At 39.4% G+C, this 140894-nt stretch overlaps 10 protein-coding genes and 1 long non-coding RNA gene across 25 annotated transcripts; 7 read left to right on the forward strand and 4 right to left on the reverse strand.

The window, feature by feature from the left end:
* Positions 1 to 2458: 2458 nt before the first annotated feature.
* LOC121197586 (neuroblast differentiation-associated protein AHNAK) lies at positions 2459 to 23437 on the reverse strand. Its single transcript, XM_041061264.1, has 9 exons — positions 23380 to 23437; positions 16805 to 16851; positions 16073 to 16183; positions 14677 to 14790; positions 14400 to 14553; positions 14117 to 14277; positions 12280 to 14027; positions 9641 to 12060; positions 2459 to 5752 (listed from the first exon to the last, which is right to left on the reverse strand). Exons 1-9 carry the CDS (start codon positions 23435 to 23437, stop codon positions 2466 to 2468), a joined length of 8100 nt encoding a protein of 2699 aa, XP_040917198.1. The 3' UTR covers positions 2459 to 2465.
* Positions 23438 to 34260: 10823 nt separating this feature from the next.
* si:dkey-177p2.6 (uncharacterized protein LOC568712 homolog) lies at positions 34261 to 41702 on the reverse strand. Of its 3 annotated transcripts, none has more exons than XM_041061033.1 (2): positions 41681 to 41702; positions 34261 to 37943 (listed from the first exon to the last, which is right to left on the reverse strand). In XM_041061033.1, exon 2 carries the CDS (start codon positions 37937 to 37939, stop codon positions 37145 to 37147), a length of 795 nt encoding a protein of 264 aa, XP_040916967.1. In that variant the 5' UTR covers positions 37940 to 37943; positions 41681 to 41702; the 3' UTR covers positions 34261 to 37144. The 3 variants fall into 3 exon arrangements, with proteins under 3 accessions (XP_040916967.1, XP_040916966.1, XP_040916965.1); XM_041061032.1 differs by lacking the exon at positions 41681 to 41702 and adding an exon at positions 39039 to 39155; XM_041061031.1 differs by lacking the exon at positions 41681 to 41702 and adding an exon at positions 39044 to 39128.
* A 346-nt stretch (positions 41703 to 42048) lies between these two features.
* On the reverse strand, positions 42049 to 44660 carry cdca4 (cell division cycle associated 4). Its single transcript, XM_041061030.1, has one exon. The coding sequence runs from the start codon at positions 44658 to 44660 to the stop codon at positions 43740 to 43742; it is 921 nt and encodes a 306-aa protein (XP_040916964.1). The 3' UTR covers positions 42049 to 43739.
* Positions 44661 to 51367: 6707 nt separating this feature from the next.
* On the forward strand, positions 51368 to 56315 carry LOC121197422 (activator of 90 kDa heat shock protein ATPase homolog 1-like). Its single transcript, XM_041061029.1, has 9 exons — positions 51368 to 51743; positions 53013 to 53203; positions 53466 to 53548; positions 53633 to 53750; positions 54014 to 54105; positions 54245 to 54373; positions 54598 to 54699; positions 54833 to 54884; positions 55261 to 56315. The coding sequence occupies exons 1-9, from the start codon at positions 51664 to 51666 to the stop codon at positions 55431 to 55433; spliced, it is 1020 nt and encodes a 339-aa protein (XP_040916963.1). The 5' UTR covers positions 51368 to 51663; the 3' UTR covers positions 55434 to 56315.
* A 72-nt stretch (positions 56316 to 56387) lies between these two features.
* On the reverse strand, positions 56388 to 59562 carry LOC121197426 (dr1-associated corepressor). 2 transcript variants are annotated; one of them, XM_041061035.1, is made up of 6 exons: positions 59447 to 59562; positions 58626 to 58698; positions 58216 to 58309; positions 57787 to 57884; positions 57543 to 57642; positions 56388 to 57211 (listed from the first exon to the last, which is right to left on the reverse strand). In XM_041061035.1, the coding sequence occupies exons 1-6, from the start codon at positions 59486 to 59488 to the stop codon at positions 57181 to 57183; spliced, it is 438 nt and encodes a 145-aa protein (XP_040916969.1). In that variant the 5' UTR covers positions 59489 to 59562; the 3' UTR covers positions 56388 to 57180. The 2 variants fall into 2 exon arrangements, with proteins under 2 accessions (XP_040916969.1, XP_040916968.1); XM_041061034.1 differs by having other exon boundaries at positions 57768 to 57884.
* Positions 59563 to 60573: 1011 nt separating this feature from the next.
* LOC121197427 lies at positions 60574 to 61677 on the forward strand. The gene is made up of 3 exons (XR_005896245.1): positions 60574 to 60590; positions 61149 to 61239; positions 61619 to 61677. It is a non-coding gene; the product is annotated as an uncharacterized LOC121197427 (long non-coding RNA).
* Positions 61678 to 61919: 242 nt separating this feature from the next.
* On the forward strand, positions 61920 to 66751 carry LOC121197587 (phospholipase B1, membrane-associated-like). The gene is made up of 11 exons (XM_041061265.1): positions 61920 to 61971; positions 62722 to 62842; positions 63019 to 63070; positions 63157 to 63237; positions 63805 to 63870; positions 64672 to 64763; positions 65212 to 65293; positions 65559 to 65660; positions 65767 to 65862; positions 66287 to 66358; positions 66443 to 66751. Exons 1-11 carry the CDS (start codon positions 61920 to 61922, stop codon positions 66557 to 66559), a joined length of 933 nt encoding a protein of 310 aa, XP_040917199.1. The 3' UTR covers positions 66560 to 66751.
* A 682-nt stretch (positions 66752 to 67433) lies between these two features.
* Positions 67434 to 90473, forward strand: larp1b (La ribonucleoprotein 1B). Of its 8 annotated transcripts, none has more exons than XM_041060345.1 (20): positions 67434 to 68188; positions 70455 to 70516; positions 72334 to 72390; positions 73096 to 73327; positions 74284 to 74457; positions 75030 to 75155; positions 75473 to 75641; positions 76892 to 77036; positions 77372 to 77549; positions 78141 to 78328; positions 78948 to 79022; positions 79279 to 79638; positions 82677 to 82791; positions 83180 to 83349; positions 84479 to 84585; positions 85081 to 85241; positions 85407 to 85551; positions 86812 to 86921; positions 88697 to 88824; positions 88968 to 90473. In XM_041060345.1, the coding sequence occupies exons 1-20, from the start codon at positions 67828 to 67830 to the stop codon at positions 89226 to 89228; spliced, it is 3324 nt and encodes a 1107-aa protein (XP_040916279.1). In that variant the 5' UTR covers positions 67434 to 67827; the 3' UTR covers positions 89229 to 90473. The 8 variants fall into 8 exon arrangements, with proteins under 8 accessions (XP_040916279.1, XP_040916281.1, XP_040916280.1 ...); XM_041060347.1 differs by having other exon boundaries at positions 85084 to 85241; XM_041060346.1 differs by having other exon boundaries at positions 82680 to 82791.
* Positions 90474 to 91547: 1074 nt separating this feature from the next.
* On the forward strand, positions 91548 to 98911 carry pgrmc2 (progesterone receptor membrane component 2). The gene is made up of 3 exons (XM_041061254.1): positions 91548 to 91904; positions 95384 to 95539; positions 97193 to 98911. The coding sequence occupies exons 1-3, from the start codon at positions 91562 to 91564 to the stop codon at positions 97288 to 97290; spliced, it is 597 nt and encodes a 198-aa protein (XP_040917188.1). The 5' UTR covers positions 91548 to 91561; the 3' UTR covers positions 97291 to 98911.
* A 1302-nt stretch (positions 98912 to 100213) lies between these two features.
* On the forward strand, positions 100214 to 104928 carry asmt2 (acetylserotonin O-methyltransferase 2). 3 transcript variants are annotated; one of them, XM_041059937.1, is made up of 10 exons: positions 100214 to 100508; positions 100608 to 100699; positions 100944 to 101118; positions 101582 to 101711; positions 101911 to 101979; positions 102072 to 102190; positions 102507 to 102644; positions 102977 to 103099; positions 103361 to 103524; positions 104515 to 104928. In XM_041059937.1, exons 1-10 carry the CDS (start codon positions 100301 to 100303, stop codon positions 104725 to 104727), a joined length of 1431 nt encoding a protein of 476 aa, XP_040915871.1. In that variant the 5' UTR covers positions 100214 to 100300; the 3' UTR covers positions 104728 to 104928. The 3 variants fall into 3 exon arrangements, with proteins under 3 accessions (XP_040915871.1, XP_040915872.1, XP_040915873.1); XM_041059938.1 differs by having other exon boundaries at positions 100611 to 100699; XM_041059939.1 differs by having other exon boundaries at positions 103361 to 104340; positions 104515 to 104542.
* Positions 104929 to 105666: 738 nt separating this feature from the next.
* Positions 105667 to 116387, forward strand: jade1 (jade family PHD finger 1). 3 transcript variants are annotated; one of them, XM_041061019.1, is made up of 11 exons: positions 105667 to 105782; positions 107729 to 107811; positions 109235 to 109302; positions 110334 to 110491; positions 110728 to 110912; positions 111072 to 111283; positions 111652 to 111819; positions 111956 to 112072; positions 112545 to 113150; positions 114072 to 114189; positions 114445 to 116387. In XM_041061019.1, exons 2-11 carry the CDS (start codon positions 107763 to 107765, stop codon positions 115527 to 115529), a joined length of 2766 nt encoding a protein of 921 aa, XP_040916953.1. In that variant the 5' UTR covers positions 105667 to 105782; positions 107729 to 107762; the 3' UTR covers positions 115530 to 116387. The 3 variants fall into 3 exon arrangements, with proteins under 3 accessions (XP_040916953.1, XP_040916955.1, XP_040916954.1); XM_041061021.1 differs by lacking the exon at positions 105667 to 105782 and adding an exon at positions 105836 to 106062; XM_041061020.1 differs by lacking the exon at positions 105667 to 105782 and adding an exon at positions 106388 to 106997.
* Positions 116388 to 140894: the final 24507 nt, after the last annotated feature.

Here is a 140894-nt window from a genome sequence, read left to right on the forward strand (position 1 = left end):
GCTCAGGCCCAGGTGTCCCATGACCTCTGACATCTTTGGTCCCTGGGCCAGGAACCCGATCCATGTACAATTTGGTGCCATAGTATGCTGATTGAGCTCTGACTTTACTCCTGGTGTGGAAGTGGGAAGTTCACATTGCTCCTTGGTGAAAGACAAGCAGTCAGATGTACGGCTCTCGAATCTGTTCATCTTGGAAGCTGAATTTACGAGGAGTGCTTGAAGGCAGCAGCTAATCAGAGAAGCACTGAGCAGCCGTGAATGATTTTAAATTTGTGTAACGTTCGCAGGCAAATTTCTCAGGTAATTTACCACAGTTTGTACCGTGAAACTTTAACTTTACAGGCACACGGACATGTCGTCTCTTTTATATATTATGTTATCACGTTTAGAGTAAAGTTCGTGAAGGTTCTGCAGCGATAACTATCAAACAGCAACAAAGCTAATAACGTTAACGTAAACAGTGTAAAATGTAAAAATGTAAACATGCCAGTGCAGCGGCGAAAATTTACTTCTTTACAGGTAAAACTCCTGCTTTCAAGAGTCTACTTAACGCTGAGTAAGAGTACAAAAAAAAAACTTGACGAGTCAATGTTTTTAAGTATTAAACATTTTTTTTTTGATAAATGACATTATGTTATTGGATGGTGCATTAATAGTCAGTTTTTAACTTTATAGTGCAAGATTAACGAACAAGAAACTCTCACAGCCAAGTCACACGAAATAAGAAAATAGAAAATCAAATGGGCTGAATTCTGAATTTTTTCAGAATTCAGCCCAGTTTCTACAGTCAACCCTACAAACTCTTAGTAAAAAGAATGTAAATGTATAGAACAGTTAAACATTTTCCCCTGAAATGTAGAAGGAGAAGAAGAACAGTGGCATTAAATTGAAATACTGAAGAAAAGTACAATTACTTAATGATTTCAAGTCCAGTTTTGGAGCAAGTGTAACTAAATGTCTTTAGTTTAAACTGCTGCCTATAAGGAAATGTACTCTTTTTTTTTTTTTTTATTAAGCTAGCACAGAGAGGTTTTATTTTGATATAAAGATAAATCTCATTTTCTAACCATTAATTTTATCCCATGAACACTGACAGTTCAGATACATTTGTGAGCTTTGTCTCCCTCTAGTGTGCAAATAGATGTGTATTAATGCTTCCTGTGTCAGTGCTGGGGAGTCATGAGATGATAACCTTGTTTTGTTTTGTTTTGTTTTGTTTTGTTTTGTTTTGTTTTTTTAACAAAGCAATTTCTTTTAAAAGATAATTTCCTCTAATTTTTTCTGTGGAGACAATAATTTTCTGCTCTCTCTGACCACATTTGATAGCACTAAAGACTATGTGTTATTTTAAAATAGGTGAACTAAAATGTCACAGAATTTGACCTATTAAATAAAAGCAATGAACTAAGCAGGAAAAAACACTGTGGTTAAACTGTGGGCACAAAATAAAAAGCTTTGACACCAATGACCTGAAATACAGATCTGTCACCATCAGGTTCAGACACATTTTTTGCATATTGTAATATTTATTTATTGTGTATAACTTTGCAAACATTTTGAGTTAAAGCCTATTAGAATACAAACAGGAGCAGTAATCAAATAAAACTCCAGAGGTCATTAAAAGCTATTTACACAGCCAGTTCAATAATCCCACTTTGTACAGTGAAGAAAACATGATATAATAATTTTATTGTAGCAAATTAGGCTCTAAGTAGCAAAGTATTACTAAAAATAGAGCTGCAGCAGTACATTTTCTGTGTTTGATCATAAGCATTTCATTTCAGCTTTGCATTGCTATTGTTTCTTTACATTTTTAGCTACAGCAACAAGACTATCGTGTGGATACATGTACATTTTCCTTTTTGTGACATACTATGTGATATTGTTATGATGTGTTTTCCACTTCTCAACTTTACAGTGAAATTATTGTAAAAATATTTTGGAATGTCAGTAACACTGAATCGATTTTCGCAGCAGTATTGTTCAGATTTTTGCACCAGTCGTGTTTAAATCAAATGCAATGGTGGTTATCGTCCGATTAATGAGAGCACGAGTGACTCGGATCAGAACTGTACATTAAAAACTGTGGAACAACAAACACGATAAGTTTTCATAAGCAAAAGACATGGCCTTAATGTAGGTCTGGACCATAAGCAAAGATATTTGTTGCAGCCCTGTTGTAATTTGCTGTGAGGGCACTCAGTTATGCAGCTTATTAATAACTTGACCACATTGTCAGTGTGAATTACATTAATCCATGTCTTTATAGGTCAACAACATGCAACCAGAGAGAAGTTAACACCTGAATTCTTTCCTGTGATTGGTAAGTTAAACTTTTCCAAACTTTTCGTTGCCTACGTGTTTTCTCTCTCCTCTCTCTCACATGACTATGACCAGTGAAATTCACCACCGCCCACCAATCAGGGATTGTACCGTAACTTTAGACATAATTTACATCAAGTTTTTCACTTCTCAGCTCCATCAAAGAACCTCATTTTCTCCGAGTGCACAGTCTCTCTCAGTCGTTGTATGGATGAGGCTGTCTCACCTGAGATGGGCTCAGAAGAGTCAATTATGTGTGTAATTTGTTTAGTTATAACGATGGTTCCCTGGCTTTCACTTCTTTCACTTGATGTTTCCCTGACTAAACGCCTCTCAAAGACCGTTCTCTTGCCGCCTTGTGACTCTTCAACAGTCCATGATGCAGCTTCGTTCGCTCCTGATGTTAGGGGAAGGCTTGCAGCTGGTTGGACCTGGACAGCAGTCAGTAGCTTGGCATGCTGTGCTTCTGGGGTTGCTTGTATATTTGTTGTAATGACATGTATTTTTCCAGATTCCAGTTTCAGTGTGTCTTCGGATGAGGATGAAACTCCAGATGACAGAATAGTGATTTTCTCAGGCACGTTGGGCTCAAACGAGATAAGTCCGGTTCTTGTGGTGGAAGTAATGATGTTACTCTTTATCTCTCCAAGCCCTGTAGCTTCATTAGGATCAGAGTATTTGACAGTAACTTTGGTTGGAGAAGATAAGGACAGGCCAACATGCTCGCTTGTAATTGTCGAGCTAACATCAGCAAATGCGTCCGATGACTGGACAGAACAGGTGGGGCTTATGTCCTCCTCCCCTGTTTCCCCTGCTGGGCTCTTTTCATCCTTGTGCTCGTCTTTTTCAGAAATCTTGGCTGGTTCTGATGGGGAGGACAGTCCAAACTTGGGGAATTTAAACCAACCTGTCCTCTCAGGGCTTTTGGTTGTATCCTGCTTGGTAGTTGTTTCCTTTTCCTTTGCCTCTAACTGCTTTCCACTGGGTTCACTTGTTTCATGCGCTTCCTTTAAGGTTTCAAGGTTTTCTTCACCTTTGTCTGTTTTTGGAACATCAAATTCAACATCAATGCTCTTGAGGATCTCACCAAATGATGTCAAACTCAACTTTGGTGATTTAGTCCCTTCTCGTTGCTCAACTTCCATTTCCTGCTGATCTCCTTTGGCTTCATTGTCACCAGGGGTATGTTCATCTTCAGGTTTGGGTCTTGAGAAACTCAGCCTCGGCATTTTAAATGATGGCAGTTTGAATTTACTTGGAGATCCATGACCCGCGCCTTCAGTCTCAGTCTTTGGCGTTTCAGTATCCGATATTGTTGCTTTGGACATATCAGTTTTAATATCAACACTTGGACCTTTGATGTTGAGAGCAACATCCTCCTTAAGTTTGGCTCCGTCAGTTTCAGCTTTGCCTGCATCAGGTGCTTCTAAAGTGACATCATAGGTAACACCTCCAAATTTAGGCATTTTCAGTGTTGGTATTTTAAATTTTAATGGTGATCCTCCAACGTCTTTTGACTTTGCTTCAGTCTCCGTGCTTGCTGAAGATTCCTTGACTTCAGCCTCAGGGAGTTTGACCTCTGCTTTAACTTCTGGCAGAGTGATGTCTACATCTTTCTGTGAAGCGTTCAAATCAACTTCAGGTCCTTTTGCTTTTGGTAGTGCAATGCCAAACTTTGGTAATTTAAACTTGCTTCCTTGTGCACTTCCTTCCTTGTCATATTCAGCTTCAAGCTCAGGAGCTTTAATTTCCATTTCAGGTTGCTGTACTTTTACTTCTCCCTCTGGAAGAGAAACATCAACATGTGGAAGCTCAGCACTTACTTCGGGTACTGTAACACTTGGCTTTGAAAACGAAAATCTAGGTAATGAAAATTTTGGTTTTTTCAAGCTTGCATCAAGTTCTGCAGCAGGTGCCTCTTCCACTGAAGCAACCCCCAAAGTTCCTTTGACTTCAACATCTGGTAGACAGACTTCTGCTTTTACCTCTGGTGATGTAACATCAGCTTTGGGTGTTTCAATGTTGACATCAACATCGGGGGCTTTACTGCCTGTTCTTGAAAATGAAAATTTTGGAAATGTCCAGTTTGGTCGTTTCAGCTTGGTTTCAACCTCAACTGTAGGTGCGTCTGGCATTGAAATGACACCTTCGGGTTCTTTGACTTCAGCACTAGGCAGTGTGACCTCAGTTTTAGCTTCTGGTAATGTGACATCTACATCTTTCTTTGATAAAGTTAAATCAATTTCAGGTCCTTTCACTTTGGGAATTGAGATGCCAAACTGTGGCATTTTAAATTTGCTTCCTGATCCTTCAAGTTCACTTCCTTTAACATCTGCAGTGTCAATGCTGGATGCTGTGCCATCCACTGTAGCTCCCGCTTTAAGGACTTCCACCTTTGTGCCGTCAATTTTAATGTCTTTGTCCACATCAGGTACTGGCACACTCATCTTTGGAGTAGCAGCTCCAAATTTGGGTAATGTGAATGTTGGCATTTTAAGTTTTGATGGCGATCCTTCCACATTACCTATTTGAGCTTCAATCTCAGGAGCTTTAATTTCCACCTTTGCAGATGGTTGTTTTATTTTAACATCTGGAGGTTGAACTTCAGCTTTGGCTTCTGGGAGTGTGACATCTACATCTTTCTTTGATAAGTTCAAGTCAATTTCGGGCCCTCTAACTTTTGGCAATGAAATTCCAAACTTTGGCATTTTAAACTTGCTTCCTTTTCCCTCAGCTTCAGTTCCTGTCATTTTCACATCAAGAGATGGACCCTCAATATCAATACTCTGTGCTGTAATATCAACTGCAGCACTGTTTTTGGGTATTTTTAACCCAGCTCCATCAACATTTATGTCTTTGTCCATTTCAGGTACTTCTGCAGTGACATTTGAAGAAGCTCCTCCAAATTTAGGTAATTTGAATGTTGGCAATTTAAATTTTGATGGTGATCCTTCTACATGACCTAACTGAGCTTCAACCTCTGGAGCTTTAATTTCCACTTTAGCAGAAGGGTCCTTGAGCTCAACATCAGGGAGTTTGACTTCAGCTTTGGCTTCTGGAAGTGTCACATTGGCATCTTTCTTCGATAAGCCCAAATCAATTTCAGGCCCTTTAACTTTTGGCATTGTGATTCCCAACTTTGGCATTTTGAACTTGCTGTCTTGCCCATCAATTTCTGCTTCATGCTCTGGTGATTTCACATCCACAGCAATTTTAGGAGCTTCTGGGATTTCAAAATCGGCTTTAGCCTTGGGTGGTGTCACCTCTACATCTTTCTTTGAGAGGCTTAGGTCAATATCAGGCCCTTTTACTTTTGACATTGAGATGCCAAACTTTGGCATTTTAAACTTGGTTTCCTGCCCATCTAATTCTGCATCACCCTCTGGTGCCTTAAGCTCCACTTCAGGTGGTATGGCTTTCACATTTCCTTCTGGAAGAGGAACATCAGCTTTTTGGAGACTGACATCAACTTCAAGCTCTTTTGTGCTTTGCTTTGAAAATGAAATTTTGGGTAATGAAAACCTTGGCTTTTTCAATTTGACATCAAGATATACTGCAGGTGCCCCCTCTACTGAAATACTTGAGGATTCTTTGATGCCTATATCTGGAGGATGCACCTCTGTTTTGGCTTCTGATAGTGTAACATCAACTTTTGGAGTATCAAGGTTGACATCAGCCTCAGGGCCCTTAACACTTGTCTTTGAAAATGAAAATCTTGGCAGTGTCCAGCTTGTCTTTCTCAGCTTTGCATCACCCCCTGAGACTGAACCCTCAGGCTCTTTGATTTCAACATCAGGAAGCTTGACGTCAGCTTTTGCTTCTGGTAATGTTAAATCTGCTCCATCCACTTTCATGTCTTTGTCCAAATCAGGTACTTCCACGCTGACTTGTGGAGATGCAGCTCCAAATTTGGGTAATTTGAATGTTGGCATTTTAAACTTTGATGGCGACCCTTCAACAGTACTTGTCTGAACCTCTGTTTCAGGAGCTTTAATTTCCACTTTGGCAGAAGGCTCCTTTAGTTCAGCATCAGGGAGTGGAACATCAGCTTTTGGTAGTGTCACATCTACATCTTTCTTTGATAAGCTTAAATCAATATCAGGCCCTTTCACTTGAGGCACAGAAAAAGCGAGACTTGGCAGTTTAAACTTGCGTCCTTTTCCTTCATGTTCAGTTCCTGTCATTTCCATTTCTATTGATGGGCCTTCACTGTCAGTGAGGGGTGCTGCCATGCTAACTGTAAGAACTTCTTCGGGAATTTTGATGTCAGCTCCATCAATTTGGACGTCTTTGCCCATATCAGGTACTTTTACTGTGGAACTTGGAGTGCCAACTCCAAATTTTGGTAATTTGAATGTTGGCATCTTAAATTTTGATGGTGATTCTTCTGTATCCTTTGTCACAACTTTGATCTCAGGAGGTTTGATTTCCACTTCAGCAGAGGGTTCTTTCAGTTCAACATCTGGGAGTTTGACTTCAGCTTTGGTTTCTGGGAGTGTTACATCTACATCTTTCTTTGATAAACCTAAATCAATTTCAGGCCCAGTTACCTTTGGCATTGTGATTCCAAGCTTTGGCATTTTGAACTTGCTTCCTTGCCCATCAACTTCTTCTTCATGCTCTGGTTGTTTCATATTCACTTCCCCTCCTTTTATTTCCACCTTTCCCTGTGGAATTGCAACATTCACATCCTGAAGATTAACATCAACTTCTGGAGCCTTAACACTTGGTTTTGAAAAAGAAAACCTGGGCAGTGAAAACCTTGGCTTTTTCAGTTTTGCATCTAGCTCAACACCTGGCTGTTGTTCTATCACAACATCTCCGGAAGACTCTTTGACTTCAACCTCTGGCAGTTGGACCTCTGCTTTAACTTCTGGTACATCAACATCTGTGTGTGGAGCAGAAATTTGCATTTGAGCTCCATCAATTTTGATTTCTTTGTCTGTACCAGGTAATTCAGCACTGACATTTGGAGAGGCAACTCCAAATTTGGGGAATTTGAATGTTGGCAGTTTAAATTTTGATGGTGATCCTTTCACACTGCTTAACTGAGCTTCAGTCTCAGGAGCTTTAACTTCCACTTTAACTGAAGGTTCTTTTAGTTCAGCATCAGGGAGATTCACTTCTGCTTTGACTTCTGGTAATGTGACATCTACATCTTTCTTTGATAAGCTGAAATCAATTTCAGGTCCTTTTACTTTTGGGATTGATATTCCAAATTTTGGCATTTTGAACTTGCTTCCTTGTCCGTCAAGTTCAACTTCAGCCTGCAAGGGTTTAATTTCCAGTCCAGGTTTTTGAACTTCCACCTCTCCTTCTGGAATTGAAACATCTACTTTTCCAAGGTTGACATCAGTTTCAGGGGCTTCTGGGAGTTTAACCTCAGCTTTGGCTTCTGGTAATTTGAAATCCCCATCTTTCTTGGATAAGCTTAAATCAGTTTCAGGGGCTTGTACTTTTGGCAATGAAATTCCAAACTTTGGCATTTTAAATTTTCTTCCTTTTCCCTCAGCTTCAGTTCCTGCCATTTTCACATCAAGAGATGGACCCTCAATATCAATATTCTGCCCAGCTCCACTAACTTTTATGTCTTTGTCCATTTCAGGTATCTCTGCAGTGACATTTGTTGATCCTTCCACATGACCTAACTGAGCTTTAATTTCCACTTTAGCAGAAGGGTCTTTGAACTCAGCATCAGGGAGTTTGACTTCAGCTTTGGCTTTTGGAAGTGTCCTATCTGCATCTTTCTTTGATAAGCTCAAGTCAATTTCAGGCCCTTTAACTTTTGGCATTGTGATTCCCAACTTTGGCATTTTGAACTTGCTTCCTTGTCCTTCAAGTTCAATGTCAGTCTGCAAAGTTTTTACTTGCACTTCTGGTTTTTTAACCTCCACTTTTGCCTCTGGTATCAACACTTCTGCTTTTCCAAGACTTACATCAATTTTAGGGGCTTCTGGGAGTTTGACCTCAGCTTTATTGTCTGGTAATGTGATACCTGTGTCTTTCTTTGATAAACTTAAATCTATGCCAGGCCCTTTGACTTTAGGCAGAGTGAAACTGAGATTTGGCATCTTAAATTTTGAGGGTGATCCCTCTGCATCTTTAGCTGCAACTTCCATCTCAGGAGCTTTAATTGCAACCTTAGTAGAAGGTTCTTTTATTTCAGCATTAGGGAGGTTGATATCTGCTTTGGCTTCTGGTAGTGTGACATCCACATCTTTCTTTGATAAACTTAAATCAAATTCAGGCCCTTTTAACTTTGGCATTTTAATTCCAAACTTTGGCATTTTGAACTTGCTTCCTTGACCTTCAAGCTCAGCTTCAGTTTGCAAAGGTTTAATTTCCAACTCAGGTTTTTCAACTTCCATCTTCTTCTCTGGGATAGAAACATGTACACTTCCAAGAGTAACCTCAGCCTCAGGAGCATCTGGGAGTTTGACTTCAGCTTTAGCTTCTGGTAGTGTTACATCCACATCTTTCTTTGATAAGCTTAAATCAAATTCAGGCCCTTTTAACTTTGGCATTTTAATTCCAAACTTTGGCATTTTGAACTTGCTTCCTTGACCTTCAAGCTCAGCTTCAGTTTGCAAAGGTTTAATTTCCAACTCGGGTTTTTCAACTTCCATCTTCTGCTCTGGAATAGAAACATGTACACTTCCGAGAGTAACCTCAGCCTCAGGAGCATCTGGGAGTTTGACTTCAGCTTTAGCCTCTGGTAGTGTTACATTCACATCTTTCTTTGATAAGCTTAAATCAAATTCAGGCCCTTTTAACTTTGGCATTTTAATTCCAAACTTTGGCATTTTGAACTTGCTTCCTTGACCTTCAAGCTCAGCTTCAGTCTGCAAAGGTTTGATTTCCAACTCAGGTTTTTCAGTTTTCATCTTCTGCTCTGGAATAGAAACGTGTACACTTCCAAGGGTAACCTCAGCCTCAGGAGCATCTGGGAGTTTGACTTCAGCTTTAGCCTCTGGTAGTGTTACATCCACATCTTTCTTTGATAAGCTTAAATCAAATTCAGGCCCTTTTAACTTTGGCATTTTAATTCCAAACTTTGGCATTTTGAACTTGCTTCCTTGTCCATCAAGCTCACCTTCAGTCTGCAGGCCCTGCACTTCCAATTCAGGTTTTTTAAGTTCCATTTTTGCCTCTGGGATTGAAACATCTACTTTTCCAAGATCTGTCTCTGGAAGTTTGACATCAGCTTTTTTCTCTGGTATTTTGACATCTGTGTCTTTCTTTGGTATGCTTAAATCAAATTCAGGCCCCTTTACTTTTGGCAATTTGATTCCAAATTTTGGTATTTTAAACTTTTCACCATGTCCATCCATTTCTGCCTCATACTCTGCATCTGGAAGCCTGACTTCAGCTTCAGCCTCTGGAACTTCCACCTTAGCCTCTGGAATAGAAACATCTACTTCACCAAGATCAACCTCTGGAAGTTTGACATCAGCTTTAGCCTCTGGTAATGTTATATCTACATCTTTCTTTGGCATGCTTAAATCAATTTTAGGTCCTTTCACCTTAGGCATAGAAAAGCTGAGATGTGGCATTTTAAACTTGCTTCCTTTTCCCTCATGCTCACTTCCTGTAGTTTTCACATCTATTGAAGGACCCTCAATGCTGGGTACTGCGATATTAACCGCAGACCCCTCCTCTGAAATATTAATGTCAGCTCCATCAATTTTGACATCTTTGTCCTTATCAGGTACTTCTACAGAGACAGTTGGAGTTCCAACTCCAAATTTTGGTAGTTTAAAGGTTGGCATCTTAAATTTTGAAGGGGAACCTTCTGTACCTTTTGCTGAAGCTTTTGCCTCAGGAGCTTTAACATCCACTTTAGCAAAGGGTTCTTTTATTTCAACTTCAGGGACTTTTACTTCAGCTTTGACCTCTGGTAGTGTGACATCTTCATCTTTTTTTGATAGGCCAAAGTGAATTTCAGGTCCTTTTACTTTTGGCATTGACATTCCCAGCTTTGGCATTTTAAACTTGCTTCCTTGTCCATCAAATTCAACTTCCCCATGTAGAGGTTTTGTGTCTAACTCAGTCTGTTCAACCTCTAAGTTTGCCTCTGGAATAGAAACATCTGCATTTCCACAACTGATATCAACTTCAGGAGCTTCTGGAAGTTGGACCTTGGCTTTTGCCTCTGGCAGTGTGACATCTACATCTTTCTTTGTTAAACTGATTTGAGGCCCTTTGGCCTTAGGCATAGAGAAGCTGAGATGTGGCATTTTAAACTTGCTTCCTTTTCCCTCACGCTCACTTCCTGTAGTTTTCACATCTATTGAAGGACCCTCAACGTCAACGCTGGGTACTGCAATATTAACCGCAGGCCCCTCCTCTGAAATATTAATGTCAGCTCCATCGATTTTGACATCTTTGTCCATATCAGGTACTTCCACAGAGACGTTTGGAGCGCCACCTCCAAATTTTGGTAGCTTAAATGTCGGCATCTTAAATTTTGATGGTGATTCTTCAACATCCTGTTGGTGAACTGCGATCTCTGGACCTTTGATATCTACTTTAATACCAGATTCTGTGTGTTCAGCCTCTGGAAGTTTGACATCTACTTCAGCTTCAGGCAATGTGACATCTACATCTTTCTTTGATAAGCTCAAATCAATTTCAGGACCTTTTACTTTTGGCAGTGATATTCCAAACTTTGGCATCTTGAACTTGCTTCCTTTTCCATCAGTGTCGGCTGCTGTTGTTTTCACATCAAGCGATGGACCCTCCATATCGATGTTGGATGCTGTAATGTCAACTGCAGTGTCAACACCTTCAGGTGCTTTCAGCTGTGTTTCAGGAATTTGAATATCTTTGGTTTTGCTAGATACTTCAAAGCTGGCATTTGGAGCAGCAGCTCCAAATTTGGGTAGTTTGAAAGCTGGCATTTTAAATTTTGATGGTGATCCTTCTACATCTTTTTCTGCACCTTTAATCTCAGGAGTTTTTATTTCCACTTTAGCAGAGGGATCTTTTAGTTCAACAGCAGGGAGTTTGACTTCTGCTTTGGCTTCTGGGAGTGTAACATCTGTGTCTTTCTTTGATAAGCTGAAGTCAATTTCAGGCCCTTTTACTTTTGGCATTGTGATTCCCAACTTTGGCATTTTGAACTTGCTTCCTTGTCCATCAAGTTCACCTTCAGTCTGCAGAGGTTTGATTTCCAACTCAGGCTTTTTGACTTCCACCTTTTGAGCTGTAATAGAAAGATCTACTTTTCCAAGACTGGCATCAGCCTCGGGGGCATCTTGGATTTTGACATCAGCTTTAGCCTCTGATAGTGTGACAGCACCATCTTTCTTTGACAAGCTTAAGTCAAATTCAGGCCCTTTTATTTTTGGCATTTTGATACCAAACTTTGGCATTTTGAATTTGCTTCCTTGTCCATGTTCAGCCTGCAGAGGTTTGATTTCCAGTTCAGGTTTGGTGACCTCCAACTTTTGTGCTGGAACAGAAACATCTACCCTTCCAAGAGTAATGTCAGCCTCAGGGGCTTCTGGGAGTTTGATCTCAGCTTTAGCCTTTGGTAGTGCAACATCTTTTACTTCACTTCTGGTCTCTGGAAAGGAGATGTCAGCCTTTGGCTTTGTAGCATCAAGAGTAACACCAAAACCTGGAACCCTAATGCCACCATCCTTTTGGGCTGGTGAACCACCAGCTGAATCGATGTATTCAATGCTATCGATTTCAGGTATTTTGACATCAGATATGGCTCCCCAAGTCTGCCCTGTCTTTGTTTCACTTTTTGATGTTTTTACTTCTTGGAGCAACACAGTCCTCTCTCCTTTAATTGTATCACGTTTTTGCTCAGAGACATTTTGTTTAGGAAAATCGATTCCAATGTCAGGGATTCTTATGTCTGGTTTTGCAATCCCAAAGCTAGGCATTGTTAGCCTTGTCTTTTTTGACTTCTTATCTGAGTCTTTTGGGCTGAATGTAGCAGCAGATTTATATTCAAATGTGAGGCCCTCTTGTGTTTTCTCAGTTCCTTGTGCCTGTAGAATGGCTTCTTGTGCACTTTCTTTGCCAGGTATTACAATATCTTCTCGCTTATAGACCTCAGTTTTCAGCTCTTTGTCACTTTGTTTTTGCTTAGTTTTGTGTTCTTTTCCATGTTTTTCAAAATCTACCTTGGTCTCAGTTAAAGGCTCCTCTGTGGTTTGATCAGCAGGTGTGATCTTTGGTAGTTTGACTGTAGGCATGGAGATTTCTGAAGAAGCAGTTACATCAAACCTAGTGAAGTGTGCGTCATGTTTTGATTTTGTATCTACAACTTTAGTAGGTGTTTTGACTGATATTCTTTGTGCATTCGCATCTATCACAGTAATTTCCTCAGGAATAGGCACTCCAGATGTGTCAACCTTAGGCACCTTAAATCCAGGCAATTTTGACACTGCCTCTTTCACACTGTCAACATCAATTGACAGTTGTACAGTTTCAGCTTGAATTTCTTCATAATGTCCTGATAAAACCATTTTAGGCTCTTTCATTCCCTTGGTTGTGATCTTCCTAGACATGTCCTCCATACCTGGAATCTCAATCTCTTCACGTTTGGGAAGCTGCGTTCTGGTAAGAGTGCTTTTTGACAGTCTGTCGTAAGGATCTTCATTCACTTCTGTACCGTCGCTTTTACGCTGCTCGATTCTAGCTGGGCTTTCTTCAACATTTGCATTAGTCTTTTGTATAGTTTCCTCAGCTGCAATGTCAGTCAGGCCTATTTTAGGCAGTTTGAATGTTGGACTTGTCTTTCTTCCTTGTTTTTGTTTAATGTCCTTGCCTTTCTTTGCTTTTTCTTCACCTTTCTTTGGAGATTTTTGTACAAGTTCCACCTTTGGGACACTCATTTCCATCTGGGTTGTCACCGACTTTGCCCTTGTGCTCTCACTGCTGATTATTTGGGTGTTGGCATCAAGTGGCAGTTGATCTCCCTGTACTTCTGTGTGTGACTCAGAACCTGGGATGAGATCTGATTTTTCATTTTCAGGTTGATCTATTTCAAAACTTGCCCCCAGCGTTTTTAGCCTTTTTGGAGAGGCTTTTGCTTTTGCATCTTTCTTGTGTGATTTATCTTTCCCCATGATCTTCATTTTTAATTCAGACCTTTCTTTCTTTTTTTTCTTCTCACTGGGGGACTTGATACCAGAGGAGCTTTCTTGATCTGCCAGAGCCACAGTTAGATCTGCTGTTTTCAAAGTGCTGTCTAGACTGATGAGTTCCACCTTGTGGTGAACATTTTGAGGGTCGGTCAGTTTTTGATCACTTTGCTCAGGTCTTAAATTTTCCTCCACTTTCAGATCCTCAGGTATTTCTCCTGTGAGGCTTTCAGGGCATTCAGGTGAAAGCATCTCTGATGCTGTCTGATAATGGTCGCCACTGGTTTGCCCAGTTGGTGCATCTGTGTCCTGGTCTTCAGATGAACTTATGCGGCCTCTCTTTGTCAAAACAGAAAGCTTCATTTTGTGTCTCTTCTTGCCTTTGAGAGCATCCTGAGATTTTATGGGTGACTCTGTGTCACTTGTGGTGGGGCTAAGCTCGAGCTTTCTCTGCTCATCAGCCTCTGAGGAACTGTGAGACCTGGTAAAACGTGACTTCCGTCCCTTTCCAAAGGAGGGAAACTTAGGCCACGAAATGCGAGCATCCCCACGTCTTTTCGTTTTTCCTTGCTCCCTTATCTCTGGAGCATCAAGTTCTTCCTCCTGTTGAGCAACAAAAATTTGAAATGTCAGTTTTAGACTTAAGTCTACCTATCACAAAGAGTCTGAGCAGACAACTTGAAAATAGTTACAGGGATAACGTCGGTCTCGCCGGCTGGTTCAGTCTCTGTGATGTCTGGTTTGCGTTTCAAGCAGAGCTTCACTTTGTAAGCCTGAGCGTGCTCCAGAATCTGAATGGCATCCTCATAAGACACGTTGTCAAAATACACAGTGGCGCTCAGAATCTGGTCACCTGTGCAAATAAGAGAAAAATATTTTGTTTTTCTGAGCGATGAAGTGGAATTATTCGGTAAAAATGAAAATAACAAATACACTTAGTGTTTGTTCGTAGTCATCTTATACATGCTAACTTACCTTCTTTCAGTTTCAGACTTTTTGACGCAGGTGACTCTGGTACCACTTCCTTAATGAAGATCCCCTCTTTCCCCCCTCCACCATAAATGAGACCCTCTGCACATCCATCTTTGGCTGTTTTCACTATCAGCCCAGACTCAGGGCTGTGAGCTTCCTGCCAACACATCAAAATAGAAAGGATAATCATTTTACCTTTAGCTGTGCTCTTCTCTGCTGCAGCACAGCCTGAAGGGATTCACAGATACAGATCAGAGAGGAGAAGGTGGGCATGTCTCACCTTCAGTTTACTCATCTTTGGAGTCGAGCGTTTTTCAAACATGGACCCGAGCCCAGACTTTTTCGTTTTCTTTCCACTCCCACTTTTGTGGTGTGGGTCATACTCTGCTTCACACTAAAAGGAAAACAACAAGAAGGAAAAAAAATTAAAATCTAACTGCACATCATGTTCTAAAAAGATTAATGTTGCAGTCGGAGCTTCAGCCGTATTTAAACAGAAAAGACGACAGAGATATTTCATCTCTTTGTATTTGAACTGAGAGGGAAGTTACCGCACTGTATGTACTGTACAAACATTCGTCCATGGGAGTCGCTGAGTCTGTGTCCTTATTGTAATAAGTAAACAGTAAACAAAACAGAGATCCCATCTTGTGCCACACACTGTTGACTGGACACAGCCACAGAAAGCCGGACAAATGGTTGATAAATTGTTGATAACTTGTACCCTCACAATACCAATTTGTGCACTCACTGTTTTCATCTATTTCCTATTTAGTTCTTCTACAATTTTTTTTCTTGGCTCATACAGTGACGTGCTTTTAATGTACTCAATTAAGCCTCCCAGTCTCTGTCCTTGAGGCCAGCAACACATATTTCTCAAGGATTAAATTGTGTTTAAGAACCAAAAACTGAAAGTACATTTGTATATCTCAGTCCAATATCAAAATAAATTTGTATTAAATCCGAACTGCCCGTAATGTGTTTGTCAGTGGGAAAAGAACAAATGGATGGAGTGTGATAATTTGATAATTCTTAATTTGAGGGAATTAATTTAGTAGTCTGAGGGAACAAATCGCTAAATTGATGGAACATTTTATCAAAACATTTCCTTTCCGCTTTCCAGGCTTTGCACAGCTACACGCTCAGAGTTGACTGAGAGTTTAGAGTTGCTAGAGGTGGAGCTGTGTGTCAGTATGAGCAGTGACTTCTATCTGTCCAGTTAATTTTGAACCCCTAAATTTTGACTATATCTCTGTCAACACCAGTCTTTGAAGTCTCTTCATGCTCTGAGGACATGCGTCCCTCCATGTGAGCATTGGTGAGCCAGTCACACAAGCTTGCTTCTCTTGGTCACAAGCTTATTTCTTTAATGTAATTTATCTACAGCCTGAACAAAATAGGCTATTGAATCACAGTTAGGCTGTTGAATGACTCAGTGTTTTTTTACATTAAAGTAACCAGGTTATATTGCGGTCTGCTTTCTGAAGTAACAGGATTTCTTAAATGTTTCCCCAGCTGTGGTTAGAAATTAAGAGAAACCCAGTGATTTCTGAACTGCATATCCAGGTCATGCAAATGCATGTGAACAGGTTCTCTGATTTATTGTCTTAGCCTGGTTTCTCCCTGTCACCTGTCACCTGTTTCATGTAACATAGTGATATGTTGGTGCTCTGTACCTCTTTGTCACTGTCGCTGTATTTTTCAATTTCAGGATACTCCTCGACGGGGGACGATCCCTGCGGCCGTGGTCTCTCTGCCTCTGTGAACTGAGATGGCTCGTCACATACCTGCGAGGACATGAGGTCAGTCACATGATCCATCATTTCAAAGAGATATCATGATGTTTCAATCAGATATTTTTTCATCTGCCTAAACATCATCTCATCTTCTTCAGCTACCTGAGCAAAAAAAAAAAAACAGTTTTAGTGTTAAGACTCAGCATGAACAAGAAAGGTTTGGAGAAAACTGGATCACAGATAGTGTGATAACACCTTGCTGCGCCAAATACAGAACTGACTGGCTCTTTAACTGTTTGGCATTTAATAAATTTCACATTAGTGGTTTGTTTCCAGGGATGGGAACGCTGGTCGGGCTGTTGGCCCAAAGCCAGAGTGAACCAGAGCAAAATAGTTAAAAATGAATTATATTTATTGTTATAAAGTTTGTTACATTAATAGTTGCCAGAGGATGGATCTATATGCTGTTGAAAAAGATTTAAAAAACAGTACACAACATAAAATAGTGCTAACAATATCAACATGCAAACAAGTAAAATTATAGATTTTGATTAAAGTAATTGTCTTAAGTGAAACCATTTAAGAAACATTTTTCCTTACATATAGTGACTGATGAAGGGCTTAAACTGAAACATACAAAATAAAACTTTAATTTCACTGTCAGTCACTCACTGAATCGTCCTCTGTTCCGGGCTCTGGTCCTCTCAGCCTTCGACCAGCTCCTGTTCACAAAAAGAGAAAACAGACTCTAACATCTGATTTCACATCTGCTTAACATGATGATATTTTAGAAAATAGTGGAGCTTCGTTCCTCCACATTCTGCACGAACAACTAAATCACTTAATCTCAGAAGTGCGTTGCATTGTGATACATGACGAAAGGGAAAATTGCATTTGGTCATTTTAGCAGCACGAGTCACTTAACAGATGAATAAAGTCGCCTCGCTCCAATTAATAATGTAGGTTTCAGATAAATAATGTAGGTTTACAAAAAGGTATCTGGCAAATAATCACTTACATGTTTACAAACACATCAAATGAAATGCCTGCAACACGATTACTTCAACAAGTATGTAATTACTTTATTATATTTCAGTAAATTACATTAGTATGAAAAGTTCTCTGTAGGGTTATCTCAAACAGTGTAACAGTGAGTGTAACAGCAAAAGCTGAAGTTAAGCGCTGGTGTTTATATTTTCTGAGCAGTAAGCTGAGACTTCCACCCCGCCTGACTCCTGTCCGTTGTTTTGAGGCTCAGAGAGACACTGGAGCCGATGATGAGACTATTTAGAGTTCTTCCTGGCAATTATTCCCCCAGGGACGTGCTGCCTCCTTCATCTGTTAAGTGCTCCACTGTATCGATCCACAGGTTAGACTCTGCAGCCGCTCAGCTCAGGCCTTCAAGGCCACCGAAAAGGGAAAGTCTGACTCCGAATGAATCTGGTTAGTCAGATTAGTGTTGTTACCCACTGTTATATTAAACCTTTATTTGATTTGGTTCCATTTTAAACTCCCCCTTTATTCAGGTCATTTTAATGTCATCTCTATCAGGATTCCCAAACAGGAACGTAGTCATTTTCTTAGTAGTCGAACATTTGGGTTAAAAAAAATCCCCTTCTTATTCTAAAGTTGATGGATTGGTGTAAAATAAGGCTTGACAGTTGTGGAGAAGCAGTTTTACATGGTGATGAGCTACAAACATCTCTGTGGTTTTTTGATCCAGACTGGTGAATAGATCCATGTCATCAAGAGGCCACTGATCAACAGATGCTGCGTTGTCAGTGTAAACAGGGGTGAAAACTTTGGTGTCACCTTTTTTTTTTTTTTTTTTTACCTGGAAACAGGTCATCAAGTCATACTTCACCCTAGCAGGCATCGTGGGAAGGAGCCTGAGCAGTTTTGCACATTGATAAATTGTTATTGAATAAAAGGCGCTCGGTCAACACTGAGGTGAAAATAATTTCCATTGCAGATAAAATGTTTTTGGTCTCTGAACAGCTGATTAATCTATTGTGAGAGACTGTAGCTGTAGGACAAAGGTTTCAGATCAAGTAATCTGAACAAATCTGAATAAATACATGAAATAGTCCAAATAGTTGTGCAGTGTAGTTATCGATTCTTTGAGATTCTTCTGCTGCCGTCAAAAAAAAAAAAGTTTCTTGTCACCTTTCAAGCAACAAACAACTCCAAACTTAAAATTCAGGGATTAAATGTTCCTTCAGTCCTGCAATAACACACATGGTTGCACGTGTACTGCAGCACCATATAGTTTCTCAGCTAACCACCACAGTCACACCCCACCCACTGCCTTACAGTAATGCGTCATGTGAAGAGCTCTTACGACCTGTGTAAGTGCATTAGAAGACAGTTAAGGCAAGAGACTGAGGCTATGAAACCTCCTCCTATATCAGGGTGTGTCACTGCCACAAGGTTTCAAGATCAAATCACAGTATTAAAAAAAAGCCTAAAACACAACCTGCACTGTCGTTACAGAGGGAACATTTATCGGAGAACATTTATCTGACAGGAAGGAGGATTCAGCACAGTGAACTCTCAGTCAGTGAACACACCACAGTCTAGACGTGTTGTGAAACGTAATAATGAAAAGCATCTGCCTGCGCTATTAACTCAAACGTTTTATGAGTCCTTATCTCACGGACATCCCCGCAAAAACATGTCATAATTTTAACTTTACAGCCCAGTCTGAGAGGAATCAAACAGCTCACCTACCTGCCGCTGTGGTTTGTTTAAGTCTTGGATAAAAATAAACCGAGGTGTTAATCACACTTTGTCCAAACTGCCCTGAAACATTCCCGGTGTGAGTGCCACTGACAAAGTGGCTAAAGTGATTTGTTCAGCCTCGGATGGTCAAAGGAGGCGGGACACTTTCAGACATACCTTGCCTGAACTTGTGTCACTCCCAAACTGAATTAAGTGTTTTCTAAAGGACTTAACTCTTTGCACTACGTTAACTTCTTCATTTTAACGTCTTATTTTCTAATGTAATGACGTTTTAGCTGTTTTAATCTCGACAGTGGGAAAGTGAGTCTGTAACTATAAGACTTATATTTACTTTACAGAAAGAAATGTAGTACGTTTGACTGCCTGATGGAGAACAATAGAAAGTAATCAGTCTGTGCATGTTAACAACCCATCAATAAAACAAAGCACAAAACCCTTCAAAAAATCTCTTGTCCAGACTGATGATATTTCCATCAGCCTCAGCTCTACTTTGTGTGTAGTGCTAATTAGTGTTTGTTAGCATTCTGACAGTGCAGCCTCACAAAGACGTTAGCATGGCTCATATACTTTTGACTTGATGGAAACCATTCAGCTTTTGTCTTTTTCCAGTTTTATCTTTACATCCTGATGTTACATACAAGCTACAGAGGAGACTAAATGTAGGTAACGATTATTTTCATTATCGATTAGAGTCCAAAACCAAAAGGCATTCGGTTTGATGTGTGACAAAGAGAAGCAGTTTGAGGAGAAATTACAGTTTCCAGGACTTTTCATTTGTCTGTACGATAAATGATTGAACCTGTTAATCAGTTTTGAAAATGGTTGCCTGTTATTTTTCTATCAAATAATCGATTTATGGTTTGAGCTCTGTGAGGCTGTAAACCTCTGCAGAATTATCACTTTGAGCTTCAGTCACCTGTCGGACAAAACTTTCAAACATGTTGAATGTGCTTTAACTGGTATGTTCAGTATTCTGTTGTAGTTGTGGAGTGAAGTGGAACTGCCCGGTGTGTCTTAGTGAAGTTAAGCTAAACAGAATTAGATTCATTAAATTAACCGACCCCCCCACCCGCGTCCCTCACGACTAAAAACTGTCATGTGCTATGTCTCAAGGACACAGCAGCTGTAGTCGTGGATCATGGAGTCAGTGTGTGCCGCGGCTTTACGGAGAACTCGGGCCCTGCTCGATATGTCTGGATGATGCATTTCTCGGGATATTTACTGCCACATTCAGGCGGATGTCCAGTTTTCCTGCCCCAACTACCGGCACCGCACATACGGAACCTCCTTTCTCAAATATTTGTCATGTGGGCGATGCAGAGGCCTCGATAAGAACTCTCACTGCTGACAAAAAATGTCAAAATAAAATCACTTGATATTTACTGCTGTTTGACTTAATCAAAGATTAGATATTGTAAATTTCATAAAGCTGCCCAGTGTTCGAGTTTGACTTTGTTTCCATAAGCACGAGCAGTAGAAGCTGTGGTGCAGGTCCTGAATGGTTCATATTTGGGTGCCACTGCCGCCTTGGATCAGGGTGTGGCTCATCCCTCAGTGGCCGTTCTCCTGATGTGACAAGGAATGAGGCCTAAAACCTGCTGTGACAGTTCAAACCGACAGTTAAACAACCCTCACTTGCGTCGGCACTGATTCAAATCAAAAAGATCTTGCAAAAACAAAAAGTGCAATCCTACAAATTTAATTCCGCGTGTAGATTCCCTCATGACTGAATAGCCTGTATTGTGCCGGTTGCCTGTCCTCAGCTCATCTCTTACGTAACCACCCTCTGCTCCTCAGAGCGTGTTTCCTGTTGAAAAGCACCTAGAAGCCTCCCTGAAGCTCCCCTCTTCTAAACTGATATAAAGTAATGCAGCTCATTATTTGTGTTCGTGGATTTGGATCATGCTCATTTTCTGTGCGACAGACAAACACAAGCTCCTTTCATTGGAAGGCAGTTTGCTTGGATCCAAGTTATAATAAGATTTGAGTGAAGGGGGGAAAAAAAAAAAAACAATTAGATTTTCTGCATGGATTATATGAACATGAGACTGCAGAAGCGCGTGCTTTCAATCTATTAATCTTCTACAAATTTGCAGCGAGTTTCATCACAGCTCTGGAATTCGTATCTTATCTGCCTGTATTCCCACGACACGCAATCACACCAAAAACACAGACACAATATTACATCAGGTCAGCAGCCCACACCTGGGTTGAACTGTGCTTGCAAACACTTGTTAGTGTTTGTTTTGTCTTGCGTGCCCGGAGCACCGAGTGACTCAGATTTAAACGTGATCATTTAGTTACTTGATAGAAAGGTCTGGCAGCTGTGTTAGGTGGATTTTGGTTTTCTGTTAAAAGGAAGTTATTGAACTGATTACTGCCAAAGTTGTTCCTGATAACATTTATAACAATAAATAAAGAAATAAATAAATAAATAGAGAAGTGGCAGCTTTTTTTCCCCTTTTTTTTTCCTGTTTAATTCACTTATCATTTTTGAGAACTGATGCCAAGTAACTCAATGTTCTAGTCTGAATTGAGTCTGGGTGTAAGTGGTGTATAATAAAAGTTCTTTCCACCCTGACAACAAGGAAATTATAGATGGAAATTGATTAAATATAAAAAACAACAAGTAAAGACAAAATAGGAGCAAATTCAGTGTAAAGTTCTGGGGATAGTCTCAAGTTCGTAAAAACCAAAACTGGTCAAAACTGTCAGAACGTGAATGAAAGTCCACCTGGTGACGGTGAGGACGAACGCTCCAGTTCACTCAAACTGGTTTGCACTGAGTGAGTGAGTGATAGCAGCCACACACACATAAACGTTTCAACTGGTGTGATATTGATTCAAGGCCAGGATTTGTCCGACTGAGGCTGATGGTTTGTAACGGATGGTCGGCTTAAGGCTCCATTGCCGAGCAGATCCACCACCCCGTCTGTCTCACTTCCTAGCAGTGAACACACACACACACTCTCTCTCTCTCTCTTTCCCTTCACCCCCGTCTCGTCTCTCTTTCTCTGACCTTGAACGTCGCCTGAAGCCTCTCAGAGTAACACACAAATGTCTCCACATCGTTAGGCAGATTTAATTAAAAGTAGCGGCAGAGATAAATGAGGGGAATTGTGGGTAATGAAAAGGGTCAACATGGAAACACAGTCTGTTATTTTTTTTAAACGAATCATATTCCACGCATCAGATTTACAGCAAACATCAACCTGAGCCTTTGTCTGTGATATAATATGGAACACTGAGATGTTCACTAAGAACAAACACCGTAATAATGTTTAGTCCAATGTGCTCTTTTCACTACTGAGCATGCCTTACTGTGGTATTTATATTTATTATGCCTTTATTTATTCTTTGTATTTTTTTTTAATCTTAATTCTATCTACAGGTCTGAGAGAAACGTAATTTCGATCCTCTGTATGTGTGTATGACTTTGACTTTGATGTTGCTGATTTAACTGTTATAAAAGCTTATTAATATTAATTAATTAATTAATTTCAAATTACAAATATGTAAGTGAGATCTACAGCAGAACATTTTAAAACCAACATCGTTTGCAAAAGCAGTTTGCAGAAAAATATAATCGAAGATTTTTACAGATTTTCAGTCGCAAACTTTCATGATGGACAGTAACACATCTGTTTACAATCAGTATTATCGGCGTTTGACGCACAGTACGTAACTGGGATCCATCCCCACATACGTGATCAGACATGGTTTATTTACGTGTAGATATGTTCGAGCAGGTCATCAGCCTCCATTCGCAGTAACCATAAAGACAGAAGTAATTTCCATCTGACTGCCTGAAGCCCTGCATTTATAATCCTCATTATAATCATTAAAATTCATAATGGGATTAATCAAACCTGTAAGACATTGGCATTGGCACAAGTTTCAGAGCTTTCAACATCCTAAACTCTAAGAAATTTTAGGTTACGACAGTAAAAGTGATGCAAGTTTACAGGTAGAAGCTGTTCCTCTTTTAAAGCCTGCACCTTTAAGGCTTAGACCTGGGGGGGGTTTGCCAGCTTAAGCATTGTTCATTTTATGGATAGTTATGTTCCCACATTTTGGCCTTTTTCATATTTACCCCTAGGCAGTTACCCTCTGCTAATATTTTTCCAATCCTGATTTCTGCTCTTGCTGAACTGCCACAGTGACCGAGTCTGTTTCTCTTTCAGCCTCAGCCTCAAACGCAGCGGGAGGAAAAGAGGAGAAGTGCAGCGCTGCCTGAAATCCTCGATGATGCCATCCTCCAACACTCCCCTGCTCTCTGCAGACACACCCAGCGCTCACTGCAGGTCAGCAGCACAACTCAGCATCAGCACCAGCCGCCTTCAGCTCGCTCACTGTCTCGCCTCACCTCACACACACACACACACACACACAAACGTAATCGCTGCACTACAGATCCCTGCTGCTGAATTAGTGAAGTGCTCAGGGGAAAACAGCACAGACAAAGTCACAGAGAGAGGAAAAACAGCAGAGAAAGCGATGCCCACCCGTCCCTGAGGAGGCGGCGTGCCAGTTGGGGAAAGCCAGGTGGAAACAGTCGCACATGATGGCAGCGGTGGTGGTGGCGACGGCAGCAGAAACGAGGTCCTGGGCCGGGCAGGTGGGGGAGACGGAGGGAGGGACGGCGGTGGCGGTGGAGGGTTAGGCGGGTGTTGCTGCTGCTCACCCCCCCCCTTCGGTCTTGTCCTGGATCAGCCTGTGTGTGCAGGTCAGCCAGTCACAGCGATGGATGAGTTGCAGAAATAACCAGAGTAGAGAGTGAGAGCTCGCTGCTGCCTTCTCTGCACTCAGAGCTGTCCACCGAGTGAAGGAAACTCCCTCGCCTGCCCTGTAAACATGGACCTCCAGTGCAGCACACTAACTTAATTATGGGAGGAGCTGCTCCCCCCCCCCCCCCCCCCCCAACTCCAACACACACAGACACATCCCTGAGTTCTCCTTCTACTCCTCCTCCTCCTCTTCTTCCTCTCTCCTCTGTTCAGTCTCATTGATCGGCCTAATCGGACAAGGACAATCACGATGTCAGCTTCTGGCTCCAGCAGTGAGGGGAGGTGGGTGGGGGGGGGCAGTTTATTGACAGTGGGCCATAACTCAATTTGACGCTGTGTACACATAGTTTAAAACCCCTCATTGTGGACAGGAAGGCAAGATGAAGAAGATTTCAGCTGGGAAAGACAGAACGGCACATGTAAGAGTTCAGACACGCGATGACGTGACGATGGCCTGAGAGGCCGCAGGCTCGCAAAGTTTGGACAAGCAGATAGAAAAGTTAACTACAAGTGGAGCTGCAATGATTAGCCGATTGATCGCTTTATCGATCTGCAGAAAATTAAAAAGCAATTGTGTTCATCGATTAACCTTTTTAATCATTAGTTTTAAATTTCAAACATTCTGTGAGTGTAATATTAGGATTCGCTTCTCTGTTCTGCGTTACTGCAAACTGAATATTTATAGGTTTTGTGCTGTTGATTTGACAAGAGAAGACATTTGAAGACGTCTCCTATGGACTTTGGGAAACTGTGATAGGTATTACCAAACGATTAATCAGGAAAATAAATGGCAGATTGATTGACAATGGAAATAATCTTTAGTTTTGTGATTTTGTGATGGTAAACCCAAGTACAGCAGGTCGAGTTTTGCTTTCCCTCAATCAGACTGAACATGTGACGTCTTAGTGGTTTAAGTGATTTACGTCTGAAGGAGGAGACACAGGTTAAGAGCTTTTTAAAACTGGGCAATTAAGACATGGTCTCGGTCCAAAAAGGGGCTCCCTAAGGAGGAGGTTATTAACGCTAACACTGTATCTACCCAGGTGGTGCTTCACAGGATGGCATGCCTCAAATTTTTCTTGCGCACATCAGCTTCAGATTTTATTTGAAAATCAATTTGGGCTTTTTACCTGCCCACTGGCCAGTATCCCACAAATCTGAGGGAATCACCGCTGCACTCTCGTCTTCTCTGGGCGCTCCAGGGTTTGATCGTCAGTGCTAAGTGATATTTGGACCTGAGAGTGAAGCTAGCGGTGCATTAGCCACGCTGGGCCGAGCACTCAGATCGATACCACAGAAATGCAAGGCAGCACTGTGGTGACAGGAAGTGCAGGTATCAGGTAGCTCATGTTGTCCGGACCTGTCTCAGACACGTGTTTGTGTTTTTTTTCCTGCTCTGTGCAAATGATGTGTTTACACGTCTGTACAAAGTGACTGGAAGGCAACAACAAAGCAAACATAAAAGCACAGCAGTGCAGCAGTATTACCAAATCATACTTCCAGTGTTTAGTATCCAGGACGGGCGTGTCGACCACAGCAGGGAAAAATAATATTATCAGGTATCAGGACAAATATTTTTAGTCACATTCTCAAACTCTGCTCCTCTGGTGTGTGGTTACTTCCCAGTTATGCAGCGATTCAATCTGATAAAACTAAATGAGCCTTTATTCAAATGCGAGCGAGTAATTGCAGTTATTTTGTCCTATTATACACCACAGTCACGCTTCAGTTAAACTAATTTAATGATGAAGCTTCTGTACCTGCTCCCTTTTCTGCCTTTAAACAACCCATCTGTGATATTACAAGTGTTCTTTCTCCCACTCTGCTTTAAAGTCAGAGCTAATCCAGACGGATGAGATCATCTCTTTACATCTTTTCTTTCTTTCTTCTTTTATTTTCCTCTTGGCTATGAGCAGCCGAAGTGACACAGCATTTAGTTTTGGCTCAAGTTCAAAAAAACATTTCCGAACCTAAATCAATTTCTAGCCGGAGAGAGGGAGAAAAAAATATTCACCACAAGCAGAACAGCTGCTTTTGTCTTTGCCAAACGCTTTTTGTTCATTTTCTGACCATGTATGTGTTAGATTAGATTTTTGAAGCATTTATCAGAAAACATGTGACATGAAAATGCCAGAAGACAGAAAGACGTGGACATAAGCACTAAAGAGTCAGAGTCCTTCACAAAAAGTAACTGTGCTTTAACATTTGTAGAAAGGTTTAAATTTTAATGTCTGTTTGCTGCTTTCACTTCAGAAATCAGCAGAATATGTCATCTGCCCAGGGCTTCACAAACGTTTGCACACTGCTGTCGATACGACTGTGAAACCTGGTACTAAAATATGCTGCAGTCACACTGGGTCCTGAATCAAGGACAAATGGACTTGGTTGTAGGTCTGGACGACATTTCACCTCTGATCCAAGAGGCGTCTTCGGTTCTGAGAGAGAACGTCCTCAAGATCTACAAACAAAGTACAAAGCAAATTAACTATTTGCATTCATAACATAACTGACTTTCACCATTAGATGTGCGGCTACATGAGGCTGATTTGAGCATCGTGAACAGGAGAACAGCATCAGCGTTTCCTGTTTTGGTTGCGGCAGTTTAAACGTGTTATTTTTGCATGGATTGAAGCGGCGCTGATGGATTTGTCGCAGTGAACCTGCTGTGAAAATGTCGGGAAAGTTGTGCGACTCGGTGAGAAGTTTGAGTGCACTTCAGTTCCCAGGGAAATCCAACCTGATGCGTTCTGCGTTCCTCACGACACCGCGTGAAAAGCCAGCCTGATGAATCCAAAGACGACCCAGCATCACATGGTGCTGAGGCCTTATAATACACACTCGCACACAAGGACACACACCCTCACACACAGAACACGCATGCAGACACATACACAGACTTCATACTGTAAATTCTTTGTCAGATCTTTATGCTCGAGGTTTCTGTGAGAATGTGCGTGGATGAGACTGTAGGTGATTCATCGGCTCTGCCAAAGTCACACTGATTTTAATTCAGAGTCTGGGACATTTGAGCAGACATACAGGTCGACTTCAGGGTGGGCTGCGTGTTTCAATTCAATTCAATTCAATTCAATTTTATTTATATAGCGCCTTCCACAATCAAAATTGTCTCAAAGCGCTTTACAGAGACCCAGAGCCTGACCCCAGAGCAAGCACTTAAGGCGACAGTGGCAAGGAAAACTCCCTTTTAACAGGAAGAAACCTTGAGCAGAACCTGGCTCAGATGGGGGACCCTCCTGCCGATGGCCGGGCTGGGTGAAAGGAGGAAAAGGAGGAAGATAGGACAGCTAGGAATGGAGGAGAGGGGGAGAAAGACATGCAGCATAATACAGACAATGTGGGTCAGTATTTACATTACAGTTAGTGAACAGTTATTGGATAATGTGTGCTCAGCAGATTAGAATTATGAAACAGAGCACGGAGGCAAAAAGCTGTCATGACTGGTAATTATTTACATTACAGTTTGCAAAGAATATTAATCAAATATTTATCTGTAGCAGAACGGAACATTAAACATGTTAGAAATAGATCATTGTAAACAATAAACAGCAGCAGGTGGGTGGAGCCAGGACCATAGGACAAGCAGCTCCGGAGCCAGAGACACCTGCAGAAAGGTACAGAGAAAGAGAGACCAGAGAGAAACAAGCACAGGACTACGGGACAGAGAGGACACAGAGTTAATGACATGTAATAAAGGCTAATAAATTTGAGAGTGGGTCTGAGGAGAGAAAGAGAAAGAAGAAGAAGTGCGCAGTAAATCATGGGATGTCCCCCAGCAGCCTAGGCCTATAGCAGCATAACTAGGGGATGATTCAGTTGCCTGAGCCAGCCCTACTAAGGGCTATATCCTTAACTGTAACAGTGTCTATAGAGATAATTGTGACTAACTATAAGTTTAATAAATAACTAGGACTGTAACTACAACTAATTATAAGCTTTATCAAACAAGAAGGTTTTAAGCTTCGTTTTAAAATTAGAGAGGGTGTCTGCTTCCCGAACCCAAACTGGCAGTTGGTTCCATAGGAGAGGGGCCTGATAGCTAAAGGCTCGGCCTCCCATTCTACTTTTAGAGATTTTGGGAACCATAAGCAAACCTGCATTCTGGGAACGAAGCAATCTGTTAGGATGATATGGTACTATCAGCTCTTTGAGATATGAAGGAGCCTGGCCATTGAGGGCCTTATATGTAAGGAGAAGGATTTTAAAATCAATTCTGGATTTTACAGGAAGCCAATGAAGAGAAGTTAGTACAGGAGTAATGTGATCTCTCTTGCTAATTCCAGTCAGTACTCTCGCTGCAGCATTTTGGATCAGCTGGATGCTTTTTAGAGAGTTAACTGGACATCCTGATAATAGGGAATTACAGTAGTCCAGCCTAGAAGTAACAAAAGCATGGACTAATTTTTCAGCATCACTCTGCGACAGAATGTTCCTAATCTTACTGATATTGCGCAGGTGAAAGAAGGCGGTCCTAGAGACTTGTTTTATGTGTGAGTTAAAGGACAGATCCTGATCAAAAATAACTCCAAGGTTCCTCACAGTCGTACTGGAGGCTAAATTAATGCCATCCAGAGTAACTATATGATTAGATAAACTGTTTCTGAGGTGTTTGGGACCAAACAAAATAACCTCCCCTGGGTTGCATAAGTATTAAACAGTCACAAATACAGTCACAAATACAGAAGCTGATCACCAACCTGCTAATCCTGTGTCGAAAAGCCCTTTTTAGAACTGGAAAGTTCTCTGATCGTTTGTTTTTCGTTACCCTGACTCCAGGGACGACAGTTTCAGTGCTGTGAACTCAGTGTACTCTCCATCCCCGTATTCTCTCCATTGGTTTTATGTTCAGTGATCAAGAAGGGGGTTTTTTTAGTAGCTGACATGGAGAAGTGACAAGAAATATGGGGAGAAAGAGGGACTGACATGTACCAGAGGTCTTCAGCCCGACTTGAACCAGGGACTTTGTGATTACGTGGTCAGTATCGTAAACCCTTAGACCACAAGGACGCCCTGTGATACCATTAGTAAAACTGTCTGCAGTGTTTTCATTACTCTATAACTGTAGCTCCTCCCTGTGAACTCAGTGAGGAAATGGTAGCATCCAGTCAGCACCACTCTCAAAAACAAATACGTTTAAAGCGCTCGTTATTTTCTCCTTGGTAGCAAATAACATTTTACATAAAGGGAGAATTAAGTGTGTGGGACACAAGGTCGTATTAAAGGTCATGGTTACTCTTTGCAAGTGTGTGTGTGTTGGAATGTGTTGGAAAAGCAGCACACACACCACAAGCATAAAATACCAATGCTCTCATTTGTTTATGGTATTTATTCCCGGCATCATAATTAATATTAATTGTGGTCGTGATGTGTCCTGAGGTTCCTTGTTTTATTTAACTTATTACTCACTGTAAATGTTTATCATGTGGCTTTGTTCATATTGCTGCTCACAGACAGTCGAATGTGGACAGTGCACTGACAACAATAACACTACTGAATATGGAAATAATTAATAGTTAGAGGCCATGTGTTGTTTCACTGTGAGTTCACTTCTATATTTGCTGTAACTGAATTGTGGTTCATTGCAGATTCTATAATATTTAATGTGTAATTTTATGTACTGACTGTATTTTCCCTCATGTTTTTTTTTTTTTCAGCTTTTCTCATCATCCAGAAGTGGACTGGAGTCTGGAAAGTTCCTGGTTCAAGTCTCTGCATATGCAGGTAAAGTTACATGTTCCGTTTCTCAGCTCTGTCAGCGTCTGTGCATCAGTGTTTAGTCCGGTCTTTGTTCGAGGATCAGACACACAGGCTTCCTGCATCTGAAAACCTGGTTGCTCCTCTCAGAATCAGTCCCAAACAAATCAGTTCCGTTTTTATTGAAATTATTTAAATGTGACGTTTTAATGTGCACAAATGTTTTTAAAAAATTAGATAGAAATGCTTTTCAGACAAATGTGTAATTGTACCACGACACTGGACCTGCTGTCATGATGGGCTCAGTCAGTCCACTGCTCTGGTCCAGAGAGAAAATATCTAAACAGGCATGAGATGGATTTACATGAAATATGTTAAATAAGTTTAGAAATTCATGGTTCCCAGATGATGAATGAAGTGACTTTTCTCTCTTGGTCATGCATTGTGGCACAGGCATTAATGTTCCCCTCACAATGAATCTGATGATCCCTTAACTTTTCCATCATCAGATAAAAGTGTCGCACAGTTCAAGACATTGTCCTTTATCATCAACAAACACTCACATGCTTTGTCACAGTTTGACCGCTGCCTGTGTGTGTGTGTGTGTGTGTGTGTGTGTGTGTGTGTGTGTGTGTGTGTGTGTGTGTGTGTGTGTGTGTGTGTGTGTGTGTGTGTGTGTGTGTGTGTGTGTGTGAGAATAGCATCTATAGTGTTGCAATCTGCTACGTTCAGTTGCCCTTACAGGGGTAAATGAGACTGAATTGAGTTGAAATGAAACGCTCGACTGAAAGGCCTATAGCTTATATCTGCAATCACTGTAATTACAGCATACAAGTCAAAAATCTGCCCCTCTCTCATGTGATGACCACATGATGGACTTCCATGCATGCTGGTGAAATCGCATCTGCCACATGCATGCGTCTCATCTACATGCGACCAGTGGCAGACGTGACTAATAGTTTCTACTCTGCCTTTAATTACCCACATTTATATTTCATTTGGGAGAAAATTAGATTGAACCGTGCAGGCAGCGCGGCCATGTGGTACAGTGTCGTTCTTGTTCCAGGGCTGTAGGTGGTTTCTGGCATCGGCAGTGTCGTGGACTCTTGGTTGGACAAAACAAGCAATTTGTGGAGATCGGCTTATATATCGAAGTTTTTTAATACTTGCTGACATTTTATAAACAAAATGATTAATTGATTACTTGCATATTTGATAGATTAGTCAATAAAGAAAATCTTGTTAGTTGGAGCTTTATATAAACCACAGCTAGTAGTTTAGTTTATAGTAGTTTAGAGTTCATGTGGTCACTCGCCTCAAAAGACCTTTGCTTAATATCAGCTTTTATTCCTCAGTTGTGGGAAAAATATCCAGATGTTTAACTTAAGTAAAAAAGAACAATAAGAAGTAAGAGTCCCACTTCAAAAAATTTGTTCAAGTACTGTATAAGCACACAAGTAAAAGTACTTATTTTGATAATCAGTTTGATATTAAATTCCAGGACAATAGTAATTATTATTATTACAGATGCATTGTTGTAGGTCTGCGCGCAGTGTTTGGTGTTGTAGTGGTTTTTTTTTACCTCAAAATGAATGTAGTTATTTTCCGCCTCTGATACGAAGACGGTAATAATGTTGAAGATAAAATAAAAAATTGTCATGGCATATTTTTGTGTTGCTAAAATAGTCACTTCTAAACTAAACTAAACTTCTAAATCTGAATCTGTTCAATGAAATGCGATTACATGCACAATTTTCCAGTTTCAGTGTGTAGATTCAGATAAGCACCAGTTTGGATTCAGTGAGAGCCGAAGGTTTTGGAGTGACTGCTCTGAAACGACCTGGTCACTAACTTCCCCTAATTTCCTCTCTCAATTAGCGAGTCCACGTGGTCTTTCTAAGAACGTCTTACCACGAATCTGCTCTGTCCGTCTGTCCGTCTGTCTCTTACAGTCAGTCAGTGGGTCCGGTCAGGAAAAAAATAAAAAACAACAACATACCAGCAGTAAATTTGTTTACCCGTGAAGAATGAATGATGCCGGATCAAATCCATGTCTGCAGGAGCGCGGGTGAACGCTGGTGTTCGGGTCACATCTCGGACTTTCGCTTGTATCTTCACGGTGTCTGGAGCTCCCTGTAAATCACATACAGATAAACAAACAAAAAGGAATTTGTTCCTCAGGGTCATGGAACTTGTCAGACACATTCCCACATCGTCTTCATCAGGAGAGAAGCTGAGACGTTTCTCAGTCACAAGATTTCAGCCATTTCTTTATTCCCCTCTTTGTGTTGTTTCCTTCTCTGGCTGAGCCCCGGTTTAACCTGCACCTTTTCTCTGCTGTTTGACGGTTTTGATTCATCTTTTATCTCTAAATCCATTTGATAATTGATTAATTATTTAAAGACTTTTCAAGCAAAAATAGTTCCAGCTCCATAATTTGCTGTTTGTGTGTCTTTTGGTTTTATGTGACACTGAATCCGTAATTTGGGGGTTTGGGGCTGTTGATTGGACAAGCCAAGCTACTTGGACACATTCAGTATTTTCTATTGAAAAAATAATCAGTAATAAGAATAGTTGTTAGTTGCAGCCTTAACATAAAACCATTAGTGGAATACATTGTTTAAAAACGCCAGCCCGTGCACGTGGGTTGTCTTTACAGCCTGAGGGGCTTTAAAGACCAGTTCTTCTGCTGATGATTTTTAGCATTTTTAGATCAACATGAGGTGCTGGAACTCTACATCACAGCCAGAACAATGAAAGGTTTTTAGTTAGCAGCTCGTTAAAGTACCTCAGCTGTGTCTTAAATGTGAATCTACCCTTTAGGTTTTGAGTCTTGTGAGTAGAGAACAGGCCATGCCCAGCATCAGAGCTAATTAAAATGTGCTTTTCATGTTGCACACAGCAACTCGATCAGTGCTGCCGGCTCTGTCTGCCCTTCCATCCATCCGTCCAGTCGGTCCGTCCCATTGTTTTGCAGCAGCAGAGGCTGTTTGTTCTGTGAGTGTGTGCTGAGTCAGCCCGGTAGACGGAGGCTTTCTGAGCCAAAGCCAAAGGCTTTACTGCGCCGCAGCAGTCTGATGTCTGCCTGCAGAGAAACATTAAACCCAGACTGACACACCGCAGCACATTTTTACTGTCACCGCACCAGCTTCACCATCTCACCATGACTAATGTGCAGATAGATAGATAGATAGATAGATAGTGTGCAGTAGGGCACGTGTTGCTCCTCCTCATGTGTGGCCACTCCCTGAATTCCTCTCTGACCAACAACATCTACTAAACTCTGCTTCTGTCTCATTCTCTGGAGTGAAATCAGACCCACAGATGCACTGAGAGAAGGGTGAAATGCAGTAAAAACAAAAAGTGACACGGCAGTAACATCAATGTTTGCTGCAGAACAGTGAAAAACGTGTTTTATCTGTATGTTTAGCTGATTAATCCCTAAATTTAAAGCCTAACCAGGGGACAGAGGCTGTAAATAATCTTCGGTTTAATGCGTAGAACAATGTTTATCTGCACAGTCCCTGTCAAATTAACTAAGATGTAAACACATGAATAAATAGTAAAAGGCACCATTCAGGCTTCATGGAGCCACATTTAATTAGATTTCATCTGAAGCAGCCCTGTGGGAAGCTGTTTGTTGTTGCTGTTTAAGTAGAGTTGACAGGTGGGAGGTAGCTAAGAAAAAGTCCAAGTTTGAGTAAAAGTATTTGATTCTTTTTTTGTTGTATGAGACTTTTCTGTGCGAGCTTTTCTCTGACTGCACTGATCTCACAGCACGAGTGACTGGATCACTCTCAGGATCATGATTTCTGAATGCAGGTCGCTACACTTCTAGAGTTTAAACGACTAAAATGTGCATCTTCTAAATTCTGCTTCCATGTTAATATATCAGTAATTTGATAATGTGCATGTGTAATACATTTGACTGATAAGTACGACCTTGGAGTGTTTTTCATGTAAAGGTTTTATGGACTTGTAGTAGTACTGCGGATGAGTGTGCAGCAGAGGTGAAGGTGAAACGTGAGATTAGGCTTCTCGCTCAATACTTTCCATGACTGGCATAGTTTCCAGTGAACCAAGTGAGTCTCCGAGGAACCCTGTTACCCACTGTGAGAACCTCTGGTTCTTATTTTACTGAAAGGCACAGGGGCAGGCTCTGCGCAGGGATCAGGTTCCCTGCATCTGACACCAGCTGCTAGTGTTGAAGCTGCAGAAACACCAGACAACAGCACCAACAAACACCTCCGAACATACGCGCCGTTTGAATTTGCACTGTCATGCTCACCTTCGGCACGCACTCGCTTTTCTTTCAGACGGCCACCAGAGGGCAGTATCAGCTTCCATTTGGTGGCTCGGTCACTCCAGCATGGAATAAATGGAGAGGGTACTCTGTTGCCCTGAGCTGAGACTCCCAGGTTGTGTGTTGTTTGTGACAAGCTCTGCCACTCACACCCTGTTGGGTGTATATGTTTTAAATTCAGATTGGGGTTAAGCCCTGAGAGGAAGGCAGGATTTTTCTGAAACCTGAAAGGACTGTTTGCCTGGGAAGCAACACTCAGGGCATAAAAGTCCATTGAATCGAAAAAAAACAGAGCCCGACCATAAACCACATGCAGTCGGTCCTGTATTGACTAATACCTCATTGTGTATGCATGGCTGGCGTGCAGTAAGGCACGTTTTTGTTTGAGAGGCTGGCAGAAATGACTGTGCAGTTATTTGTTTCTTGGTCCGTTTTTTTGTAATCTGGATATAATTTGAGTCTTTGACCCAAAAAACAAGAACAACAATCAAACAAACAGTCCAGGGTGATGTTGCGTAATCAGGCTTGTTCTATAGTTTGTCCAAGGAATAAAAACTCACACAATGAAGTTTTTTTTTTTTTATGTATTATTGAATAAAATCTATAAAATATTCCACAAAAAATACATTACATTATTAATTATCATCTTATTACCCAGCAAACTCATCCTTCAGTTACATTTATACCATAATCAGCGTCAACAACATACAGCTTGTGCTTCATAGACCCTGCTGACACTCTGTACTTTCATACAATTATAAATAACACTGCAGCTTTCTGCTCATTATATTCAGTCCTGTCTGATAGATTACGTAAGAGACAAAAAAAAAACAAAAAAACAGAGAAGTGGTTTATTTCACAGGCTGAAATCCAACGCATTCCCACTGTATGTCTGTGCAGAACCATTAGGAGCAAAAACAAGTTGTTGTTGAAGCAGCAGTGCGCTCTTCGTACATCTCATGTGATTGGTCCGTGGTCTGAGTCTGAGCAAAACAAGCTCTAAACCCCTCCTACTGAACGAGTGACGCAAGCTGCTTCCTCCCACCCCTCCTCCTCCTCCTCCTCCCACCCCTCCTCCACGTCCTCCTCCTCCTCCTCCTCTTATTTTTCCCTCCTGGCCTTTGCTGCCACCTCCTCCCTCAGCTAGTTCACTCTCAGCCTGTCAGGATACGTTAAGCTCATACGCCAGTGGTGCTCACTGAGGCCAAGAAGAGGGAAGGAACGATGATGGTTCTGGCTCTGAGTGCTTTACGTAACACCCCATCACGGTTCTTAGGTTTTTATCAATGAAGCTCGAGCTCCACGGCCACAAACACCCCAACCCGAACGAACATTAGGTTCGGTAGTAAGGCACGTCGTCGACATGAGACCAGAGATGAAGATGAGGACGGATTACTTTGGCCTGACAGGGCAGCGCTGGATTTTCAGCCGAGATCAAACAGTGAAATAAACAACACCAAACTGTTTCTATCAGTAACAGATTGGTCTATGGCTCATGGTGTAAAACAGGAGTGTCCAGGTTGACTGACAACAGACAGACATCAGGAGGTAGAACAGGAGTAAACCACAGAAAGCGAAGGTCAAGCATCTGATTCATCGCGACCTTCGACTCACTGTATCTCTTCTACTGGACAGGAGATTGGAGTTTCAGGTAGAAACACATATAAAACTGTTTTTAAAAAACAAAAAAACAACTCCCAACATTTCTAATAAAAATTCACACCATCAAGGCCATAAAAATACATAGGCTTCTGTTGTCATTTACAATTCTGAGACATGGCAAAGTTGTCCTGACTGTTGACTTCGGTCAGAACCAGACTGGGATTACATTACTGTTTAAAGTACATGTTCTATGCTGCGTTCATGTCACGTTGGATTTACCGTAAAATACGAGCTGCCGACGAGGAATAACCGTTCACGTCATCCTCATGGTGAAAGGACGAGTAGAATTCTTGTACAGGCTCCGACAGTTTGTCCCGTTTGGCGTCACAAATGGAACAAGAGGGCCGAGGAAAAAGAAAAAAGAAAAGCAGTGGACATGGCAGCCGTGGAAGATCGAAATCACAAGTTACACTCACACCCGATAATAGACTCTACATACAAAGCACAAGTAATATCTGCTGCAGTTTGTGGTTGATTTTTCATTCATAAATAAGAATAATATTAGATGAAGGCATTCCAACGAGTTAAACATTTTACCCTTCCTCTGTCAAACCGAGATGTCGTCCCATTTTCCCGCCTCTCGTGACACGACGTGACTGGCGTGGCGTTCATCTCCGGGGATTGGGAGCTTACTTCTTTGGCTGGTAAATCCCCAAATAAATTCAGAGGCCACGTTCTCTGTTTCACCAGCCGAACAGATGCAGACGGTTCATCCTCTGACTGCTGGACGACCGCAGCCACCAGGAGTCTTTGGCTGATGTCCGTTTCAGATTTAAAGACGCTGCAATAAAAAGCATTCAGTCCCAGTACTGAAGGGAAACCCAGGCCTTTGCCCTCCTGGCTGGCTGAAGCACACCCTCTTAAGTAATTGAAGGGATTTCAATTAATAATCAACCCAGGTCTGATATAACAGCCCGGGTGACGCACAGCCCACGGCAGCTCAGGTTCCTTCTTCCTGAGCTGCTGTTTCTGCTGCTTTTACCCAAACTTGACGAAACAAGACAGAAAAATGGCGTCAGCGCTTGAGAAACTTAAGGCTCCACCTGAATCTAGTTTTACTGAAGGAGGGAAAATCCACCTTAGACACTCTTACACTGTAACATGGCACCAAGCTGTGACGTCCAGTCGTGTCTCTTACAACACTTCCCTCACAAGTGTTGCAGTATTCCTTTGGTGCACCGACTTTGTATAGACATGCCTCAGCCACCGTGGAAAGTTACCCGATTGCTGTAAAGCTGCAGTTTAATTTTAAAATTTTCACTGATTAATCTGCTAATTACTTCCTTAAATCACTGATTAATCATTTGGCTCATAAAAATATCTTGTGAGAGGCTAAATTTAGCATTTTTGCTTGACGGATGACTTAGCTAATTAATTATCAAAATTGTTGCTGATTAAATTTCTGTAAATCAACTAAACTGTTAAATTGGCCGACTGCTTTCTGAGTGATGACCAAAAAAAAAAAATAAACAGTGTAAAAGTGTTTTAAAGTGGATGTTTTTCTAATATAACGAGACATAAATCAAGTCGCCTGATGGTTCCTTATGAATGAGGCACATGCATAAGAATTAGTGTTTTATTCTACCTAAAAGTAGCTGAAGTCTCGGATTTTCAACCGAAATGTCAGATGGAGCCTTAAAATATCACGTAAAAGCAACAAGGTCACGTAAAAGCTCATCGACCCTCAAATCAGTCTTTGTTCCCCGTCTCCCCTCCCAGCGTCCTCAGTCCTCAGAGCAGCTGCGATCAGATTCCAAATCCTTGATCAACCAAGAACAGTAAATGTTCATGAGTCTGTCTTGGTGATCAGCACTTTACTAGAATCTCCATGATGTGGTCCAGCTCGTTCAGGTCCATCAGACACGACTGAAGGCTCCCAGGTGAGCCGTGGCTGGAAGAGCGCACTTTCACGTCCTCATCCGCCCAGAGAGACACGCTGACGGGCCACAGAGAGCCCGACGCCCAGGCAGAGGGCAGCTCTGAAGTCTCGTACATTGATGTGTCAATGTCCTCAAAGATGTCGTCCATGGCGAGGTCGCTGAGGTAGCCCATGGCATTTACTGCATCACTAAAAGCACTGATCGTGGCAGCGGACAGTGATTTCTGCTGGTCGGGCGAGCCGTTTTCCTCCTGAGAGGGAAATTCAGGGGACAGCGGTGGAGACAGAGACAGATTGTCCCCATCGCCCTCCGCACACCCGGGGCACGTAACCGGCATGTCCTCCCTGAAGTCGTCCCTGAGAAGACAGGAGTCAGGGTGGACGCCGTTGAGGAGTACGTCCGGGCTGCTGGTTCCCACCCCGTCGCTCCGCATGTCCTCCTGGATCTGCCTGAGAGTGTTGACGAGCAGCACGGAGCGTCGAAGGCTGAGCTCCATCCCGGCCTGGTAGCGCTGGAGCTTCTCCAGGCAGAGGCCGAGCACCAGCTGACGCTGCTGCAGGTGGCTCATTTCCGATTTGGACGGACCCACGAGGACCCCGCCCTCGTCCTCCCTGTCCTCCTCCCCATCCTGTTCCTTTTCCTCCGTCACAGCGGCGGGGACCACCTCGCCCTCCAGCTCCTCCAAGCAGCTCCACTTTCGCTTCACGCCACGACCCAACATCGACCTTGATCAACGGATAAAGAGTTCACCAGTTAGAATGTGTGACCAATATGCATTTTGAAGACAATACAATAATACAGTTAATATGAATATATTTACTTTCATGGAAAAATACCCCAAGTATTTGGCAAAATATCAGTTTAATTAGATTGTAAAATCATCTTAAGTGGTGTCATTAACAGTTTAAGACAAACTTGAGATATTTTACTGCCTATTATCAAACAATCAGTCCACCCAAACTTATCAACTTACTTTTTCACTTTTAAACAATTAACTATATTACAGATCGTTCTGTAGGTCAGTTAATCGATTAACTGACTAATCATTTCAGCTCTTACAGACACAAACCCCTGTAATTTGCTCTGATAAATGAGAAACAAACTTTGACCAGGTGATGGATTCTTTGGGAACACTGAGACACATGTGGGCTCACATCAGGCTGCGCTGCCATGTAGTAAAGCTTGCATCCAGTTTATGTAAGAGCACCAACCTTGCAAACATGGCTACTATTCGCTTTCAGTTCAAGACCCCCACAAAAAAAAGAAGCACTGAAATAAAAGAAAACAGCTGCAGACAAATACAAAAATAAGCTGTAACCAAGTTCACGGGGTAGATGTGTGAGTTTTTCCATTTTAGACGTTTGACAAGTGAACATTTCAGCTGTTATGAGTCACTGTTAGACACCCCTGCAGGCTGAAAGACTTTACTCATCCATACAGGCATGGGTTAGTTACCTACAGATCACTGTCTCTCTGATGCTTTCCTTATAAGAAATGGGTCCACACGAAACCCCATTTAAAGAGAGTTTGACCCCATCTGAGGGCATTACAGCTGCTCGGTCTGATTTAATACATTAGGAAAATAAAACCTTTGAGTAAAGAACTTATTCCTGCAAATTTCTCCCTTTAAACTCGTAAAAAAAAAGAGAATAATTTCACTCTGTCTCACTTATTTTGCCGAGGTCGCCCCAGAACAGCCCCTAACCCCCTTTAACGGTCCCCGGACTTCAGGAGGAAAAGACGAGCCCCGTTTAAACCAAGTTTAAGGGGAAAACTTGAGGAAATTCAAAGATAATAACTGAAGGAGGTTAAAGAACAACCTTACGTGGCCTTGGAAAGTGTCATGAGGTGTAGAAATCCGTCGTGTTTTCGGCTCGTGTCGCGTCGTCGCCGCGTTCCTCTGCGCTCGAGCCCAGGAATATGAGGAATGTACAGTCGGTCCGTCCACAGCGGCGGGAGGGGCGGGGGGGTGGGGAGCTCCGGAGCTCAGGGCCGCCTCTGATTGGTAGACTCGCCCGCTGATCAAGCCTCCGCCTCCGCCACTCACGGGGCAGCGAATGTGCGGCCGTTTGTTCCGACGGCGAGCTGCCGCTGCGTTCAGGCGCGGCTCGTAAAAACCACGAGCCTTTCCGGGAGCACACGTGATCGGGAAAATTTGCGTTCGTTCGTAGCCAAAGCTGGATTACCAACCGGGCAAAGGGGGCAGCTACCCCCAGATCTCCAGGGACCCCAATAACCACACGTTTACTCCATATCAGATGGGTCTACGTAATTGGATTAATCGTAATTTTGTTTGAAATATGCACCATTGGTGTACAGTACTAACTACGGTGGGTCCATCTCACGGTCCTGGTCTTTTAAAGGGTCAAAATCTAGTTGCGAGATGTTGAGTTCATTTGTTGTAAATTAGTGTTAGAAATGAAGTTTTTTTTCCCCCTCATTCCTGCCTTATTACTCATAAGATGACCCCTCAGATTTACCATTATAAGCTATAAATGTGTGTGTTTAAAAGTAGGAAGATGTAAAATGCAAAACGTTTAGTGTAAAAACTAAAAGACTGTTTAAAACTGAAACTGTGTAGGCAGCACTTCTTTCGTTAAGGTGGAGCTGCTTTTGACCACTTTAAATACTGTGTAGTTTAATCTTTAACAGTTCATCGTGTTTTATAACCTGATTTCTGTACCTGACTCAGTAAATACTGCAATATAGCACCACTGCCAGACTACCAATCCCAGGTGTGTTGATATGAGACAAAAAAAATGCTGCCCAGTGATAAGAAAATGTAGTGTAGGCAGAGCATCACTGGGATTGTGATCAGTTTTTTGTCTGTGCTGTCACTCTTTTTAAAGTATCATGTTCCTTAACCATAAAACAGGATTTCTTTTATGTTCTGGTGCCATGTAGCTGAAAAAGTTGTCAGATTATCAGTTCAGTTTGAATATTAGAGGAGGTCCAGGTGGAATATGTGGAAACTCTCGTGTGTTTCAAAAGTCTTTTGGTGTTAAAACGTTACCAAACAAATAGTTCAGTGTTAGAAATATCTAGAAGACCTATAAAGTTGCCGTGAGCACCTGAACGCATCGCTTTAAAGGGGCAGATGACTCTGAAGGGAAGGGGGTGGACGGGACCGGAAAGTCGAGAAGGCAAACACCAAATAAGGAAACTCTCCATTCACGTTTTTCCGCCTTTTCCTCGTCAACCTGTCACAGCCACACTTAAACTTCTTCTTTCCTCTTTTTCTGAACAGAAACCAAACATTCAGCGCTGTCAGCTGATCTGCACCTTGTGGGGTTTTCGTGACAGAGCTGCACGGTCACTAAAATCCACCTTAAAAGCCTAAATGCTGCTGTGCCTGTGTGAGCTCCTTAAATTTCATACCAGTGCCAAAAGATCAAAAACACGAAACTACAAGATCTAGTAAGTATTATCATTACGTTTGAGCATGCTGCGGAAAAAGAGCAAATATGTTTAAGAGATTAGCTGAAAAATAAGTGACACATTTGGCTGTAAGTTGTGGTTTTATGTTAGTTTATTTAAAGCAGTTAATCAGAATTTAACTAACTATGGCATCTATTTTATTATTTCCAACCAAACTATTTTATGTGAACGTGACAAATGGTTGTCTTGGCTTCAGACCTCAAGATAACGACAAGCACCTGAAGGCAGCATGAGACTAGTGACCTGTTAGTACTCATTAACCCTGAACTCATTCACGTTTTTAAAGGCCGTGGCGTGCTCTGACAGCAGATAGCGCGTGTATAATGAGTATAACATATACTGGAGTCAGAGTAGATTACCTCCCAGACATCACACGGTGTAAACTTTGTATTTCTGGTGCGTCTCTGAGACACTGCACGGATTTCCTGCACATCACATTTATTGTGTTTTCTCCGTTGCTGCTTTTTAAGACACTACGGCCTCTTTCTCTGATGACTCGTTTTTTCCTCAGGCTGCCTTTTTGCTGACTCACCAAGAGGCCATTAATCTTTAACTACAGGCTAACCGGGACTAGGCGGCAGGCCAACATGCAGAGTAAGCTTCAATTTTACGCACAAATACCTTTTGACGGTTTCAGACCAGACTTTGTGAAAGTTTTATGTAAATGCGACACGTCTGAGAAGATGAAAAGTCTCTCTTCAGCTGACTGAATAGTGGCATTCATTATTAATAGGAAGTTTAAAATGGGTTCTGTGTGCTTCCATGTGAACAGGTTAGTTGTGTGCATGTAGCTGCAAACAGACAATGGTCCTGTTCTGCTGAGTCCATTGTCAACTCTGCATCTTTGCATATCTAATGCAGAGTCTCACGGTCCAACATCAGCATGTGAGGACCACGTGAGGACAAAGGTCCCACTGCATCTGGGTCACGTCTTATTCATTTCCAGCACTTTTACATTAGCACAACAGCAAATCTGTAGCCGTTACTGTAGCAAAGCAAGGCACCAAACACCTTCAGGACTTACCTGCTTGTTCGGAGGACATGTTTTTGCACGCTTTACCAGCGGCTGTCGCATCTCTCCAATTTAGATTTTTCCGGCTGATAACTGTCGAATGGTAGAAGTTGGCGCTGAATGCTCAGCTGTAGATGTAGATTTGTCTTCAGCAGCAATGAACAGGCCTGGGTGCTACAGACAGAGTGAGGACACAGTAGTGAGGAGAACTGACTGTGTTTGGTCTTTTCATTACGGATGAAAAGAAATATCCTGTGTATTAGCAGCCAAGCTCTTAAAGCTCATGCAGATCCAGATGTCGATAACTTTCTGTGATAACAGCGGCAAAATTAAACATTAAAAAACCTAAAAGTAAAATAAGTGATTCAAGCCACACAATCAATAGTTGCACCTTTTATTATAAAAAATATTTACAAAGATGCTACAATGTTTTTTTTCCTTAATATAAAAAAATGCATACATTTTACAACGGTAATTAGTCTTTGAAGTTCTAGCTCCCATTCAAACCAGAGTGACATCCTTCAGGAGTGTTGCGGTAAGGTATTAAGCGTGTCGTAATACTGTATTTTAGTCAATACATTTTGTTTGCCTGAGTTAATCTCTTCATCACCATGATAAGGAACAATTTTGAAAATGCATTTGATTTTCCACATCTTTAGGAGAAAGGCAACTGTTTGCATAAAGGAATTAAAGGACATTTGAGTCGTATACAATCATTTTGAAACACGTATGACAGAGCTGCATAGTGATTTGAATAGTAACCCGGTTGTTATTATTATTACTAATAATAATTAAAAAAAAATGTGAGGAATAAATAGGTACTGCATTCAAACAGAGGGCAAAATTTGGATAAATATAATTTCATCGGGCCAATGAAGTCAATATGGCATGTCTGTACCTAGATATAATAAATACAATAAATAAAACAACAATAAATTAGATGGGTTAACACAGAGAATTCTTCATTTGTAGTTCTAACAAATGAGAGAAAGAAATATGGCTTCTTGATGCAGTTATCACCCCGGGGTTTCTCCAAATGCTTCAGGAAAAAGCTGCTATTATTATTGTTATCAGAGCTGTGAAGGAGGAGGGCGGGAAAATTTAAATTTGTCCACTGGCTCCTGTAAACTTACCAGAAACAGACAAATTTCAACCAGCGTTTGGTTGGTGGCTGGAAGTCATTTCCCTGCCCTGCGTAAAGCTTTAGAGAAAATGAAGGAACAGCGCCTATAAAGTGTGACGATGCCAGTCCTGACACCTGTTTACAGTCGACTTGTTATACCAAACCATGGGAAGACACTGTCTCGAGTCTGGCTACATTAAAATTTTAAAAATCGCCTGGGAGGGAAAAAAATAATAATAATATCAAATGATACTTGCAAAATCCCCCAGCTGTATAATGCAAAAAATATATTTCTATATACACATACGTACATATACATATATTCCATTCATAATTGCTCAAATCTTTAGGAAAATATGCATTGATTCATAGATTTGGATTTACAATTTGTTCTGGTTTCTGATGCATGTAGTGTGATGAATTGTTCCTCAGTCCATGTAACAATAAATAGAAATGGACAAGATGGCAGAGAGTACGACCAGAAGGAGCTAGTACGACAGAATGAATGACAGACGTAAACATGGAAAGTACGTAAATAAGAATGCATCATGGTATAGGTAATTATCTTTGCCTTCTCACAGATATTGTTCAGTTTTGGATTTCATCCACAAAGTAGGAAACTAACTGCTTTGCCCATAGGCCAGGATGGCTTGTGAATCCCCAAATTTATTTCACCCTCACTACTTTAACTGCCAATTGCATTTTTTTTGAATAAAAGATGAGGGTCCCCAACCGCAGCTGCCGACTTGCCTTAGTGGCTGGTTAGAAGAGACTAACTACGTCTCTAACGGCCAATCCCGAAATCTACTTGGCTTGCCGTTAATTTCCCAAATTGTCCCAAAACCTACAACAATTTCCATGTGTAACAATACAGAACATGCACGTGTACTGTGCATAGTCTGGAAAGAGTCTGTGGGATCAGTACAGGCCAGAGGAATGTTCTGAGTTTCAGGATCCCACAATGATCTCCATGATGTGGTCCAGTTCGTTCAGGTCTGACCTGCAGCTGGAGCTGGAGCTCAGGGTCGTCGGCCCATGAGAGGAAAGGCTCTCCAGCAGATCGTAAGGCCCCATCTTGGGGGCGCTCTGCATGCCTGTCAGCACCGTATCGAGGTCATAGTAGGACGGGTCCACGTCTGAAAACAGTTCCTCGAGCGCGGGGTCAGGGGGTGGCGCTGGGTGCTTGATTTCAAAGGTCCCAAAAACCTGTTCCCCCGTTCTGGAGTCTGCGCTCAGGTGGTCCCGGTCTCCCTCCTCTCCCTCCGACACGCACTCCTCGCTGTCCTCCTCTTCATCCTCCTCGCACTCACCATCTTCCTCTTCCTCCTCCCAGCAGGGCCCCATTCCGAAGGGTCCTGCCAGGTAAGAGGCAGAGGACAGCTGGGGGGAGACGGGCGACAAGGTGGACATGGTGACCTCTGTCTCCACGTCCCCCTCCATCACCACCTCCTCAGAGTGGTAGCCTTCCTCCAGACCAACCACTGAGAATGGTTTGGGGCTCTGCCCAGCCTGAGCAGCTGCGTCCGTCTGCCGGCACAGCACCTCGGTGGCTACCAGGCGGTCGGCGGGACACTGGGCAGCTGCCAGGGCCTGGGTCATTATCTGCCAGGTGCCGTCCTGGGTCATCTCCTCCTGGATCTGCCGCACCGTGTTAGCAATGAGCACTGAGCGGCACAGGTTGGGCTCTACCAGCATGTGGCAGAGCTGCAGCTTGATCAGCGACATGTCAAGCAGCGACTGCCGCTGCAGGCTGTAAGAGGACGACAGCGTCCGAGCCACTGCAGATGATGCCACCTGGCCCTGGTCGCCGCTGGAGACCGGCTCCTCCCCGGCATCTGAGAACTTGCGCTTAGTGCCCTTCGGGAACATGTTGTCTCTCTGTGATGGCGGCGAGGAGACAGAAACAGTCAGACACCGAACAGCAACACTTAATTAAGCATCAACAAATTTATCACACTGACAACACACAAAAATGCCTAATGTTCTGAATTTCACTAGCTAGTGAGAAGAATAAGTGCCATGTAATTAATTATGCAAATGTGTGATGTGATGAGGCTATGTGGTGTGTTGCTGGTGTATGGTCATGAGGGAGCTAGAGCTACAAACTGCTGGACAGCAGCTGTGACTTTATACATAAGCTCTACAGGTTTAAACTCTCTGTGAACTACAGTAAACAGTAAATTGTTTGTTGTACTTGTTTTTTTCTTAAGGTTTGCTATACCTTTCCTGTTGAGAGGCACAGGCAATAGCAATGCAGCTTGGTCCCGGCTGCAACGCTTCAAGTACTTTTGTACGAGCGACAAGCAGCTTTTGTTCAGCACCATTTCTGCCCATTTTAGGCCAGTCTGAGGCAAGACTCCTGCTGGGCGGAACAACCACACTTTTAACAGACCACTGAGCCACCAAAAATAGCATGGTTACCAACTAAATACGGACGCTGCATCAAAGTAAGCACAGACTAGAGAGACCTTTGTCAGAAAACAAAAACAGCACTCAAGTTACATGATCAGTGCACTTAAATTCTTTCCCACTGCCACCTGTGATCAAGAAAATCAAAAAGATATCCTAATCAATAAGGTACTTTTAAAGGGTAAAAGTGATAAGAATATGAAAAGTAATAGCATTCACAATATTCACAATACAGTATACCACCATGAACCACTAATATTTACAAGGGATATCAGGTTTCCGGGTCTACACACGCCACGCTTCAAAAACTAGTAGAACAAGATTTTCACTTTCTCTTCACTGAGGAGAGGAAGAAAAGTAGAGTCAACTTCCTTATTACACACCACTTCGAACACACAGATGTCTTACAGGAACAAAACAACACCCCTGCTAACGTTAGAGGCCCTCTGACTCCCGAAAATAAATGGGATGAGTACATAGGAGACTGAGCTCTGAACAGCAGCCTGTGGCATTTAATTTTCCATCAGACAGAAAAATAGTGCGCAGTGTCCGGCTGTGTCTCCTCTGTGTAAAACCTGTGGGCAGGGCATTTGGGTGAATGACTCCACTTGCTTCAAATTTCTATTGGTGATACATGTTTTATATATAAAACAATCACAAAGAGTAAAAACCAAGGGTACAATGAAAATAATATTCAAACATGTTGGACTCCAGAGCACAGTATTAGGGTTTACAGAATAGGAATAAACAGCAAAGAGTTGTTAACAATTTTACCAGAAAAAAAAAAACTGCCCGCTTTTCTGTGGAAACCAGAATAAGACTAAAAATAAGACTAAATGCTCTAGAAACTGTGGTTATTGTCACATTTCATCTGCAAACCAAGATGGCACAATTTGTTTTTCTTTAAATTTTCATCTTATGATTCCAGGCAAAACTAAGGCCCTATAATCTGTGCAAATTATATAGCATTTTAAAATTAACACATTGTGCACTCAGGGATGTAATGCAAGATTTTACAGCCAAAAACTGGGAAGACAAAAACACCACATACTTTTAACATTTAATCAACATAATAATCAAATGCGAAATCAAAAAATGAATGATTTCTAATTCAAGAACCGATTATACACTCTTTTACTTCACCCGTCGATGGAGGGAGTTAGTGTGCTTTGTTTCACACATGTAACCTGACATAAAATGAGAAAGAAAAGAAGAAATTACAGCTACTGTCTTCACCTGATTAATCAGATCAGTGAACTAAATCAGCACCACATTTTAAGAAGTTTCAATCCATACCAAAAAAAGGACGTGTATCTAATGGACACTGAAAGGCTTGGGAGACTGGAGGTCTTTGAGTCCTCGCTTGCATAGAATAACATTTCCTGACAGTGGACAGAATAGGAAAAAAGTCATTTAGGAAGGTGCCTGGAGATCTAAAATACAAAGAGTGAGAAAACAATTATGGACATATGTTATCTTCTCGTGTAGTGCATTTGTGCTGGCCCCTGTTAAATAAGAGACACACTAGAGAGCACTATCTCCCTAAAGGAAAAACAATGTGTAAAAACTGAAATAGAAAAAGGAATACAACCAGGACGACCTACAACCTGAGAGAAAGCACACTGCATACACAGGAAAAAAACAGTTTTGGACATGAGAATTGATAAATGTGTTTTTTGAACACCCAATAGTTTAGCATTTTGGGGTTAAATCTCAAGGATTTTATTTGAATTAACTGTAAATACTATAAATCTGCACAGTAATGGTTAATATATGTTTTACATATGTTCTTTACTGTTAAAAAGAAGACCCAGATCAGACTGGAAATGGCTTATATCTTGATCGCTGAGATCAGGCATCTGTAGCAGACAAATATTCCAAGTTATACATAATGTGACAAACAGTGTGTAGTGTGTTTTTCCACTTCAAGTCTTTCAGACAGATTTTCCAAGATGGTCTTATATTTTTCTAGGGCTGAAGCGGTTAGACCGTTGACAAAAAATCAGCAACTATTTTAGTAATCGTTTAATCCATTCATTGATTTTTCTACCAAGAATAGTGAAAAAATATCACACATGCTCTAGTTTCAGCCTCTTAAATGAGAGTATTTGTTGCTTGTACCTGTTTTATATTGTTGAAAACTGAATATCTTTGGGTGTTTGACTGGTAGTTGAGTTGGACAAAACAAGACATCTGAGGTGATCACCTTGGTCTCATTTTTTCACAGTTTGTTGACATTTAATAGAATAACGACTATTTAAAAAAAGAACAAAACAAAACAAAAATCACCAGGTTCATCAATAGTGAAAATATTTTTTAGTTTCAGACCTATATTTTCCAGTGAATTAATGGTAACTGCCAGCATGTTCCCGAAACCACAAGTGATGAACACCTAACAATAACATAAGACACAGGACATTCACACCAAAAAAAAAACACTACACCTGATGACAGTTTCAAAATGTTTTAAAATTATAAACTTTATTGCGAGGTTACTGTCTAATTCCATGCACCCATGTAAGGATAACTTTTAAAAATATTTACTGATTTATAATCCGTCTTGTCTGCTACAGATACTTGATTGTGGCGACTGAGATCTAGATCATTTCCAGTATAGTAAAACCATAAGCACGTAAACCGTACACATTCTTGTTATGCTATCAACAGTAAATTTAGTCATGAGATCTAACGAGAAAATGCTGACATGTATGGTGTTCAAAAACTTGTCTAGCAGATATCAGGAAATGAGTAATCCAGTGCAAAGAGAATGAATCTGGTTGAAATTATGCGAACAGCACTCGAGTCAGATACTAGTATTACACAATTATATATAAGTATATTATGTCAGAGAGCGCTGGTAAACACAACGTTTGGCACAAAACAGTACAACTAAACGGAGCACTTGTCTTGTTCTATGCTAGGAGCCAGAAGCCAAACAAAATGCAGCCTCGCTTTACGTCAATGGCTCCTAGCATGACCCATCCCCCACTGCACACCGAAAACCCAGCACTTTCACAGCTCGCCGTACTAAATTAATAAATAAACTTATAAACACGGCAGCATCAATATCCCCGTTTTCCCGTCAACAACGTACTATAACCACTACCGGCCGGCAAATTAGCGCCGGTGGAGCCGGCTTTTAAGAGCGGCTTGGAGCCGCTGGCCGTGACTGCCGCATGCTTTGTCTTTTCAGCATCAGAGCTACCGAGCGACAATGAGGCCATTTTGCGCTAGTAGCTAACAGCTAGCCGGCTAGCTATGCTACGGAGCCTGCTTAACGAGCTGCCGCTGGCTAACTGGGCTAAAGATGTTCAGTGAAACGGAAAAACGATGCCTCCGTGGGGCAACAAAACGCTTGGCATTCGTTTCACTTTGGACTTCTTTGGCAATTTCCTCTTGCTCCCCCCCACCACCACAAAAAAAAAAAAGAATGCTAGCAAGCTAATTAGCCAAAAAAGCGCCCACCCACCACCACCCATTCTCCGCGGTCCTTCCTCCTTTTCTAGCCAAAAACAAGAGTTTTCGCCGCGGCTCGGCTGTTAAGTTCCCAAAAACAACAAACCGCCGCCCGGGTGCCTGGTTAAAACGACTATCGCCGGGCGGTTGGGTAGCCGTACTCACCTCGTGTTTGTGTTATTTTATTCCCGTCTCGCTCATAGGATCGGCGGCAGGGAAAGCGGAGATCAGGTTCAGATGAGATCATTCATGCCACGGCTTCAAAAACTGAACTACCTCTGTCCTGCTGCTGCTGCGGAGCGGACGGCAGGAGGGAAGGAAGGGAGGGGGAGGGGAGCCGACAAAAGCCAGCCATATGCCTGGGATTCCTCTCTAATGATTTCTCCCTGCTTCTCTCCTACTAATGCTTTAATTTGACGAACGAGTGAAACCCCGAGGTCGGCGTCAAGAACAAGAAATTAAAAGGTCAGAAGTGACTTTAGTTAAGCGTTCTTCACACCACGTTCACATTTACTTCCATTTTTAAATCACAGTTTACACAAGATTAGTGGTGGTGGAAGAAGGACCCAGGTCTTAAACTGAAGTCAAAGAAGCAATAATAGAAGTGTGAAGTCATAATGAATGGGAATTCTTTAAGTACCTCAAAACTGTATTGTACTTAAACAAATGTACATACTTTCCCGCCACTAAGTAAAAGTAGAAATACCCAGTGAAAGTAACGAAGTACAAATACTCAAGTACTGTACTTAAACGCAGTTCTGTGGAGATTGTACTTTATTACAGACAAGTGTAAGTGTGGTTCACACAGTGTGTTTACAGTCATAAAACCACAATTACACAACAACCAAATTCCCAAACTTATCAAGTCATTTGTTTGACTGAGACCTTCTGGTTGTTATTGTGTCCTTAAACTCTTACTCTCTTAAAACACTGAAAAAACAAACTTTCCAGTGGAGTGACTTTATTTCAGACTGTTTTCAGTTAAGCAGCTAGTTTCAGGAATCTTCTTTTGTGTTAAAGAGATTGTAAAGGCTTCTGAGACAATAATAAATAATCTCACCAATGCCAAATTTTGAAATGATTTTATTGTGTCAGTTACAGATAAATGTACAGATAGAGATTTATGCTGTCATTTTCTACACACTTAATGCATTATATGTATACTGATTACAAATTACAGGAGATGAGAACACACCAAATGTAAATGCACATGGATGTCATTTATCTATCTGCATAAAGATTGCTTCTGAACTGCAAATTGAATAAGGATTCAAAATACACCTGTTTGTCTCTTCCTGAATTTCCCTACCCTATACAACTGAACTAGTCACAGCCATCTGAAGCAGCCACCTTCAGAGGCTATTCAGCAGTCTTTTTCTCTCTAATGCCATGACTACAGCACATATCACCCTCTGAATTTGATTGGTGTAATTATCAGTAATTATCAGTGTTGGTGATGCTTATTACCTCTGCAATGGAGGTTTTTTGTTTTCACTCTTGGTAATTAGTTTAATCTGCCTTCCTATTAACGATGCATTTCACAGACCTAATGACAGATTGTAAAATTTGTTGGAGGACTGGGGACACTCTCCTGTGTTCTAGGCACAGATACAGTGATTATGCTTGACACTGACCCTGGGAGGGGGGGGGGGGGGGGTCAGTGTCCCTTGATCCCACCTCCCTTCCGGGAACCCTCACCAGGAGGAGGTGTTGATACAGTAACATGGACATGATCCCTCACTGACTTCCCACCTGTGACCACCATAAAGACGGTAAAGATAGCAAAATTTTCTTCAGAGTTTGGTGTGGACTGCAGTATGAGGTAATAGGTTTTTTGAAACTGGAGAGGATGAAACAGCACAGTCCCTTCATTTTCCTGCTCACTGTCTAATATGTAAATTCTGCTTGCTGGAGGGTTAGTGTTTACTGGAGCGAATGTGATTACCATGAGCCATGCAAATGTTTGAGGCATGTCATTTTAAGGGTGTAACTAACAGTTATTTTCTTTATTGACTTATCTGCCAATTATGTCCATGTCCATTAGTGCACCCCTTTATCTGTAAAGCACCACTACAAATACTGCCTCGTTACAATTATAAATAAAGTATTACAGTACAGGGTATTATTATTACCGACCAGAGCTGGTACCCATAAAAACTGTTCCTACCCTAATAGTTCTATATAAAGGCTGTAGTATTTCGTAAAGAATATGCCGCTTACATCTTAAAGAAGTATGTTTGAGACTAGCCAAGGTTGTACCAGAGTCTGAGCACATTAGCATTTGTAGGGGTTTGATTTCCTCCATCCACTGTAGAATAAATTATGTAGTTTTTGCTGCTGTTGAACTGTCCTGCCTTATACAAAGAGGTGTTTCTGACAAAAGGCGTTAGTATAATGCAGTTCAATTCAGCAGCAGCACAACTACTACACCTTTAAAACAGTTTCAATAAAAACTTCATAAACTTCATGAAGGAGGATTTACAGCAGACTGTTGTATTAGTTTGTGCTAGGTGTACCTAATAAACTGCCAGCTGAGTGTATGCATTCAATGCATTTCTGTTTGAATTCACATGATGCAATAAGGAAAAATCTATTACTGGTTGGAGGTGGACCGCAGCATAAACACACTTTGACTAATGTTCAAATAGTTGATTTCTATTGTTTGTTTGTTTTTTTTAAATAACCGACAGCACAAAACCTCTTCTTTCTGAGTTTGTTGTTTTTATAACGTTTGCGAATTTGCAAGAAGTCTTTCCTCTCGACACGGAACCATTCTTCAGAAAAGGAAGACGGTGGACGAAGGGGGGCATTTTAACCTGCTTCTACAAAGTTCCGCTTCCAGCATTTTCTGTGCACGGCGCATAAACGCAGGAGCACCGCTACAGAGAGCCAGCAGCAGCTAGAGGCTTCTAGAAACAACGTGCACCGGGACAGTCACCGGCAAACACACCCGTTCCCTGCACTGAACGTTACACGTTATAACCCTTATTATCATTTATCTGGCTAAATGGCGAAGTGGGGAGAAGGGGACCCTCGCTGGATCGTGGAAGAGAGAGCCGATGCGACGAATGTCAACAACTGGCACTGGTGAGATGTGATGAAAGGACACTGAATGCTAGTTAGCCCGCTAATGCTAACACCACACCGAGCTCGTATTATTACCCAACTGCAGCTGTTATTTTTGGATTTTGTTGCTCAGCGCAGGTCAGAGCTCGTCCGCGGGCAGCTGTGAGCGTTAGATGTTGAGTAGTATTGGAGCAAAGTGTCACATTTGAAGTAATTAGCCCGAGCTAACCTTACAATCGTTAGCTTCGCCCGTGGCTAGCTACTCTAGCTTGGAATGCGTGTATTGAGATTGTTAGCTGTTAGTAATGGTTTAACAACACCGTGGCTCACGGTCTTTGTTACAACACACGTGTTTCGGTGCAGTAACATGCAGAATAATCCAATTTTATGGTTATTAAGTTTTCAGCCACTGTTGTTGCACCTGTACATAACACGTGAGAGAGCCCCACTTACAACGTGACCGTAGTTTTGATCTTCAGAGTTCATAGCTCCCTGAAACATTATGGGTCCAGTTTTTGGTGTTTTCATAGTTATTTCTATCTTGTGAGCACAGAGTCCCTAAACAGGGATCGTAAATATTCGGGGTGTAGCTCATATTTCCTCCTGGACCGTAGACAGAGAGATAGGATGAATACTTTATTTATCTCAAACAGAAAGCGTAGTGTTGCAGCAGCCACTTAATATATATCACAAAAACAGTGAGGCAGGTAAATGATGAGTGCAATTAATGCTTAAATTTGATGTTGTTTGTAAATGGCTTCAGGTCCTGAAAATACTTTATATGATTGCAAAAGTTATGATTGCAGTTTCCTTGAGGCCTTTAAAGTCTCAAATTTAATTTTTGATTGTCTTCTGGAGGCTCAAAGTAATCATGTTTTGATATATATATATATATATATATATATATATATATATATATATATATATATATATATATATATAAGGTTATAGAATATATTTTAGCTCAGTTCTGTCTCAAACTGTGTTCACAAAGTTTGGTCTGAGTGACCTGGAAAGATGCATTAGATGTCAATATTCTGGGTAAAACGTCTTTGACCAGTCAGGAGATGAATCTCGAACACATTATTTCAGTTAGGGATCCCACAGTCCTGAATGTATCTGGAAGATACTGATGTCTGTTAGAAGCTAAGCATGAGATGAAGAGAGAGAAAGATCATGACAACTCAACAGAATATGCTGTAAATGTTAAAGAGAAAAAAGGTGCAGAATTGTACTGGCACCCATTCGGATTTTCTTTCTCATCATTGTGGTCTCTGCTCGACTCTTCAGGACTGAACGAGACGCGACAAACTGGTCTTCGGACAAATTAAAATCATTGCTCCTCGGCTTGAGCGTGGAGAATGAAGAGGGGAAGTGTGAGGTGACAGAAGTCAGCAAGTTGGAGGGAGAGGCCTCGATCAACAACCGCAAAGGGAAACTTATTTTCTTTTATGAATGGAACCTGAAAGCTACTTGGACTGGTAAGTAGAAGACTGGGGTTTGTGTTTATTTGGTTTTAGGGGGAGTTTGGTTTAAAATATATTTATAAAATTGATCATTTCTCTGTTAATGATGGGGGCAGTTCATTTTGCATTTAAACTGGGACTTGATGCATCAGTACAGGAGCGTGGCAGATTAGAAGTGTGTCTCCACATCTGCGTCATGTTCTGTTTTAAATTAAGGAAACATGTTTGAAGAGACTTTGAATCTTTGCTGACACACTTGCTCATGTTGTTTCACCAGGGAAGTCAAAATCAGGAGTCAAATATAAAGGAACAATTGAAGTTCCAAACCTGTCTGATGAAAACAACATGGAGGATCTTGATGTGAGTTTCACCACATAACTCCACATATACAGTGATGGAACAGGAACAGTGTGATGATTCTTATCTTCTGTGATCTTTGTCCAGATTTCTGTATCTCTGAACAAAGATGAACCAGACACGCCGCTCACCAACCTGATGAAAACAAAAGGATCTGACAAAGTCCGTGAAGCCCTGGGAAGCTACGTGGGGTTCTTAAAAACAGGTGAGTGAAACCAGGCTGCTGGAGTTTTTCTTAAGTTCAATGAGACAAAGACGATCGACACCTAAATTCAAAACCAGGGTCAGCTACCAACTCCTTTACAAGCTTTGTATGGTTGTACTGTACACATCTGTAATATGTATTTTAACATGAAGATGTTGAAATAATATTTTCTAAACTAAAAATTTTAACATAATCTCTTAAGAACAGAAGATGTTAAAATCTCTCCTTTAAAAATTTAAAAATTCCTTTTATTTTTAATGCAGAGTTCACACAGGGAATGATCCTGCCTACAGCCAACGGTGTGGCCAAGCTGCAGTCCACATCACAGTCTAAAGCCAAGATGGATAAAACTCAGGTTTGTGCTGACTCAGAAGATCTTCAGCCATCAGACACAGCTCCTGGCCCTACATAATCTCCTGGAACAGAAACATCGTAGAGTTTTTCTTTCAGCAGATCTCCCCTCACCACACTTGTGTTCTTGGTCTCTTGAACAGATTTCCTCCTCAGGCAGCACAGCTGCTCCAGTCAACACGGGCGTCAAGATCCCAACCTGTAAATTCAGCATGAAAGAGGTGTTCCTCACTTCACCAGCTGATCTCTACAGGGTCTTCCTCAACCAGGAGGTGAGCTTCACCTGTTAATCCTCAGTGTCTGACTCTGCTCTGGTTCAGTTTTCAGCAAATGTTCACTTTATTCCTCTTAGACGACACATCTGAAAGAACAAGCTTCACAGCTTTACACATAAAAAATGTGGTGGTCACATGAACTGAACGGAGACTTGATCTGAGCCGTGTCAGTGTTCGATTTCAGGTGTCCGACTGAAAGTGTTTGTGTCGTTCATGTGCAGATGGTCCAGGCGTTCACACGTGCTCCAGCCACAGTGGACGGAGAGAAGGGCGGAAGGTTCCGTCTGTTAGATGGAAATGTTTTGGGTGAATTCACAGAGCTGGTGAGACTCAACTTTCAACCTTTGAACCTGAAATATATAACATTTACCCTGTAGTGTCACAGATGATTTAGTCGATTAGTTTCTGCTTTATGCCTTCAATTGAAATGAAAACAATATGATCTTTTGCCACCAGGTACCTGATGAGAAAATAGTTATGAAGTGGAGGTATAACAACTGGCCCTGTGGTATGTTGATTTCTCATTTTTATATTTAAGAGGTTTTTTTTTTTATCTTGCTTTTTAATACTTGGTTATTAATCAGAAAATGTTTTTTGGTCTCTTTCTGTCCATCAGACAATATAATTCTGCAATTTACAGAAAGTAAAATAAGAAATGGACTAAATGTCTTTGACAGCAGAGTCATATGACTCTGTTATTCAGACATAAATGTATCTTCATTGTTTTAAACTGAAATGAAAACACGTTCTGGGTCTTAATGGATCCTTTTGGTGGTTTATTTAACGTTTACATTTGCTGTACTTTGCTCTTCATTAATAAAGTTTATAGTTGACTTTGCTGTTCGGACATCTGATGGTAACGTGGCTGTTTCTCTGCTGCACAGAACATTACTCCACGATCACCATGACCTTCTTGGACCGGAGCAACGAGACAGAGCTGAAGATGGAGTGTCGGGGCGTCCCGGAAAATGATGAGGAGCGGACGAAAGAGGGCTGGAAGAAATACTACTTTGAACCTATTAAACAGACTTTTGGCTACGGAGCGAGACTCTTCTGAAGACGTGTACTGTAGTCCTGTTTTTGTTTTCTGTTTTTGGATTTTTAAGCTTCTTGTCCTTCGAGCTCTGGCACAAGACGTCCCATTGTAAACTCATGAGTTAATGAAAGAGGTGAAATAGGTGAGGCCAATGTGTCACCTGTGTCTGTGTAAATGTTTTAATTTCTCAACATATTTAAATCTAGATTTCTTTCCCCTTCAGTATTTGGGTCAGTTGTTGAAAGGAGTGCAAATGGACTGTGCCTTTGGGACGCTGGATGAAAAATGGTTGGAATAGAGCAAAGGAGAAGTCATCGAACCACTAATGCAAATTGGCCTCAACTTCTATAAATATATAATTATTGAAAGAGTTAAAGATAAATGTTGGTTTTCTTTTATTTGAAAATGAGTTGCTTTGAACATGAATGTTTATTTTTTACTTATTTTTCTTCTTTTCAAGTGTAACTGTAGTGAAGATACTTTCAGCCAAGATGCATGTTTCATTTCAGACGAGACAGAGGAACAACCACTGGATTCGAACCTTACTCGTGAAGTCTTACAGCTGAGCAGTGTTGTGCTTTCAGTTGTGTTCTTGAGACTTGATTTCATGGACATTACGAGCCCGGCGTCTGTCTGGGTGACCAGATCAGCTCGGACCTTCAGCAGGAACATTACTGCAAATGTTTGTCAGTGTTGGAACATGGAAACGGTTTCGATTCCTTCTGCAGGTAGCTAGCTAGCATAGCAACTAAAGAGAGACGTTTTGCTATATTTGGCTTCAAAATGTAAATTTCCAGTGAAAGGAAAAAAAAGCTTTTAGAACAAAATGCATCTATTTATTCTTCATTTCATCCCTCCACGATGTAAAAAGATTAGTTTCTTGGAATAAACCAATCCCCCGTATGTACGCCCTCGATTTGATTTTATTTATGTGAGCACATCTTTCAGCTTCCTCTCATTAAATTTGTCAATCAGAAAAGTTGACATTATTTTTTTATTTTCACATTTCATATGCAAATGTTTTCTGCCTTTAAAACATTAATTTATAAGTGCTTTAAAAAATAAACGCTCAAAATAGAAACCACAAAGGCCACTATTCAGCAAAGCAAGCACTTTGGTTTTAAAGAGGCTGCAGGTCACATTTTCTGAACAAAACAAAACAATGTGATAAGTTGGAAAAACTTTTCACAGTGACACCACTACATTAATATCACAAACTTGTGGTCAGATTACAGTAAAACAGAAAGATGCAGAGTGTTTAAAATGGTCTGAAAAACTCTAAATGAAAAAAACACAGACTTAATATCCTGTGATCTGTGTAGTAACTTTCAACCCAAACATCAGTTCAGCCACAAAACAAAAAGCTCTTAAATGTGCGACACAAACAAAAATTTCCCGATCAACATAACATTTAGAACTTAAAATTTCACAATTTCATTGAATTATTCAGTGCAAACTTACACACACAGTTCAAGTTCTTCATGTCGCCCTAAAACACGTCTGCTACAAACAAGAAGGTCACTTTTTTTTTTTAAAGAAAACAAAAACAAATATATTCAAAAACTGTGTTTTAGCAAAGGTCTGACAAACCACATAACCAAAATGTTTCCACCCAAAAACGTTTGTGTTGATTTGTGTCAGCTATTATCTTGTGATAACGAATATTACTTCTTTCTGACTAAGATGGCGAACAGAGCCAGTGAAGCTTAAACCAGAATGGCACGAAGAGACGACTGGAAGTTGACAGCAGTTTCCGCTGGTGTTACACTCAGTCATAAGCAGATGTAGAGCTCCGACTCCTGGAAGAGCGAGAGGACCTGAGTCACTAACTGGGAAAAAGGTAAATGAACAGTAATAATAACAATGGAAACAGAAGCAAGAAGGTAAATCCTGCCTGAAAATATCTTGTGAGGTTAATAGACTGAGGTTATTTCTTACCCCACCTGGAGTGTAATGAACATTTCAGCCTCATGGGGTCACTACTGTAACAGTGCCTCATGCTGTTTGAGAGCCACTGAGCAAGAACATCTAACCTTTTTATATGTAACCTGCTGTAATCACGGCTACTAAAAAACACAGACAAGTGAAATAAGTTTGAGAACGATGAGTGTGGGTTACAGCGTTACGTACACTGGAGCTCGAGTCGTTGTCGAGTGAGTCGAGGCTCCTTCGCGGAACCGTTTCACCCACATCAGAGGGTTTTTTAACAGGAACCTCAGGCCGTTTGGTTCTGGAAAGAACAATGTGAAAAGGACAGATTAAAGATTAATGACCACTGAGGAAAAAAGCTGCAGATTAATCGATAACGAAAATGAACATGAGTGACAACTGATAGTGAGTGGTCCAGTTCTCTACCTGTACAATGGCCACATACTCATGCCTCTGTTGTCCTTCTGGGCTGCCGTAGATGTCGCTCGCTCTGCCAGGTCTTTCAAGAAGTGGAAGAGCTTCTCTGACTCTATGCACTGCTTCCTAAATAATAACACAATGAATTAATTTTCCACTTCACCAACATCTTCTTTTAACACACACACAACTTAAGTTTTTATATTCTTAAAAATATTCTTAATTCTGACGACAGACTAAAAGTGTTTCAGGAATGTCACACTTAAAAAAATAAGTTTAGTCAAAATTGCCAGTATGCAGACCTAATATTCTACAGCTACAAAAGAAGAACTGTGTAAAAAATAAAATCTACTGTGCAAATTAAGACAAAGCTGGTTACTTCTTCAGAGTAACTTCATCTAATGAGGACAAATAACTGCCATACCTCTGTGGAGGTGGAGCACCAAGGCTTACTTACATGTGAGCTACAGACATGACAGTGTTGAGCTTTGACTGAGTTATCAGACAGGTTTTGGTCAACAGAGACTTCAGGAACATCTCCAACGCCCGAGCTGATCTCTGCGGTTCAGGACTTCACTGTTTCACATCCCAACACTTCCCTGCACATCTCTACACGTCTGCTGTCAGACAACATTCTGGCCTTTAATGAACATACAGTCCCCTGGCATCCATCTATATGACAGTTGATGTTCATTTATTTGTTGTTGCAGGATTGTTTTTTGTTAGTTTGTTTGTTGCTTCGTTTAGCAGTGTATTAAAGGAGGTGGTGGCTTTTGCTACCTGGGAAAAAAAAACATAAGTTCTGCCGGGCTCAGCCCTGGTCAGGTCTCCAGCTAATCCTGCACATCTTCGGGTTTAAAAGGATACAGATGATCACAGGAACCGCCATCGCAATCCTCCCCACCTCTGTGTCTTTCTGCATGATCTTCTTGATGCGACTCTGGGAGCAGAAACAAAGATTTCACCACAGAGGCGACAGCCAGGACAAACTGATGCGTTCAGGTGCTCCTCGTAAAGTCCTGTTCCCCCTAGTTCTCGGGTCGTGGATTCAACAAGTGGGACTTTTAGCTGAGCTGAAACGATGACTCAATTAGACAAGCAACAGGTATTGAGAAGGGAAAAAAAAGTTGTGACACCTTATTAGTCAATAGTGCAATGTGTTAATCAAAAAAGACGGAATGTGGATGCAATGGGTGGACTCCGAGATGTGCATGAAAACAACATGAGAGTTATAAGGGGAAAAATCTGATCACTCCTGTTGGCCACGCTGTATGCACTTTAGAGATGGTCCCTAACTTCAACTTGTCATCTTCCCGGTGTACTGGCGGATCGCACAAGGTTTTCAAAGCCCTACGGTTTCAACCCAGGATCATGAGGTAAAAATATCACCTGTGTAGCATCAGTAAAGCTTCACTCAGTAATGCACAACAGGTCTGGTTGGGACTGATGATCTCCCTCAAAAGTTACTGTGAGCTAACCTGGCTGAATCTAAAACTACAGCACTGTTAACAGACGCATGTGTTTACTACTTTGTCAGGACGAAGATATCTCAGATTTCCGACAGCCCCTGAAAGCAGCAGGTGCCACTACCCTCCATGCTAAATTTAGCGGAGTTAGCTGTTAGCATTGTAGCCCTTGGTGTGGCTTTTTAACAGCTTTGGTTTTGGCAAAGTAAGGTTTCTACTCACAGGAGGGAACCGTACATTATATCTCCTCTTCTGTCCAGGCATTTTACTCGCTTTAATCTGCGCGGCTCGATCACATTTTTCATGTTTTTACCGCAAACCGCTGCAGAGTCCATTTGTTTACCTTCGACAGGAAGACACCTGAGAAACTGATGGAGAAAAAAAAGAGACACACCTGAGGTCAACCCCCGTGACCCGAATAACGACGTCATGACCCCCGCACTTTGATAATCAACAGAAATATATAGTAAAAAAAAATAATTTGAATAATCACAATTAAAAGTGGCACTAGTTGTGAAAAAAAACAGTATGGTTTTTGATATTTGACCCAAAAAAAAAACTTAATTCCAGTTTTTTTAAAGCAGGTTTTGCACAGTCCTCATCAGCTGATTGAAATGTGGTTAAAAGTTGTTCATACTGTTTACATGACTTGTCTCTTCTCATCATCCATGTTGCTTACAGTTACATCCATGTAGTTGTAACAAATTATTTATATCACAGTGTCACATTATAAAAGATTATAAACATAATACATGTCATAGTATGTTATAAACTCTTTATTCTTTATATAGTGCTTATAAATATTAAATATGAGGATTTAGAACAAAGTGTTGTCAGACAATCTGCTGGTCTCTGGAGGATCTGAGGACCATGCAGACAGCACAGACATTTTAATTTGGACTTGACGTTCTCACAATTACCAATTGATTATCTACAGTATATTACACTGTAGATAGTCTGGAACGCTGTGGGTGTACTAATAGCTACAAAGGTCAAAGATAAGGCTCATCAGTATTCATTGCAAAGGTTATACAACTCTAATAAAGATTCAAACCAGCAAAGGGACAAAACTCTGTATTATTATTTCTCTTTTTCTTATTGGAAGAAAGACGGAAACATGTTCCACTGCGTGCTGTTTACACTCTGTATATTTACCGCATGTAATGTTAACGGTAGGTGATAAAACACGTATGATGCTGTCCCTGTATTTTCTGTCCTGTCTGTGTTTACTGTGAAACTCACTCTACCCACTGCACCTCTTGAATTCGACGTTTCACGGCACATGAAGTGAGTTTGGATTGAAACCAGTCTTTTCCTCTCTCTTGCAGGACACACATTAAGTGGAGAAGAAGATAATTTCGACCAGGTACTGTCTCTGTCTAAGACATTAAACACTGTACAGATTGATGAGACAACAATGATAAAATCAGCTGTTTCTTTCTAGTCTGCATCTTGATTCCTAGCGCCTGTCTTATATACTCTCACAGTGGATCCATGTGGTTTATCTGTCGTCAGTGAGCTGTGGGTACAAAGCCACTGTTTTCCTGTTACAGTCGCTATCAGTCAGTCTGAATGTGTTACATAAACATCTGCAATGTCCTGAAAAGTTTCACAACGCAAAACTATCAGCAAAAAAAGCAGATTTTTGATTTCCATAAAATGTCAGAGTTCACTCACCTCAGCCTCAGACATCAGTCTGTGGAGGATTCAGGTAATTCGACTTTTAAACAGTCATTAATGTGTTTATTAATTTAATAGTTTGATAAGACGTCTTGTAAATTAATTAATTCAAAGGTCAAATAAAGAGGTTTCATACCAACAAGTGTGCACAGTTTGCTGATTAGTGTAATAAAGGTAGGACGTCACTCAACACTCTTCATGCCACATGAACAGTGTGGATGCGTCTGTGTGGTTTATCCTGCAGGATGTGTTTGGAACAGATTTTCTTCAGCGTCGTCTGCATCCTCTGCTTCACTGCCCTGATATGAGTCCGTCTCCAACCGTCCCGACCTCGGGTGAGTATCGCTTCACCAACATCTGTGGAAATATCTGGAAGGTTTTGGTCCTTTAGAGTTAGAGTATGAAGAGAGCGATACACCTGCACTGAAATGGTTTGTGTATGATAAGAAAATGACTCCTTTGCTTTATAGCTGTCTTTTTAAATCCTTGATCATAATGTTTAATGTTTGAATGTTGCATTGACATCTCTGAAGTTCAGGTAGAAATAAAAAATATTGTTTTTTTCCCTCACAGAGACAATGATGGCTGATTGTGCTTTTAATATTACACGGGAGAATAACCAGCACTTTGCTTCATTTTTATCATTTATTCAGTGATGTTTATTGTTGTCTGAGTTTTTTCTGATTATTTCTCCTGGTTTTTCTCCTGTTGCAGTTGAATATGTCAAAGCCGCGGACGTCAAAGTCATCGCTGCACTGGGAGACTCTTTAACTGTGAGTGACGTTATCAAATTTGGGTATTTGATGATTTTCTTGGCAGTGATACTAGTACTAGTTATTTTAAAATGTCCTTTTTGCAAAGGCATGTAAGTCAAAGTATTGTAATTTTTGTTAATTAAACACACAGAAAACACATTATTATTTTTATCGCTGAAAAACATTAAATTGTACCAGTATTTCTTTCGATGAATATTATTGTCTGTATGTGTTTTTATTGCAGACAGCTATTGGTGCCAATGGTTCCACAATTTTCTCGATACCTTTTGAATTTCGCCAAGTGTCGTGGAGGTAAATCAGCACAGTTCCATGCTCCATCTCAGATCATCTTTATTATTATCTTTTTTTAAACCTGTGCAGATAATTAAGATCTCCAACCCTCACATGAATATCACTGTCACGGGTTTTTATACTAACCCATAGCTGTTTGTTTTCCAACAAGTCAAGTCCATTAAATCTGTTTAACTTTATCTTATCTGACCAGTCACATTATGAACTCTGTGAATTTTTATATAAAGAGGTTTTTATTAGGATTCATGTTTTTATTGTCCTGAATATATTTGTTGCGAGCTTCTCTTTCTTTCTTTCTTTCTCTGTAGCATCGGAGGTTATGGGACTTATCAAAATGTCATCACATTGGCAAGTAAGTTCATTTATACTTTAACATATAGTATCATCAAATTAGAAATAATCAATAATAATCTGCATTAAATTTCAATGTCTGAAGCCATAAGACCACAGCTCTCAAGGTTAGCAAGTTAGCTTCTAAACTAGTCATCTAACAAGCTAATGAATAGAAAAAAGAGTTTCTTCTTTCTTCTTTAGGTTTGAGGGGAAAGCTGAAGTTATAGCCTCCCTTTATCCCAGGATGGTTTGGGTTGTTTGTGCAATAACAGTCTAGGTTGTTATAAAACTGATTTTTTTTTTTCTGTTCAGGTTTTAGCAAATACTAGTTCTATTTCCCGGCAGAATCACAGGCTCCTTTCTGCTTTTCTTCTGTTTTATGTGAGAACGAATCTGTTGACTCGTCTCCATTTCCAGATATTTTTAAACTCTTCAATCCCAAACTGCTGGGTCCATCTCCAAGGGTGACGTTCCACGGTCAGCCTACAACCATCAATGAGACCGGCTTCAACTTCGCTGTCACCGGACACAACACGCTGTAAGACTGTGATGGACTCACTGTCTGTTCAGCCCTCAGTGTCCCTCGCTGTTTTGGAAACTCAGCTGTGATTGTGTTAAATATCAAGACATCAGAAATGAGCTGGGAGGAAAATGTGTGTGTGTTCTTGATGTTAATGTAACTGGTGACTCGGCACTATGTGTGTTCTCCCACAGGAACGTCTCAGATCAGATAAGACACATGATAGATACGTTCAAGTCTTATCCAGTAAGTCTCAGGGTTCCACTTGTTTTTGATCAGACGATTACTCGTGTTCATTTTCCTCTGCGTGTGACCCAGACTCTCTTCTGCAGGGTCTGAACTTCAGAGAGGACTGGAAGGTGGTGACGATGCTGATCGGCATGAACGACATCTGCGATTACTGTAAAAACAAGGTAAGGAGCGTATGGTGTATTCAGCTTTCATTTATTTATTTGTTTGTTTGTTTTTGTCGTAAATCCAAAATCTTTAAAGATAAACTTAAAATCACCTGAAAAGCTTGTTTTTTGTCAACATCCAGCATCTCACTTTGCCTCAGTGACGTGAGGGTGTGTTTACAGGTGTAACACAGTTCACCTCTGTCCACACCCACCCACACCCATCAGGTCCCCCGGGTGTGGTCAGAGGTGAAACTTTAAACCAGAGAAGGCAGAGAAACACTTTTCAGCTTGGTATTAAGTTCATCTTTAAATTTGTTTGAAAAATGTTTTCTCTCTACAGTTTTATTCTTATTATGGAAAATTATGTGATTATTATTATTATGATTACATGAACTCCTCTCTTACAGGCTATTCCCCTTTAACTATCCTGTGGCAGACCTATAAATGAAAAAAAATTAAATTAATTCAATACTGAACATTTAGATTAATTGTTAAAATATTTAAAAAAAAAAATAATGACAGGAATAAAACACTTGAGAAAAGTTGCTGCATCTGATCTTCTTCTGCTCAAACTCCCCACAGACTTTGTTCTCCCCTGACAGCTTCATCGATCACATGACCGAAGCTCTGGACATGATGATGAACGAGGTAAGATTCAAAACTCAGAACAAGCTGAGAAATAAGCCTGAATGTCCACAGCCAGTTAGAGGCTTCATGAGGCTGTAGTCCCGATCATACCTGGGAAGAGCAGCCAGAAATTCATTCCCTCGCAGAGAAGCTGTGAGGAAATTTACACAAGCTGTTCCAGGATGGTGACGGTCACCGGTCGCTGCGTAGCCGCAGCATTTAAATCAACAACTGAAACCAGATTTGAACAAATTTTTTTCTTCTAAATTAGATGAATCAGTCATGTTAGTGTTAATATTGGATTTTATTTAGATGTAACTGCCAGTATTGGAAGCTTTGCAGCCATTTTGCCAACAGTTTGTTTACACTCCTGTGGTCACTAAGTTCATGAAGTGGGAGATATCTCAGAAATTCCTGATATCTCCACTCAGAAGTACACCTGCAAGGCTAAAGTAAACCCTCGCCATATTTCATGACAGTGCTCCAGTGTTTGTTAAGATATTTCAGTCTGGACCTTCGGTGCTAAAGTGGCTAAAAATATAAAAATAAAATTCTCTTCTTCTTACACTATAAAAATATTCATTCAGCCAGTTTCACAGATAAAACACACACATACTGTGAGCTCCTGTGGAACAGCGATTACTGACTGTGAGCTGTGTTACCTAACTTGTGAAAGCATTGTGTAGCCTTGTATTTGCCATGTCTTTGTGTGCGTCTCACATACTGAAGCTCCAGCGCGTGGTGCTGGATGTGCAGACGTTTAAAGACGCACTCACGTCAGAAATTTGATTTGAGTTAATGAACGCGGCCTTCTGGTTTCAGATCCCCAGGACCATCGTGAACGTGGTGCAGATTCTTCCCATGAAGCCTCTCAGAGAAGTTCAGAAACCAACTCTGGGCTGTCAGCTTCAAAAGTTACCTAAAACTATTTCTTCTTTTGTATTGGTTGTAAAAATTGAGCCATAAAGTCTGATTAGACAAAGAGGTGATCAAAACTTTGTCAATAAAATATAAAAATTCAGTTTAGATTTATAGCAAACTATTATTTTACCTGAGAATATTTAATTTTTCTATAAATATCATGGACGGTTGAGTTAAACGCGTATTTATTTGTCTTGATTTGTTCATATTAACTCTTCAAAGAGAAAGTTTTTTCAATCATAATACTGGAAGTATACTGTAGTGTTTGATCATATACACCCTGTTGTATATCGTCAGTACTATAGTAACTAAACCAGGGGATTCGTGTTCCACCTGCCTTACATCTGCCTCCAAATCTACAGAGATTACCAGTCATAACTCACCTGATAATCTGATTACGTGTTAACCTGATGAAATGATAATCTGATAATCTGCTCACAGGAGTTTCTGCTCTTGTCTGGTTCAACCTGAAGAAAACTCCCCCGAACTGAAGGAGCTGGTTGAGATTAACTTTGAATTCCAGGTGTGTGTTTGTTTGTGTGTGGTGTTACTGGTGTTACTGGTGTTACAGTGGTAGATCTTAAATTATGCTTTATCAGTTCGTGTTTCGGCCTGTGATCGACACAATAGCATCACATTTTCTAAACGCAGAAGACTGGAGTGGACGAGTCGTGAACTTATCCATTATTATTATTGTTAACCCATAAGATACATAGCACAGTATTTCACACTGCCGTAATGTCGACTTGTTGCTTTTTAAACATTTATTAAACTTCCTGTGTTTATAGAGAAGACTGAAGAAGCTTCTGCACAGTGATCGGTTCTTCAAAGAGGACTTTGCTGCTGTTCTGCAACCTTATTTAGAGAACGCAGGACCACCAAGACTTCCTGTAAGTCACACACACACACACACGTTAATTCTTTTAAATTTAAAGTTTTTCGGTTGTCTTTATTTACTAATAATTTCTTGTCTAACATTCTCTGTCCTAACCTCAGGATGGGACACTCGATCTGAGCTTCTTCACGGCAGATTGTTTCCACTTTACCGTTAAGGGACATGAGGAGCTGGCAAAGGGACTGTGGAACAACATGGTAAAGTTTTACGTTTTTAAGTTGAAATGATTATGTTTATGTGACTGTTAAACATAGTTGGAGTTAGGTAGAAGTTTGGTTTAGATAAGGTCAGAGGATTTGCCTTTAAAGGCCATTGAACTCCATGTGAGGTCACTTGAAATACATGATGATGAGATCACAGCAGGTTTCTCAGACTAACACATGACATTTGTATCAACACTTTTAATAGAAGTGAATTAATTTGGTTTTAAATAGATCACATTTACTGTGTAATCCATCTAGAGCTGTCTGATAGAATACAAAGGTAAGGTTACAGGCAAGTCTGTAATAGCTGTGTGATTATTCTGATCATTTTGGGACTCTGTAAACACAACACAAGCTCTTTTCTCAACATAGTTATGGTTCAGACCCTATAAATTAATTGAAAAAAATGTTTCCTTAGTTCCAGCCCGAAGGAGAAAAAGAGATGATAAAGACATTGGCCGAGCCGATAAAACTCATCTGCCCTCCAAAGGTACAACACTCTGAAGATGTTTTCATGTGATGTCTCTTCATGAAACGAGTTGTTTTGAGCTAATTTTTTCTTACTCTTCTGCAGGAGCATCCTTACATCTACACCAAACCGCAAGTTGGATCGTCAGCACCGGCACTGATACATTTCTCCGTGATGCTGATGTCTCTGCTTTCTATGTTCATCCTGTTTGATTTTCTGTAATTTGATACAACACTGCCCAGGCTGAAGATCTGATTCCCACAAGAGACACCAATCCTAAAACACAGGAAAACACAGGGACTTCTAGAGGTATTTCTTTGGTGTTTAATTTGGAATTATTATAAAACAAAACTTAATATTAACATATTTATAATTCTCATCACAAATCATTGGATGACAGATTTTTTTTAATGAGTACATTCTGTGATCAGATACATTTAATCCTCTTGTTCTGACATTTGCTGACACAAAACTTAAAGAAGTTTCAATCCATGACTCCAGAGCAAGATAGATGTGTCAATACATACATGTATTCCCTGCTATCAAACTAAAAACTTTTATTCTTGAAACTTGTTACTTATAAATATCAATGTTTACAGAACAATGGAACCGGTACACAGCTGCTGCTCTTGACCAAATTTGAAAGTTCTCTCCCAGAAAGACAGTTGCATTACGCTGAATTAGTTTTCAACTGAGTGTACACAAATTGTGCAGAACATGTTGATATTAATCAGTATTGTCAAATGTCTGTATGTACAATGCTGGAACACGTATTTGTACATACATACACTAGAAATAAGTTTCTTCCTCCTTGTTTAAATACTTTGCCAGTGAGTCTGATTATGAGTCAGGAAACAATCTTTAGCTGTAGCAATACTTTTCCCTTTTCTAATATATCCCTCTTTGGTCTATATATAGTGTGTTGGATTTGCTTCCTCAAAATTGTGTAGTTTTATTCTGCAGCCAAATTCCACTCCCAGTGAAATGAATTAAAGTCTGTGTGGCAGTACCGCGGCGTGGCCGCTGGGGGCAGCAGAGCCACTGTTTACAGGCAGAGAGTAGCAGGCTGCACGAGCTCTTAGCTGGTAGCGTGGAGTTGAAACCGGAGACCGAGAGGAGGTCGCTGTAGTAGTTTGTCAAAAAAAAGTTAAAGAACTCGCGGGTGAACCTATTCAGCTCGTGTCGTTTACATGGTGACAGACTACAGACTCAGAGGTAACTACTTGTTGGTATGAAACAGTCGATACGGGCGGTAAATAATAACATTTAGCTCGGGCTCGCTGACTTCTGCATGGTCGCTAGCTAGCTAACAGTTAGCTAAAGGAGCTACTTGGCTAGCTGGCTAGCGAGGTCCAGCCCAAAAGTTGTTTACCTCAAGTTGTGGATGTGGTCACCCCCTGAGCTTTTCACGACTTTTCTCTGGGATAAGAGAGTAAGGACCAACAATTCACACTGGATTTAACACTGCGCGCTGTTAGGAAACTAGCAGGATGTCCACAGAGGTTGAGTGTAGTCAGGTCGACTCCGGTTTGACAGCGGCCAGCTCCGGCGAAGCAGAGGAGAAGAACCAAAACAAGTCCGAGGGGCAGAAGGAACAACAAGAACAGGGGCAGAAAGGCTCGGAAAAACTGCTGCAGGATGGCCACGGCTCCGAGGCAGCCAAGAGCCCGACGGACATGCACAAGAAATGCAAAGAAAACGATAAAGAAAACGACCAAAGCAGCAACGCTGACTCGGCTGTTGAGGCGGTGAAGAGGAAAGTTGTTGAAGCTCCTCCGCCTAAAGTCAACCCGTGGACGAAGAGGACCACGGGCAGAGTGCCGATCAACAACATCAGCTCCCAAGAGAAAGGTGAGACGGGTTTTTAAATGATTTCAGATTCCCTCACATGATAGCGTATTATAGTGACTAAACTTTACAATATGGTTACAGCTCAGCACGCAGCTGCACCACCTGAGCACGTTGTTGCAGCATTTTGACAGCTTCACTGCAGGAATATCCACTTTTAACCCGGACCGCACGGGCCTGTCACACCTCATTTTGGGCTTATTTAGAGCTGAATGAAGTGCATAAACGTGAATGCCAGCGCAGTCGAGACGTGTTGATGGTGGCATATTTGCCCCATCCCCCTCTGTGCTCGGATTGCTCCGGAGCACCACGTGTTGATTGCTGACAACTGCTACTTCTTTAGCCTGTAACTTAGCTACTACCAACTAGCTCTCACACCGCTTTCCCCTTCTTGGAAATGCCAGTGACACAGCGCCGCGGCTAATGTGGGTTAAATACAGCACATGGGGGAAGCTCAATCTGAGCCAAAATCAGCCTCAGGTTTAAGCTGCAGAGTTTGGCTGGGCGTATAAAGGCTAAGGCAGTCAGGCTAACTGCTCCTGCTGCTGTAAAGACACGTTTTACATGTCCAATGGCCTGGCTGCCTGCAGTTCCTCCCACCAGCCTGCTCTCCACTGTCACTAGTGAAAGCACAAGTATGTGAACAAGGTGGCCGGACAGGTGGAGTAGTTAAAATAGGTGAGGGACGTAAACTAATGATTATACATAGTAGATTTACTTTGGATGAATCTAAGTATTATTGTTTTATTCTGTTGCTCAGTCTGTCAAACAATTTAAACACATTTTTAAAATTTTAATTTGACTGTCTTCTGAATAATTGCTTAGTTGTTTGTAAAATGACAAAAATGGAAATAAAACCTAATGTCTTCAGATGTCTGCCCACAACCTAAAGATGTTCAGCTTCCAAACCTATAAAACAGAGAACAGTATCAAATCCTGGTGTTGATAAATTGGAACCAACCGAATTTGACATTTTTGCTTCATTAATCACTAATTGTCATTTTCTGGGTTTAACGTTTAGTTTATAAAACTTAAGAAAGGAGTGAAAATGCCCATCACAGTTTCCTGAAGCCCTCCTGATGCCATCAAATGACTTTTGTCCAATCAGTCGTCCAAAATTAAAAGATAAAACTTGAAAAATGACCAAAATATTTAATTGACAGTCAGAATAGTTACCAATTAATCTTTTTATCAATCTGTTAATTGACTGATTGTTTCAGCTGTATCCAGTTGATCAACTGTGTAGTCTTTGGAACGTTATAAAACAGTGAAAAATGTACATTACACATTCTCAGATGCCAAGGTGGGGTACAATGGAAGACACTGCATTGCATTGTGGGAAATGTAAGGATCCAAGGTTTTTGGTTTGGGACTCTTACTCGGGACTAAAAGTCAAGGCATTGCAGTTTCTCCTACTTCAAATATATTATGTTTTCTTTCTTACAGCCCAAACTTAAATATTTGACTGATCAGATTAACTTTCTGTCTGATTATCTATCTGATTAATCAGCTAATCGTTTCAGTGCCACTTTAGATGTTGAAACAAACAACACAGTTCACTGCATAGGTAAGAATTTATTGATAATACTTATTGATTTTGAGGCCACGTTCATTTGGTTGGCTCTGAAATAAAACTCTGGTCTTGTTCAATTCAGACTGTTCAACTAAATTTGAGTTGTGAATGTGTGTCAGAGCACAGAGCGACCAGGGGAGCTATATTTGAAGTGTTCGACTCCAAGAGGAGCAGAGGCATCATTTTACAGTGTTACTGTACAGGCAGCTCTTGGGTGGACGTCTGCAGGCTAAGTCAGGCATACACCCATTCATGTGGAAGCCTCGGCCCTGCGCCTCTTATCAATCCGACCATCCTCTGCTGAGCGATATGGACTGTCAGGCTGCAGTGGACCACTCCCAGCCTGCAGCTGCCTGCGGAGACGCAGCCACATACCGCCGCTGGCTATACACAAAACACCCTCAACTAGTTCAGTCGCTCAGTCCCAGGGTGGGGGGGCAGATATTTAATCATTCTGTACTGACAGAAATTCCCAGTGCTTCACACACACACGCTCAGACACACACACACAGCCGAGCATGCAAGAGTACATGAGTCAAATTTTTAACCCCAGTGTTGAGCAACCCTCCAGGCCTGTAACCTGCTCACCGGTGTTGTTGAGTTAACACTGTTAAAAGGGATTAAAACCCTCTGGATTCAGGCCTGTTCTGGTAAAAATCATGATGCCGCTTTCACTCATTGATTCTGTATCTGCAGATCAACAAAACGCTCTGAAAGTCGTCCGTGCCAGCAAGCCCAGGACGAGAAAATCCAGCAAGGTAACGGTCTTTTGTTCTTTAACTCATATTTTGTTCCTTTGTTAAATCTTTTGAAGTTTCTCTGTTAGACGTTAAAAATGTCACAGAACATGACGTGTCCAAAACCTGTAGACAGGTTTAGTGTCATTAATGCCTTGAATAATGAATTCTGAATACAACACTGAAGAATCATCACTTTCCCTCTCTGTTCTGCTGTTTCATGTCTCAGCTCATGTACAAATTTGTGTGGCCCGTCTCTCACTTGTAAATAAACCAACATGTCTGGCGCTTTTGAAGTGATCACATGTTCATATTTCACCACTGTAACTTCTGCCAGGTAGTGTGACATGCAGGATGGGAAATTAACATCTGCTGCTAGCCAAACGTTAGCTGATCTAAGCTGCTGACTGGTTGTTTTGTTTGCTTTTCCAACCAGTTTTTCCACTGCATTTGTTTCAAATTTATGGTTGGAAAGATAATATGAAATTTGTCAAAATGTTAAAGAAGATTTAGCTTATTAATTTAAGGACGGTGTGGAAACAGGGGAAGTGTTCATATCTCTCATTGGGTCTCAGAGGTGACTGCACAGTACTCACATACTGTTAGGCCCAGGCGATACATGTATAATCATAATCGTGACATTGATGTGGATCTAGGCTGCAACTAACAGTTATTTTCGTTATTGATTAATCTGGTGGTTGTTTTCTTAGTAAATCTACAGAGTTTCACAAAATCGTGACAAATGCTCGTCATAGTTTGTGCCAATGGTTTCACACTGTTCCACTGATCAGCAGGTGGCGGTAATGTGGCAAAATGTGCATCAGTGCCTCAGCAAAGACAGTGAAGAAGTCGGCTAGCTAGGAAATAGGGATATAAATACTGCTTCAATCAAAATACTTAAAAAGTGTGTATGCAAATGTTTTTTCAAGAAGAAAATCTATTCAACACGTTTGTTAGTACTCAGGGATACACACAGCGTGTTCTGGTGAGTAACTGAATGTAAACGGAAGCTTTGTTTGTTTACAAGAAAACTCACAGGGCAGCTTTAATTCTCTGTGAACTCGGAGTAAACAAAAAAACCTAAAATTTGAGCCTGATTTTACCGAAGCAGGCCTATATTTTGTTATTGTCAGTTGACGAACGTGCAGATTTTTCAACTCTTAGATTTTGCTTTTAGTTGCTTTTGTTTGTCTTTTGTGTTCATTAGAAGGCACTAAAATGTTTTTGTTTGTTTATTCTTTCACTAGTAGCAGTTAGGGAAAAGTTTTTTTTTTCTGTCCCTTTTAAGCATATGTACTACCGAGGGAAAACACTTTCCGGTCAGTGCACATGCATCAGTAAGAGCTGTTTAAAAGCCAAAATACCCTTAAGGATGGATTTTGTGTTTTTTTTTTTTCCCCCATCACTGTTACATCAGAAACACTGTAAAAACCCCACCCTTTTGCACATTATCCCTGTGGTCGAATGATTGTGATCACAATAGCAGTATTAGATTTTGCTGCCTGCCTCACTGTGCAGCTCCGAGTGTAACTGTAACCCTCGTCTGTCTAACCTTGATCTCATATCAGATTGTCCAAATTTACAACATTCACAGTGGTTGAAAGTGACTCAGCCTGTTTATCGTTGTTGTTTGCAGTTTCCCCACAGACGGAGCACTGACCTCCTTTTCCTCCCCGCTAGTTTCTACCAGTTTCTATCAGAAGGGCACTCAGACTCTACCTGTCCCACACGCAATGTTAAAATAACTGAAACGAGTCTGGGAGACAGGGGTCGACTTGTCGATGCTGAAATGATGATTTGTTTTTCTTAATTTCTCTGTTTCTTTCTCAATTTCACAGTCGGGTGACTTTAGTGATATCACAAACTGGCCCACACCTGGTGAACTGGCCAAAGAGGTATGAAACCTGCATGGTTGTGTGTGTTGTGTGTGTGTGTGTGTGTGTGTGTGTGTGTGTGTGTGTGTGTGTGTGTGTGTGTGTGTGTGTGTGTGTGTGTGTGTGTGTGTGTGTGTGTGTGTGATGTTAAATCAAACACATTAAAGGCACACATTTTGTGTTTGCTTTCAGCTGCTTTTCTTTTACCAGACTCACTGTTTGGCTGACAGAGAAGCTTTTCTGACTTCTGCTCACTAGATGGAGCACTAAAAACATCCAGCAGCAGGGTTCAGGTTTTAACTCTGCGTTTGGCCTGAAGGTCATTTGCCCCCCCCCCAAAACGAAGTCTGCATTTTCTCTAAAACAAAAAAGCCCAGTGCAAGGTGTTCACATGCCTTAAGTCCTTAAGTTATTCTTCATGTTTTAAAAATGGGGCATAGAAAAGAAACTACTCTTTGCAGTTCAAGGAGAACAATCCTTAGTTAAAATCCTTTATTTAGTGGAGCATTATGTTTTAAAATGGCGACTAGTTTTTGCCTGACAGAGTCTCAACGAAAATAATAAAAACAAATGTGGGCTGGATTGATTTTAATTTCTAGTGTATGGTCTACATACATTACCAACCAAATTAAAAAAGAAAAATGATTACGAATGGAAAAAGCCACATGAAGTTTGATTGTCCTTTAAAAACATGAATAAAACCTGGTGTCTCTTCTTTTTTCCCAGCAACAACAAAATGTCCTCAACAACAATGGAAAGAGGCCTTCCTCCTCACGCAGAGAGAAGGAGAAGAGGAGGGAGCGACCGGAGAGGAAATCAGAGAGCAGCCACGACGGCGGTGAGAGCAAAGAGAACCAGGAGGCTCAGCTGGACCCGCTGGGAGAGCTGCCCAAAGACGGAGAGTCAAAGACGGGACAGGAGGCCAAGAGTGCCAACCTGAAGAAGCGAGGAGGTGGGGGTGAGCAGTTTTTCTGTGGCATGTTCAACAGCATCCTTCAAATGGCCTGAATAAGGCTGTGATCTGATCGAGTTTGATTAATTCACCTGTCATCGCTGTCCTGTGAAGGTATTTATCTCCAGAACGTCAACTTTTATTCAAACTAAGAAAAACAACCTTGCTTGGAGCTTTGGCAGTTTTTCAGATTGATCCTAAAAATCTGGTAAAACCAAATTTGGAGTTGCATGTTTTTCACCGGACAGCGATGATTTGGATCCTGTATTGCTGCATTGAAGGGAGCATGGTAAATGCTGGTTGGTGCAGATCTGTGCATGTTCTGCTGTGGTGATCTGTGTGTCATACTTCCACTGATTCAGTCCCATCTTTACAGACATTTAAAACGAGAGAAACAACACACATCCGTCTCTGTGGAGTTTAATAAGAGACACACCACTTCATCAGTTCCAGATGGTCTAAACCAGAGATGAAGTGAAGAGTTTTCTTCCAAAATGAGATGAGATAATCCACCAAAGATTCCCACAGACTTTGGAAGTCCTCCTGTGTCTGTTGTTGTGTTTTAACTTAATATAGCTTTCAGATGAACTGCAAAACTCTGCCATCAATACAAAGTCGTATTTTTTTTTAGTATTGGACGTGGATCTGCAGAAACACAGACACAGTGACAGACAGTCGTGGGATAGATGGGTCTGATTTTGTTCAGTTACGTGTATCAGTGAAGTTGTGATAGTAAAATAAAACAGTGTCTTATCTCACAGTGTTAACATAAAACTACCCAAAACCAATCAGTGTCTGAGCTCTTCCACATTTAGAGCATCACAGTGAAGTTTTGTCACTGGTGCATCTTTATTTTGGAGTCACACTGATTAGTTTTTAATTTACTTTGTTCCAAAACTTAAAATCCCCTTTTGGATCAAAACTCTTCTCGCTGTGTTTTCGGTGTGTGCAATCATCGCTAGGTAACAAACGTAAGTGGGTTTCTCTGCCGCTGGAGGAAGCGTCCCGGGACAACGGCGACAAGACGCCCAGCGGGGGCCCGACGCGCTCGGACACAGATCCCACCAGCGACTCACCTGACCCCACGTCGCCCAATCACACGCTCCATAATAACAGGGCGCATGATAGCAACAGGAGTAAGTGGCCAGCAGCTCACTGTTTTCTGTTCACGCCTTCAGTCTCTGTTTTGCTTTTTCGCTCGTTTCACTGGTTTGGCTTTGCTGTTTGCTCTCCGCCACTCTAACATCATGTTTGCTCACCACTTTTCCCCGGCAACCATCTGTCTGCAAGCTTTTTTTTTTTTTTTTTTTTTTTTTTTTTTTTTTTTTTCCATACTAACACATGGCAGAATGAGAGCATGGTATAAACACAAATCTGTGATCAAACTGTCAAGTTAAAACTCCTCTGATAACCTTTAACCTGAACCAAAACCCCAGTGATTCATGTATTTTACTAAGTTAGTTTTGCGTCAGGTGATTTAAAGGCTGTTAGGCTCCTTTTCCTATATTACTCAGAGATTCTCTGTTGTTATGCCACGATGACATCTGACACACCAGCTTCATGTGTGAGACCTGGGGATGTTACTATAGTCAGGTCTCAGTGGCTGGATCCCTGGATCTAGACAGCTGCATTGAATTAAAATGTTAGAACAGATACATGAAGTATCTGTCAGGTCTTACACTAACCTTTCCTGCTTTCTTGTTCACAGGTTGGAGAAGAGAGCCGCGGGACTTTGGGGACGATGCTGCCAGCGTCAGAAGTGACAGCGGGAGCGTTCGCGGAGGAATACGAGGCCGGGGGAAAGGTCGTGGGCGTGGAAGAGGTCGTGGACGAGGCACGGTTTTTCAGTTTTTACACTTGATCACCACTCACATGTTGCTCGTCTCTCTGTTTTCGTGGTCTGTTTTTTATTCTGGGCAAAGCTTTGGATGTAAATGTAAAGCTTTTGTTACAACATAAGAGAAAAGCTGGAACTGAGTTTAAGTTTTTTAGAAGTGTTTTCCTTCACTTTTTAAATTTTTTTTTACTAGAAAACAGCATTTCAGTGCTTGGCTGTTACCGTTTAAATGGACAGACATGCTTTAATTTCCCACAGGATGCACAGCATTCAGTAACCGTTTCTCATATTTCTTTTCTTTTCGTTCTCTTCAGGCCGTTATGAATACTCTCAGAGCTTCCGGGACTCTCAGTCGTCTGATGGCTCTGTCCAGGTCCCCACAGAGTTTGGCACCAATATGGTTTACTATTACGACGACGGCAACAAGGTTCAGATGTACACGGTGGATGAGAAGCTTCTAAAGGAATACATCAAACGGCAGATGTAAGTGTTAACTTTCTTTTTCCTTTCTCCTCCTTTAAATTGGAGGATTAGTAAAACATTGTATTTTCCTTCCCATCTGTTACTGACATGTTTAATTGCAGATCAGATACTTAAAGCGCAGTTAAAAACTTTAATCAGTGGGGCTCTGCAGGACCTAATTAGCTGTTTAGTGAAGCAGGTAATAACATGTTTGGCTTCAGTCATTTATCAGTAAGATGGAAAATTTTGGCTGAAAAGATTCAGGTGGGAAAACAGTCATGTTTTAACCACCAGCTCCTGCAGAGACAAACGTAAAGACTGTGTCTGTACAGCACAGACCTGAGGTGTGAGTGAGCCTCACTGATGAGCAGTAAACAGAGCATGTATAGTGTAGTAAATCTCCTCTGGGTTCTGATGTGTCCTGCAGGGGGCAGCGTTCACTCTGTGTCTGACTGACATCTTTGGCCTCATTACTGAAGCAGACTTAGAATAGTGGAGGGTGAGGTGGATTCCTAAATATAGCCTGAGTGCCTTGGAGGGGACAGGGGATGAATTATATGCAGGCCTGAGCAAGGAAATGTAAAAAGAAAAAAAAACTGTTTCAGGGAGGGAGGGGGGAGGGGGTGAGGGGGGGAGAGAGTGGTGATGGGTGAGAGAGGGAGGGAGGGGTTGGAGGAGGAAAAAAGGGGAGACATTCTTGTCTTCTCCTCTCTCGTCTCCCTCAGCGTTATTCAGGCTGCTCACTCAGCCAGCGGTACTCCACATGAAACGGTCCCTACACGCTGCCTGCCTGCAGGCTGAGCTCGACGTACAGACGTGTGTGTGTGTGTGTGTGTGAGACTTTTAAGTTGTGTCACAAGTAATAGACAGAAAGATTTTCCAGTCTGCAGATTTCGTGCTCTAGTCAGGAGAGTCTACATTTATTGTGGCTTACAGAAACTTAATTTTTTTCTTCTGTAACTGTCTGTCAGTGACAAGGGCTGAGAACTGAACCTCAGTATTTGACCATCTAGTGTGTCACGTACTGAATGTCAGGCCAAATTTGTAATCTTGTGTAGATATTTCTGATCTGATAATAATTCCTGTTTTAAATCAAAATTTCTTCCAGTTTCAGACCGGTATGTTCTTGTACCACTTTCCTGTTTTGACAGCATTTAATAATTCTGATTACTTTGGTTTATGTTAAATAAAATCAAGGGTTTTGTAGGAAAACATGTTTACATTTCTCAGTTTTTAATGGGCACTCGGTATACCATGCTGCCTTTGTCCAGTGAGTACTACTTCAGCCTCCACAACCTGGAGCGAGACTTCTTCCTGAGGAGGAAGATGGACGCGCAGGGCTTCCTCCCCATCTCCCTCATCGCCAGCTTCCACAGAGTCCAGGCTCTCACCACCGACATCAGCCTCATCATGGAGGTAACATCACACCATCGATCAGATCAATGGTGCGGCTATAAATGCCACATATTAGACTCCTCACTCTGTGATGCTGTGTTGCAGTTTTGCCTCTGGGGATCAGTTAAACTTTGTCACATAGGAGTCGCTGTTTGGCTCCAGGTTATGTTTGAAGTCTCTTGGATACACAGAGATCTCAGGACAACTTCTCACCTTCTCTTGTATATTTACTTTTAATCCCTTACTGAGAAAAATTCACACACAAATGAAGGCATTAAAGGTGCCGCTACTATGAACTCAGTGTGTGACCTTGGGAAAATGTATTTGTCCTTGTGCTAATAAATCCTGCTCTCCAGGCTCTGAAGAGCAGCACAGAGGTGGAGCTGGTGGACGACAGGGTTCGCTGTAAAACCGACCCGGAGCGCTGGCCCATCCCCGTCCCTCCCGTCGTGGGTTCCCCTCGAACCGACTTCTCACAGCTCATCAACTGTCCCGAGTTTGTTCCACGACAGACCCTCAGCTCCACAAACACCGGTCAGTATTCAGCTCAGTTCAGTTGCAGTCATAATTAAAAGTCTGGAGATGTTCTTTATTTTTCTTTTTGTCAACAAATCAAAGGCCAAAACCAGCTGTGAATGGTTTTCATCTTGTTCTACACTATTAGAATACACATTAGTGAGAGTCACTGCTGCCCCAAATATTCACCACAACACCAAATGTGGATTGACCCACTGCTGAAAATATTGAGCTTATCATGGGGTTTGTTGGCGGTGAAAAGATTTTAGATAAGTAATTCAGTGATTCTAGTTAATAATTATTCATTTGTGGACACAAGTGATTAATCCAGGACTGTGAAAAGATAAGTTTGTCATTCAGCAGCTGAATGAATACAGGTTTGACATGTCTCATTTTGTCAGGCCAACAGTCTTAAACCCCTTTCTCTCTCTCTCTCTCTAATCATGTTTATTGTTGTTGAAGTACAACAGTGCAGGGTCTTAAGCAGTGTTGAGATTCCAGACTTTAGCACCTTGTTGCCTAAATGAGAGCTGACAGCGTGATGTGTGATTTTAAAGCTGTGCTGAAGGTTGTCTTGAGTGTGGTCGTGTGATGTGTCGGGTCTTTCAGCTTCATCGCCTGTGAAGGAGACTCCTCCTGAGTCTGCCGGGCCTCAGGCCTCGGCTGAGCCCAGCTCCACCAGCCAGGAGCCACTCCCCGCCACAAATGTTTTTAAAGATGCCCCCGCCCCCAAACCGGACCCCGACACCTGGATCCAGGTGGAGAAACGCCACAAACAGCCCTCGTCAAAGCCAAAGGTACTGAAAGTGAAGGAGGGAAGAGTCACCGGGAACTCTTAGGCATCTTTTCAAGCCTGTGGTTCCCAAAATGTCAGAACTTAACCTTTAGGCACAGGAACTAGTAGATAAATAAATGTCACTGTTCCCTTTTCCGTTGCTGCTTGGTGCCCTGTTGTATGACAGGACATTAAATTACAATCCTAGCTCTCTTACTTACACCTGCAGATATGGGAACAGGAAGACATCTTATTCCTATTCTTATCATTTATTTGGAAGTGGATGCTAGTCTTCCTGGTTTCCACACAAAAAAACAATGACAATAAAAAACAAACTGCGATTTAAAATCAAACAGAACCAATAACACAATGCAAAATTAGCCAAATATAACCAAGAAAAAATAAATTAAATGACTGTATGTGGGAAAATATAAAGAACTATAACTATAAATGGCAACAAAATCCCACAGGTGAGGTAACACAAGCTAAATATGTCCAGTCATGTTTCTAACTTCCATCCCTTCCATCATCACGTTCTGTTTCTCTCTGCCTCTTTTCTGTCCTGCGCCCTCTGTGTTCATCTGTCATTTCCTCCCCTCCGCCTGTCTCTCTGTCTTTGTGTCCATCTCTTGACGTGGCAGCTTGTCACTGATGACGTCTGTGTTGTCAGCTCTTCTCCTCCATCAGCGCTCCCACCTGACTGCCTCCCCTCTGCAGTTGAGTACTTCCTCCTCTCACTCGCCGCCCATCTCAGCTTTTCCTCTCCTGCCTCCTTCCCAGCGCTCCTCATTTTTTTCCTGTCTCACATTAACCGCCTTAAGTACACATAGTTTTCCACTTTGACTTATATTAAGAGACTGTCTCTGTCCAAAGCCTGCAAAGTCGACATTAAACATTAAATGTTGAACTGAAATTAAACATAATTCTTGTCAGGTTGTCTGTTAATGGCTGTTTGTTCCCTGTGTGGCTCAGGGGGACAGCAAGGCACCTCCTCCCAGCCACCAGGCTCCTCCACAGGCCGAGCCCGACCAGGAGGAGCTGGACTTCCTGTTCGACGAGGAAATGGAGCAGATGGCGCCCAGGAAAAACAAGTTCACTGACTGGTCAGAAGAGGACGACTCAGACTATGAGCTGGACGACCAAGACGTCAATAAGATCCTTATTGTCACCCAGACCCCTCCTTACCTCCGTAAACACCCCAGCGGCGACCGGACAGGCAACCATGAGTCCCGAGCCAAGATCACTGCCGACCTGGCCAAAGCCATCAATGACGGGCTGTACTACTACGAACAGGACCTGTGGAAGGGAGAGGAGCAGATCGAGTGCAGCAAGGTAAGAAAAACATGGAGAAAAACGTCTATGGTATGGAAATTAGAAAAAAACACATTAACATTTAAATTTTTACTGACTGCTGATGGATTAGAACTCTTCCAAAGTTTGGACTTCAGCTGTTAGTTGTGGGTTTTTTAATGGATTTCTGTCCCTTTTCTCACTCTGTTCCCTGTGTCCTGAGAAAACAACTGAGCCTGGTATTTTCATACTGGTTGAACTAAACACATGAAATGAGAAGATATAAATGCAAGTATTTGACCTCAGATTCACCAGGTATATCCACTGACGGTAGCAAAAAGACAACCAGTACTGTCATTTTACATGCAACACGTGTGTTTCAAGTCACGTCTGAACACGCAGGCTTTTATAATGCAGGAAGGGCAGCAGCTAGCTTGTCACAAGATCCTCAAGTTTCATGTTAATTACTGACTTGGAGACTATTTTTTTTTGCTTTTAATTCTTACCCCTTCAAGGAATACTATACTTTATTTTCTGCTTTTGCAGTAATTTCCGTGAAAACATTGTTGGTCATTTCTATTTAGATAAATAACAAATACAGCACAAACAGATGGAGTTGTTGAGAACACTTGATGGTCTTATTGCTTCCTCTTCCTCCTTCCAGTCTTTGTGCTGAGCTAATATTGACCTTATGTAACTTACTTATCTTGTTAAAACCGCAAATAAGAGATTTATATTCCTACTGCTTTGTTGTTATGGAAATTTATCTCACAGTCAGATGAGCTACATAGATAAAACATATCTATATATATATATATATAGATATAGATATAGATATAGATATAGATAGATATAGATATAAAGTGTATTTTTGAACATAGCCTGACAACCGTTGTAGCTTTTTAGGATTGCATTTAAGTGATTACTGCAGTCTGAAGGTTACTATCAATACTATTTGTTGGTTGTCTTTTTTGCCAAATTATACTGACCAGTGTAATGAGCCAACTGGGACTAAGTGGGAGAGTAAAATGGAGGACATGTAGACACTGAGCTAATGTTAGTGTCCCGCTGCCAGTCAGTCAGTGAACTAGATTGTCCTGGTTGTTTGGCCATTTGATCCACTTCCTGTTATTGAATCCACTTCTCTGTTCTTAACGACTGAATTTTTCAGCTTTGTCCCTCTGCAGTCACTGTGCCAGTGGGTCAACAGGTCACACTGTTCACAGATGAAGAAGACAAAAACTGTGCATGCACAGCCGAGCCGCCGAACACAGTAAACACACCGCGCCGAGACCCACACTCTGATGCTTCAGTAGTTTTATTTTCCATTTCCTTTATTCTTATTTTACAGTTTGAGACCAAAACATTCGCAGAGATTTTAATGTTGAAGCTCATGAGTCTTGATTCAGTGCCATCACACGGAATCTCTTTTACTGTTGACCAGAGCTTGAAAAAACATCCTTCTTTAAACTTTATTTGTGGCAGCAGGTGGATTGAAGAGAACATAGTCTGTAGATGACAACAGCTGGTTAGTTTATATGTGTGTAGTCAGACAGTAAAAATAATTAAGGCCTTTTCTGTAAAGATTAAAAAAAACAAAACAAAAAAAAAGTCAAACTCTGCCGGTGTTATCTGCTGTTTAGGTTCGGTGCCGGGCTTCGAATCACTCTGACAGAAAGACCTCATGACAGAGCTGTTAAACCTCACGGGGGGACAAAAATAAACTACTATTTATTGCCCACTATACGAGCCTCCGGACTACATGTGTATCCCACAGCTGCTTCCAGAGCGGAGTGACCTGCTTTTTTGGGAAACGCTGCGTCGTCTGCAGAAACACTGTGTGGAAATACTCAGCATTATTAAATCTGATTTTATCACAGCTACATAATTACTTAACTGATTTTACACACACACACACACACACATATATATATATATATACACATAAACTAAACTAGCAAATTGGGGAGAAACAGGAAACCTTAATCTCTTTTGTCAGCACCTGAACAATTCCTCGCAGCTTTTAACAGGTGAAAACAGAACATCACTTTTTTTTCTTTAATGTTACTCAGAACAAAAGTACAACGTCAGAAAGTGTGAAGTGAAAGTTGAAGAGAAAGACTTTGAGCAATGGCTTCTTGTCACCTAAAGGCTCATACAGATTAATTGCATGTTATCATCTGACGGAAATGTGCCTCTATCAGACGGTGGCTTGATTTCGATCGATTGGTTTGGGCTGATTTATCCCCAATTCACCCCTCCCCAAAACCGTAAGGGAAATCTGTCCTTGTTCGGTGCCGATGTTCTGCCCAGATTATCTGGAAATGTGAGGGGTTTACAGATCCGGTCTTAAACCTCCCGAACAGACTCAGCGGGGCCACCCCGATAATATCAGTGCAGTATCCTGCAGCGTGTGATACGTCAGTGTTTTCAAATCTTGCAGCATGTGCATGTTTGATATACAAGAGAGGAACGTCTGCGAAGTTTCTCCTTGTGTGTGTGTGATACAACCTGGTTTCAGCATCAGTTCAGGTTTTAGCTTAATGTTTGGTTACTGGCTAAGACAAATCAGCTGCAAAGTTTTCATCCAAACTGTTTTAAGTGCCTCTTCTTGGATGTTGACGTTGAGTTTTTCAGTGTGGTCAGCTCGTTCTGGGCTCAAAGGTTGTCAGTAGTTTCTCCACATGTGGGAAATGTCACGCCTGAACACACACACACACACACACACACACACACACACGCCAAGGTCACCTGGGTTTTTTCGCTCTCTCTCCTCCTTCTGACGCTGATGTGTAAAGTTCAAAGTACGCTGCTCAGCTGCTGTGTGTCACACAGGCTGCAGCCGCTGGCACATCACGTATTTTTACCACCGTGTTGCACTGTTATCAGTTTAAACAGCCTGTAACACGGCCTGAGAGGTCGCATTATTATATACTCACATCAGAGTTCAGTGCAGGGATACTTCTATTGGTCGTTTTGATGATAGTGTCTCACAGTTTGTTTTTTTCTTCACACAACAACAACAACAAAACAACAGATATTTGGCTTTTTTCTAAATCACGTGTTTCTGCGTTCCTCAGCAGGAAGTGGAGAACTTCAAGAAGCTGAACGTCATCAGCAAAGATGAGTTTGACACTCTCACCCCCAAAGTGCCCGTTGATTCAAACCAGGAAGTCCCACCTCCTCCGATGCCAGGTGGGTTGGCGGAGCTGCTGTGCAGTTAGTTTCTCACAATCTGAGCATCCCGTCTGCAGCTTTCTGCATTTCTGACCACACCCTTGTTCTATTTGTTCTATTTATTTATTTATACATTCATTAGATCATCGAGTTGTGGCTTTGTGTTGCTGGGATAATCCCCTCAATAGTAATACTGCTTTCCAGGGAGTCCTTCGTACATATATGAAATACAAACAATAAGACAATTAAAACACAACAAACAGTTGCTACCGTCTGTTGATCGAGTGCAACAAACCTGTGAAAAACCTTTGAAACTCATTTCCTTTGCTGTCAAACTGTCTGGGACGATAAGCGGGTTGTGAGAATATGAAGTTTTTAACATTTTTTGTAAACTGCGTGTTCTCAGTGGACAGTGGAGCAGAACTTGCCCGCTCTCTGCCTACAACGGTGCCGGAGTCGCCCAGCGCTCACCAGCCCCGAACCCCGAGAACGCCTCGCACCCCCGGACGCCAGGACCCCAACAAGACGCCCCGCTTCTACCCCGTCATGAAGGAGAGCGGCACCATTGATGGGCAGGTGAGCTCTCTTTCTCTGTATGTACAGGGTGTAGAAACGCTCCTCTATATTGGACTAATAACTCGAGATGGACCCAGATCAACATCCTGTCATCTTCCCCGTTCTTCAGTGTGAAAGAGGGTAAGGCGAGTGCTTAGAGCTGCTTAGAGCTTCTTAACGTCCGTGGTCCTTGAGCTGAAAGTATATCATCATCTTGCATGTTAAGCAAGGAGGGTTAGATTCTGAGTGACACTGAAGTGAGACATGAATTCAAAAAACAAACACCCAGAAAAAAAGGCTCAGAATTATGTTGATTTTTTTTCAGATGTTCCTCTCGTTGTTGTTTCATTTGTGAATTACTGTTTAATTTAACCCCTTTAGACCTCTAACAATAAAATGAAGGAACAACTGGTAATGAGTGATTGCAAGTAGATATTGCTTTGTTTGAAGAGGTTACAGGCCCAGATGGTAGAAAGCATGTGGTGCGACTCAGCTCAGTGCCTCTCTCAGGGTTCAAGTTTCCCTTTCACTGTTTTCTTCCTTTTTTGTTGCATATTCAACATTTTTCAGGGCTCTGAGCAACTAAGACCAAGTTTCTTTGGGCAAAAAAAGAGGTTACAGTAAAAAATCAATGCACAGTTCCTTTATTCATTGATTCCTTTTTAAGGCCTGGTGACGACACTTATCAGCTTTAAATATTATTGATTTTCGTTTCTGCAGTTACTCTCTTCATTTCATTCTTTTCTTAATGTAACCTGAGCTTGTTCCTGTTGGGCAGAGAGAACTGTTTTGCATGTACTGTACATGTTTCAGTATGAGCCTGAACTACAGGCAGACAGTGTCTGACTTTACCTGCATGTTTACGTTACCAAAGAGGGTCAAGTAACATCTGCAGGAAGTTCTTGACTCTGGAGTATAGCCCTGTAAAGTTTTTGATAATCCAGGGTTATATATACAGTGAGAGGCCAATGTCACTCATCTCTCTCTAAACTCAGACAAACCAAACAAACAAATTCAGCCAAAGTGTGATCAGTTATGAGGGACTCCCTGTGCCTAAAAGGGTTCAGATTTAAACCATGTCCCGTCCCGTCCAGCAGTTTGTTGTAATGAATGAAAATCATCAGTGTGTTGTTGTGATCTTCATTTCCAGATGCCGAGGAAGAAGAAGACCCGCCACAGCTCCAACCCTCCTCAGGAGGCCCACATCGGCTGGGTGATGGACTCCCGCGAACACCGGCCGCGATCTGCATCCATCAGGTCTGGCGGCTCGTTTCAGTAAAGCTTCACGCCTTTGTGGCTGTGGTTTCAGTTGTAGATAAGATGGCAAAAGAAGAACACAAACTGGTCACTTCCTTCTTTCGCTCTGCCAACAATTCTCCATCCATGGTAGTTTTTCTGTTTGACGCAGCTGACCTTTATTCACTTCTCTGTATCAGTGCACACAAAACGAGATGCTGAAGTGCTTTACGTAGCCACAAACTGTATTACTTACAGATCTGATCAGTTTCTTTAGGTATTTCAGTATAATACCTCCAGTTTTACTTCACAACATAAATGCAGTTAAATAAAAGCAATTCAGTTTTGACAAGAATTGCTTAAAAAGTGGATATCTGTCATAATAGTTAAGTTATTTTACATCTGAAGTACCTGGACAGAAGTTATCCTAAAGAACATAAGATTTAAGATGTGTTCAAGACTGTGAATTTTTTAAAATCTCGCCGCTCAGTCGATTGTTCCTCCGTCCTTCCACAGCAGCTCCAACGCCTCTCCATCAGAAGGAGCCCCGCTGTCAGGAAGTTACGGCTGCACCCCCCAGTCTCTGCCCAAATTCTGGCATCCATCCCACGAGCTGCTGAGGGACAACGGCTTCACCCAGCAGGGATACCACAAGTACCGCAGACGGTGCCTTAACGGTATGGGACGCCCACCTGCTCTGTTACACCATCACACGCTCACAACTTTTAGAAAGAATAAGAAATGGCTGTTAGGTTTGAGTCTGAAATCTTGTTTTTGAGTTTGTGTACTGAAGACGTGAAGCTGTTTTCGTGCTCTCTGGTGACTGAGCTGATGTTTTTCAGAGAGAAAACGGTTGGGGATCGGCCAGTCTCAGGAGATGAACACTCTATTCAGGTTCTGGTCCTTCTTCCTGAGGGACAACTTCAACAGGAAGATGTACGAGGAGTTCAAACAGTATGCGCTGGAAGACGCCAAAGAAAACTACAGGTGAGGATGTCGAATGAAACTGCAGATTAAATGTTGATCTCTGTCCAAACACATTTCTGTGCCTGAGGCTGCAAATGCAAAAATCTTGGTTTAGACATTTTCCACAAACCAAATTACATGAAAATGAGCCCTGAACACAAACAAACATCAATTGCTTCATTTGTGTTATGTATAAAAGCCACACCTTCAGGCCCTGAAGCCTCTCATTTAACTTGAATTAGTCTCAGTATAAAAACTTTTCTTACCTACTGTTGACAGTTCTTGATGACCACCACAAGTCTCAGAAGTAATGAAGCTCACTGAAATTAGCTGGATGTCCAAATATTCTAAAGCCTCAAACAAACGTGGGTGGTTCTGTCTTCTTAAATGACAATGATTGTGGTGTGATGAGATCTGGATCCTGTAATTATGAGATACTAAGCTGGGATTATGAGAGAACACCTTCAGTGCACCTTCGTGCTCTAAGGTGACTCTTAGGTAAATTGTTTATTTTTGTCTGATCAACAGTCTGAAAACAAAGAAAAGCAGTAAATCCTCACATTTGAGAACTCTTGACATTTTTGCTTGGCTCGTTCGTTTTCAGGATTCATGATAATTAATCACGGATCATTTCGGCACCGAGTAAATCGTTGTACACATTGTTTGGTTTACAGATGACTTTCAAATCGATAATCAAAACAAAAAGTGCTCTTGCCGGTGTGAGACTGGCTAATTGATGTGTGCCTGATCCCTTCAGAGTGTGTCTGCCGGCTGCTGCAGTGTTTGACTGACATTATTCGACAGCAGGGGGTGAACAGGAGGCTGCTTCTCTGCAGGGTTTGAGTTTGCCAGAAGCAACTTCACACACCTGCCAAACCCGCATTCTTATCTAAATAAGTGAGCAGCTCAGCCCAACGTGTTGCGGAAAAAGTGAATCTAGTTTCAGGGTGTGCACGCAGGCTGTAACTACCCCATCAGCTGTTTGTGCAGCAGCTCACATCAACCTAATTTAACCAAAAACTGGTCGACTTGTCTGTCTGGTTCCTCTGTGGCCACATTGAAGTCTCTAATAATCCATGAGACAAAGCTTCCTCTGTTGTGAAATGTTGGAGACACATGGGAAAATGGCTGGTACGCTCAAGATCAGCTTACAGTGCCACAGTTACATCACATCACATCCTGTACTTGTAAATATTACTTGTGTCTAGAAGCCAGATTTGAAGCTGAGTGTCATTTGTGTACTTAAGGTCAGACAGGTAAATATTTGTTTTCCACCTGCAGGTATGGACTGGAGTGTCTCTTCAGATACTACAGCTACGGTTTGGAGAAGAGATTCAGGTTAGATCTGTTCAAGGACTTTCAAGAAGAGACCCTCAGGGACTTTGAGAAAGGTGATTATCATTTAAAAAGCAACCCAACTGTCCCAAACTTCACCTGCCACTTTCACTGGTTTACCAACATTTTCAGAGTAAAATTGTCAAACTTGTCAAACACCAACCTGATTATTCTGAGAAACTGTGAAAATGGCAGGATTGTACTAATTTTGTTTTGTTTTGTTTTGTTATTTAAATAAAGGGTTGGTTCATGGCTGTAAGTTACAGGACATTACTACAAGACACGGTGCAAGAAAAAATAAATCAGTTAAAAAAATAAACATGAGTAGCATCAAGAGAAGTGAGAGATTTCTTATTTAGCAACATTTAAAAGAAAAGGGGTTAGTAAGCTTAAAATTACTATTATTTAAAATAAACTTAACTTAAAAATGTCCTTATCTCTGTTTACAAGTACATTACTGTTATAAACATTTCATCATTACTTATATACTGCTTATAAATGCTAATTAAGAAGGGTTAAAATGGAATAAGGTGTTAATTTCCCTGTAATCCAACTTTAGCCGACTTAAAAGTGCACTTTTCAGAGCCTCGTCCTCTCAGCTGAATGTGCAAAAAAAAGAGGAAAAATAGGATTAAAGTTGGATTTCTCAACCCGTATCAACACTGTGAGTTACTCAGTGAAGCAGAATGGAAGATTGCCAGTAAAGGCTTCAGCCACTTATTTCCAGCAGAGTTATTTTGGTGTTCAGTAAAACGTCTCCCATTCAAACCCCCTCGGACCGGAGACTGATCTGTCAGAGAGATTTTAGTACAGAGACCAAACAAGAATAAACAAGAATCATCAGCACCACATACTGTACTCATGAGTCATAACCAGTTATGATAATGAATACACTTATTAAAATAATGGGTGGGTTAATTGTGAATTGCTGTCTCTACTAACAGTGTTGTTTTATGATCTGAAATTCTCAGTAACTAATTTTTTAAAAATTGCTGAAATTCATTAAACTTACTTGGATTTAAAAAAAAAAAAAAAAAAAAAAAAAGTCCAGTTGCTTAAATTTGGCCCGGGCAGATTCAGATCTTAAAATTCAGGATGTGAAATTCGGACCTGAGCATAGCCTGGGAGAGCAGCGGAGCCTGCTTCCATAATTAAACTCTGTCTGAAAGCACTCAGGAGTTTGTGCTGCGTCGAGGAAATTGTTTTATCTGATTCGCATATTAAATGGTCTGCAGAGCGTTTCTGATGCGTTTCATGAGCTGGACTTCTCCACAGGGTTAAACTATGATGGCCCATATATCCCTCTTTTCTATATAGTGCACCATATTTACTGTCCATCGCCATGAGCGTGAATATGCAGGATGAATATGCATTAAATTGCTAATTATTATCAACAATGAGACAAAAGAAATGGTGTCCATGGCATGTTTTAGGCTGTGTGAGTCTCATTACTCCTTATTTAAGAAGTAATGAATGAGGGACTGATTTAGGATACAGTTCATATTTGTGCTGCTCTTAATGCAGGCAGCCATCAAGTCTCATTGTTTTCCATTTTTTTCCATTTTTCACCCCAAAATAGTTTGTTTACAAAGCGCAGATCAGTTTCAGATTACACATCCAAAGGCTGCTGCTCTTCACAGTGAACAGGGTCCAATTTGGAACCAAGGTAGAGGGAAAAAACATTGCACTCAACCAAACACACACACAAAAAAAACCAACAACACTGAGTTATGATCCAGCACAGCTCAGAAGAGGTTCTGGTTTTCAGAAAATGGTGAACCCTCTAAATTCTTGCGTTGAAACTGCTGTGTCCTGCTTCCTCCTCCTCCAGGTCAGTTGTATGGACTGGAGAAGTTCTGGGCCTTCTTGAAATATTCAAAGATGAAGAACCAGTCCATCGACCCAAAGCTGCAGGAACACCTCCGCCAGTTCAAGAACCTGGAGGACTTCCGGGTGGTGGTGAGTGGCAGTTAAAAAACTACGCCACAGAAGTAGGCTCTTGGCTACTCGCAAATACCACATAAGGGTGCTGGGACAGACCTATTGTCATCATTATGTGTTTGTTTTATGTTAGTCCTGACCTTTGACCTCTGTGTCCACAGCCCCCGATGGGAGAGGAGGGAGGCAGGAGGAGACGTCACTCGTCCTCGGCCGGGGATGAAGGGAGGCGTCGGCGACATCCCTCCAACACTACCTCAAAGCCCACGCAGGTCTCCAAATCCTCCAGCACCTCCGCTCAACCCGCCGCTGCACAGAACGCGCCCAGAGACAACGCCCAGAAACCAGCAGCAGGAGCAGCCGCCCAGGCGAAGAAGGCGGAGGCCGGAGCCGGGAAGAAGGAAAGTGGTGCACCAAATAAATGAAGCTCCCTCCTCAAGGTGTGGGTTTGGATAGACGAGATGCAGAGCGAGGCGGCGGCAGCTCTGAGCTCAGCGTTCGCTCTTTTCAGTGGCAAACTGTTTGGGTATGAAGAGAGACTGAGCGTGGTTGACTTAATTTGATTGTTTTTATCAGTGCATTTCATTTTAAAGCAAGCAAGCAAGCAAGCATAGACAGTGGGCTTGAATCTGTGCGCCTGACAGCTCATAATGTTTACAAAAAAAAAAAAAAAAATGCATTCCCTGCATTTTGCCTTTTGTTCTCTCAGATGCCAAACTCTTCTACAGGTCTGTTGATCTCCACAACCTGTCGACCGCTCTGGTCTGTTCAGAGCTGTTGAACTGTGATTCTAGTTTGCCAAGATAAGACATACTGCAGATAGTCTTGTGTGCCTTAATCTGATTCACCAGGACGACTGGAAGGCAATCAGTGACAAAATAGTCCAAATTCTGCTTTTTGAAGTCTTCCCAACTGATGATTTGGGGTTTGAATGTGTTTAAAACTGACACCACTCACAGTTTTTTTTTTTTTTTGTTGAGACATAAATATCTTCCATTTTCATCATGACAATCAGAGTTGACAGTTTCAGTCATAAATTTGTGAAGCGCTGACCCCCCCTGAGGCTGCCGCTTCCTAACAGATGTGCCCTGATGTTTTTTAGTCTGACTGACAGGCATCACAGCTGAACTATCACACTGGTTTTTAATTAAAACCAGGAAAAATAATGACAGAGTTATCTGGGAAGCTTTAAGTTCCGTTTTACACCCAGAGATAGTATAATTTATTGTTTTATTCTTTTTATTTTTCCATTTACTTGATTGATGGAATAGTCTTAGGTAATCAGTGCAGTTTCAAGTGGCTTTTGCTATTAAATATGATAAAAAATGAAATGTTTCTGCTGGAATTATGGGTGTGAGCTAGCATCATAAAACTACAGTATATTTTAGCTTGAAGTTTACTTCATATTATGTTTGAGGCTTGGTGCTTTAGAGCACTTTAATCGATAACTTTCCTTTACTTCATCAGTGGACTTAAAAGAGGTTTTAGAGTTGAATTTAAAGAAAAAAAATGTAAATACTATAAAAAATCATTTGCTATTCGATTATCCCTTTGATTTTAAGAAGTGATTTGTTTTATTGGTAATGTGGTTTTGAGTGTGTTTTAGGATAAAGCAGTGCATGTTAATGAATTGTAAAATGCAAAAAAATATAAAATAACAGTTGATTGTATGAACTTGTGTTTGTGTGATCTGTTCTGCTTTCTCTTGCTCTGAGCTGACTCTGCAGATTTCCTCCTCCTCTACCTTTTGAAATTTTCCAGTGTTGCTGCAGCCGAGTCAAGGAGCCTGATCAACAGGTTTTTGTTCCCAACAACAGTGAAATTCATCAGCTGTCATCACTCACACAAAACCTGCAGGATGACCTCAATCAGCTCTACATCTAAAGTGGGATTTGTTCCAAGTACATTTCACTGCTTATCATCTCTTAACAGTGTAAACAAACAGTTAGTGAGGCAACTAATTATACAATGAGACACAATAAGGCCAAAATAAGATCTTAAAAAGAAGAAAATGGCCTTAAGTGTGTTATAAATGCATATTTTGGCCTGAAAATACTTCATCTTTACTACATAAAAATAATTTCACACCATTACAAAATATTTTATAAGAACAGATGAGTAAATGGGGATACGCATTCAGTAAATATCTGAAGAAGTGTGTGTTATTTTAGTGTCATTATTATTTAGCGACTCTTATTTTTACACTACGGGTCGCGATGGAGGGACAAACAGCTTCAAGACTCCAGCCTCAACTCCTAACAGCGGTAGGCGGGTGTTTTGTTGCCTTCACGTATTCCTCGTAAACATCGTCTCCCCCCAAAAACCTTCCACTGTGCTGTAACAGTGGATCTAATGCTGGCTTTGTGTTTTTTTTTTTGCAGTTGTATTTAATTTATATGTATATATATATATATTTGAATGAAATACTTGTGTGTTTTTTAAACTGTCGGTCATTTAAAACGTCACCTTAGACTCTGGGAACTAGTGGTGGGCCTTTTTCTCAGTTTGCAATTTGCTGGCATTCTATAGATAAAATGATTGACTGATTAATCGAGAAAACAAGCTGTAGACTGGCCTATGATTAAACAGAAAATCATTAGTTTCAGCCCTATATTTAACATACGATAGACAGCTTTACAGTGCACCCAGGAACACTCTGTAACAAGACCAAACGCTGGCTCAACTAGTGGTTGCGTTCTTCCTGACAGGGCCTGAACGCAGCATCAAGCCAGGGGCGGGTAGGCGCTAACCGTGCAGTATGGCGGACGATGGAGACAGTTCGAGCGGACCAGTTGACACAAGCGGCGGGCAGGGGGCAGCGGATGAGTCGGACGGGCTCGGCCTCGGCGGGATGTTGCTGAATATCGGTATTTTGGTTCTGGTGGTGGCGGTCTGTCTGGCGGTGTACCGGCGGTGGGGCAGGCGGCTCGGCTCCGACGCGGCCCAGGGCGACGAGGCCTCGGCGCTTCCCAAGATGAGGAGACGGGACTTCACTCTGGAGCAGCTGCGGGAGTACGACGGACTCCAGAACCCTCGCATCCTGATGGCTGTCAACATGAAAGTTTTCGACGTGACCAGCGGAAAAAAGTTTTACGGGAAAGGTGAGCGGGCAGTGGGTAGATCAGGACCTGACAGCCGGGTGAGTTTGCTGACATATCCCGCTTGTGATGAGTTGTCCCGAGTCAAAAATTTGGGCGCAAACCGCTGTGGTTAGCTTAGCTAGATCTTTGGCTTTGTCTGTGTTTTTGAATGGGATGCTAGCTGTCAGCTAACTAGCAGGGCTGCTACGAGCGAGGGAGGGGAACGCGACTGGTGATGTTTAAACATCATTAAACTTTCTATTTGTGTGCACTGAACCTGTGTAACTTTTCGGTCTAGTTCAAGCTGTGGGGCAAGGTTTTAACCACCTAGCCTGCTAACGTTAGCCTGTTAGCTTGTTGACGTTCACACAGACACACTGCACTGTCTGGCTGTCTGGTCTGGATCCACCGTTTGTTTACAGTGATGAGACTCACCGTGCAGAAACGAAATAGTATAATAACACAGTAAAATCTCAGTATATTTGCTACTGTAGAGGCTGGTCTTCTGAAGAGCAGGCGTGTTTTTAGCGCTAGGAGTCACTGAGTATTCTGCTGTGCAAAGTGCAAACACGGTTGCATCTCAAGGAGGAGAATAAGGTTTATGAACAGAAATGAAAAGCAAATGTTATGTCTTCACTTTGTCGAAGCATATCCGAAGCCCCATGAGCTCCTTCTTTTTTGTATTATTTTTTTTAATGTTTATTTGATAAGCAAGCCTGCTGCTCCACATTTTCTCTGACCTGGCTGACGCACACATCAACTCTGTAATAAACTATAATTATTCAAACACACTCCCACCAGACTCATGTGTCACGTCTGCTATTCCACACCGCCAGCACCGGGCCAAGTAGGCCTGAATCTGTCCAGCTCTCCACATTATGACACACAGATTTAGAGCCACGCTGGAGCTGGCAGGGTCATATCTTAAACGGTCTTGAAGGTGTTTATCACATTGGACCTGGACCTGGTGCTGGGACAGTTAGCTGAACAACCCATGTGTCAGTCGACAGAAAAGTCTTTTATGGCTTGTTTAAAGAAAAATATAGAACATATTTTTTGGACTTAGCTTCTGGAAAGTCAAGACTTCTTACTTTTCTTTGTGTCATTCCATGGCAAACTAAACATTTTGGGGGTTTTCAGAACAGATGCAGCTGAAACATGGATTTGTCATTATGTTCAACAGTTAAAAACTAAGTTATTAACTAGTAATGAATATAATTGTTAGCTGCACTGTACTGCTGGTTGCAGGGGAGGCCAGCTGGAGCTGCCATTTACAGCTGATACTCAAGTTTTTCAGGCATAAATCTGGCTCTTCTTCTGCTGTGAGTGATTCACGACAGAATAAAACCAATGTGATTCAAAAAATAGGCATTAAAACAAAAACATGAGTATGTTTTCAGGCTTGCTGTAATGTAGGATCCGCAGTTTTATCTGTAAAATGCTCATTTGTTTGGTTGTGCAAGGTAAAAGCACATCTAATCTTTGAGGTGATAAGGTGCCTGTGCTTCATGGACTGCTTAATGTTACTTTGAACGCTGGGCCGAGTTGCTTTTTTTTATTGTTTATTTATTTGCTTTCTGTTGCACAATTAAAAGCTGAAAAACCTGAGGGCTTGCAGAGTTTTCACATGCTGGTCAGATGTTCTTGTTGAAAGACGATGAAAGATTTAAAGGACTTCAGGGCAGGCCCAGAGTGTTGCAAGAGAAATTTATGGTAGAGACTGAACGTCACCAGCGCCTTTGAAGGGATTTTAAATGATATCAAACAGATAACTGGAAATTATAAGACACGTCATTTAAACTCATTTAAATCGTCTGTGACATCATCTCCTTTTTCAGCTGTTTTTTTTCTGAATTGTTATTGGGAGAAGTTGCGTGACAGGACAGCAACAAGTGCCGAGCAATACTGGACAAAAACGAGCATCACAGGTTTTAACTGAATGTCTCAGCAGTGACGGTGTGATGATGTTTTAGCCAAAGCTTCATGCTTTCACAAGACATCTGCATTGGTGTATATGTGTTGGTAAAGAGCCATAATAAGTCTCTGTAGTACAGACATGTCAACTAATTAATTAATTAAATTCTAGATTAATTGTTTGGTTTGTAAAACCTGTTTCCTAGGGCTCAAGATCATGTGATTAAAAATCTGGTTTTGTTCATCCAACTGTCAAAAATCAAACTGTTCGGCACATATCTTGATATTCGTAATTATTTGACAGATGTTTGTGTGTGTGTGTGTGTTATACATTCATCTGTTTTATTTTGATCCATTTATTTTTGCAAATTTTTGGAACATTTTAAGCCTTTATTATAAACAGACTGTGGAGAGATGACAGGAAATGTTCCCCCGGTCGGATGTTATGGCTCATGGTCGGCATCTTAACCCCAAGCTATGGGGGCGTCAGTGTGTTATGAGTTTAGTATTCGCAGATACTTTGTTATCAGATTTTTTTTAAACTCTCAGAATCAGTAGTTCAGCGTCACTCCGCTGATATTAAGAAACAATGAGGAGTAACGTGGATTTCAGGTAGAAGTTTTCTGTGCTTAGTTTCTTTGCACAGCTGGAAATGTCAGCGTTGAGAAATGTTTTTGTTTAAATTAGCCCTTAAACTAATGATGAATTTTTACTGCTGATTAATTTGCAACCTGTTTGACTGATCAACAGGTCTTTTAGTTCACAGAATATCAGGAAAAATATCATAAAAGGCTCGTTATTATTTCCCAAAAGCCAACGTGATGTATTTAAGCAGCTTATTATTTTTGACCATCATTCAGTTCACTTCCTTATGCAACAAAGAAAAGCAGCAGATCATCACATTTCAGATGCTGGAATCTGTGGGAAAAAAAATTCTGGAAAAGTGACTGAAGCAACTATTTTGATTTTCAGAGCAGTTTAATTCTCTGATGATCAACTTAAGAGACCAGTTCAGGGCTGTGTCATTATCACCAGAAGCCCAGACAGTATCACATCTCACATCACGGTATCACTTCCACATTAATACGTCTTCCAGCTGTAATAACAGCATCGTACAGATGCAGATCTGCTTAGTCACTGTCAACACAACAGTCCTTGTCGGATTCTTCGGGAGCCAGAACGTCCCCTGGTGAACTCACTGCATCTGCACTGTATTTAAGTGGTTTACTTATTGGCAGCTGTTTGAGGCTTTTAATGTGAAGCAGCAGTCACATGACGTGGGTTTGCGTTGGGTTAAGGGTTAACTTTGTTGCTTGGCTGGAACTGTACTTGTACAGTTTTTTGCCACTTTTGTTCTCATGGATCAGTTTAAACCCTTAAAAGAACCAACACTCAGCCCAGATCGGGGCAGGAAACTGACGTGTGTGTCCTCTGATCCCAAACTCTCTGGAAACACACACAGTATTATTAGAACAGCAAAGAGGCTCGGTCAGAATGATTGTTCAGCTGTTGCAGTGAGTAGTAAAGGAAGAAACTACTCGGCTAAACCCTTATTCATCCTGACTTCTGTGTTTCTGTGTTCTCAGATGGTCCTTATGGCATTTTCGCGGGCCGGGATGCTTCAAGAGGCCTGGCCACCTTCTGCCTGGAGAAAGACGCCCTGAGGGACGAGTATGACGACTTATCAGACCTCAACGCTGTACAGATGGAGAGCGTGAGGGAGTGGGAGATGCAGTTCATGGGTAGGCTGGTTTTCTGAAGCCTGTAAAGAAAAGTTCCCACCAGAGATATTGATTTGGTTCAGATTTCACAGGTGCATCTGTCGTGTTTATCCCCTTTAAATTAGGACAATTTAAAGCAGCTCACAGAAACTAGCATTTGTGCTTATGCACAGCCGTCCTTCACATTGCATCGTTCGGCCTGAATAACGTCAGAAAACAGTGAGAAATATCCGTCACAGCTTCCTGAAGCCCAAAGTGACGACGTTCAAAGTGCTCGCTTTGTTCCACCAACAGTCCGGAATAAAAATAAAATAAGTTCAGAGCTGCAACGATGAGTCAAATAATCAATTTATTGATCAACAGAAAATTAGCCGCTAATAATTTAATAATAAGTAATTTCAGTCATTTATCAAGTAAAAACAACCAAACATTAGTTAAAGCCCTGATCAGGTTTATTATCACATCACATCTGATCCCTGGAACTGGTGAATATCCATCCATTAACAGAATAGATCTGTCTGTCAGCTAATCGATTGATTAATCATTTCAGCTCCACAGGAAAGTGATTTCTGAACTTTTGAGTTCAAGTGGAAGAGACGTGCAACAAGCCCAACCTAAAAATATCAGTTAGAACAGGAAACACTGAAACTGGAAAACAAAGGCTCTTATTTCAAAGTTTGTCTTTTGCCACATCACGTAATTCACAATCCAGTGATTATACTGTGCTCAGAGTTTGAATGTAACATGGGATTAAGACCTAATGTGTTCTGTAATTCTAAAGGTTTTCTCAAATGTGCTTTTCCTCAAATCTAGTGTTTAATTTCAGTCAGATGTTTTTCTTCACTCTCGAGTGTCTAATTCTGGACTGAAACCCTCAGACTAACGTCAGGACTCTGCTCGCTGAAGTAACAAGTCTCCGGACACTTGCAGCAAATACACTTGATGCCAGTAACACATTCAAAGCTGCAGTGGGCAGCTCTGGAAGTTGGCCCCAAATGTTGACTGATTAAATCCTGTAAGAAGATGTCAGTAAATTACTCACAGCATGTTGTTTATCACGCTGGCCGCTCTGAGTGTCCACTGTTCGCTCTGATGTTCAGGGGGAAATTTAGGCCAAATGGACTCGTTTCTGTCAGTGATGGGAGGATATACAGCTGAATGAATCAGCAAATTTTTATTTGTTATTGATTGACAGAGATTTAATTGGCAACAGTTCTGATCGTGCAGTAATTTCATTTTTCCAGCCTCTGGAATGCTGCTTTTATTTGTTTTACGTGACAGGAAACTGAAAATGTTTTGGTTTTGGACTTTTCATCAGACATAACAATGATTTTAAATATGTCAAGTTGGACTGTGGGTATTTTAATGGACATTTTCTTTTTTTTTTTTTCCCAGTATTTTATAGACCCAGCAGTTATTTGAGAAAATAATTGTCTGATTAGCTGATAATAAAGATAAACTGTCCTCAGTACGGCGTAAGACAAACGGCAAATGAAGTAAAAATCTAACCATCTAAACATCTGATGGAAAACGCCACGCAGATGAATAATCGATAATAAAAATGAGCGTTAGCCACAGATCTAAATGACTTTTCAGGTGATTGACGAAAGCGCTGTAAGGACGTCGCTCCTGTCTTTTTGACTTTTAATGCAACATTTCGTTAATGTCTTCCAGAAAAATACGATTACGTCGGGAGGTTGCTGAAGCCCGGAGATGAGCCATCGGAGTACACGGACGAGGAAGACATCAAGGACCACCTGAAACACGACTGAGCGGTTCCATCACACCGACCAAAGCCAGGAGCCCCAAACAGCTGCGTCAGACCGCCCCAGCCCCCCAGACCTCCTCCTCCTCCTCCTGCCCCATCAATCTACCTGCCGTTTTCTTCGCCTGCCCCGCTCCCCAGACTCTTCACCGCCTGAAGCTGTCCGATGCCGTGGCTGTTCTGGAAGGACAGGACTCAAGTCTGAACACCCAGACCTCCTTCCCTCTTCATCCTGCAGAGATTACCAACAACAGAAAGCAATTGGAAACCTTAGAGGAGGGGCTTTTTTAACGACAGCGAACACGTATGGTTGGGGGAGGTTGTGCCATTAGATGTATCTGAAACAAAACCACAAAATATTGTTTGTTTGTTTTTTTTCTTTTGGGGGCGGGGTCATTGTGGTCGCCGCTGAGCGCTGGGTGGAGGTTGGTCAGAGTTAGTCAGAAACACACTGGTCAGAGATGATCAGTGGATCGGGATGGGGAAACAGATTTCTCTCTCTTTTTATCTGTGGTTTAGTCACATTGCAACTGAAACTGCTTCAGCTTCGGACAGCTTATCAATCAATCACTTCTGTTTTATGTTCAAATCACCCCCCTCCCCCCCCTTGTTGAGAGGGCAGTGCTGTGGCCTAACCAAAGGTAATTGGCGGGGCGTCGCATTTTCCTGTTGTGTTTGTAGTGTATGCACTACTAGTTTTCTTTGTTTGTCACCATGTGATTGTATTTGTTGAGTAGCATAGAGGGAGGGAGAGGAAGGCTTCTTCTTTTTTTTTTTGTTTTGTTTTTTGTTTTTTTTTTGAATGGGGTGGGGTTGGGGGGGGGGTCAAAGGTCCTTGCCATATGAAACCTGTTTTGCATCACATCAGATGGACTGAATCACTGATCGGGAATACAAAGGGAAGGTGATAAGGCAGTCCTAATCAATCGACTCAATTGTTTACATGCCTCACAAGCCAGCTGCAAGTCTGTAGATTCCCCTGAAAATGGTCCAAGTATTAATTGTGCCTTATTTTGTTTGCTGTGTCAGTCCTGACTGGTCTAGCGGAGGAGGTGAGCGAAGGGATGGATGGAGGTGTTGGTTTTTCCTAGACTCGGTGCCCCAGACTTTAAAGAAGGCATACGTTCTCTGACAGTCGTCCTCGCACAGACTGTAATATTTCCCCACTTCACAAACTTTGTAAATAGACCGTATCAATTACTCAGTGTTACTGCCATATTTATGTAGTTGATGAACTCCATATACGTATAATGCTATGTCGTATTGGCCAAAACCCCCATGGTTTGTGTTTTTTTTTTTTTTCCTTTTTGTTTGTTTTTTTTTCTCCTTTCAGTTCTGAACTTCTTTTTAAACGTGTGTGAATTTCCAAAAAAAAGAAGAAAAAAAAAGGAGCGTTGCAAAGTGCTGCAGGGCGGGACCGGGAGCTGTTCTTGCGAATTTTTTTCGGAGACGTTGCTTATCCTGTAAATATATCTATCATTTTATTAAAGCATGTGCAACAACAAAGTCAGCTATGCCGAATTCCCACCACGTCATGTATTTAAATGTTGGGTGTGTGTGTGTGCGTGTCTGCGTGACAGAGGCAGGAAGGGATTTGTTCATGCATAATAAATCGATTTGGTTAATAATTGAAGATGTCTGGAATTTATTTGCCGTTAGAGAAGGCATGATTGGATCGCTACCAGGAAAATGTTTTATAGTTCATTAAAATGTTTAACAGCATGTGTCTTTGTTTCAGGACTGTTTACCTACAAGGTGGATGCAAACAGAGGACACCTAATTTTCTCTATATTAAGTAAGTAAAACTCCATATTTCCACAGTTGGTGTTGGTTTAACAGTCAGGTGTAGATCAGGTTGTAGTCAAACACAAGATAGTTGAACTGGGTTACACTGAGATAATGATTACCTGTCGCATCTTCAGAAAATAGAGACACGGACTTGGAAAGGAAATCAGGAACAATCAGTGACACATGCAGAACGATTCATGGCACAGCTCCGGGTGAACTGTTATTAACCACAGATGTTGAGAAGCACAAAAGCAAACAGATCAGAGGAGACTGAAGCTGTTAATATCAACTGGAACTTAAATTATTGTGATTTTCATCCATGAATTACCAACTATGCATATATATATGTATATGTATATATATATATATATATGTATATGTATATGTATATATGTATGTATATGTATATATGTATGTATGTATATATTTAGGAAAATAAGTAAAATGGGAAAACAGAGGAAATAATATATTGAAAAAATAAAAACTGTCATGTTTAATGTTCATTGATTGTCAAAACATGCAGGATGCTTTGAATATTTGGGGGAAAACGGATAAAATAGGGAAAAAAGTAAATAGTGAAACGCGAAAGGAAATAAATTGATAAAGAAAATCACATTAAAGAATATGGAATTTAATATGAAAATAAACCAATAAAATGTATATTGCTACATACATATGAACAGAAATGAGTATGAAAGTAAGAAATAAATCCTGAAATAAATACTTATTTCATAAATTGGGAGCTGAATAATTGTCTAAGTGAATAAGAAAATAAATATATGCAGAAAAAATCCGTTCACTGTTTAAGCATTTATCAGCCATTTATTCGTTTTCCTGCCAGATTTATTTTTAGAATCAATTCGTCGTCATTTATTCATTTGTTCCTTGCGTGCCGCCGTAATATTCACCATGATGAACACGTTAGCTGGTCTCCGGGATGCATTCATGTTCGTCCACGTGGAGACGTGATGAAGTTTCAGGGGTCACGGGGTCACAGCAGACATCAACAGCAGCCCGACAGCGCCCCCCGGTGCTGCTCCGGCTGGTCCTGGAACTGCAGCGACACACAGAAGGATCTGTGTGTGTGTGTGTGTGTGTGTGTGTGTGTGTGTGTGTGTGTGTGTGTGTGTGTGTGTGTTTTGAAGTCAAACCAGTCTCTGTTGTTGCTCATCGACCAACAAAAGCCAAAGCGGCTTCCTCCCGGATCACATCCCGGTGCCGGGTATGTGATGATCCGACGACCATTTCACAACCGACAGCAGCTCCTCAACACACCACCGACATCTTGGCTGCTGTTTTCGGCTAACTCTCCCCTCCACCCTGAATTTATCCTACACCCCCCCTCCAATAAAAAAATAATAATAATAAATAAAAAAAAAACCAACCGCGTTTCCTCGGATCTGAGCGTGTTCGCTGCTTTCCAGGCGACAACAGCAGGTGAGTGATGATCCAGGTTTGTCCGTATTCACAAAAATAACAAAGTTGCGTGAATTCCTGCGGTTGTAAATTGTGTGTTTTGACTTGTGTCCGGATGAGGAGGCGCAGCCATGGCAGAGCATCTGTCCCAGAGTGAGCTGGACTATCCCTTCAAACTTCTGGAGTATTTCAACGGCTTCAGAGTGTCGAAGGTAACGTTTCATCATTTATAAAATGGTTATATATAATGCTTTAACCTCACGGTGCCAGATGAAAAGTCAGCAGAATTTATCATCTGGGGACCACGAATGTAAAAACATTCACAGCAGTTCATGTAACAGCTGATCAGATGTTTCAGTCTGAACCAAAGTGATGGACCAGCTGAGCGACCACAGCTGCCAAATATCTGAGGTGCTGAAATTACAATACTGTCCGTCCGTCCGTCCGTCCGTCCAGGTGATATTTTCGGCCTGTGAGCTGGGAGTGTTTGACCTCCTGCTGAAGTCCCAGGAGCCTCTGAGCGCCCAGCATGTGGCCCGGGAGCTGAGCACCAGTGTGGACGGGATGGAGAGGCTGCTGGACGCCCTGGTGGGCATCGAGATCCTGGAGGTGGAGACCACAGACGGGACAGGTGAGGATGATATGATATATGATCTCTAACAGTCTGAACAACTACTGTGTGTCAGTGCAGCAATATAAACTGCACGGCCAAAAGTATGTGGGCGCCTGTGGAAACTAAATATTACATCCATATGTGATAATTTTATGCTGTAAAATTAAAATTTCCCTTCATTGACACTGAGGGACTTATCCCATAAACCCCAAACAACACTTTGATGTCCTGTCTTCCAGTGGTTTCAGTTTTAGGAAGCTATGAAATCGAACTTTAAGAGGGGCTCCACCCTAACCTTAACCCTTTAGGTGCAGCCTTAAGGACTTCTGGTCCATGTTTCGACTTGTTAAACTTAGTTTATTCTTGACCTGAGAAACAGCACTTAACAAATTAATGTGACCTCAGTGTCCATTCAGTAGCTGTTCTGGAGCTTTCAGTTTGATTTAAAGTCATTCAGTGTGAATCTCTTTCGCTGAAACAGCGTTTTACAGCAGCACTGATGTGGCGAACCTTTACCTGGCCAGAGGCAGCGCCAAGTCTCTTCACGACATGATCATCTACCAATCCCAGACCATCTACCCTCTGTGGAATAACATGGTGGACGCCGTCAGGTTTGTGGGTTCAGTTCACGCCAGTGAACAGAGATCAGACATTTTTAGACTGAAGCTGTGAAAAAGAGGAAAAAGCAGTAGTCTAACTTAGGTGATAGCCTGCAGAGCTGCTCTGTTTGCAGAACTAAAACTCCACAGAGTGAAGCTGAATTTGAATGATCATTTTCATGAGTTCAAAGAGTCATTTTCCTCCTCGCAGAGAGGGGAAGAATCAGAATGAAAAGACCTTTGGCCTCCCACCAGATGATATTTTCCAAGCTATTTACAGGTCGGTGCTGTGAAATATTTTGTATAAAATTTCATCAGTCTGTCGCTGAGTTCTAAGATTCTCTGTCTAAAAGTCTAAAATTCATCCCTCAGGTCAGAGGAGGAGATGCTGAAATTCATGGGTCTGATGAACTCCTCGTGGGTTCTTGACGGACACGACATTGTGACAGCGTTCAACCTCTCGTGCTTTCAGACAATTGTAGATCTTGGAGGTGAGAGGCTGTAAAGCTGCTGACAGTGACACTCAGTGGAATCAGGGCTGCACTGTGTTTTTATTTATTTTATTTTATATTTACAAAATCTGCACGTCTCCAGCGCGTTTGATGTGTGTTTGAGTGGTTGTGATTTGTCTGGATATAAATGATCTTAATGATTGTTTTATGTTACAGCTAATTAAAAAAAAATAAAACACAATCAGTGGAACAAATGTAAAATATGTTCACAGAGAAAATGAACATGCTGATTTCACACTAAACAAAGTAAATATCTGTTGTTCCCTGACTGACATTCTGACTGAATATTTCCCAGGTTGCAGTGGTGCTCTGGCTCGGGAGATGGCGAAGGCATATCCCTCCGCCTCTGTCATCGTGTTTGACCTCCCGCAGGTCATAGAAACGGCTCAGAAACATTTCTCTCAGGAGAACGATGCTGTCGTATTTCAGACCGGTGAGTCTCATTAAACCTCACAGTAAAGTGAGGTTTATGATAAATTAAAAGGCAGTTGTTGGCAGTTTACTAAGATCAAGAGCAGTGTTGTGACTGAGAGAAAATCCAACAGAGCGATGACAAAGAAAATGAACTGCATGTTAAAACTAGTGCAAAAGGCAAAACTGAATGCAGCAGCACAGTATTTCATCTTTTCACATTTGAATTTATTTATTTATCAAGTATGCATTTAGATTATAATTATAACCTTCCTGACAGGAGGGTTGATCACAGAACTGCAGGTGAACCTGAAAAAGCAAAGCTTTTTCATTTGCTTTCTGTTATTTATGTAGGAGATTTCTTCAGTGGTGAAATCCCTGCTGCTGACCTGTATGTTCTGGCCAGAATAATTCATGACTGGCCTGAAGAGAAGTGCCTGACTCTGCTGAAAAAGATCTACGACATCTGCGAACCAGGTGAGTTTAAAGGGACCCTGTGGAGTTTTTGCATATTGTGACAAACCTCTGAGAGTGTGTCTGTTTTTATCCACACACTCTTAGAGTTAATATTAATAGTTGTTATGAACTCGCACAATAGAGGAGATGGTGGAGGGTTATGGATTTGTCTATCAAGCTTTATTTTTTAAGTTTTGCAATGCACACTTGATGATTTTGAATTATTGTATTCTGCTCTTTTTGAGTACTCACTGTCTTTGCTGGTGTTTGTCTTCCTGGCAGGCGGCGGCGTCCTGCTGGTGGAGGCCATGCTGTTTGAGAACAGACGGGGGCCTGTCATGGCTCAGCTCTTCTCCCTCAACATGCTGGTGCAGACGGAGGGCCGGGAGCGCCCGCCATCAGAGTACACCTGCTTACTCAAGAAGACCGGCTTTCAAAACGTACAGGTGTGTCGAACTGGCAAGTCCTACGACGCCATCCTGGCCGTCAGATGAGCTCAGACTGAGACTGAGAGGCATTCCTTAAAAGTCTGGGAAAGTAAACAACACTTAACTTGAACATTTCAAGGCCTTGAAAAGGTTAGGAGAAGAAGATGAAACTATTAGATCTGGGAAAAAAAACTGTTGCACATATGGATCTCTGTTATATGTCGTGTTCAGCCCCTGTGACATTTTCAGTGTGATTACAGTTCAACTTGTTTTTCAAGGACTGTACTGATACAAACGTGAGGTTGCTGCTAACATGACACTATCATATAAAATCATCAGTAGAAAATCGTGAGACCTTTACAGACACTGTTGAAGGTCTGCCCTTCAACAGCCTCTGCACTGATGTCTGCATATATTTTTTCTTGTTTGGATAAATGAAAATACACACATACACACATTCTTTTTTATAGTTATTTATAGGACACTAGTTGACTTGGTTTTTGTGTAGAGTTTTCCATGAACTCATTAACTATAAAGCATACAGGAAAAAAAGGGATAAAATGATAGTTAAGCAGGTTCCAAAGAATATATTATATGTTTTGTCCAATAATTTCTCAGTGTGAGCAGAAAAGTCTCTTGGTCCATCCCATGGACCGCTTTGATTATTTCAAGCCAAGTATCAGCTGTATTTGGATATCAGTGGTCTTTGTGCATCTGTTTTCGGACTCGACAGCCGGAGAAGCATATCCGGTTTGTGTGTGTATTGATGTGTTTTCCTTCTGTTGTCATGTCATCCTGGCAGCAGTGGATGAAACCTTTCGGTGGAGAGAGGAGGTGAAGATTATGAAAAATGCTGGTTTTTGATTATGTGTGTTGTGATGTTGTGCGCCTCCCTGTGTGTTGTGATGAGTTCAGGTTCCCTCATAGATCAACCTTTAATGACAAACCTCGGTTTACCTCCATCATGCCTTTGCTGCTGTTCTGATATCTTTATTTTTTTTCTCCTAGTCGCAGTGTGAGGGCTGGCTGAAGGAAAAATCTATTTACTACTGCATGAAGAGTTTACACCATAAGTTTGTTTACATCACCCCGGCACCAAACAGGTGCTTAATTCAGTACATCGTAGAAACCAGTGTGAGACAAGCAGTGAGAATTTCTCTGTTTAAGTTGAGGAGATTGTTTTTTTGTAAACATGTTGGCAGCATGCATCCTTCAGATTAAATCATAGACATAATCATTTCGTTCCTATTAACAGTTATGCATTCATGTTGTGTGGTTGTACTTAAGAAACTTTGTTGACTCTCTCTGCACTCATCCCCCTGTATGGGTAGTTACCATTACCAGCTAATCGTGCAGTTTTGCAATCATAACCCTCTTCCATTTAACATGTTAAACACTGACAATAAAAAAAAAGTAAATACATCCAACTGAAGTGTTTTATGTGTAAGTATCTGTTTGTATATAATAATTGGCCAATATCACAATATTACAAAAAACTGATTGCAACTCAATAACATTTCACCTTTTCAGTTCAACCCATTTTGTAACTGATCAAACTTTACAATCAAATTTTGTTCAGACCCACTTTAGTTGAAATGTTTCCACAGCCTCTGTCAGACTGAACTTGGGGCAAAATGTGTAGACAATATTAATATATTAATAACAATTTACACAAGCAATATAATTAATAATAATATTTTGAATTTTATTATCTTACGTGTTCTTGAGGAAAACTGAGACAACTAGAAGATTTCTGGACTTTCCTTTAAATGATTAAACCCTTCATAGTAGCATTTCATCTCAGGTTAGTCTATTTCTTTTCCCAAAAATTCTAGTTGAAGTGCTTTTGCTGGTCTGTCCCTTTAACAGATAAAGCTGTACTTGCCAAAAAAGGAGTGACTGTCAGTCAATGGGCAGCTGCATCATAAACACTTACGGAGGAATTACATTCACATTATTGTGTTTATTGACATTTAAAGTGGCAACCAGGAAACGTTTATACGTTTATATTACAACTCTGGAAACATAATGATGAGGCATTTTTTCCTCCACTAGTCCTCGGATCTGTTGGATTATTTGCATTGGAGCCGATTCGGGGGTTTCTGCTGCCATCCAGCGACCTTCTGGCGGAGCTGCAGTCCGGGCTAGGTAACCTCCTCCCCGGCCGCCGCCGCTCCGTGTTTGTGTATGTGGAATGCGGGTCAAGCGGAACTCACGGCAAAAACTGCGCTTCACATCAAACTCAAACAGCGGCTTGCATCGGCCTGACGTGCTCTGTATGTACTGTCCAATTTATTTTCAACTCTACACGGTTTTAATTCATGTGCATATCTGCCGGACTGTTCTTAACGGGCTATTTGAGCGAGTTTATGTCTGTAGTATGGTCGCACCAGCAGCCCGCTAGGAAAACGCGACATCGTCATTTAAAATGGCGCCAAAGATTAACCTCAGCCAGTGGATCGCTGGTAAACCTGCCACACAGTGTCCTGCTGGCTAGCAAAACAACACTACCGTATTAATCAACACCTTTCATTCCTGTGTGCACCTTGATTTCAGGTAGTTTGTTTGAATCAATAACTGACCCCTAACCTTTGGCAGATAGCTGGCGGTGACTGGGGGAATTAATAAGGGGCACCGTTGGAGCCAACGTTATGTTAGCACCACTGGCTAATGCTAAATACAACCATGATAATTTACGTGTAGCTTAGCCTTATGCTAACGAGCTAGCGGAGTTGCTAACCACCAGCGTCAGCTAAATGTAACGTGCAGACTTTTACCTTCTCTGTACAAAAAATACTTCTGATACATTTTGACCTGATTTTGAGGTTTTGCAGAATGGGTTATTTTAATCTGACGAACGCAGCGGAGCATTTTGGGGAAAAAAAACAATTCCTATGATAAACAACATTAGCATTGGAGGCGCCGGGTGTGGGTGGGCCCGCATGTTGCATAACGCTAATGGGAGATTAGCGATCTGGCTAACGTTAGCTAGGTGGAATCTGCAGTCTGGTTCAAAAATGCAACGCTGTGTTGTGTTGTTGTTGTTTTGAAGAGTATCATGGCTATATCGTAAACACACAACCTCGCCTTGCGTGTGTCGCCGGGGTAACACCAAAGAAGATATGATTTAGCAGGCTGTTAGCTAAAGTTAGCAGCTAGTTAGATAGCTTTCTGGTGTCTATTGGCTGGAAAAAGGGCGTTACACAAACCGTGGCTAGCATGCTGTTAGCCTAGCCAGCTAAGTCAGGGTTAGCATCTTTCCCCCCCGTGAACGCTGGCAGCAGTAGACCCTGAGATATTTCCACCTGTCGGGAGTTAAGAGTCCTTGCTGGTGTTTTGCACGCCGCAAGCGGAGCTCACAGCGCTGCAAGGCGTTGTTTCCTGTCTGTGTTGGATGTGGTAACTTCTCGTTGTCATCGGTGGAACAGTGACTGCGGTGTGTGTGCACATCCCTGCAGGGCTGCTGTGCTGTCAGATCAGCAAGGAAACAGGTGGAATAGTGACAAGTTTTACAGTCATGTCTCGCTGTGGTGCTTTGCTCTGCAGTGGGCTGTTTTTAAGATCTGACATTTTAGTTGTACAGAAGTAGAGTGAGTTCACTTTCCCAGCATTTCTATTAATAATTAACATCTTAATTATCCAGACTATTTTACCGGAAGCTGAAAACATAGTTTTCGGCTGTGAATGTTAATTATTCTCAGATGTGAGGGTTAGATGCTTTTCTTTGTAACATATGACAGTAAACTGAAGGTCTTTGGATTTTGGACTGCTGGGCGGACAAAACATTTGAAGATGAATGGTTTTTCGATTAATTGATAGTGAAAATAAACTTTGGTTATAGCACTGTATCCATTAATCATTCAGCCCATGAAACATCAGATAACAGTGAAAAATGTCCATCATAATATCCTGGAGACCATGGTAATGTCATTAGATTTTTTTTCTGGCTAGCAGTCCCAAAACCAAGAAATATTTGAATGTTATAATTAAAGACAAATAAAAGCAGCAGACTCTGGAAACATACAATCTTTTAAACTATTAAATGATTTTAAATGCGTAATTGATTAATTGAAAAGAGTTGCTGGTTACTTATCTGTCAGTCGATAAATTGAGTAATCGTTGCAGCTGTACTAACGTTATCTGTGTTTTTGAGTCTGAATTCTTGTCTTATTGTCAGGTGTTCAGGTTTTTCTTTATCTTAACCCGTGTCTTGTTTGTGAAGTGTCCCTACGCCGGAGCTCCGCAGCCAGACGACGATGAAGAGAAGCAGACACCCCAGCAGCAGCGATGACTCCGACAATGGAAGTAAGCAAAATTTTGTCTCTGCTGACTCATTCATACCAGGCCCAAATATAAACCTGAGGTCAGTATAACCCGGCCACCTTCCTCAAATTCACAAGTGAAAGTGTAAGGCAGTGATATCAGGTCAGCAGATCAGAGGAAATGCTAACTTTTATCCTTAATTACCACAAAATCTAGTTTTGGCTTTAAGTAAATTATTACATAAAAGTAATGATTCACTATCTTTCAGTATCTTGTCATTTTCATCTGTAAAAAATTTCTTGCCATTACTAAGCAGTCACTTCATTGTGGAATTCCAGGTTCTTTGTTTGTCTTTGTTGTTTTCTCCTGAACATGTATCTTCCATCTTGTTATTGTCAGTGTCAGTAAATCTATACTTCTTGCTCAGGAGGGACACAAAGGGAAAGAAAAGGAAAGAAGGGCAGCAGATGGACAGAGATTAAAGAAAAGCAAAAGAAGGCCTACAGTCTGAGAAACAGGAGACAGAGTAGGGACAGGAGGCGTATTTGGACCTTTAAAGACACAGTGGCAGGTCAGGGAGACAGGCTACAACCCAAACCCAGTCAACAGTTTGCGGTTTTTGTTTCATCATTCATAAATTCTCAGATGGGTGGAGTTTTTACCGCATTATATAAAATGTTAGGGTAAGTTGTTAATTACAGAAAATCACATTAGTGTGTAGATGCTTCTCTGTCATTGCTTGGATTTTCTTGTCATTCAATCTATCTGATGTGCCATCTGGTATAAAAACAAAACCAAAGCTCTTACTGGAAATTGCTTTTAGCCTGGTCTCATTCAGGGTTTTGTGAGGTGAACAGTTCAGTGTTGTATTTTATGACAAAAGAGTTGCTCCTGGTCGAAGACTGAGCTAACGCTGTCTTCTAATGAAGACTGTAAAGAGCTCTTAAAAAAGCTAGAAGGTAGACTTGAAGGTATGAATGTTTCAAGCCATTTTGAATGAATTTCTAGTATTTTTCTCACAAGATATGTTAGGAAAGCTAACGTATAAACAGACAGATTCTGTATGTAAAACACACCAAGGTGTAAAATACAGTGTTTTTATAGCCTCTGTGGGTGTGATTTGAAATGTGATGTCCCACATTTATTGCAAATGAAGGCTTTGCTCAGTTTGATCCTGGTCTCATACAAGTGATTTGAAATGGCACTTCACTGTTGCTGCTGCTTACTGTCTGTACGTTTATAATAAGCACATAGTCAAATTAGTAACTACTAATGAAATGAAATTGAAAACAGAAAATGTCCGTTGCAGCACTTGCATGCAGGCCATGCATGCATAAGTTTCCCCTTTGGGGGAAATCCATACGTTTTTTTGAGGATGTGAGCTTGTTCATCAGAGCAGCAGCAGAAACAGACAGAGAAGAAATGCTGAGGCCTTTGGTAACGCACTGTGCTGCTTCTCCTCCAGGTAACTCTACCTGCTGGTCCCAGCATTCATCACAGCCGAGGAGGGGCACCGGACAGAAACCCTCTGAGGTACGTCTGTCCTCTCAGACTCATGATGCTGAGGGATGATTAGATAAACACATGTATAGTTCGCAGGTCATGAACAGTCTTCTGCTTTCGTCTTTTTAATTCTTATTATTTATATCTTGTGTCTATCTTGTTTCTTAAAAACAACCATTAAATTAATCAGAAAATGGAATTTGATAAACGCTTTTAATAATTTAAGGAACATTTTGAGGTCAGACATTAACACTTGTCAGAACATCTGTAATCTTAGTTTGTATTTGATGCATTAATTTGTGCGTTTGGCCACGTGAGATAGTGAGTCCTTGAGAATGGAAACTTTTCTGTTATCTGCTGTACAGTCTGTGGACTTGGTCCCTGCAGGCCACTGTACACTCCCTTTGACCGACGGCCAGTCAAATTAAAGCAAAACAATGACTCTGGCCTAAGCGGCATCCTGATTGGCTGGTTCGTGGTCAGCTGACTAAACACAGCCTGATAGTTTTTCAGTCTGTGTAAACGCAGATAAACAGTATCTCTATGGAAAAAAGGCAAGTGTCTCAAAACATTGTATGAATAAACGGTTATTTTCATCTGTCACTGTGGATTATTTTACTCATTAACTGATTCATCTTCCAGCCTGTGAAACATAATCAGATGTTTTTGTTTGTGAAGAAATGCAATATTTAATTAATGTTTAGTTAGTTATAATGTGAAACAAGGAAAAGCAGCAAATTTTCACATTTTAGGGCTGGAAACATCAGATTTTGGACATTTTAGCTTGAAACTTAAACAGTTAATTCATTATGGAAATATTTGCTGATCTGTTGTCGGCTAACTTGCAGCTCTATAATCCAGGTCGATCTAGTGTAGCAGATGCCAAAATGGGGACATGTGATTACTGTGATATAAGAAGGCGTCACTGCAGAGTTTTTTAAATGTGTTGGTCTCTACAGTCAGAGCAGCACTGTAGGAATCAGTCGCCTGCTGTGAATTATGGTTATGAACACAGTGAAATGTTTGAGTCGTGTGCTGACTGCTGCTGTGACGTGCTGCAGGTTTTCAGGACGGACCTGATCACAGCCATGAAGGTGCACGACTCATACCAGCTAAACCCCGAGGACTACTATGTCCTTGCCGACCCGTGGAGACAAGAGTGGGAGAAAGGCGTCCAAGTCCCCGTCAGCCCCCAGTCCATCCCACAGCCTGTTGCCAGGTAGGACAACGGAGGGATCGCTCTAAAACCTGAAGTGTGACTTTCCACCAATGTAGGAGAGGCTCATAGATCGTTTAAAAAATACCATCAGCTGATTGTATCATAAGCTCATTGAAAAACCAGTATCAACCAGCCTCAGAAAGCTGCTGTTGGTCAGGCTATAATTTGGACATGCCAGGTGATATTTTTTGTGCCCTGGTGTTAAGTGGCCTCTCTCCCTTGGCTGTGTTGTGCAGGGTGTTGGCAGAGAAAGGGAAGGAGGTCATGTTTGTCAGGCCAAAGAAGCTGATCCGGACGTCGGGCACGGAGGCGCTGGGCTACGTGGACATCCGGACGCTGGCAGAAGGGATGTGTCGCTACGACCTGAACGAGGAAGACGTGGCCTGGCTGCAGATCATCAACGAGGAGTTTGCTGAGATGGGTGAGTCACAACACAGATGCAGGTCTGGTATTTACTTTTCAGGATATTATTCAGAGATTAGATTCGATGTAAAAGAACACAAGCTCAACGATTCTGAAGTTTTCTCAACTCGCAGAGAAGCGTCTGAAATTGTGTGACGTTGCCTCCGTCTGTTTGCAGCCATGCTGCCGCTTGACGAGATCACCATGGAGCGGGCGATGGAGGAGTTTGAGCGCCGCTGCTACGAAAACATGACACACGCCATGGAGACGGAGGAGGGTCTGGGCATCGAGTACGACGAGGACGTGGTGTGTGACGTGTGCCAGTCGCCTGATGGGGAGGACAACAACGAGATGGTGTTCTGTGACAAGTGCAACATCTGCGTCCACCAGGTCAGAGGTCAACACACAGACTCACTTTGACTTGATAACGTGATAAATCTCTGAGTACAGAGACGACTCCTGGCTTCTGTTGTGCTTCTTCTTCTCTGTGTAAAGTTCAATAAATATCAATATCACATCAGTAGGTGAAATGATGTCGTCAAAGTGAGTTTTTAAACGTGGATCTATGAAAACTGTTTCTCTGCAGTGAGAACCAAAATGAAAACGTCTCGTCTAACATGTCAGATCAGCTGTTTCTGTGGTTTCATCTGACAGACACACACACACACAGTTTCTCTCTGTCCTCATTTTCTGCTGCTGTATTGATTTCCGTTTGCTGTCTGGAAGCTGAGACGCTGTCTGTTTGCATTTCTCACCAGGCATGTTACGGCATCCAGAAAGTCCCGAAGGGCAGCTGGCTGTGCCGGATCTGCGCCCTCGGGATCCTGCCGAAGTGCCAGCTGTGTCCCAAGAAGGGTGGAGCCATGAAGCCGACCCGGAGTGGAACCAAGTGGGTCCACGTCAGCTGTGCCTTGTGGATTCCAGAGGTCTGCATACACACCTCAGTATTTTTATCCTGTCACAGTAAAAATGCTTTAAAAAGTTTTTGCCTTTCTGAGCAACTCCACCTGCGCTGACATTTGGACCACACGTGTCCTGCTCTGTGTTTACCGCGCTGTGCAGGTGAGCATCGGGAATCCGGAGAAGATGGAGCCGATCACCAACGTGTCCCACATTCCCAGCAACAGATGGGCTCTGATCTGCTGCCTGTGCAAAGAGAAGGCCGGAGCGTGTATACAGGTGAAGTCTCTGCTCGCATTTCACTGCCACACACAGACATTTAATGAGATGTGAAAAGCAAAGCGTGACCCCACCTGCCAGAAGGTGTTAGAATAAGTCAGGCGCTGCAGTTTGAGATTTCCTCGGCGTGGTGGAGGGCGGAGGGTTTGTTGATGCTGCGTCTATCGCAGAAATGAAACTAATGATTTCACAGCTCAGCAGGGTGGAGGAGGGAGGAGGCAGCCAATCAATTTTTTCCAGAAGGCAAATGTTTGTCTCTTTAAAAAAAATTTTTTTTTTTTTTTTGCTTTAAAGGTTGTTTCTGTAGTTTCTGACACCACAGACATGTTCAGTTTTCAGTGCAACTGATTTGTACCAGATATAATCCTGGTGTAAGATGATGATATGAATGGATTATAGTGCTTATTTTTTTGTGTGTGTTTTTGACATTTAAAAGCTAAACTTGTTGTTGTTGTTGTTGTTGCCGCTGCAGTGCTCAGCGAAAAACTGCCGGACTGCCTTCCACGTGACGTGTGGCCTCCACGCCAGCCTTGAAATGAACACCATCCTCACCGAGGACGACGAGGTCAAGTTCAAGTCCTACTGCCCCAAACACTCTGGGCTCGAGGGCACAGAGTCCCGAGACGGAGACTCGGGAGGCGAGGAGGAGAAGGAGGTGGGCGCCAGAGACAAGAAGGGCAGGAGGAGAGGCAGGGTGAGAGGGGAGGAAGACGCCGCCTCCTCCTCTTTGTGTTCCTATGTGGCTCCTCAGCTCGTGGACCGAGCGCCCTGCGATGCAGACGGCCTCAGCAGCCGTCAGCAGGACAAGAGGGTGAACCTCCGCAAGCTGAAGCTGCAGGAGATGGAGGAGGAGTTCTACCAGTTTGTGGAGGTGGAGGAGGTGGCCAGTCACCTGAAGCTGCCGCCGGAGGTGGTGGACTTCCTCTACCAGTACTGGAAGCTGAAACGCAAAGCCAACTTCAACCAGCCGCTCCTCACGCCCAAGAAGGACGAGGAGGAGAGCCTGGCCCGCCGCGAGCAGGAGGTGCTGCTGCGGCGCCTGCAGCTGTTCACACACCTCCGTCAGGACCTGGAGAGGGTAGGTCTCCACTTCACCCACGGCAGGGCCCACAGGAGCACAGGGAGCAGCAGAGGCAAGAAGGAACAGGTCAAGAGGAGGGAATGAGTGCCTGTGGGCCAAAGAGATAGTCTGAATAAACTGAAATACATTCTGAGTGCAGTGTACTTTTATTTATCGAAGACATAGGAAAGAAATGACAGGAAAAGAATAAAGTGAATATGAGTCCAGTAGTTCGACTCTGACTGGTAAAGAGTCATTTGTAAATAACAATACAACATGAAAATACACAAACTAGATGAACATGAGGCATTTTACTTAGAAAACAATATGAAATCATCTTTAACAAGGCAAAAGGAAAGAGAGTAAAAATGTGTATCAGTGAAAACCAACAAGAAACTCATTCACTATACGAATGCTAAAAAAGACAGAAGGACACGAAAGACACAGCCATGCACAGTTCAGGTATCTGAAGCCTGATGTCTCTGATGGTGATGATGATGGTACTCTGTCCACAGCTGAGCTCCTCCTCTGTAACTGACAGAGTTGTTCAGTCTGTAAAACATAATCAGTTTAAATACATGAAACAGAAAAACAGTAAATCCTCAGATATAATAAACTGGATCTGGTCTGTGCTGTGATCACAGGCCTGGGTTAAGATGAGTCTCGGAGCAGGACATGTCAGAGTAATATCTGTTTATTTGCTTTGTTTCTTTTACCCTAAAACGTGACGCTCAGTTTCCGTGGATGCGTCACGGAAACAAAAGGTGGATGATAACTACACTGACAACTCTTAACATACAGACTGCGGGGTTTTTACAGAGCCCCATCACCCAAAGCTGGTTTACAGCAAGGTTACATCAAAGATCAGAAATATCTGTGGGTTTGTAGAGAGTTTTTTTTTTCTCTAAGCTGTTCGTGTCCCGACCTGCTGCTCCTCAGGTACGTAACCTGACCTACATGGTGACTCGGAGGGAGAAGATGAAGCGCTCGCTGTGGAGAGTCCAGGAGCAGATCTTCCAGCACCAAGTCCGGCTGCTGGACCACGAGCTGCTCACAGGTCAGTCAGCAGGAAGAGACCACAACAAAGACACGCACATGCACGGTCACTATGGTCAAAGTCATTATAATGATGTTAATGAGGCAGCGTTCTGATACCAGAATCAGCTGATGGGCGTTAAATCACAGCAAAATCTTCACGTGCCCGAAACCAATCCTTAATTATTACAGTGTGATTCCACTGTTTAATATATTTAAAAAAAAGTTTCCTGACCTTGTGAAATCATGGACTGTATTTTGGACTCGAATGTTTCAGGCGATCCTTCAGCGAAGGACTTGGAGAAGCTCTTCTCTCTGGGCTGGTTATCCTCTCAGGGCTCCCAGTCTCGCTCCTCCTGGAGCCACTCTGGACTGAAAACCAAACGGGGATCTTTAAAGCAGGAAAAGAGGAAAAGCGGCGACAGGAAAAGCCTCTCAGACTCACCACACGTTCACAGGAAGGACAATCCGAGCAAACCGCTGGAGACGAAGGACAGTAAAAGCTCCCGAATCAAAGAGCCCGGGTCCGCCGAGGCTGCAAGCGATGCCAAAATCCAGAACACTCACATCAGCCAGGAGACTCAGTTCCCAAAGCTTCAGAAGCCAGAGGTCGTTCAGGAAACGATCGCTGTCAAGCTGCACAAACCCGAGAGCAGGAAAGGTCCCCGGAGGGAGGCCCCGGGGCCCGAACACGAGGCGCTGACGAGAGGGAAACGAGACAGCGAGCAGGAGGAGAGGAGGAGGAAGAGGAGGAGCGAGGCGACGGAGAGCTTCTCCAGCCAGGTGAAGAACAAGTTCGGGTCAAAACATTTGGAGAAAACCGTGTCCATCCGGCTGGTGGACATCAGAAACTCTGACGCCGATGATTACTTCATAGACGAAGGAATGACCAAAAGAAGCCCCGTCTCTCTGGATGTGACCACCAACACTAAATTAAGCAAAGCCGGCGTGGTGTCAGACGCCGCATCTGCCACCAAGGCCAACGGCTGGCTGAGGAAAACCCAGGGGAGCGGCTCCCACGCACCCAACGGACCCGTGGGCGGACACCTTAAAGGCTGGGGCAAGTTCAGGATCCCTAAAAGGAGCGAGAGGCCTCTGACAGTGAAGGAGGAGGCGGAGGTGGAGGTGGTGCCACGCAAGCCGCTGCTGAGGCCGCTGACCAACACGCCGGAGCCGTCGTACCCGAGAACACGACTCCGCACGGGGACGGAGAACGACGGCTACGCCTCCGACTCCAAACCGGGCGACGGCGAGGTGGAGCCCTGCCTGAAACGATGCCACTCCCACCAGCTGAGGGGCGACTCGTCTCTCGGCCGCCGCTACGGGTCCGACATCATCCGCCGAGGCGTGCTGGCCTCCTGATGGCGGAGCAACACTTCGAACATAAGCTGCACTGTGTTAGTGGGGAAAAGAACGACGGTCGCTCTTTGTACCTTTATTTTTCTTGATGAATCATAAAATGCCTAGATTAAAAACAGAGCTGATATTTATTTTTTATTTGTAACATATGTAAAACTGGGAAATATTTTACCTCTTACTTTATTTTGAGCTAGTTTTATTATTATTTTTTTCTCTCAAAGTAGAAAGATGTCAAGTTGCCACTTAAACGCGCACTCAGATATTTACAAGCAAAAGCATCAACTAGGAAGTTGTGATTGTTGCTTGGGACCATAAGCTTGCAATGTAATTAGTTCTTTGGCATAGTATTAAACTCGGCCACGAGTCAGTTGCACTTAGTCGGAAAAGCTGAAACAGATCATCCTCATCCTGTCAGCGACTTAGGACTCTGTAGGTCTGTTTTTTTTTCTTTTTTTTTTCAAGCTTCAACAGCTTCGAACAGGGAGTCAAACTGCCCTTTTATCGATATTTAAACTCCAGCTGTCATCGTTTCTTCAGTCCGTATCCGAAGCTCAACGCCACGAACTGAAAATCCACAAACACACAAAATAAGAAAAAGGAATTCTGACTGATGTTTTTCTTGTCATCAGCACTTAAGTGTAATTGAACTGCGATCGTATCGTATCCATCATGTGCCTAACTTTTATTTGAAGCGTTTGCACTACGAAAGGACGGCACAGGTGTGAGGTATGAGTAGAGTTATTTTTACACTGAAGAATTAAAAAAGCGTTTTGTACCCTCGGCCGCTGCTGTACTACTACTGTTATGCAAAATGAATCTTGTTTTGTCTTTGTCTTAAAGAGGAATAAACACTCTGGACGACTTCAGTCTGGGATCAGTGTCTGATTTACATTTTTCCTCCTAAATGTTCAGCCCTCGTATCCGTGTAGATATCAATCGAATGCATCCTTTTTGAGCTGAAACGACGAGTTAATTCAGTCAATTAACAGTTTAAAGTCAAATTTAAAGTAGAAATAAAATATTTGCACGTTCCGCTTTTCAAATGAAGATTTGGTGCTTTTCGTTGTTTTATAATTTTCATGAAGGCGTAACTTTCATCTCTGACCTATGACATTTTACAAAAAAAAATCAACAATTAACTAAATAATCATCAGGTTAATAATTGAAAATGATTAGTTGCAGCCTTATTTTATTTATTTATTTTTAAATAAAGATGAGCCACATTTCTCTAACGTTAAATTTTACATATTAGCAGTCAAACTTTCCCTTAACAAAAAAATTGATAAAAATCAGGAATTATCTGATAAAACAGGAGAACGCTAAGCGGCAGCTACACGCAGCTACATCCAGCACACGAAAGTCCCCGAGTCCGACCTGACTAGGGAGCCTTGCTATACTATGACCCTTCTTGGCATATTTTGAGGCCATACTAAAGTATGCCCTTTTTTTGGCAGATTTTGACACCTTACTATACTATAACCATTTTTATGACATTTTGAGGTAAAAAAATTTTTTGACTTTTTTTTCCCGAAAAAAACGCCTTACTATACTATGACCATTTTTATGACATTTTGAGGTCAAAAAATTTTTTGACTTTTTTTGTCCGATTTTGACGCCTTACTATACTATGACGTTTTTTATGACATTTTGAGGTCAAAAAATTTTTTGACTTTTTTTGGCCGAAAAAAACGCCTTACTATACTATGACGTTTTTTATGACATTTTGAGGTCAAAAAAATTTTGACTTTTTTTGCCCGAAGAAAACGCCATACTATACTATGACGTTTTTTATGACATTTTGAGGTCAAAAAACTTTTTGACTTTTTTTGTCCGAAAAAAACGCCATACTATACAACGACGTTTTTTATGACATTTTGAGGTCAAAAAGAATTTTGACTTTTTTTGTCCAATTTTGACGCCTTACTATACTATGACGTTTTTTATGACATTTTGAGGTCAAAACATTTTTTGACTTTTTTTGTCCGAAAAAAACGCCATACTATATACTATGACGTTTTTTATGACATTTTGAGGTAAAAAATTTTTTTGACTTTTTTTGTCCAATTTTGACGCCTTACTATACTATGACATTTTTTATGACATTTTGAGGTCAAAAAATTTTTTGACTTTTTTTGTCCGATTTTGACGCCTTACTATACTATGACGTTTTTTATGACATTTTGAGGTAAAAAATTTTTTTTGACTTTTTTTGTCCGAATTTGATGCCTTACTATATTATGACGTTTTTTATGACATTTTGAGGTCAAAAAATTTTTTGACTTTTTTTGTCCGATTTTGATGCCTTAGTATACTATGACGTTTTTTATGACATTTTGAGGTCAAAAATTTTTTTGACTTTTTTTGTCCGATTTTGACGCCTTACTATACTATGACGTTTTTTATGACATTTTGAGGTAAAAAAAAAAATTTGACTTTTTTTGCCCGAAAAAAACGCCATACTATACTATGACGTTTTTATGACATTTTGAGGTCAAAAAAATTTTTGACTTTTTTTGTCCGATTTTGACGCCTTACTATACTATGACGTTTTTTATGACATTTTGAGGTCAAAAAAAATTTTGACTTTTTTTGTCCGATTTTGACGCCTTACTATACTATGACGTTTTTTATGACATTTTGAGGTCAAAAAATTTTTTGACTTTTTTTGTCCAATTTTGACGCCTTACTATACTATGACGTTTTTTATGACATTTTGAGGTCAAAAAAAATTTGGACTTTTTTTGTCCGATTTTGATGCCTTACTATACTATGACGTTTTTTATGACATTTTGAGGTCAAAAAATTTTTTGACTTTTTTTGTACGATTTTGACGCCTTACTATACTATGACGTTTTTTATGACATTTTGAGGTAAAAAAAAAATTTGACTTTTTTTGCCCGAAAAAAACGCCATACTATACTATGACGTTTTTTATGACATTTTGAGGTCAAAAAATTTTTTGACTTTTTTTGTCCAATTTTGACGCCTTACTATACTATGACGTTTTTTATGACATTTTGAGGTCAAAAAATTTTTTTGACTTTTTTTGTCCAATTTTGACGCCTTACTATACTATGACGTTTTTTATGACATTTTGAGGTCAAAAAAAAATTTGACTTTTTTTGCCCGAAAAAAACGCCATACTATACTATGACGTTTTTTATGACATTTTGAGGTCAAAAATTTTTTTGACTTTTTTTGTCCGATTTTGACGCCTTACTATACTATGACGTTTTTTATGACATTTTGAGGTCAAAAAAAATTTGGACTTTTTTTGTCCGATTTTGACGCCTTACTATACTATGACGTTTTTTATGACATTTTGAGGTCAAAAATTTTTTTGACTTTTTTTGTCCGATTTTGACGCCTTACTATACTATGACGTTTTTTCTGACATTTTGAGGTAAAAAAAAAAAATGTGACTTTTTTTGTCCGAAAAAAACGCCATACTATACTATGACGTTTTTTATGACATTTTGAGGTCAAAAAAATTTTTGACTTTTTTTGTCCGATTTTGACGCCTTACTATACTATGACGTTTTTTATGACATTTTGAGGTCAAAAAAAATTTTGACTTTTTTTGTCCGATTTTGACGCCTTACTATACTATGACGTTTTTTATGACATTTTGAGGTCAAAAAATTTTTTGACTTTTTTTGTCCGAAAAAAACGCCATACTATATACTATGACGTTTTTTATGACATTTTGAGGTAAAAAATTTTTTTGACTTTTTTTGTCCAATTTTGACGCCTTACTATACTATGACATTTTTTATGACATTTTGAGGTCAAAAAATTTTTTGACTTTTTTTGTCCGATTTTGACGCCTTACTATACTATGACGTTTTTTATGACATTTTGAGGTAAAAAATTTTTTTTGACTTTTTTTGTCCGAATTTGATGCCTTACTATATTATGACGTTTTTTATGACATTTTGAGGTCAAAAAATTTTTTGACTTTTTTTGTCCGATTTTGATGCCTTAGTATACTATGACGTTTTTTATGACATTTTGAGGTCAAAATTTTTTTTGACTTTTTTTGTCCGATTTTGACGCCTTACTATACTATGACGTTTTTTATGACATTTTGAGGTAAAAAAAAAAATTTGACTTTTTTTGCCCGAAAAAAACGCCATACTATACTATGACGTTTTTATGACATTTTGAGGTCAAAAAAATTTTTGACTTTTTTTGTCCGATTTTGACGCCTTACTATACTATGACGTTTTTTATGACATTTTGAGGTCAAAAAAAATTTTGACTTTTTTTGTCCGATTTTGACGCCTTACTATACTATGACGTTTTTTATGACATTTTGAGGTCAAAAAATTTTTTGACTTTTTTTGTCCAATTTTGACGCCTTACTATACTATGACGTTTTTTATGACATTTTGAGGTCAAAAAAAATTTGGACTTTTTTTGTCCGATTTTGATGCCTTACTATACTATGACGTTTTTTATGACATTTTGAGGTCAAAAAATTTTTTGACTTTTTTTGTACGATTTTGACGCCTTACTATACTATGACGTTTTTTATGACATTTTGAGGTCAAAAAAAAATTTGACTTTTTTTGCCCGAAAAAAACGCCATACTATACTATGACGTTTTTTATGACATTTTGAGGTCAAAAAATTTTTTGACTTTTTTTGTCCAATTTTGACGCCTTACTATACTATGACGTTTTTTATGACATTTTGAGGTCAAAAAATTTTTTTGACTTTTTTTGTCCGATTTTGACGCCTTACTATACTATGACGTTTTTTCTGACATTTTGAGGTCAAAATTTTTTTTGACTTTTTTTGTCCGATTTTGACGCCTTACTATACTATGACGTTTTTTATGACATTTTGAGGTCAAAAAAAAATTTGACTTTTTTTGCCCGAAAAAAACGCCATACTATACTATGACGTTTTTTATGACATTTTGAGGTCAAAAATTTTTTTGACTTTTTTTGTCCGATTTTGACGCCTTACTATACTATGACGTTTTTTATGACATTTTGAGGTCAAAAAATTTTTTGACTTTTTTTGTCCAATTTTGACGCCTTACTATACTATGACGTTTTTTATGACATTTTGAGGTCAAAAAATTTTTTTGACTTTTTTTGTCCAATTTTGACGCCTTACTATACTATGACGTTTTTTATGACATTTTGAGGTCAAAAAAAAATTTGACTTTTTTTGCCCGAAAAAAACGCCATACTATACTATGACGTTTTTTATGACATTTTGAGGTCAAAAAATTTTTTGACTTTTTTTGTCCGATTTTGACGCCTTACTATACTATGACGTTTTTTATGACATTTTGAGGTCAAAAAAAATTTGGACTTTTTTTGTCCGATTTTGACGCCTTACTATACTATGACGTTTTTTATGACATTTTGAGGTCAAAAATTTTTTTGACTTTTTTTGTCCGATTTTGACGCCTTACTATACTATGACGTTTTTTCTGACATTTTGAGGTAAAAAAAAAAAATGTGACTTTTTTTGTCCGAAAAAAACGCCATACTATACTATGACGTTTTTTATGACATTTTGAGGTCAAAATTTTTTTTGACTTTTTTTGTCCGATTTTGACGCCTTACTATACTATGACGTTTTTTATGACATTTTGAGGTCAAAAAAAAATTTGACTTTTTTTGCCCGAAAAAAACGCCATACTATACTATGACGTTTTTTATGACATTTTGAGGTCAAAAAATTTTTTGACTTTTTTTGTCCGATTTTGACGCCTTACTATACTATGACGTTTTTTATGACATTTTGAGGTCAAAAAAAATTTGGACTTTTTTTGTCCGATTTTGACGCCTTACTATACTATGACGTTTTTTATGACATTTTGAGGTCAAAAAATTTTTTGACTTTTTTTGTCCGATTTTGATGCCTTAGTATACTATGACGTTTTTTATGACATTTTGAGGTCAAAAAATTTTTTGACTTTTTTTGTCCAATTTTGACGCCTTACTATACTATGACGTTTTTTATGACATTTTGAGGTCAAAAAAATTTTTGACTTTTTTTGTCCGATTTTGACGCCTTACTATACTATGACGTTTTTTATGACATTTTGAGGTCAAAAAAAAATTTGACTTTTTTTGTCCGAAAAAAACGCCTTACTATACTATGACGTTTTTTATGACATTTTGAGGTCAAAAAATTTTTTGACTTTTTTTGTCCGATTTTGACGCCTTACTATACTATGACGTTTTTTATGACATTTTGAGGTAAAAAAAAAATTTGACTTTTTTTGCCCGAAAAAAACGCCATACTATACTATGACGTTTTTATGACATTTTGAGGTCAAAAAAATTTTTGACTTTTTTTGTCCGATTTTGACGCCTTACTATACTATGACGTTTTTTATGACATTTTGAGGTCAAAAATTTTTTTGACTTTTTTTGTCCGATTTTGATGCCTTAGTATACTATGACGTTTTTTATGACATTTTGAGGTCAAAAAATTTTTTGACTTTTTTTGTCCGATTTTGACGCCTTACTATACTATGACGTTTTTTATGACATTTTGAGGTAAAAAAAAAATTTGACTTTTTTTGCCCGAAAAAAACGCCATACTATACTATGACGTTTTTATGACATTTTGAGGTCAAAAAAATTTTTGACTTTTTTTGTCCGATTTTGACGCCTTACTATACTATGACGTTTTTTATGACATTTTGAGGTCAAAAAAAATTTTGACTTTTTTTGTCCGATTTTGACGCCTTACTATACTATGACGTTTTTTATGACATTTTGAGGTCAAAAAATTTTTTGACTTTTTTTGTCCGATTTTGACGCCTTACTATACTATGACGTTTTTTATGACATTTTGAGGTCAAAAAATTTTTCGACTTTTTTTGTCCGATTTTGACGCCTTACTATACTATGACGTTTTTTATGACATTTTGAGGTCAAAAATTTTTTTGACTTTTTTTGTACGATTTTGACGCCTTACTATACTATGACGTTTTTTATGACATTTTGAGGTCAAAAAATTTTTTGACTTTTTTTGTCCGATTTTGATGCCTTAGTATACTATGACGTTTTTTATGACATTTTGAGGTCAAAAAATTTTTTGACTTTTTTTGTCCGATTTTGACGCCTTACTATACTATGACGTTTTTTATGACATTTTGAGGTAAAAAAAAAATTTGACTTTTTTTGCCCGAAAAAAACGCCATACTATACTATGACGTTTTTATGACATTTTGAGGTCAAAAAAATTTTTGACTTTTTTTGTCCGATTTTGACGCCTTACTATACTATGACGTTTTTTATGACATTTTGAGGTCAAAAATTTTTTTGACTTTTTTTGTCCGATTTTGACGCCTTACTATACTATGACGTTTTTTATGACATTTTGAGGTCAAAAAATTTTTTGACTTTTTTTGTCCGATTTTGACGCCTTACTATACTATGACGTTTTTTCTGATATTTTGAGGTCAAAAAAAAATTTGACTTTTTTTGCCCGAAAAAAAAGCCATACTATACTATGACGTTTTTTCTGACATTTTGAGGTCAAAAAAAAATTTGACTTTTTTTGCCCGAAAAAAATACCATACTATACTATGACGTTTTTTATGACATTTTGAGGTCAAAAATTTTTTTGAGTTTTTTTGTCCGATTTTGACGCCTTACTATACTATGACGTTTTTTATGACATTTTGAGGTAAAAAAAAAAATGTGACTTTTTTTGTCCGAAAAAAACGCCATACTATACTATGACGTTTTTTATGACATTTTGAGGTCAAAAAAAAATTTGACTTTTTTTGTCCGAAAAAAACGCCTTACTATACTATGACGTTTTTTATTACATTTTGAGGTCAAAAATTTTTTTGGCTTTTTTTGTCCGATTTTGACGCCTTACTATACTATGACGTTTTTTCTGACATTTTGAGGTAAAAAAAAAAATTTGACTTTTTTTGCCCGAAAAAAACGCCATACTATACTATGACGTTTTTTATGACATTTTGAGGTCAAAAAAAATTTGGACTTTTTTTGTCCGATTTTGACGCCTTACTATACTATGACGTTTTTTATGACATTTTGAGGTCAAAAAATTTTTTGAGTTTTTTTGCCCGAAAAAAACGCCATACTATACTATGACGTTTTTTATGACATTTTGAGGTCAAAATTTTTTTTGACTTTTTTTGTCCACTTTAACGCCATACTATACTATGACGTTTTTTATGACATTTTGAGGTAAAAAAAAAAATTGACTTTTTTTGCCCGAAAAAAACGCCTTACTATACTATGACGTTTTTTATGACATTTTGAGGTCAAAAATTTTTTTGGCTTTTTTTGTCTGATTTTGACGCCTTACTATACTATGACGTTTTTTCTGACATTTTGAGGTAAAAAAAAAAATTTGACTTTTTTTGTCCAATTTAACGCCTTACTATACTATGACGTTTTTTATGACATTTTGAGGTCAAAAAAAAATTTGACTTTTTTTGCCCGAAAAAAACGCCATACTATACTATGACGTTTTTTATGACATTTTGAGGTCAAAATTTTTTTTGACTTTTTTTGTCCGATTTTGACGCCTTAGTATACTATGACGTTTTTTATGACATTTTGAGGTCAAAAAAAAAATGTGACTTTTTTTGCCCGAAAAAAACGCCATACTATACTATGATGTTTTTTATGACATTTTGAGGTCAAAAATTTTTTTGACTTTTTTTGCCCGAAAAAAACGCCATACTATACTATGACGTTTTTTATGATATTTTGAGGTCAAAATTTTTTTTGACTTTTTTTGTCCACTTTAACGCCATACTATACTATGACGTTTTTTATGACATTTTGAGGTAAAAAAAAAAATTGACTTTTTTTGCCTGAAAAAAACGCCATACTATACTATGACGTTTTTTATGACATTTTGAGGTCAAAAAAAATTTTGACTTTTTTTGTCTGAAAAAAACGCCATACTATACTATGACGTTTTTTATGACATTTTGAGGTCAAAAAATTTTTTGAGTTTTTTTGCCCGAAAAAAACGCCATACTATACTATGACGTTTTTTATGACATTTTGAGGTAAAAAAAAAAAAATTGACTTTTTTTGCCCGAAAAAAACGCCATACTATACTATGACGTTTTTTATGACATTTTGAGGTCAAAAATTTTTTTGAGTTTTTTTGTCTGAAAAAAACGCCATACTATACTATGACGTTTTTTATGACATTTTGAGGTAAAAAAAAAAATTGACTTTTTTTGCCCGAAAAAAACGCCCTACTATACTATGACGTTTTTTATGACATTTTGAGGTCAAAAATTTTCTTGGCTTTTTTTGTCCGATTTTGACGCCTTACTATACTATGACGTTTTTTCTGACATTTTGAGGTAAAAAAAAAAATTTGACTTTTTTTGCCCGAAAAAAACGCCATACTATACTATGACGTCTTTTATGACATTTTGAGGTCAAAAAAAATTTTGACTTTTTTTGTCCGATTTTGACACCTTACTATACTATGACGTTTTTTATGACATTTTGAGGTCAAAAAATTTTTTGAGTTTTTTTGCCCGAAAAAAACGCCATACTATACTATGACGTTTTTTATGACATTTTGAGGTAAAAAAAAAAAAATTGACTTTTTTTGCCCGAAAAAAACGCCATACTATACTATGACGTTTTTTATGATATTTTGAGGTCAAAAAATTTTTTGAGTTTTTTTGTCTGAAAAAAACGCCATACTATAGTATGACGTTTTTTATGACATTTTGAGGTCAAAAAAAATTTTGACTTTTTTTGTCTGAAAAAAACGCCATACTATAGTATGACGTTTTTTATGACATTTTGAGGTCAAAAAATTTTTTGAGTTTTTTTGCCCGAAAAAAACGCCATACTATACTATGACGTTTTTTATGACATTTTGAGGTAAAAAAAAAAAATTTGACTTTTTTTGCCCGAAAAAAACGCCATACTATACTATGACGTTTTTTATGACATTTTGAGGTCAAAAATTTTCTTGGCTTTTTTTGTCCGATTTTGACGCCTTACTATACTATGACGTTTTTTCTGACATTTTGAGGTAAAAAAAAAAATTTGACTTTTTTTGCCCGAAAAAAACGCCATACTATACTATGACGTCTTTTATGACATTTTGAGGTCAAAAAAAATTTTGACTTTTTTTGTCCGATTTTGACACCTTACTATACTATGACGTATTTTATGACATTTTGAGGTCAAAAAAAAAATTGACTTTTTTTGCCCGAAAAAAACGCCATACTATACTATGACGTTTTTTATGATATTTTGAGGTCAAAAAATTTTTTGAGTTTTTTTGTCTGAAAAAAACGCCATACTATACTATGACGTTTTTTATGACATTTTGAGGTAAAAAAAAATGTTGACTTTTTTTGTCTGAATAAAACGCCATACTATACTATGACGTTTTTTATGACATTTTGAGGTCAAAAAAAATGTGACTTTTTTTGCCTGAAAAAAACGCCATACTATACTATGACGTTTTTTATGACATTTTGAGGTCAAAAAAAAAGTTGACTTTTTTTGCCCGAAAAAAACGCCATACTATACTATGATGTTTTTTATGACATTTTGAGGTCAAAAAAAAATTTGACTTTTTTTGCCCGAAAAAAACGCCATACTATACTATGACGTTTTTTATGACATTTTGAGGTCAAAAAATTTTTTGAGTTTTTTTGCCCGAAAAAAACGCCATACTATACTATGACGTTTTTTATGACATTTTGAGGTAAAAAAAAAAATTGACTTTTTTTGCCCGAAAAAAACGCCTTACTATACTATGACGTTTTTTATGACATTTTGAGGTCAAAAATTTTTTTGGCTTTTTTTGTCCGATTTTGACGCCTTACTATACTATGACGTTTTTTCTGACATTTTGAGGTAAAAAAAAAAATTTGACTTTTTTTGTCCAATTTAACGCCTTACTATACTATGACGTTTTTTATGACATTTTGAGGTCAAAAAAAAATTTGACTTTTTTTGCCCGAAAAAAACGCCATACTATACTATGACGTTTTTTATGACATTTTGAGGTCAAAAAATTTTTTGACTTTTTTTGTCCGATTTTGATGCCTTAGTATACTATGACGTTTTTTATGACATTTTGAGGTCAAAAAAAAATGTGACTTTTTTTGCCCGAAAAAAACGCCATACTATACTATGATGTTTTTTATGACATTTTGAGGTCAAAAATTTTTTTGACTTTTTTTGCCCGAAAAAAACGCCATACTATACTATGACGTTTTTTATGATATTTTGAGGTCAAAAAATTTTTTGAGTTTTTTTGTCTGAAAAAAACGCCATACTATAGTATGACGTTTTTTATGACATTTTGAGGTCAAAAAAAATTTTGACTTTTTTTGTCTGAAAAAAACGCCATACTATAGTATGACGTTTTTTATGACATTTTGAGGTCAAAAAATTTTTTGAGTTTTTTTGCCCGAAAAAAACGCCATACTATACTATGACGTCTTTTATGACATTTTGAGGTCAAAAAAAATTTTGACTTTTTTTGTCCGATTTTGACACCTTACTATACTATGACGTTTTTTATGACATTTTGAGGTCAAAAAATTTTTTGCGTTTTTTTGCCCGAAAAAAACGCCATACTGTACTATGACGTTTTTTATGACATTTTGAGGTCAAAAAAAAAATTGACTTTTTTTGCCCGAAAAAAACGCCATACTATACTATGACGTTTTTTATGATATTTTGAGGTCAAAAAATTTTTTGAGTTTTTTTGGCCGAAAAAAACGCCATACTATACTATGACGTTTTTTATGACATTTTGAGGTCAAAAAAAATGTTGACTTTTTTTGTCTGAATAAAACGCCATACTATACTATGACGTTTTTTATGACATTTTGAGGTCAAAAAAAAATGTGACTTTTTTTGCCTCAAAAAAACGCCATACTATACTATGACGTTTTTTATGACATTTTGAGGTCAAAAAAAAAGTTGACTTTTTTTGCCCGAAAAAAACGCCATACTATACTATGATGTTTTTTATGACATTTTGAGGTCAAAAAATTTTTTGACTTTTTTTGTCCGAAAAAAACGCCATACTATACTATGACGTTTTTTTTATGACATTTTGAGGTCAAAAAATTTTTTGCGTTTTTTTGCCCGAAAAAAACGCCATACTGTACTATGACGTTTTTTATGACATTTTGAGGTAAAAAAAAAATTTGACTTTTTTTGTCCGATTTTGACACCTTACTATACTATGACGTTTTTTATGACATTTTGAGGTCAAAAATTTTTTTTTTTTTTGCCCGAAAAAAACGCCATACTATACTATGACGTTTTTTATGACATTTTGAGGTAAAAAAAAAAATTGACTTTTTTTTCCCGAAAAAAACGCCATACTATACTATGACGTTTTTTTATGATATTTTGAGGTAAAAAAATTTTTTGAGTTTTTTTGTCTGAAAAAAACGCCATACTATACTATGACGTTTTTTATGACATTTTGAGGTCAAAAAATTTTTTTGACTTTTTTTGTCCAATTTTGACGACTTACTATACTATGACATTTTTTATGACATTTTGAGGTCAAAAAATTTTTTGACTTTTTTTGTCCGATTTTGAGGCCTTAGTATACTATGATGTTTTTTATGACATTTTGAGATCAAAAAATTTTTTGACTTTTTTTGTCCGATTTTGACGCCTTACTATACTATGACGTTTTTTATGACATTTTGAGGTAAAAAAAAAATTTGACTTTTTTTGCCCGAAAAAAACGCCATACTATACTATGACGTTTTTTATGACATTTTGAGGTCAAAAAATTTTTTGACTTTTTTTGTCCGATTTTGACGCCTTACTATACTATGACATTTTTTATGACATTTTGAGGTCAAAAAAAAATTTGACTTTTTTTGCCCGAAAAAAACGCCATACTATACTATGACGTTTTTTATGACATTTTGAGGTCAAAAAATTTTTTGACTTTTTTTGTCCGATTTTGATGCCTGAGTATACTATGACGTTTTTTATGACATTTTGAGGTCAAAAGAAAATGTGACTTTTTTTGCCCGAAAAAAACGCCATACTATACTATGACGTTTTTTATGACATTTTGAGGTCAAAAAAAAAGTTGACTTTTTTTGTCCGAAAAAAAACGCCATACTATACTATGACGTTTTTTATGATATTTTGAGGTCAAAAAATTTTTTGAGTTTTTTTGTCTGAAAAAAACGCCATACTATACTATGACGTTTTTTATGACATTTTGAGGTCAAAAAAAATTTTGACTTTTTTTGTCTGAAAAAAACGCCATACTATACTATGATGTTTTTTATGACATTTTGAGGTCAAAAAAATTTTTGACTTTTTTTGTCCGATTTTGACACCTTACTATACTATGACGTTTTTTATGACATTTTGAGGTCAAAAATTTTTTTGAGTTTTTTTGCCCGAAAAAAACGCCATACTATACTATGACGTTTTTTATGACATTTTGAGGTCAAAAAATTTTTTGACTTTTTTTGTCCAATTTTGACGCCTTACTATACTATGACGTTTTTTATGACATTTTGAGGTCAAAAAAAATTTTGACTTTTTTTGTCCGATTTTGACGCCTTACTATACTATGACGTTTTTTATGACATTTTGAGGTCAAAAAAATTTTTGACTTTTTTTGTCCGAAAAAAACGCCATACTATACTATGACGTTTTTTATGACATTTTGAGGTCAAAAAAAAATTTGACTTTTTTTGTCCGAAAAAAACGCCTTACTATACTATGACGTTTTTTATGACATTTTGAGGTCAAAAATTTTTTTGACTTTTTTTGTCCGATTTTGACGCCTTACTATACTATGACGTTTTTTATGACATTTTGAGGTAAAAAAAAAAAGTGACTTTTTTTGTCCGAAAAAAACGCCATACTATACTATGACGTTTTTTATGACATTTTGAGGTCAAAAAAAATTTTGACTTTTTTTGTCCGATTTTGACGCCTTACTATACTATGACGTTTTTTATGACATTTTGAGGTCAAAAAAAATTTTGACTTTTTTTGCCCGAAAAAAAAGCCATACTATACTATGACGTTTTTTATGACATTTTGAGGTCAAAAAATTTTTTGACTTTTTTTGTCCGATTTTGACGCCTTACTATACTATGACGTTTTTTATGACATTTTGAGGTCAAAAAAAAATGTGACTTTTTTTGCCCGAAAAAAACGCCATACTATACTATGACGTTTTTTATGACATTTTGAGGTCAAAAAAAAATTTGACTTTTTTTGTCCGAAAAAAACGCCTTACTATACTATGACGTTTTTTATGACATTTTGAGGTCAAAAAATTTTTTGACTTTTTTTGTCCAATTTTGACGCCTTACTATACTATGACGTTTTTTATGACATTTTGAGGTCAAAAAAAAATGTGACTTTTTTTGCCCGAAAAAAACGCCATACTATACTATGACGTTTTTTATGACATTTTGAGGTCAAAAAAAAATTTGACTTTTTTTGCCCGAAAAAAACGCCATACTATACTATGACGTTTTTTATGACATTTTGAGGTCAAAAAATTTTTTGACTTTTTTTGTCCAATTTTGACGCCTTACTATACTATGACGTTTTTTATGACATTTTGAGGTCAAAAAAAATTTTGACTTTTTTTGTCCGATTTTGACGCCTTACTATACTATGACGTTTTTTATGACATTTTGAGGTCAAAAAAATTTTTGACTTTTTTTGTCCGAAAAAAACGCCATACTATACTATGACGTTTTTTATGACATTTTGAGGTCAAAAAAAAATTTGACTTTTTTTGTCCGAAAAAAACGCCTTACTATACTATGACGTTTTTTATGACATTTTGAGGTCAAAAATTTTTTTGACTTTTTTTGTCCGATTTTGACGCCTTACTATACTATGACGTTTTTTATGACATTTTGAGGTAAAAAAAAAAAGTGACTTTTTTTGTCCGAAAAAAACGCCATACTATACTATGACGTTTTTTATGACATTTTGAGGTCAAAAAAAATTTTGACTTTTTTTGTCCGATTTTGACGCCTTACTATACTATGACGTTTTTTATGACATTTTGAGGTCAAAAAAAATTTTGACTTTTTTTGCCCGAAAAAAAAGCCATACTATACTATGACGTTTTTTATGACATTTTGAGGTCAAAAAATTTTTTGACTTTTTTTGTCCGATTTTGACGCCTTACTATACTATGACGTTTTTTATGACATTTTGAGGTCAAAAAAAAATGTGACTTTTTTTGCCCGAAAAAAACGCCATACTATACTATGACGTTTTTTATGACATTTTGAGGTCAAAAAAAATTTTGACTTTTTTTGTCTGAAAAAAACGCCATACTATACTATGACGTTTTTTATGACATTTTGAGGTCAAAAAATTTTTTGACTTTTTTTGTCCGATTTTGATGCCTGAGTATACTATGACGTTTTTTATGACATTTTGAGGTCAAAAATTTTTTTGACTTTTTTTGTCCGATTTTGATGCCTTAGTATACTATGACGTTTTTTATGACATTTTGAGGTCAAAAAAAAATGTGACTTTTTTTGCCCGAAAAAAACGCCATACTATACTATGACGTTTTTTATTACATTTTGAGGTCAAAAAAAAAGTTGACTTTTTTTGCCCGAAAAAAACGCCATACTATACTATGATGTTTTTTATGACATTTTGAGGTCAAAAAATTTTTTGACTTTTTTTTTCCGAAAAAAACGCCATACTATACTATGACGTTTTTTTATGACATTTTGAGGTCAAAAAATTTTTTGCGTTTTTTTGCCCGAAAAAAACGCCATACTGTACTATGACGTTTTTTATGACATTTTGAGGTAAAAAAAAAAGTGACTTTTTTTGCCCGAAAAAAACGCCATACTATACTATGACGTTTTTTATGATATTTTGAGGTCAAAAAATTTTTTGAGTTTTTTTGTCTGAAAAAAACGCCATACTATACTATGACGTTTTTTATGACATTTTGAGGTCAAAAAATTTTTTGACTTTTTTTGCCCGAAAAAAACGCCATACTATACTATGACGTTTTTTATGACATTTTGAGGTCAAAAATTTTTTTGACTTTTTTTGTCCAATTTTGACGCCTTACTATACTATGACGTTTTTTATGACATTTTGAGGTCAAAAAAAATTTGGACTTTTTTTGTCCGATTTTGACGCCTTAGTATACTTTGACGTTTTTTATGACATTTTGAGGTCAAAAAAAATTTGGACTTTTTTTGTCCGATTTTGACGCCTTACTATACTATGACGTTTTTTATGACATTTTGAGGTCAAAAAATTTTTTGAGTTTTTTTGCCCGAAAAAAACGCCATACTATACTATGACGTTTTTTATGACATTTTGAGGTCAAAATTTTTTTTGACTTTTTTTGTCCACTTTAACGCCATACTATACTATGACGTTTTTTATGACATTTTGAGGTAAAAAAAAAAATTGACTTTTTTTGCCCGAAAAAAACGCCTTACTATACTATGACGTTTTTTATGACATTTTGAGGTCAAAAATTTTTTTGGCTTTTTTTGTCTGATTTTGACGCCTTACTATACTATGACGTTTTTTCTGACATTTTGAGGTAAAAAAAAAAATTTGACTTTTTTTGTCCAATTTAACGCCTTACTATACTATGACGTTTTTTATGACATTTTGAGGTCAAAAAAAAATTTGACTTTTTTTGCCCGAAAAAAACGCCATACTATACTATGACGTTTTTTATGATATTTTGAGGTCAAAAAATTTTTTGAGTTTTTTTGTCTGAAAAAAACGCCATACTATACTATGACGTTTTTTATGACATTTTGAGGTCAAAAAATTTTTTGACTTTTTTTGTCCGATTTTGACGCCTTACTATACTATGACGTTTTTTATGACATTTTGAGGTCAAAAAATTTTTTCACTTTTTTTGTCCAATTTTGACGCCTTACTATACTATGACGTTTTTTATGACATTTTGAGGTCAAAAAAAAATTTGACTTTTTTTGCCCGAAAAAAAACGCCATACTATACTATGACGTTTTTTATGACATTTTGAGGTCAAAAAATTTTTTGGCTTTTTTTGTCCGATTTTGATGCCTTAGTATAATATGACGTTTTTTATGACATTTTGAGGTCAAAAATTTTTTTGACTTTTTTTGTCCGAAAAAAACGGCATACTATACTATGACGTTTTTTATGATATTTTGAGGTCAAAAAATTTTTTGAGTTTTTTTGTCTGAAAAAAACGCCTTACTATACTATGACGTTTTTTATGACATTTTGAGGTCAAAGAAATTTTTGACTTTTTTTGTCCGAAAAAAACGCCATACTATACTATGACGTTTTTTATGACATTTTGAGGTCAAAAAAATTTTTGACTTTTTTTGTCCGAAAAAAACGCCATGCTATACTATGACGTTTTTTTATGACATTTTGAGGTCAAAAATTTTTTTGACTTTTTTTGTCCAATTTTGACGCCTTACTATACTATGACGTTTTTTATGACATTTTGAGGTCAAAAAAAAATTTGACTTTTTTTGCCCGAAAAAAACGCCATACTATACTATGACGTTTTTTATGACATTTTGAGGTCAAAAAATTTTTTGGCTTTTTTTGTCCGATTTTGATGCCTTAGTATAATATGACGTTTTTTATGACATTTTGAGGTCAAAAATTTTTTTGACTTTTTTTGTCCAATTTTGACGCCTTACTATACTATGACGTTTTTTATGACATTTTGAGGTCAAAAAAAATTTGGACTTTTTTTGTCCGATTTTGACGCCTTAGTATACTTTGACGTTTTTTATGACATTTTGAGGTCAAAAAAAATTTGGACTTTTTTTGTCCGATTTTGACGCCTTACTATACTATGACGTTTTTTATGACATTTTGAGGTCAAAAAATTTTTTGAGTTTTTTTGCCCGAAAAAAACGCCATACTATACTATGACGTTTTTTATGACATTTTGAGGTCAAAATTTTTTTTGACTTTTTTTGTCCACTTTAACGCCATACTATACTATGACGTTTTTTATGACATTTTGAGGTAAAAAAAAAAATTGACTTTTTTTGCCCGAAAAAAACGCCTTACTATACTATGACGTTTTTTATGACATTTTGAGGTCAAAAATTTTTTTGGCTTTTTTTGTCTGATTTTGACGCCTTACTATACTATGACGTTTTTTCTGACATTTTGAGGTAAAAAAAAAAATTTGACTTTTTTTGTCCAATTTAACGCCTTACTATACTATGACGTTTTTTATGACATTTTGAGGTCAAAAAAAAATTTGACTTTTTTTGCCCGAAAAAAACGCCATACTATACTATGACGTTTTTTATGATATTTTGAGGTCAAAAAATTTTTTGAGTTTTTTTGTCTGAAAAAAACGCCATACTATACTATGACGTTTTTTATGACATTTTGAGGTCAAAAATTTTTTTGACTTTTTTTGTCCAATTTTGACGACTTACTATACTATGACGTTTTTTATGACATTTTGAGGTCAAAAAAAATGTGACTTTTTTTGCCCGAAAAAAACGCCATACTATACTATGACGTTTTTTATGACATTTTGAGGTCAAAAAAAAAGTTGACTTTTTTTGCCCGAAAAAAACACCATACTATACTATGATGTTTTTTATGACATTTTGAGGTCAAAAAATTTTTTGACTTTTTTTGTCCGAAAAAAACGCCATACTATACTATGACGTTTTTTTATGACATTTTGAGGTCAAAAAATTTTTTGCGTTTTTTTGCCCGAAAAAAACGCCATACTGTACTATGACGTTTTTTATGACATTTTGAGGTTAAAAAAAAAGTGACTTTTTTTGCCCGAAAAAAACGCCATACTATACTATGACGTTTTTTATGATATTTTGAGGTCAAAAAATTTTTTGAGTTTTTTTGTCTGAAAAAAACGCCATACTATACTATGACGTTTTTTATGACATTTTGAGGTCAAAAAATTTTTTGACTTTTTTTGCCCGAAAAAAACGCCATACTATACTATGACGTTTTTTATGACATTTTGAGGTCAAAAAATTTTTTGACTTTTTTTGTCCAATTTTGACGCCTTACTATACTATGACGTTTTTTATGACATTTTGAGGTCAAAAAAAATTTGGACTTTTTTTGTCCGATTTTGACGCCTTAGTATACTTTGACGTTTTTTATGACATTTTGAGGTCAAAAAAAATTTGCCTTTTTTGCCCGAAAAAAACGCCATACTATACTATGACGTTTTTTATGACATTTTGAGGTCAAAAAATTTTTTGACTTTTTTTGTCCGATTTTGACGCCTTACTATACTATGACATTTTTTATGACATTTTGAGGTCAAAAAAAAATTTGACTTTTTTTGCCCGAAAAAAACGCCATACTATACTATGACGTTTTTTATGACATTTTGAGGTCAAAAAAAAAGTTGACTTTTTTTGCCCGAAAAAAACGCCATACTATACTATGATGTTTTTTATGACATTTTGAGGTCAAAAAATTTTTTGCGTTTTTTTGCCCGAAAAAAACGCCATACTGTACTATGACGTTTTTTATGACATTTTGAGGTAAAAAAAAAATGTGACTTTTTTTGCCCGAAAAAAAAATGCCATACTATACTATGACGTTTTTTATGATATTTTGAGGTCAAAAAATTTTTTGAGTTTTTTTGTCTGAAAAAAACGCCATACTATACTATGACGTTTTTTATGACATTTTGAGGTCAAAAAATTTTTTGACTTTTTTTGCCCGAAAAAAACGCCATACTATACTATGACGTTTTTTATGACATTTTGAGGTCAAAAAAAATTTTGACTTTTTTTGTCCGATTTTGACACCTTACTATACTATGACGTTTTTTATGACATTTTGAGGTCAAAACATTTTTTGAGTTTTTTTGCCCGAAAAAAACGCCATACTATACTATGACGTTTTTTATGACATTTTGAGGTCAAAAAATTTTTTGACTTTTTTTGCCCGAAAAAAACGCCATACTATACTATGACGTTTTTTATGACATTTTGAGGTCAAAAAAAATTTTGACTTTTTTTGTCCGATTTTGACACCTTACTATACTATGACGTTTTTTATGACATTTTGAGGTCAAAAAAAAATGTGAGTTTTTTTGCCCGAAAAAAACGCCATACTATACTATGACGTTTTTTATGACATTTTGAGGTCAAAACATTTTTTGAGTTTTTTTGCCCGAAAAAAACGCCATACTATACTATGACGTTTTTTATGACATTTTGAGGTAAAAAAAAAAATTGACTTTTTTTGCCCGAAAAAAACGCCATACTATACTATGGCGTTTTTTATGACATTTTGAGGTCAAAAAAAATTGTGACTTTTTTTGGCCGAAAAAAACGCCATACTATACTATGACGTTTTTTATGACATTTTGAGGTCAAAAAAAAATTGACTTTTTTTGCCCGAAAAAAACGCCATACTATACTATGACGTTTTTTATGATATTTTGAGGTCAAAAAATTTTTTGAGTTTTTTTGTCTGAAAAAAACGCCATACTATACTATGACGTTTTTTATGACATTTTGAGGTCAAAAATTTTTTTGACTTTTTTTGTCCAATTTTGACGACTTACTATACTATGACGTTTTTTATGACATTTTGAGGTCAAAAAATTTTTTGACTTTTTTTGTCCGATTTTGACACCTTACTATACTATGACGTTTTTTATGACATTTTGAGGTAAAAAAAAAATGTGACTTTTTTTGCCCGAAAAAAACGCCATACTATACTATGACGTTTTTTATGATATTTTGAGGTCAAAAAATTTTTTGAGTTTTTTTGTCTGAAAAAAACGCCATACTATACTATGACGTTTTTTATGACATTTTGAGGTCAAAAATTTTTTTGACTTTTTTTGTCCAATTTTGACGACTTACTATACTATGACGTTTTTTATGACATTTTGAGGTCAAAAAAAATTTGACTTTTTTTGCCCGAAAAAAACGCCATACTATACTATGACGTTTTTTATGACATTTTGAGGTCAAAAAATTTTTTGACTTTTTTTGTCCGATTTTGACGCCTTACTATACTATGACGTTTTTTATGACATTTTGAGGTCAAAAAATTTTTTCACTTTTTTTGTCCAATTTTGACGCCTTACTATACTATGACGTTTTTTATGACATTTTGAGGTCAAAAAAAAATTTGACTTTTTTTGCCCGAAAAAAACGCCATACTATACTATGACGTTTTTTATGACATTTTGAGGTCAAAAAATTTTTTGGCTTTTTTTGTCCGATTTTGATGCCTTAGTATAATATGACGTTTTTTATGACATTTTGAGGTCAAAAATTTTTTTGACTTTTTTTGTCCGAAAAAAACGGCATACTATACTATGACGTTTTTTATGATATTTTGAGGTCAAAAAATTTTTTGAGTTTTTTTGTCCGATTTTGACACCTTACTATACTATGACGTTTTTTATGACATTTTGAGGTCAAAGAAATTTTTGACTTTTTTTGTCCGAAAAAAACGCCATACTATACTATGACGTTTTTTATGACATTTTGAGGTAAAAAAAAAAAAATTGACTTTTTTTGCCCGAAAAAAACGCCATACTATACTATGACGTTTTTTATGATATTTTGAGGTCAAAAAATTTTTTGAGTTTTTTTGTCTGAAAAAAACGCCATACTATAGTATGACGTTTTTTATGACATTTTGAGGTCAAAAAAAATTTTGACTTTTTTTGTCTGAAAAAAACGCCATACTATAGTATGACGTTTTTTATGACATTTTGAGGTCAAAAAATTTTTTGAGTTTTTTTGCCCGAAAAAAACGCCATACTATACTATGACGTTTTTTATGACATTTTGAGGTAAAAAAAAAAAATTTGACTTTTTTTGCCCGAAAAAAAACGCCATACTATACTATGACGTTTTTTATGACATTTTGAGGTCAAAAATTTTCTTGGCTTTTTTTGTCCGATTTTGACGCCTTACTATACTATGACGTTTTTTCTGACATTTTGAGGTAAAAAAAAAAATTTGACTTTTTTTGCCCGAAAAAAACGCCATACTATACTATGACGTCTTTTATGACATTTTGAGGTCAAAAAAAATTTTGACTTTTTTTGTCCGATTTTGACACCTTACTATACTATGACGTATTTTATGACATTTTGAGGTCAAAAAAAAAATTGACTTTTTTTGCCCGAAAAAAACGCCATACTATACTATGACGTTTTTTATGATATTTTGAGGTCAAAAAATTTTTTGAGTTTTTTTGTCTGAAAAAAACGCCATACTATACTATGACGTTTTTTATGACATTTTGAGGTAAAAAAAAATGTTGACTTTTTTTGTCTGAATAAAACGCCATACTATACTATGACGTTTTTTATGACATTTTGAGGTCAAAAAAAATGTGACTTTTTTTGCCTGAAAAAAACGCCATACTATACTATGACGTTTTTTATGACATTTTGAGGTCAAAAAAAAAGTTGACTTTTTTTGCCCGAAAAAAACGCCATACTATACTATGATGTTTTTTATGACATTTTGAGGTCAAAAAAAAATTTGACTTTTTTTGCCCGAAAAAAAACGCCATACTATACTATGACGTTTTTTATGACATTTTGAGGTCAAAAAATTTTTTGAGTTTTTTTGCCCGAAAAAAACGCCATACTATACTATGACGTTTTTTATGACATTTTGAGGTAAAAAAAAAAATTGACTTTTTTTGCCCGAAAAAAACGCCTTACTATACTATGACGTTTTTTATGACATTTTGAGGTCAAAAATTTTTTTGGCTTTTTTTGTCCGATTTTGACGCCTTACTATACTATGACGTTTTTTCTGACATTTTGAGGTAAAAAAAAAAATTTGACTTTTTTTGTCCAATTTAACGCCTTACTATACTATGACGTTTTTTATGACATTTTGAGGTCAAAAAAAAATTTGACTTTTTTTGCCCGAAAAAAACGCCATACTATACTATGACGTTTTTTATGACATTTTGAGGTCAAAAAATTTTTTGACTTTTTTTGTCCGATTTTGATGCCTTAGTATACTATGACGTTTTTTATGACATTTTGAGGTCAAAAAAAAATGTGACTTTTTTTGCCCGAAAAAAACGCCATACTATACTATGATGTTTTTTATGACATTTTGAGGTCAAAAATTTTTTTGACTTTTTTTGCCCGAAAAAAACGCCATACTATACTATGACGTTTTTTATGATATTTTGAGGTCAAAAAATTTTTTGAGTTTTTTTGTCTGAAAAAAACGCCATACTATAGTATGACGTTTTTTATGACATTTTGAGGTCAAAAAAAATTTTGACTTTTTTTGTCTGAAAAAAACGCCATACTATAGTATGACGTTTTTTATGACATTTTGAGGTCAAAAAATTTTTTGAGTTTTTTTGCCCGAAAAAAACGCCATACTATACTATGACGTCTTTTATGACATTTTGAGGTCAAAAAAAATTTTGACTTTTTTTGTCCGATTTTGACACCTTACTATACTATGACGTTTTTTATGACATTTTGAGGTCAAAAAATTTTTTGCGTTTTTTTGCCCGAAAAAAACGCCATACTGTACTATGACGTTTTTTATGACATTTTGAGGTCAAAAAAAAAATTGACTTTTTTTGCCCGAAAAAAAACGCCATACTATACTATGACGTTTTTTATGATATTTTGAGGTCAAAAAATTTTTTGAGTTTTTTTGGCCGAAAAAAAACGCCATACTATACTATGACGTTTTTTATGACATTTTGAGGTCAAAAAAAATGTTGACTTTTTTTGTCTGAATAAAACGCCATACTATACTATGACGTTTTTTATGACATTTTGAGGTCAAAAAAAAATGTGACTTTTTTTGCCTCAAAAAAACGCCATACTATACTATGACGTTTTTTATGACATTTTGAGGTCAAAAAAAAAGTTGACTTTTTTTGCCCGAAAAAAACGCCATACTATACTATGATGTTTTTTATGACATTTTGAGGTCAAAAAATTTTTTGACTTTTTTTGTCCGAAAAAAACGCCATACTATACTATGACGTTTTTTTTATGACATTTTGAGGTCAAAAAATTTTTTGCGTTTTTTTGCCCGAAAAAAACGCCATACTGTACTATGACGTTTTTTATGACATTTTGAGGTAAAAAAAAAATTTGACTTTTTTTGTCCGATTTTGACACCTTACTATACTATGACGTTTTTTATGACATTTTGAGGTCAAAAATTTTTTTTTTTTTGCCCGAAAAAAACGCCATACTATACTATGACGTTTTTTATGACATTTTGAGGTAAAAAAAAAAATTGACTTTTTTTTCCCGAAAAAAACGCCATACTATACTATGACGTTTTTTTATGATATTTTGAGGTAAAAAAATTTTTTGAGTTTTTTTGTCTGAAAAAAACGCCATACTATACTATGACGTTTTTTATGACATTTTGAGGTCAAAAAATTTTTTTGACTTTTTTTGTCCAATTTTGACGACTTACTATACTATGACATTTTTTATGACATTTTGAGGTCAAAAAATTTTTTGACTTTTTTTGTCCGATTTTGAGGCCTTAGTATACTATGATGTTTTTTATGACATTTTGAGATCAAAAAATTTTTTGACTTTTTTTGTCCGATTTTGACGCCTTACTATACTATGACGTTTTTTATGACATTTTGAGGTAAAAAAAAAATTTGACTTTTTTTGCCCGAAAAAAACGCCATACTATACTATGACGTTTTTTATGACATTTTGAGGTCAAAAAATTTTTTGACTTTTTTTGTCCGATTTTGACGCCTTACTATACTATGACATTTTTTATGACATTTTGAGGTCAAAAAAAAATTTGACTTTTTTTGCCCGAAAAAAACGCCATACTATACTATGACGTTTTTTATGACATTTTGAGGTCAAAAAATTTTTTGACTTTTTTTGTCCGATTTTGATGCCTGAGTATACTATGACGTTTTTTATGACATTTTGAGGTCAAAAGAAAATGTGACTTTTTTTGCCCGAAAAAAACGCCATACTATACTATGACGTTTTTTATGACATTTTGAGGTCAAAAAAAAAGTTGACTTTTTTTGTCCGAAAAAAAACGCCATACTATACTATGACGTTTTTTATGATATTTTGAGGTCAAAAAATTTTTTGAGTTTTTTTGTCTGAAAAAAACGCCATACTATACTATGACGTTTTTTATGACATTTTGAGGTCAAAAAAAATTTTGACTTTTTTTGTCTGAAAAAAACGCCATACTATACTATGATGTTTTTTATGACATTTTGAGGTCAAAAAAATTTTTGACTTTTTTTGTCCGATTTTGACACCTTACTATACTATGACGTTTTTTATGACATTTTGAGGTCAAAAATTTTTTTGAGTTTTTTTGCCCGAAAAAAACGCCATACTATACTATGA

Source organism: Toxotes jaculatrix, chromosome 17, assembly GCF_017976425.1.
Source record: "Toxotes jaculatrix isolate fToxJac2 chromosome 17, fToxJac2.pri, whole genome shotgun sequence".
NCBI lineage: Eukaryota > Metazoa > Chordata > Actinopteri > Toxotidae > Toxotes > Toxotes jaculatrix.

What these genes read in the sequence shown, in the direction of transcription:
- si:dkey-177p2.6 (XM_041061031.1), bottom strand. Translation starts at nt 39,063, where the DNA reads ATGACACTTTCCAAGGCCAC. An exon ending in ATGACACTTTCCAAGGCCAC is followed by an intron (nt 37,944 to 39,043) that starts GTAAGGTTGTTC and finishes CCGTTGATCAAG; the next exon opens with GTCGATGTTGGGTCGTGGCG.
- larp1b (XM_041060345.1), top strand. Translation starts at nt 67,828, where the DNA reads ATGTCCACAGAGGTTGAGTGTAGTCAGGTCGACTCCGGTTTGACAGCG. An exon ending in GGCGCATGATAGCAACAGGA is followed by an intron (nt 74,458 to 75,029) that starts GTAAGTGGCCAG and finishes TCTTGTTCACAG; the next exon opens with GTTGGAGAAGAGAGCCGCGG. An exon ending in GACGCCAAAGAAAACTACAG is followed by an intron (nt 85,552 to 86,811) that starts GTGAGGATGTCG and finishes TTCCACCTGCAG; the next exon opens with GTATGGACTGGAGTGTCTCT.
- cdca4 (XM_041061030.1), bottom strand. Translation starts at nt 44,660, where the DNA reads ATGTTCCCGAAGGGCACTAAGCGCAAGTTCTCAGATGCCGGGGAGGAG.
- LOC121197422 (XM_041061029.1), top strand. Translation starts at nt 51,664, where the DNA reads ATGGCGAAGTGGGGAGAAGGGGACCCTCGCTGGATCGTGGAAGAGAGA. An exon ending in GGGTCTTCCTCAACCAGGAG is followed by an intron (nt 54,374 to 54,597) that starts GTGAGCTTCACC and finishes GTTCATGTGCAG; the next exon opens with ATGGTCCAGGCGTTCACACG. An exon ending in GTATAACAACTGGCCCTGTG is followed by an intron (nt 54,885 to 55,260) that starts GTATGTTGATTT and finishes TCTGCTGCACAG; the next exon opens with AACATTACTCCACGATCACC.
- LOC121197586 (XM_041061264.1), bottom strand. Translation starts at nt 23,437, where the DNA reads ATGTGCGACTGTTTCCACCTGGCTTTCCCCAACTGGCACGCCGCCTCC. An exon ending in AAGTCTGAAACTGAAAGAAG is followed by an intron (nt 14,278 to 14,399) that starts GTAAGTTAGCAT and finishes TTATTTGCACAG; the next exon opens with GTGACCAGATTCTGAGCGCC. An exon ending in GGCAGAAATGGATGGACATG is followed by an intron (nt 5,753 to 9,640) that starts GTGAAAAGTTTA and finishes TTCCTCTTCCAG; the next exon opens with AAGGAAATGTGAAAGCCATA.
- pgrmc2 (XM_041061254.1), top strand. Translation starts at nt 91,562, where the DNA reads ATGGCGGACGATGGAGACAGTTCGAGCGGACCAGTTGACACAAGCGGC. An exon ending in AAAAAAGTTTTACGGGAAAG is followed by an intron (nt 91,905 to 95,383) that starts GTGAGCGGGCAG and finishes CTGTGTTCTCAG; the next exon opens with ATGGTCCTTATGGCATTTTC. An exon ending in GTGGGAGATGCAGTTCATGG is followed by an intron (nt 95,540 to 97,192) that starts GTAGGCTGGTTT and finishes AATGTCTTCCAG; the next exon opens with AAAAATACGATTACGTCGGG.
- LOC121197426 (XM_041061034.1), bottom strand. Translation starts at nt 59,488, where the DNA reads ATGCCTGGACAGAAGAGGAGATATAATGTACGGTTCCCTCCT. An exon ending in ATAATGTACGGTTCCCTCCT is followed by an intron (nt 58,699 to 59,446) that starts GTGAGTAGAAAC and finishes TTCTGCTCCCAG; the next exon opens with AGTCGCATCAAGAAGATCAT. An exon ending in AGTATGTGGCCATTGTACAG is followed by an intron (nt 57,643 to 57,767) that starts GTAGAGAACTGG and finishes TGTTCTTTCCAG; the next exon opens with AACCAAACGGCCTGAGGTTC.
- jade1 (XM_041061019.1), top strand. Translation starts at nt 107,763, where the DNA reads ATGAAGAGAAGCAGACACCCCAGCAGCAGCGATGACTCCGACAATGGA. An exon ending in AGGCCGGAGCGTGTATACAG is followed by an intron (nt 112,073 to 112,544) that starts GTGAAGTCTCTG and finishes TTGCCGCTGCAG; the next exon opens with TGCTCAGCGAAAAACTGCCG. An exon ending in GGACCACGAGCTGCTCACAG is followed by an intron (nt 114,190 to 114,444) that starts GTCAGTCAGCAG and finishes CGAATGTTTCAG; the next exon opens with GCGATCCTTCAGCGAAGGAC.
- asmt2 (XM_041059937.1), top strand. Translation starts at nt 100,301, where the DNA reads ATGATCCGACGACCATTTCACAACCGACAGCAGCTCCTCAACACACCA. An exon ending in ACGGCTTCAGAGTGTCGAAG is followed by an intron (nt 100,700 to 100,943) that starts GTAACGTTTCAT and finishes CCGTCCGTCCAG; the next exon opens with GTGATATTTTCGGCCTGTGA. An exon ending in TGCTGTCGTATTTCAGACCG is followed by an intron (nt 102,645 to 102,976) that starts GTGAGTCTCATT and finishes TTATTTATGTAG; the next exon opens with GAGATTTCTTCAGTGGTGAA.
- LOC121197587 (XM_041061265.1), top strand. Translation starts at nt 61,920, where the DNA reads ATGGTTCCACAATTTTCTCGATACCTTTTGAATTTCGCCAAGTGTCGT. An exon ending in GTCACCGGACACAACACGCT is followed by an intron (nt 62,843 to 63,018) that starts GTAAGACTGTGA and finishes GTTCTCCCACAG; the next exon opens with GAACGTCTCAGATCAGATAA. An exon ending in AACTCATCTGCCCTCCAAAG is followed by an intron (nt 66,359 to 66,442) that starts GTACAACACTCT and finishes ACTCTTCTGCAG; the next exon opens with GAGCATCCTTACATCTACAC.